General features: G+C 49.2%; 4 protein-coding genes, 2 long non-coding RNA genes and 3 pseudogenes across 12 annotated transcripts; 5 read left to right on the forward strand and 4 right to left on the reverse strand.

Annotated features, from left to right (window-relative positions):
• The first annotated feature begins 6070 nt into the window (after positions 1–6070).
• Positions 6071–9725, forward strand: LOC100630898 (tubulin alpha-3 chain-like; annotated as a pseudogene).
• Positions 9726–14869: 5144 nt separating this feature from the next.
• LOC138925463 (P2X purinoceptor 6-like) lies at positions 14870–25823 on the forward strand. Its single transcript, XM_070275930.1, has 5 exons — positions 14870–14882; positions 24132–24270; positions 24344–24436; positions 24506–24646; positions 25811–25823. The coding sequence occupies exons 1-5, from the start codon at positions 14870–14872 to the stop codon at positions 25821–25823; spliced, it is 399 nt and encodes a 132-aa protein (XP_070132031.1).
• A 2898-nt stretch (positions 25824–28721) lies between these two features.
• Positions 28722–56301, reverse strand: LOC100054251 (cationic amino acid transporter 4). Of its 6 annotated transcripts, none has more exons than XM_014742064.3 (6): positions 55965–56301; positions 40837–40908; positions 30708–31729; positions 29661–30253; positions 29293–29401; positions 28722–29192 (listed from the first exon to the last, which is right to left on the reverse strand). In XM_014742064.3, the coding sequence occupies exons 3-6, from the start codon at positions 31687–31689 to the stop codon at positions 29023–29025; spliced, it is 1854 nt and encodes a 617-aa protein (XP_014597550.3). In that variant the 5' UTR covers positions 31690–31729; positions 40837–40908; positions 55965–56301; the 3' UTR covers positions 28722–29022. The 6 variants fall into 6 exon arrangements, with proteins under 6 accessions (XP_014597550.3, XP_014597548.3, XP_005612423.3 ...); XM_014742062.3 differs by having other exon boundaries at positions 40847–40908; positions 55965–56112; XM_005612366.4 differs by lacking the exon at positions 40837–40908.
• LOC111774592 (uncharacterized) lies at positions 55495–60442 on the forward strand. 2 transcript variants are annotated; one of them, XR_011441684.1, is made up of 4 exons: positions 56469–56605; positions 57043–57186; positions 58136–58540; positions 60049–60442. It is a non-coding gene; the product is annotated as an uncharacterized lncRNA (long non-coding RNA). The 2 variants fall into 2 exon arrangements; XR_011441683.1 differs by lacking the exons at positions 56469–56605; positions 60049–60442 and adding an exon at positions 55495–55651 and having other exon boundaries at positions 58136–58718.
• A 1454-nt stretch (positions 60443–61896) lies between these two features.
• On the reverse strand, positions 61897–64861 carry LOC100065759 (tubulin alpha-8 chain-like; annotated as a pseudogene).
• A 6593-nt stretch (positions 64862–71454) lies between these two features.
• Positions 71455–77951, forward strand: LOC111774588 (uncharacterized). The gene is made up of 3 exons (XR_011441685.1): positions 71455–71572; positions 74380–75362; positions 76734–77951. It is a non-coding gene; the product is annotated as an uncharacterized lncRNA (long non-coding RNA).
• Positions 77952–79730: 1779 nt separating this feature from the next.
• On the reverse strand, positions 79731–86077 carry LOC111774786 (leucine-rich repeat-containing protein 74B-like). The gene is made up of 6 exons (XM_070275931.1): positions 86052–86077; positions 85348–85487; positions 84801–84935; positions 83713–83919; positions 80959–81030; positions 79731–79795 (listed from the first exon to the last, which is right to left on the reverse strand). The coding sequence occupies exons 1-6, from the start codon at positions 86075–86077 to the stop codon at positions 79731–79733; spliced, it is 645 nt and encodes a 214-aa protein (XP_070132032.1).
• A 184-nt stretch (positions 86078–86261) lies between these two features.
• LOC100146461 (P2X purinoceptor 6-like) lies at positions 86262–95208 on the forward strand (annotated as a pseudogene).
• A 2087-nt stretch (positions 95209–97295) lies between these two features.
• LOC100147357 (cationic amino acid transporter 4-like) lies at positions 97296–99965 on the reverse strand. The gene is given in 4 exon segments (XM_023648055.1): positions 97296–97468; positions 97569–97677; positions 97932–98524; positions 98984–99965. Coding segments are annotated over 4 exon segments (1857 nt in total).
• Between the last annotated feature and the right edge of the window lie 42221 nt (positions 99966–142186).

Consider the following 142186-nt stretch of genomic DNA (forward strand, 5'->3'; position numbering starts at 1 on the left):
CCTCCTGACCACTGTGGTAGATTCCAAACTTTATGAAAAGCATGTAATTATACAATAACTCACACCAACCTCTGTGTTCTCCTTTTGTAGAAGTTGGCGTTGAGGCTTCTGTTATTGGTCACTGCACAGCATGAAATCAAGCTGCTCACAAAAATATTTTATAGAGGTGAAGTATTCCAAGCATAAAGGAAAAGTGTCTTCTGTTACCTGACAGGTGAAATGAAGCTTCTGGATTAGAAGAAATTTGTCTATTTCATCATTTTTAGGAGCTGTTATTTTTAGCAAAACCTTTGTCTTAAAAAAGAAAAATACTGGGCCAGCCAGGTGGCATAGCAGTTAAGTGTGGGTGCTCGGCTTCGGTGGCCTGGGGTTCGGCAGTTCAGATCCTGGGTGCAGATCTACACACTGCTTGTCAAGCCATGCTGTGGCAGGTGTCTCACATATAAAATAGAGGAATATGGGCATAGATATTAGGTTATGGTCAATCTTCCTCAGCAAAAAAACAGAGGAGGATTGGCAGCTGATGTTAGCTCAGGGCTAATCTTCCTCAAAAAGAAAGAAAGAAAGAGAGAAAGAGAAAGAAAGAAAGGAAAGAACAAGAAAGAAGAAAAATACTGTAATTAATACTTTCAGGAGAGCTATCCAGCCTTTTTTGGTATAATAGGGTCTTCTCAAGTTGAAATGCCTAAGTATGATTTTGAGAGTTCATAGTACTGACTTGAACCAACTAAATTGAGAAACTTCAGGTGAGGGGGAGGTGGTGATGAGTTGATGTGAATTTAACCTAAAAGAACTTACACTGACCTTCTCTGAGACAGTGTTGCCCATTCCAGGTACTTTCCCTTTGTGTTAGAAGGGTTTTTGTCTCAAGATGAATTGAATGGAAATCCCAGCTGCAGAAATTTTGGTTGAAATCCTGCATTATGCATCCCAGAGCCTCCTCACAAAGTTGAGAACCTTCTGGAGAATTTGTCCCGCCTCTAAGGGCGATTTTTCTTCTGGCTCAGTATTGCAGTTTGATTGGAACCAGAATTAGCCTATTGGCTGTGAATTAGCCCCCTGTCTTTCACTGACTAAGTAGGAGGCCAGAAGCAGAATTTCTAGGCTTTCAGACCATCACTCTCATGAGCTAGGAGATTACAGTGCTGGGTTAGGGAACCAGAAAGAACTTGAAGTGGTTTGAGGTTTCTGAATTGTAATGTTGGTACCAGCCCTAATATCAGTTCCCTGCATTGAACCCATCATATATCGGTTAAAACCACAGCACTCATCCCCTGCTTACTCCCTGGCTTCCTGGCTCCAGAATCCACTATCCAGCGTGGAGACAAATGGCCAAGGACACCCTCCTGCAAATTCCCTTATGATCCTCCTTCCTGTAAGCAGCCTCCCAAGGCCAAATGCAGGCTGGTGGGAAAGCTCCGACCAGTAAGGTTACAGACTGTCCCCACCCCAAGCAGACACATTTCTTGCAACCTTTACAACCCCTCACCTCCCAACTTTCAGGGAGACAAGACAAAATGACATGAATTTGAGGGCTCACTCTCATCTGCCAGCTGATGTCACTCAAAATAAAAACCCTTTCCTTGCCATAAGCCTTGTGTTCCAGTTTTCATTTGGCCCCTCTTGGGTGGCGGGTAAGGAACCTATGTTTGTAGCAGGTAACAATGTGATCATAATTGAATGATGGGGCAATAATACCCATGCTTAAAATGATCTGGGTCCTGATGTGACCATTTTGACTGCCTGTTTCATTTTTATTCTGGTTCTCTCTCCTTGAGCAAGCTCCAGTGGTAGGTGTAAGGAATTTGTCCGTTTCATCTGTGTTGTTGAATTTCTTAGTGCAGAGTCATTCATAATGTTCCTTTACTCTGTCAATATCTTAGTATCAGTAGTGCCATCCTCTTTTTCATCCTGATAGTGGTGATGTGAATCAGTTTGGCTAGTGGTTTATCAATGTGATTCTTCAGCTCCAAGAACCAGGTTTTTATGGAGCTGACCTGCTGGTGTAATGGCTAAGTTCGTATACTCCACATTGGAGGCCCAGGGTTCACAGGTTCTGATCCTGGGTGTGGACCTAGCACCAGTCATCAAGCCATGAGGTGGAGGCATCCCACATGAGATAGGGAAGATTGGCACAGATGTTAGCTCGGCAACAGCCTTCCTCAAAGAAAAAGAGGAAGATTGGCAACAGAAGTTAGTTCAGGGCCAATCTTCCTCACCAAACAAACAAACCAACCAATCAACCGGATTTTGGTTTCATAGATTTTTCTTTTTTTTCCTTCTCTCTGTGTTGTGTTTATTTCTGCTCTTTAGTATTTCCTTTTTTCATGCATGATTTTGATATTTGCTCTTTTTCCAGTTTCTTAAGGTGAAAGCTTAGGTCATCAATTTTGAAACTTTTGCGTGACTTTCTGTGTCTGTGTTCATGAGGGTTACTGGTCTGTGTTTCCTTACACTGTGGTTGGTTTTGGTACCAGGGTGGTGCTGGCCTCATAGGGTGAGTTGGGAAGTGTTCCTTTCTCTTCTGTTTTCTGGAGAGGTTTATAGGTCATTGACTTGAGATCTTTCTAGCTTTTCCTGATATGAATGTTTTGTATATAAATTTCCCGCTAAGCACTGTTTTAACTGCATCCCACAAATGTTGGTATGTCATATTTTCCTTTCATTCCAGTCAAAATACCTTCTGTCCTCTCTTGTTATTAGTTTCCAACCACTTGGGGGATTTTTCAGATGGCTTTGTGTTACTGATTTCTAATTTACTCCCAACATTCAGAAAACATATTTTGTATTATTTGAATTTTTTATTAAGATCTTTATTAACAGGTGCTTGCAGTTTGTTGAGTTTTTTGAAAATATCAAGTTGTAAACTTTCATCACAAATTAAAAATGAGGTTCTTAAAAATTTAACTTGACCAGATATGAAAGAATTTTCAAACCTTTAAGAGTATATTGAGAAAAATTAGTCTTCATACCAAAAAAATACCTTAGTCATTGCCAAAAAGAGACATCTGTAGATAAAATAATGAATGTCCCATGCTGCGTAGATAATGCAGATGGTTCCAGTTATCTGGTCAAGAGGAAAAAGCAAGCCCTTAAGGTCTTCCGCTCCAATCTTCTGTTCATTTATCGGTGCTGGAATGTCGTCTTCATCTTTCGTGTTGGATGACCACAGACGGTGGTGGAGGTGGGAAGCCTGCGTCTACTCACCTGCCCTGCTCAGCCCCGGGAGGGGGGTTCTCAGTTGGGGGGCAGCTGCTTTCGTCTCCTGGCCATCTTGTGGTCTAGGGATTTCTTGGCCTCTGTGTTGGTCGTTGAAGGTGCGGCGGTGCTGACGTTGAGGTGGCTGCTTACAGTAGGTCTCCATTCCCTGATCTTCCTGATCTGCGTGGCCGTCCTCTCTGGCTGTCTTTGGTGAGGACCCCTACAGCACTGTGGTCTATGCCCTGATACAGCTTCTGTCTACTGGTCTGCCTTGTTCTCCTGCACCTGGGTGTCAGTCCCCTCCATCACATCCTCCTGCACAGGAGGGCTGGAACACTGTGGTTGTCACCCAGGGGTCTCCGCAGGTAGTGAGGTGGGGACCGTGGCCTGTGTGCAGTTGGGCCAGCGCTGTGGGGCCTGACCTTCGGGAGCTCTCTCTGATCTGCATTCTTTCCTGCTTGCACTATTCTGGTGGATCTGCTGGGGGTGTGTGGAGGCCCCTGCTACGTGAACAGCGGCTGTGCTGGCCCTGGGCTGCTGTACGTTTACTGTGTGCACTGCAGCTCCGCCAGCCCTGTCACATTTGCTCCTCTGCCCGCTTCTCCCTCAGCAGCATCAGACTGCACAGTCTCCCCATCTCCTGCACCGTGAAGGTCTTCGCTGGGCTTCCTCCTCTGTGGTGGTCTGGGTACCAGTACATCTTCCCTGGTCCTTCCTGTGGATGAAACCATATCCACTTGTTACACTGAACCATTTTACTGTTCCCAAGCCTGTGTCAAAATTACCCTCTTGTGCCTGCACTCCGCCCGTGGTGCTGGGCTTGGTGTCGGCAGCATAGGGGGTAGGGGCAGCTGAGGGTTTTGGCCTTGCTGTTCAGGGTGTGGTGACAGTGGCTGGGCCAGCTCAACCCTCAAGGGTGCAGTGACAGAGACTGGAGCTGGAGGCAGGGCTGCTCAGGGTGTGGTGACAGTGGCTGGGCCAGCTCAACCCTCAAGGGTGCAGTGACAGAGACTGGAGCTGGAGGCTGGGCTGCTCAGGGTTCTCTGGGCTCCGCTCTTCCTCCCGCTACTGAGCAAACTCTTCTTTGGATTATTTGGGTTTATTGAGACTTGTCTCTGGTTGGTGGGGAATGCGGTCTCTTGGCAAATGTCCCCTGTGCACGTGAGAAGAGTGTGTCCTCTGCTGTGTTGGGGGCGTGTTCTGTAACGTCAGTTTATGCAGAGTGGTGACAGTGCCGTCCAGGGCTTCTGCATCCATCCTCGTCTCTGTCTAGCTGCTCCATCAGTGATCGAGCGAGTGTTGAAATTTTGGACTGTGGGCTGTCTGTTTCTCCTTTCAGTTCTGTGGGTTTTCTTTGTATATTTGAAGCTCTGGGTCTAGAAGCTGTGACTCTCCTGATACACAGCCATCGAGGACTGTGATGCCTTCCTGGTGAATGGCCCCTCTACTATTAGGAAATGACCCTCTTTCTCTGGGAAATTCTTTGCTTTGAAAGCAGCACTGTTGGTCCTGGCCTGTGCTCTCCCCGCTGGACCCCACATGAGTGTGCTGCTCCCTGGGAGCTCCCTGCAGGCCAGGTGCTTTCTGGCGGGGCCTGTCCCCCACACCTGACCCGAGGCCATTGGGGGCATCAGAGAACTGAGAGACCCTGAGTTCCTGCTAGTCTGCCCAGCCAGCTGCAGGTTCGAGCCCACTGTGGTGCTGTTGGAGAAGCATGAGATGAGTGGTGGAGTGGGAGGCCACAGCGTCACCACCTGGTCCCCGTGTGCTGGAGCAATGTCCTTGCTGCCCTTCTGTGTGCCCATGCACCCCCCTGCCCCCTGCTGTCCCACCACAACCAGAGCGGAGTGTCCTCTACCCTTGCTTGGAGCATGCCTGGTGGGGCAGTCCGTCCATGCCAGCCTCCCATCTCCCAGACCAAGGCCCATCTGTGCTCAGCATGTGCTGCTGTCAGGAGAAAGCAGACGGCACAGAATGCACACCGAGCTGCCCCTGCAGCCGCCCTCCTTTCCTGTGGTGGAGCCTCAGCCTGCCGGGTCTCTCTCCTCTCTCCTTTTCCCTGTCTCTGGGCTTCCTGCACTTAGTACAAAGTCAGGTCTGCTTTTTTCTCCCTCTGACAACCCGCCTTTATTAGGTAATTACATGGAATTTGTAAGGATGCTGATGTGACTATGGGCGTGGTTGGGTTTAGATCCACCAGGTTGCTGTTTGTTTGCTATTTATCCTGGTTTTTTTGTCCCCACTTCCCTCTTTTTCTACCTTCTTTTTGGTTAATTATTGCTATGATTCCATCTTATCTCCTGTATTAGCTTCCTGGCTCAGCCCCTTCATTTCATGTTTTGTGGTTGCTTTGAGGATTCCTGTCTCCATCTCCTGTTTGTGCCAGTCTGCCTTCAGGTGACACTGTCCACTACACGACAGTCCACTTCCGTGTCCCCTTCTGGGCCGTCTGCTATTGATTGTCATATTTTACTTTTATGTGAGTTATTAACCCCACAATCATTATTTTTGCTTTAACATTCAACTGTGTTTCTAAAATATGGTGAAAGTCTTTGATATTTGCGCCATATGTAGCAGTCGTGGTGTCTGTGTTCCTTGCGTGGTCCCAGCTGTCCATCTAGGATTGTTCCCCTCTGCTGGAGGGGTTCCTTTCACATCACTTGTATCGTGCTCTGCTGATGATTAATTCTCTCAGTGTTTCAAAGTCTGAAAAAGCTTTATCCTGCCTTTTTTTTTTTTCTACAGTTTTTTTGAGGTATAATTGACATAAAAATAGAGTACTCATTTAAAATGCATAATTTGACAAGGGTTAACAGTGATTAACATATTGATAACCCATGAAGCCATCACCTCCATCGAGATAATCAACATGTCCATCACCCCCAAGTACCCTCGTGCCCTTTTGTGAGCCCCCCTGTGCCCCTTGGCCCTCCCACCAATCTGCTTTCTGTATTTCCTATAGTTTTATGTCAATGGGATCACTGAGTTCAATTTTGTTGTGGTTTGGATTCTTTCACTATGACTGAGATTCATCCATGTGATTGCCCGTGTCGACGTGCCTCCTTTTATTGCTGAGAATCACCTTTTTTTGTGACAAAATACATGACACGAAATTTACCATTTAACCATTTTTCAGTGTACAATTCAGTAGCATTAAGTACATTCACATGTGGTATAACCAGCACTACTGTCTATTTCCAGACATTTTCATCATCGTCAAATCTTGTCTTCTGTGGTATATAATCTGCTGTTAATACCTCCAGCGTGTTTTTCATTTCAAGCATTATCTTTTTTTATCATTAGCCATTTCATTTAGGTTTTTTAAATATCAAACATGTTCCCCTTATTATGCTAATCTTTCCTCTACCTTCCTGAGCATGTGGATATATAACAGTTATGTTAATGTCCTTGTCTACTAATTCTATCATCTGTGTCATCTCTGGCTCTGTTTTTATTGATTTCTTTTTCTCTTCATAGGGTCATATTTTTTGGACTTTTTTCATATACCTGGTAAGTTTAGATTGGACACCAGACATTATGAATTTCGCATTCTTGGGTGCTAGATCTTCTTGGTGTTCCTTTAGCTATGTGTAGGCTTTTTGGGGGGATGCTATCAATACACCTGGGAACAGTGTGACCCTTTGAAGCTTGCTTTTCAGCTTGCTTAGGTGGGTTCTGAACAGCCTGGAGTGGAGGCCTCACTGGGTCCTGCTTCTGAGGACCCCGTGCAGTGTCTGTGAGGGAGAGGTCTTTCCAGCGTGGCAGCTGTGAGCTCAGGAGTCCCCCACACATGTATGCTGAGATGGCTGCAGCTGTGGGCTCTGTGGGATCCCACGCTGGTCTGCAGAGAGCTCTTCCCTGCAGCTCTTTCCCCCCAGTCTCGGCACCATGGTTTCCAGCTGCCTTGGCCTTCCCGAACCCCAAATCCTCTCTTCACAACTTGGGGGATCCCTGGGCTTCGGGTCTCCCTCCCTCTGCTGCAGCCGGGAAACTGCCCAGCAGGCTTCTGGGGCACAAACACGCTGACTTTGTTGCTCTGCTCTGAGCCATCACTGCCTCTGCTGCCTGTTGTCCAGTGACCAAAAACTGTTATTTCATATAATTTGTCTGATATTTTAAGCCATTGCTTAAAACAGGGTAGGAAATCCACCCTTAGGTGGAAGCAAAATTGCTTGACTGCTTATTCTATATTAATTTTTATATTACTTACTGATTGCTTGGAAGATGAGTTCATAATGGCAGTATTCCTGTTCATAGTTCAAGTGTGTCTCTATCCATGTTGTATGGCAGGTGTTCAGATATGAAATGATCATGGCAGGTCATGGGATGTGATGTCTGAGGAAACCTCCAGACACCAAAATGTTTTACAAATATTAATTTATGATGTCAGGTCCCATTTGCATGTCATAGAGGGATGACTGCCATGAAGATGAGGGTCTCACCTTTACATTCTGGTTGGAAGCGAGGGCGTCTCTATCCACGTGGGGCAGGTGGGGGTCCAGACGGGCTATGCCTGCTGGGAATGGTGCTGCCTTAAACGTGGAATTCACCTGATGGTCAGGTGCCAAGTGACAAAACCATTGGCGGTGGGGATGACTCGTTCAACACATTCTTCAGCGAGAATGGGGCTGGCAAGCGTGTTCCCAGAGCAGTGTTTGTGGACCTGGAGCCCACCGTGTTGGTAGGTACATGGACACTCAGGGTGGCTGTCCTGGGAGGGTGGGAGACCCTTGCTAAAGCCCCCCACAGGCTCCTTGGATCCCCTTGCAGAAGGGACGGACGTACAAGTATATGCCCGTGGTCACGTTAGGTGACACACTGGAAGGTTAGTGCCTGAAATGTCTATGGGACTCAGGCTCCTAATTGAGAAAAACCTGCTGTGAGGTTGGCCGGCACTGAGATGGGCTGGGGGTGGAGTCACTTGTGGCCTCCTCAGCCTGGTCAGGTTGTTGTGTAGATCCTGTCTGCAGGGCATCCGGGCACTGGTCCCTCCTTAGTGCTGTGTGCTCCTTCAGGCTGGGGCAAGAGTCTTGACCTGCATCTTAGACATAGAAAGCTCACTATAGAATATTCATTTGGTTCCTCCAGATTAGAAGTCTGAGGTAGTTTCTGAGGAGAGCTGCAAAGAGAGCACCTTTCAGTGGCCACCAGGAGATGACAGAATGTCACCCTGAAGCCTGTGAGACCCAGGCCACATAGGGTGGCCTGATGGGACTGCCCAGTGACAGTCATGCTGGGGACTGTCTAGCCTGTAAGGGAGTTTTAAATTCCACCCTTGGCTGTAGCTACGGGGATGGAAGAAACACGCATGTGTAGAGTTGCCTGTGTGCTGCAGGTGTGAGAGCTCTCCTCCCTTCTCGGGAAACTGGTCACACTGGCATTTGTCCCGTGAGTTGACTCCTCTCTCCTAGAGCCATCGGGTGCAGTTGTGGTCTGTGTATTACACAGAGACGTTTCCTGTGAGACACCGATGATGCTGACCTACAAGGAACAGTGTGTTCTTGGTAGAAGGGGATGGTCCTGGTGAGTTAACAACAGGCCTTAGAGACTCGTGGCCCCTGTGTCCTCTTTGTAGATGAAGTGCATAGGGACCCACAGGCAGCCCTTCCACCCGGAGCAGCTGATCACTGGGAAGGAAGACGCAGCCAGTAATTACGCCAGAGGCCATTACACCATCAGCAAGGAGATCGTCGACCTGTCCTGGACCAGAAACTGGTAAGGAGAGAACTGAGAAGGCTTCATGTGGACACTGTCCTGGACAGAAGGGGAGGGCTTGGATTGCGACCCAGGTGATGTTTTGGCAAAACTGAGGCCTTAATCATGAGTCCACAGTGTTACCCTCCAACATGGCTGTGGTGCATCCATACGTCTTTACCATCTGTCTGCTTTGCCTCTCAGTGCCATGCATGTTCACTGTGGAGGGTGTGAATCTCGTGATCTTGCAGAGGAAGAGAAGTGACCGGGGCTGGTTGGAGGTTGCACTGTGCCTTCTGCCCGCGTTGCCTCCTGTCCTCTGCTTTCTCTCAGGCGGGTCTGTGCATGGGGCTGCAGGGCTTCCTCATGTTCCACAGCTCCAGGGGTGGCCCCAGCTCTGGGTTTGCATCTCTGCTCACGAAGCGCCTCTCGGTGGACTATGGCAAGAGGTCCAAGCTCGAACCTGCCATTTCCCCAGTCCCCCAGGTTTCCACGGTCGTGGTGGAGGCCTCCAACTCCATCCTGACCACCCACATGACCCCAGAACATGCTGACTGTGCCTTCATGGTGGACAAAGAAGCTATCTATGACATATGTTGGCACAAGCTGGATATCGAGCTGCCCACGTGCACCAACCTCAGTCATCTCATCAGGCAGATTCTGTCCTCCATCAGAGCCTCCATCCAACTGTAAGGAAGAAAGCCCAGCATTTATTGGGCACCGACTGTGTGCAGCACGTTCTGGATGCTGGAGACACAGCAGCCAACAGAGACGCTGTCCCTCATGGTGGAGCCGAGGATACAGGCAGTCAGAGGCCTGTGCTAACATGAGAGCTGGTGTAGACAGGACTGTGTGCTGATGGAATTAACAGCCATGTTGGGGTGCAGGATCTGGTAGTGGGCCCCATGCTAGATGGGCTGATCTGGGAAGACTCTGTGAAGAGGTGATGCTCAACTGCCCCTTTTATAAGATCCCTGTGGCTGCTGTGAGGACAGTAGGCAGCCAAAGGATCAGTGGGCAGGGGAGGCTGTGGCCTGCAGAGGCGGGCGTGTGACAGAGAGGGAGCGAATGGCCAGGAGACGGAAGACACAGGCCTTAGTTCTGAGACCTGGGGAGGGCAGGGTTTGAGGGGGAGCCCACCTGTTGCTTTGAGACAAGTCGAGTTTGGGGTGCAGTGGGGATATGACCACCTCAGGGAAGCCCTCCTTTGTTCCCCCAGCTCAGCCCTCCATGCTCCTTGTCCTCTGTGACTCTGGTCCCGCCCAGAGAAGGGCTGCCCCAGGCTCTCTCTGTCCCTGGGATATGCTGTGAGCTGGGCATGGGCAGGCCTTGGACCTGAACTCCGGGGCTGGCTCTGCCACCTCAGGGCTGGCAGTGGACCTGGCCCCTCCCCGACCCCTCCTGCTGGACCTCAGTGTCCCTGTCTGTGGGATGGGCCAGCCAGAAGTGTCTACCTGTAGGGTCTCCTCCAGCTCGAAGGCTGCACTCTGTTCTGTGAGGATGTCAGAGCTTCTGGGCAGGGGCCCCATCCTGTGATGGCCGTGGCTGACCCCCCTCCAAGGCCAGTCTCTGTTGAGTGAGTGCATGCCCAGGAGTGAGAATGTGCTCAGGAAGGACTCTCTCCCAGGCCTGTGTTTCCACCCGCTTCCTCCTGACCTGGGTTCTCAGGTGCCTTTGTCAGGAAGATCCATGGAGGCCTGAAGGGCATGGGAGGGAGGCAGTAGGGCCATCCCTGTACTACAGGAGCTTGTCCTCTGGCCAGAGGAGACTGGGACACCCACTCTAAGTTGGGAGGGAAGCTTGACTGCTCAGTGGTCCAGGGACAAAGAGTCATGGGCCCTCTGAGGAGGGGCCACCAAGCAGGAGGACTCTTGACAAAGACAGTGGTGGGATGGAGAGGGGAGGGCACGCTAGGCGGGGAGAATGGCTTGAGCAAAGGGGCGGAGGTGGAAGGGACTCACGTCTCAGGAGGGAGGAAGACGCTGTGGATGGGGGCTCAGAGCCCAGGCTGGAGCTGGTTGCTCCACCAGCACCCCATCCTGGGAGGCCTTGTACAGCTCCACCTGAGCCCTCCCCTCCAGGGACTCCGGCCCTCCCTCGGCTCTTCTGTGCCACCCCTGTGCAGCTGCTACCTGCCATCCTCTGGATTCTGTCTTTTCTGGAATCCCATGTCTGGCCATGGAGCTACCAGGGACAGCCTTAGGCAGGGGCTGGAAGATAGGATCCCTCACCCCACCTCCTTCCCAGGTCACTGTGAACTAGTGGCACCAACAGGGAAATGAGGAAGGCAGCCACCTCCTGTAGGAGATTGAATGGGGACCCCCCAAAAGATATATCCCCGCAGCATGTCCCACAGGTCGTAGGTCTGGGGTCCGGTCTGGATCCACCCAGGCCACGTTCCCCGTGGCGACACTTCTCACAGAAGGTCCTGTACTGGGCTGGGTGTCTGTAGTGCTGGGGGCCATGGAAGGTGACACAGAGGATGACAGGCCCGCACAGCGAGCAGGGGCTGGAGTGCTGAAGTCAGCTGACTCACATACCACCTGCGTTTCGACCCTGGGGAGCCCCAGTCCCCAGGAAGGAATAGCCCTCTGGGCTTGGCCTCCTTCCCCAGAACTGAAAGTCTCCCGTGACCCCACTGCCTCAGTTTCCCTGGGTCCCCTCTTCCTCTGACCAGATTAAGAGAATCTGGAACCTTCTCCCCCACACCCACCCCATCATCTGGAGACTCCAAGAATCCCAACTAAAGACTCTGGGCAGCGTGTCCCGTGTTAACTGCCCAGAGGTCCGGCCGTGTGAGGGAGGGGAGGAGACGCACCACTCATTGCCCCGTCATCCCGAGTCTGCAGGAGTTCCTGAACAGCAGCTTAATTCCAGTGAGTCCGCCCCACCTGGAGGACAGAGCCGTCCTCCTGACGCCAAGTCCATTGGGGACACCGTCTCCTGCCCCACGTGCTTCCTCCTGGGGAAGCTTGGAGGTGGGAGACGGGCCTGTGTAGAGCTCCTGCCATCTCCCACTGCCCTTGACTCCCTTCTCCATTGCCCAAGCCCTGCATCTGGCTGTGGCTTCTGAGAGGGCAGCCCATGCCCTTGTCCTCATGGACCCATGGCCCAGCCAGGAGGCCCAGGGCCTGGGGACGAGTGCTCAGAGCAGGTGGCATGGGGCTGAGGTTGGCTCCGGACAAGGCCTTGTCCCTCTGGGGCAGGGAGGGAAGGTGCCGGTCTGTCCCCATGGTGGCACGAAGCCCCCACTGTGGGACCGCCGGCCCAGCCGAAATGCAGCAGCAGGCTCTGCACCTGCCCGAGGAGGAGAGGTGCTGGAGCTCCTGGTTCTGGCCCTCCGCTCCGCTCTGATGCCTCAGGCAGGGAGGTGGGGAGGTGGGCCCCCGGCAGACAGCTGGGGGTGCTCATCTGGGCCCTGGTGTGGACCTCAGGTGGCGGGCACCCACGGAGATATGCCCTGCTTCTCCCTCCTCGCCCCGCAGGCCCACAGGTTCCTCCCGTGGGACATCGGCAGGAAACACAGTAGACTGGGAGTATGCACACCGACTCTGGGGGCTTTTATTTTCTTATTTCTGCTTCTCTGCTCTTCCCAACATTTCTGTAAGAAGCACACATCACAGACTGAAAAGGACAGCAGCAGCCTCCTTTTATTCACCAGCTCCTCTTTTCTCTAGTGTGTGAGGGATCGTGGCACACACTCAGATAGACCAGAAAGACGTCAGGTGAGAAGGAAAAGCCCTTCTGTGTCCTTGCAGCCCCGCCCAGAGAGAAGTGCGTCCACAGCTGCCTGATGGACCTTTCAGGAAGCGTCTGTGCACAGGCCTCAGTCCCCTCTGCACATAGGCCTCCTACCCGGCCTCGGTCTCTCAGATGGGGACACAGCACCTGCTCACCATAAGGTGATGTCGTGAGAGAACACATCACTGGAAGGGCCCGGGTACATCCAGGTTCACGGCAGCATGAGTCCAGCAGCCAAGAGGTGGACGCATCCCAGTGTCCACCGATGGATGAAAGGATAAACAAATGTGCTGTATGCACACGCTGGAGTACCATTCAGCCCGAGAAAGAATGGAGTACTGTCACGGGCTACAACATGGACGAACTGTGAGGACATTATGCTGACTGAAATCACAGTCACAAAGGGACAAATACTGTATGATTCTGCTTCTGCGAGGGACCTAGAGTAGTGAGACTCACACACAGAAAGTAGAATGGAGGGTCCGGGGTGCTGGGGAGGGGGCACGTGGGTTAGTGTCTAATGGGGACAGAGCTTCACTCTTGGATGATGAGCACGTTCTGGAGATGGATGGTGGTGATGGCTGCACAACAAGGTGAATGTACCTAATGCCACTGAACCATACTCTTAAAAATGCTTAAAATACCCAGAAATAAACCCACACATCTCTGGACAGCTAACCTTCAACAAAGGAACCAAGAACACACAATGGAGAAAGGAAAGCCTCCTCAATAGATTGTGTGGGAAAACTGGACAGATGCATGCAGAAGAATGAAAGTGGACCATTATCTTACACCAGACACAAAAATTAACTCTAAATGGATTAAAGACTTGAATGTAAGACGTGAAATCATGAAACTTCTAGAAGAAAACATAGGCAGTACTCTTTGACATCAGTCTTAGGATATTTTCAAGTACCATGTCCAGCCAGGCAAGGGCAACAATAGAAAAAATAAGCAAATAGGACTTCATCAAACTAAAAAGCTTCTGCACAGCAAAGGAAACCATCAACTAAATGAAAAGATGACCTAACAATTGGGAGAAGATATTTGCAAACCATATATCAGATAAGGGGTTAATATCCAAAATATACAAAGAACTCATACATCTCAATAACAAAAAACCTAACAACCCAATTAAAAAATGGGCAAAAGATCTGAACAGACGTTTCTCCAAAAGAAGATAGACAGATGGCCAATAGGCACATGGAAGGATGCTCAACATCATTAACTATCAGGGAAATGCAAATCAAAACTCTAGTGAGGCATCACCTCCCTCTGGTCAGAATGGCTATAATTAAGAAGACAGGAAACAAGTGTTGGAGAGGATGTGGAGAGAAGGGCACCTTCATACACTGCTGGTGGGAGTGCAAACTGGCGCAGCCACTATGGAAAGCAGTATGGAGTATCCTCAAAAAATTGAGAATATATCTACCATATGATCCAGCTATCCCACTGCTGGGTATTTATCCAAAGAACTTGAAAACACAAATGCATAAAGATACATACATGCCTATGTTCATTGTAGCATTATTCACAATAGCCAAGACTTGGTAGCAACCTAGGTGCCCATCAAGGGATGAATGGATAAAGATGTGGTATATGTACACACTGCAATACTACCCAGCCATAAGAAAGGATGAAATCCGGCCATTTGTGACAACGTGGATGGACCTTGAGGGTACTATACTAAGTGAAATTAGTCAGAGGGAGAAAGTGAAATACTGTATGATCTCACTCATAAGTAGAAAATAAAAACAATAAACACATAGAAACAGAGATTGGATTGCTGGTTCTCGGAGGGGAGGGGGAGGGGGGAGGGTGAAAGGGGTGATTACGCACATGTGTGTGGAGATGGGTGGATGGTAATTAGTCTTTGCGTGGTGAACATGATGTAATCTACACAGAAATCGAAATATAATGATGTACACCTGAAATTTATATAATGTTATAAACCAATGTCACATCAATAAATAAGTAAATAAATAAGTAAATGCTTAAAATGGTACATTTTATGTTATATATCTCTTAGCACAATAAAACCAGAGTAAGTGCCTTCAATGGCAGCTCTTATGGTGACTCGAGCTCCTGGGACATCATAACAGGAGTTAACAGTGGGAGGGCGAGTTCCAGGCACCCTGCTGTGTGCCATATGTAGAGAGCGTTAACTTGGCTAATCCCGTGACAATCCCACGATGAGGTATTACTGTGACCCCATGTGACAGAGGAGGAGACCATGGTGCACAGAGGTAAGTGACCTGCTCTCTGTCACACAGCGGTGGAGCAGGGCTCATGGGTGGATGGGCAGAGCCCCAGCCCACACTTGGACCACTTGGGTGGGGGTGGGGGGAGGTGGGGGCACCCCCGGGGAGACCAGAGAGGGGTCCCCTGCAGCAGAGGCATTGGGGGCTCTCCCTCTCCCATGCCCTCCTCCGGCCTCCTGGACTGGGTGGATGAGCTGCTGGGAATAACCAGGGTCACCGGGGCGTGGTGGACGTGAGGGGCAGTGTGGGATCCGAGGGTGCAGGCATCTCCGTTGGGGACCCCCATTCCACACCCACTGCATCCCCACTTGGGTGCCCACTGCCCTCAGCCTTGTTGGCCCAGCAGGCCATGGACCATTAACTGGTGTGGGGTCCCCACCCTTTGACCCCAGGGTTCAGAGCAAGCAGCTTCGGAGCTGGGGGCTGTTTTCTGCCTGGAGCAGGCTCCAGGGGCCCGGGTGAGGGGTGGTCTGGGGCCGGCTCTACATCCTGGATCCTAGAGGATGCTGTGCACCCTGAATTGATGCAGGAGAATCTGGCCTTCTCCCAGAAACGACTAGAATCCTTGGGGCCTCTTTAGGGTTGCGATGTCACAGGTGGGAGTTGGGTAAGACGTGGCCTCAGCATGGGAGACCCCCCTCCCATGCTGCCGTCCCCCTCAGTGGGTGGACTGGTGCGCACTTGGGAAGTCTCCAGGCCTCAGGGAGACAGTGCCCCACCCACTCACCCAGCCAGGTGAGGGTGCCCCCTGGACCCTGCTTGTCTCTGTGCTGCTCCCCGTTAAATTCCCTGGGGAGGAAAAAAAAGGAAACAAATTCTCTGGAGGAGAAACCCTGAGTCTAATGAACGTTTCAGCTTCTCACTGAGAAAAACTTTACTGCATTCTTCCAGGCCAGCGCTGATGGAGGGAGAGAAGGCACCCAGGGTTTCGGCAGGGGGATTCGGGGAAAGCAGTGAGCAGGGTAGGGGACGGCCCACCTTGGTGGAGGCCCCTCTTCTTGTTGGCTTCCTTCAGACCAGCAAGGGGGCATTTAACCCATCTGGGTCAGACGCCCTGGAGGGGAGACAGATTGTGCCTCTGCTGATGCCCTGGACCCCTGCCCTATTGCTGGGTTCTCTGAAGCTGGGACCCTGACTGCTGCTCTGTGTTGCCTCTTGCCCAGCGTGCCCTCTTCTGTGAAGGTGCTGGCTCAGGCCAGGCCCTCAGGAGCCTGTATAACCCAACCATCCCTCTGCTGCCCCCCTGTGGCCGTGCAGAGGAGGCTGCGCATCCTGGCCTGGCTGTCCCAGGACTCTGTGCTGTGGCTGAAGATGGACTTAATGGCCAGGTTCTAGGTGGGGCTCAAGGTCACTCCCCAGTCACCCACCTGTGCTGAGGGGCCTGACTCCTGCCCCAGATGACATGTCTGCCCTTGCTGCACACTGCATGCCACGCCCACGGCCTGACGCCACTCCAGGTCTCAACGCCCACCCAGAAGCTGAGGAGAAATGCACAGTATCCCCTCCAGACAGTGGGGCACCCAGGGCTCCAACCCCATGGGACCCAAGAATCCTTGGTTTACAATCTAGAGCATGTGACTGCCTTTGGGCAGACACATGTCCCTGTACCTGCTCTTGTCACCCTTGTCACACATAGGCACCGAGCTACTTCTAGATTGTGTGATGGGGCCAGCGGGATGGCTCACCGTGGCCTTAAGAATGCTTTCTCAGACTCACACACTCACACAGAGGCACCCAGGCCTTTGTGCTCCCGCAGGTGGCACCCAGGTGGTACCAGATTGGTACGGGGAGAAAAGAGGTCCCCTGGTCACTGCAGGTCACACTCGTGGGTGATAGAGGGTGAGCGTTTACCCTGCCTGTGTGCGCTGGTGTGCCCAACATACCCAATGGATACACAGACCCCTGACTACACCAGGGACGCTGTGGGCGGGCCACCTGCCTCCTGGGGGCTCATCACTCTCTCTCCCCAACAGTCTGGCCTCTACTCTGCCTTCATGGGTGCTTCCTGTAGGTCTTCCTGGCACTTCCTGGGATGTGACTCTGGGCCCCATGGCCATCATGTCCCTCCTGGTCTGCTTCTATGCCTTCCATGAGCCCGCCAGTGCTGCGCTGCTGGCCTTCCCATGGGGCTCCTGGCCTTGGCTAAGACCCTCGGGCCTTCCTGTCATGGTGGGGGCTGTGGTTCTGCTCTTCCTGGGGCCCCAAGGCCCCTGCCTCCTGGGGCTGCCCTTGCCCTCAGCATGTCCTTCTTTGCATTCTGAGGGCTGTCCCTGTGTGTGTGTGTGTGTGGCGGTGGTGGGGTGGACGAGGGGGTGGAGGTGCCCTCGGCCCTCAGCCCTCCCCCATTCTGGTGAGAGGTCAGGACACTTGGAGATGTGCCCAGAGCCTCAGACCCCAGCCTCCCTCTCCTGCTCTCCAAACCAGCCCAAACAGGGTGTGTCACCACTGGCCCTTAGCCCCAGTCCCACCCATACCCCATCTCCCAGCCCGTGTCTGCCCATGTCCTCTGAGACCAGGCAGACCTGTGACCACTCAGTATTTCCTCCTGGCCGGCTGGGGTTCCTGCTGGAGGTCATCTCCTGCCCCGTCACTCATTAAAGTTTTCACCTCCGCTGCTACCGTCACCATCGGCTTCGGGCAGATCAGGGTGGGCTCGCTGTTGGCACCAGGGCACCTGCTGGGTAGAGGACCAAGGCCGCCTGGTATGTGAGGGCCAATTGATGTCCTGCCGTTCCAGAGCTCGAAGCACACGGTGCTCATGTGGGTCTCCGTGAATAAAATGACACCTTGAGGGAGACTTTGGGGGAGGGTCAGATTCTACCACAGGTCACTTGGGGACCGGTGATGACAGCCCCGCTCTGGGTGGAGTCTCCCCCCAGTGTGCTTGGCTCCCTCGCTGAGTGGTTCTGTTCTGCTGCCTCTGCTGCACACTCAGCCAGCAGCCATCACACGTCCTGAGCATCCTGTCAAACTTCCTCAAGCAATTTCCCCACACTCATTTAGCTAGATGGTTCATTTCATGTTTTTTTTTCCAGTTTCTGTTGACTGTGTGTCAAATGCCTTGCTTCTCTATGTTTCTATGTAAATCTCTACAAGAAGCACTAGGTCAGTGACCACTGGTTACCCGAGGCCGTCATTGGTCCTCACGTGGGTCTGGCGTTCCTGGGGGGCAGGAGCTGTCTTGCTCTCGACCGTGGCCACCCAGCGCTGTGCTTGGTACAAAGCAGGTCAGGACGCAGGTGGGTGTGCAGAGTGGACCTGAGCTGTTTGTACTAATGACGCCATGGGGCCCCTGCATCGTGACCTGGTGTCCCCACCTGGGCCTCTCCAAGGCTTGGTCCCCACAGCCAGGCTTTGCCCCAGGCTGGCCTGTGACAGTCTTCCCTGATGGAGGGCAGTGAGCAGATCAAGGCCAGGAGGAGACGTGTGTGTGAGAATCAAGCAGCTGACACGTCTTCCCTCTTGCTCTGGGCTGGGGCTGGATTCACACTTTCCCTGTGCTCATTTCTCACCACACCCCTGGGGGCAGGTTTCTCATATCTCCATTTAGGGAGGAGGGAACCCCTTAGAAAGGTGGGGTGATTGCGATTTGTATATTATGTGCACACACATGTCAGGGGAAGCTTGGCAACTGCTGTTTCCTGGGATGGTCTGTCCTTTATTCTGGAAATGACATCCTTCCTTTTCAGTGTCAAGAACACTCCTTGATGTGATCATTGTGCACATAAAAGGCAGCTTCTTTACACATTCGTGCTTAGTGACCCCAGGCCTCCAAAGTCATTAAACCTTGACTGTGTCATGACAGTCATTGGAGAGCCCCTGGGCTGGGGTGGGTGGGGGGGTCCTCCTGACCTGCCAGGATACAACGGGGGAGGTGGAGGTTGGAGGTGTCATTGGCTAAGTAGCCGGGACTTCTGTGGCATCAGCACCTCAGGCACCTTGGCCCTGGTGAGTGGTGTGCATCCAGGGGAGTGTATTATGGCTGGTGATGGTCACATGAACTGAGGGGGGACAAAGATCGGCATCATGAACAGGTGCACAGCTTTGTGACACATCCAGAACCACTTTGTATTTGCTCACTCGTGGAAGGTACATTAAACCCTGATAGATTTTAAGAGACACGCACCCTGCACCATCACTGCAAAGTACTGAATTTCCCATGATCCTCGTTTCTCTGCCTGCTGGCAGTGCTGACCCGCATTTGTGTCTGTTGTCTGATAGAGCGTTTAGGGTTGGATTCAGGGTCAACAAAGAGCCCTTTGCAAACACTATGGATTCTTTTCAGTTGTATCCTGAGGCATCTGTCACGTCTGGAATCCACTCCAAGCACGAGGAGGAGAGTCCCTTCAGCGCCTGTGAAATGGACTCTTCACAAGTTTATAGTTTTAAAACTGGGAATCTGGAAGACTCAATTCTTCATGAGTCTAAAATGTTTATTTCTTAATATGTTGTTTTTTCACAAACTGATGCTTTCGAAAGAGATAGTTAATTGTCCTCTTTGACTTCTGAGGTCATCTCTGGGGGCGGAGCAGTGATGGGTGTGGGTCCACCTTCACATTCAGGGTGCAGATCTGTGTGACCCAAATACTGACACTTCTTTCCATTTGACGACTGCCCCGTGCCCCTCCCCCTGAGTGATGATGATTCTTTCCAGAGATTTATGAATATGAGTTTTTAAACCTTTGATGCCTTTTTCTGAAAATTAAAACATGGAAATCTTCGTGAATATTTCAGGATTTCCTGCTACCCAGATTGTTAGCTAATAGAATTCCGCTGGGTTTCGTTGCCCTAGTTCATATCCTTTAAGGTGAGTGAACGAGATTCCGTACTCCCTTCTGGGGGTTAGGTTCTGTGTTGACGATGCACAATTCTGTCTTTTAATCACGGGAACAGCTTTAGTGAGATATGGTTCACATACAAGTCACACTTGAAGGTGTGCAATTCATGTTTTTTTAGTATATTCACAGAACTGTGCAACATCAGCATAGTCGATTCTGGAAGCTTTCCGTCATCCCTCTAAAGAAACACCTTCCTCGTTAGGAGACAGTCCCATTGCCCCCAGCCCCTAGGGCCTAGGCAAACACAAATCCACTTTCTGCTTCTATGGATCGGCCCGTTTTGAACATTCTGTATAAATGGAATCACACAGTGTGTGACCTTCTGTGTCTGGCTTCTTTCCCTCAGCGTAGTGGTTTCAGGGTCCATCCGTGTCGTGGCGTGTGTGACCCCTCATTGCTTTGACTGCTGAATAATATCCATTGTGTGGCTGTAGCACGATGTATTTCTCCTTTCCTCAGGTGATGGACATTTGGGTTGTGCCCACTTTGTGTCTCTTATGACTATGGTTGCAGTGAACATTCCTGCACGAGTTTCTGCATGGACATCTGCTTTCATTTCTTTTGGGCACACACCTGGGAGCGGAACTGCTGGGTCAGATGGTCACTCTCTGTGTCCCTGTTTGGATGCCCTGAGGACCTTCTCCAAAGCGCCTGCACCGTTTCCCGTTCCTGCAGCAGCGTGTGAGGGTCCCAGTTCCTCCACGTCCTCACCCACACTCACCGTCTGTCTTTGATTCTAGCCACGCTGTGGGTGTGAAACGGCTTCTCACTGTGGGCTTGATCGGTATTTCTCTGACGGCTGATGATATTGGGCATCTCTTCATGTGCTCAAGGGCCATTTGTGTGTCTTTGGAGAAATGTCTGTTCAGCTCATTGACCCATTTTAAAATTGGGTTATTTGTCTTTTTATAACTGAGTTGCTACTGTCCTTTATATATTCTAGGTATGTTTGTTATCAGATATACGATTTGCAAAATTTTCTCTATATTGTGGATTGTCTTTCTCATTCTAAATGTCCTTTGAATCCCACAACTTTTGCATTTTGCTGATGTCTAATTTATGCACGATAGAGTCTTACTAGATGGAAATGATTCAGACATTAACTCACATCCTCATCAATATTTTGGTTATCTAAGTTAGAAGCCAGCTGTCAAAGGGTCCGGGAGAGATTTGAATTAGTTCATTTCAAGATTCGCTATAGATCCAAAAGAACTCGTTGGGGAACATATCAAATGTCAAACATTCTTTATTATCCTTTTACTGCTCATGGGATCAGTAATCATAGCCCCTCTCTCATTTCTGAGATTAGGAATTTGTGTTTCTCTGTGTTTTTCTGAGCTAGCCTGGCTTGAGGTTTATCCATTTTTTAAATCTTTTATAAGAGCTAGTTTTTGTTTTATTGATTTCTCTATTGATTTCCCTGTTCCAGTGTCATTAATTTCTTTCTTCTTTTTGAGGAAGATTACCCTGCGCTAACATCGGCTGCCAATCCTCCTCTTTGCCGAGGAAGACTGGCCCTGAGCTAACATCCGTGCCCATCTCCCTCTACTTTATATGTGGGATGCCTACCACAGCATGGCTTGATGAGTGGTGCCATGTCCACACCAGGGATCTGAACTGGTGACCCCCTGCAGAAGCAGAATGTGGAAACTTCACCACTAGGTCACTGGGCTGGCCCCTAAGTGTCATTAATTTCTGTTGTAATTTTTATTATTTCCTCTCTTCTGTTTGCTTTAGGCTTCCTTTGTTCTTCTTTCTCCAGCTTATTGTGTCAGATCTTTTTGTTTTTTTAAAGATTGACACCTTGAGCTAACATCTATTGCCAATCTTCTTCTTTTTCGATTTTTCCTTCTTCTCTCCAAAGCCCTCCAGTTCATAGTTGTAGATCCTAGTTGTGAGTGTTTTCACTTGTGGCATGTGGGTCACCACCTCAGCATGGCCTGATGAGTGGTGCCATGTCCGCGCCCAGGATCCGAATCAGTGAAATTCTGGGCTGCCGAAGTGGAGTTTGTGAACTTACCCACTCGGCCACCAGGCTGGCCCCTTTTTTCCTAATATGTGCATTTACTGCCATAAATTCCCCTGCAGGTTCTGCTTTCACTGCATTCTGCACATTTTGATTAGTTGTATATTCATTTTCATTTAGTGAAAAATATTTGCGTTTTCTCTTGAGACGTCTTTTCTTCATCCATGTGTTGTTTAATCTGCAAATATTTTGGGATTTTCCAGCTACCTTTCTGTTTTTGTTTCCTACTTTAATGTACTTTTTGGTCTGAGAACATACTTTATTTGCTTTCTATTTTCCATAGTGACATCTTTCATTAATTGCGCCCCACACTGAATCGCTTGCTGGGCTGGAGGGTAACTGTGTGGCCTCTGTGCCCTGAGTCCTTGTCGTTGGTCCCACCACAGTGGCTGGGGTGCCACATGTTCCAGTTGGTCTGTCCACAACAAGGTGAGGCACGTGCACAGAGCATGTGCTGACTTTCAGAAACACACATGACGTCCTTCCCTTTCTAAATGCTCAGAGACGTCTAGTTGATGTTTGGTTTGTAGACTGTCCTGAAATTGTGCTGGGGCCACGGGTCTGTGTTTTCTGGAATCCGTGTGATCCTCTTTGTCCATGTCTTGGCTTCTGGCCCTTTCCTCGAAACTGCCAGGGCTGGGTAATCCATCAGATCCCACAAGCCGGCTTCCTGAGAATAGCGGAGTTCCTGCCAGCTCCTCTCAGGGGCCTGGTCATCTGGTCCCTCCCAGCACATGCACTGTGTCCTTGTGGTGTCACAGCCTCCAGCGAACACATGCCGAGCCTCCCCTAGACCGGGCTTGCAAAACTCCACCGTCACCACCTCACGGAGCTCCTGCACAGACAGCACAGCCAAGGTGACTGGTCCCACGATGGGGGCAGAAGCTACAGCTGGGAGACCCAGAGGCACGTCAGCCAACCCGGGGCCTCGAGAGGGGTTCCTGCAGGGTGTGAGGCTGGAGGGGGATCTTGAGGATGTCCAGGCAGAGGGGGCTGTGTGGGCAGAGGCCCTGAGCTGTGTGAATTGGGACCCTTCCAGGGCTCCCTGCACTGAGTGGGGTTGTCCCTAGTTTTGGACTGGGCCAGGAACGGGTCGCCCTGGATCACAGGGCCTGTGAGCCCCTCTCAGGAGCTGAAGTGGATCCAGCAGCAGCAGAGCCAGAGAGAGGCTCAGGGAAGGGGCATGACCATCTGTGCATTGGGATGGACCACGTGGGCTGCTGGAGGGAGGTGGATGAGGGCAGAGGCGGGGCCCATGCTGATGACCTTGGGGTCTGGTCAGAGGAGATGGTGGCCCAGTCCAGGTGGAGAGGAGGGGCAGACTCAGGACATAGGTAGGGACAGTGAGGCAGAGCAGGTGACCCCACTCTGTCCCATTCCACTTCTCACAGTTCCACCCCCACAAAGTCTGACCGTTTCATTTGGCTTCTCCGAGTCCCCAACCCTTCCTGCCACCCTGGTGCTGTGTTCCTCCTGCTGCCCCTGAGCCAGGGGCCAGGGACAGCGGCATCCACCCTCCGCCTGGCAGAGCCATGTCTGACTCAGTGCCCGATGCTTGAGGGTGCTTCCTCTCTGGGGTCTGGGACTCCCAGAGACCTCGCCCCTGCTCCCTCCTGGCTGATGCCCAGAACTCTGTGACCCTGTGCAGGCACTGATGTCCCTGTTTGCAGCAGAACAGGCGAGAAGGCACTGGACTGTGGTCCCTTGGCCAGTGTGTGGAGTCCCACTTCCCTAGAGGCTCCTCTGAGGAGGGTCCCACCCTTTGAGTGCCACACCCAGCACCTCCACCCTGGCATGAACTCACCCTCCCAGAGTCCCTCCACCTTCCCTATTCTGTCATCTGAATTGGACCAGAGAAGCTGGGCCTTGAGGACTCACTTCTGCTCCCCTGGGGACAGAGCTGTCAGGAGGGAAGGTATCGCTCTGTCTTGGGAGACAGCGCTGCACCCCTATCTGGCTGGGGGGCTGTTCACCCTCCCCCTCTGACCACCTCCTTTTATCTGCACCCTCCAGCTTTCCCATGTGCCCCAAACTCAGGGAACCTGGGGGCTAAGCAGCGGAGGGGCATGTCACTGGGGACTGCAGGGCTGGGTCACGCAGGGGAGACACCTCCTGGGCCTGGACAGCTCTGTTCTCTCACCACCTCAGCCCTCTCCATCCACTGGAGACCTGCTGGGCTGACGAGGACTGTCCTGAAGGGGAGACGGGGATGCACAGCCATGGTCACTGTGGGCCCTGTCTTCCAGCGCCTCCACTGGGATGGGGTTCAGGGGGCTGGGCTGGGACCCTGGGTGGCTCCCCCCAGCAGGCCCGGTGGTGGCTCTGTGTCTCTTCTTTCTGCCATCAGCCCCCTGCCCACTCTCTTCCCAGGCCCTGTGGGGATTGGAGGCCTGGAGTTTGTCTTGTGTTTTCAAGGCATCAAAACGGGCCAATGTGTGATATTCAATGGGACCCACAGGACCTGTGAGATCTGGGACTGGTGCCAGGTGGAGAATGACACTGTGCCTGTGTAAGTGTCCCCGACACCCAGGGCAGGGTCCCAGGACCAGCACAGCCTGCCCCTTACCTCCCCACACCTGCAGGAAGCCCGTGCTGGTCCAGGCTGAGAACTTCACCCTGTTCATCAAAATCACTGTCACCTTCAGCAAGTTCAACTCACCAAGTGAACATAGTGGGTCCTGGCTGGCCCCAGATCCTCCTTGTCCCCTGCTATTCATGATCCTCCCCCATCCCCAACCCTTCAGGTCCAGTGCCTTGGAGACCTGGGATGCCACCTATTTCAAGCACTGCCTCTACGACCCATGCTTCAGCCCCTACTGCCCTGTGTTCCACATCGGGGACCTTGTGGCCATGGCTGGTGGGGTCTTTGAGGACCTGGCATTGCAGTGGGTCCATGGGGGCAGGTTTCTTGGGGGACCGGGGGAGAGGCTCCTGGGCCCATGTGCTGGGGGAGCAGTGATGTGCTGTGTGCAGGGCGGTGCTGTGGCATCCACGTCTGCTGAGATGGTGACCTGGATACGGGGGGCCCCGACTGCCAATCTCACGACTCCCTCCAGCTGCAGGAGTGGAGCTCCAACTTCAGGTGTGGCCCCACTGCCCGCCTGCTGCTCCTCAGCCAGGTCCTCCCAGACCTGTCCTCCTGTGGTGCCCTGGACAGACCACAGCCTGGTCCATCCCTCTGGATGCTCTTCTGTGTGTGTGAGGGGGTCCCAGGGCAGGAGGGGGTCTCTGAGCTCCAGGTCCCCCAGCACAGGCTCCGTCCAGCCTCCCTCCTGAGCCCTTTGGCCACCACCCCATCTGTCCCACACCCTGCTGCAGCTGGGGCCCCTCATCCCAGCCCCTCCTCCACTCCACCCTGCCTCGAGCACCTCCCTCCATGGCACAGGGGCTTTCTTTTTACTTTTCCCTTATGGTTTTATCTGAAAATGTACAAGAATCTCTAGAAAACCTCAAAGATTAGTGCCATGAAAACTCATATAGCCTTCATCTGGGTTCATCATGATTATTTTTATTTATTTTTTTCACCATTCTGTCCCATTTGTTTTCTCTCTCCCTCTCTAGAGAGAGCTGGATATATTTAGATGGATTTCAAAGAAAACCGTTGGAAAGTAAGTGGCAGATATCTGGACACACCCCTCTCAACGCTGTCCTGAGAATGAGGACCTTCCCCAGGTGACCGCTGTCCTCTTGTCACACTCAGGAAATTTAACATTGGCAGATAAATCTAATATTTAAATTTCCCCAGCTGTGCCAATAATCCTAAATCTTTTATTTTCCAACCCAAGGTGCACTCAAGGCTCTTGCGTTGCATGAATTGTCGTGTCTTTAAGTCTCCTAAGCAGACCTGTCCCATCCTTCTGCCCCCTCATCATCCTCATGCAGACATGCACACAGCCACCAGGCCTGGAGGTGATGCCCATGACACTGCCCTCTGGGCCCTCCTGGCCTGGCTTCACTGGCCTCCCAGCTCTATGCAACCATGTGGGGCTGGACCTGCCCATGCCCTGTTCCCCTCCCTCTGGGCTCTCCCCACCCTTGTATCTCCTTAGAGCTCCTCCCTGAGCCCTGGGAATCCAGCCTGAGGGGCTCCCGGCAGGAAGTCTTCCCAGGCTCCCAGGGGAGAGCACATGCTCCTCTCTGGACCCCACAGCCCCAGGCTTCCCCACCTTCCCCACCCCCACTGCCTGTGTCTGTTTAGGGAGCCTTCTGTCCCCATCCCCTCAGCAGGCAGGGAGCTTCTGAGAGGCAGGTCCCAGCTTGCTTGTCCCCTGTGTCCTCAGCAATGACACAGGGCTGAGACCCAGGACTTGGGCTGGGGTGGATGGAGTCAGTGGATGAGTAAGATGAGGCCTGTGAGTGCCAGGCCACCCAGGAGTGGGCAGAGCAGCCACTGGACTCTCTCCTGCCCCAGGACAGCCACTCACCAGGGGGAGGCCTCAGGCGTGGAGGCCCGGAGCCTGCTCAGCTCTACGGGATCTGCTCAACATCCTCATCAGTAGACAGGTAAGGGTCAGGCCAGGACAGGTGTGGGCAGGCAGGGGTGAGTGTTGGGAGGGAGTGACAGCCACAGGCAGAGAGGCTCAGCCCAGGTCTCTCTCAGGCAGGGAAGTTCGGGCTCATCCCCACAACCCTCACTCTGGGGTCTGGAGCAGCCCGGCTGGGTGTGGTGAGTCTGGCCATTGTGGGTCCCTCTGGCTGCTGGTAAGCATGTGCCCCCCGAAAGCCCCCCAGAGCCCCCTGTGCTGACATTGAGTCTCGGGATGAGGGCTGTGTAGGTGGTGGGATGGTAGGTTGGGGTCAGGCCGTGGGTCTGCCCTGCCTCTCCCAGATCACCTTCTTCTGTGACCTGTTGCTGTTGTATGTGGATGGAGAAGCCCATTTCTACTGCAGGACCAAGCATGAGGAGGGCACTGCGGGCCTGCCTGACCCTGGGCTACACTTTGGCGGGTGGTGGATGGAGCCCCGTCCTGCTGTCCTCATCTGCAGGCAAAGGCCCCGAAGGGAACTGACAACCCTGAGCAGACAGGTGGCTTCCCCAACATCCGGCTGCCCAGGTGCCTTAGAGGGGGCCCAGCACCTGCCCCCACTACTGCTGCTGGGAGCTGGACACTGTCACCGGGGGCCTGGCACCCACTTGCTGGCCCATTCCTGAGGCCTGTAGCCTTTCTCTGCTCATTGGGTGTTGGGGGCTGGGAAGGGTCAGTGCCCCACCTTGGGGACTCACAGCTGAAGCCCTGGCAGGACCAGGGCAGGGGTGGGGGAGAATTCCACTCTTCAGCTTCCAGGCAGCCTGTCCCTCCCCCAGCTCCAGCCCCGGCAGGGGCCCACAGAAGCCAGTTTCGTGTACAGACTGCAGGGAACAGATGCAGGGCCCTGGTCCAGTGGGGCTCCGGCTGGGGCTGGGGCTGGAGACGCTCTCCCAGGCTCCGTCTCCAGTGTTCCCAGCAGTTCCCCGCTCTCCAGCTGTCCACCACACTGGCTGTGGTCACTTTGGCCCTGCCTGGCTCCCAGCCCTCCTCCCCCTGCCGGCACCCCCCTCACAGGGAGAGGCCCTGCCCTCTCAGCTGCCCCGCAGTGGTGTCTGTGCAGCCAGAGTCCAAGGCCAGGGAGAAGGCAGCCTGGCAGGAGGAGCTGTGGCATCTGCTCTGTGCTGGGTTCCCAGGGCATGGCCTCTCCCAGCTCTGGGCCTCATCCATGGAGTGAGGAGTGTGGTGGCAGATGCTCTGACCCCCTAGTACCCCAGGCAAAGGTACAGGCACCTCTTGGGCCCATACCTTCTCAGCTGATGAGCACCAGCACCTTCCTGGTGGCAGCCCTTTGGCTGTGGATGGCTGGGATGGGGAGCTGGGTAGAGGGGTTGTTGGTGGGCATGGGGTCCTTTGGGACCCTCTGTCTGTCTCCTTGGTGACACCAGCCCAATGCCCTGGAACCTGCTCACCAGGCTTCCTGGGATTCATAGGGTGGGGAGGCTGTATATCTGCACACATGTCACTGCTGCCCAAGGTCACACCTGAGAATACGCCTGAACAGCTGCCACCCCAGCCTGAGGCAACTGCCCGAGGACCACGCTCTGACCAAACCCCAGCTGCAGCCCAGGGGCTGGAGGGAATGTTCGTAACAGAGGACATGGAAACCCCAGTAGGCTGGCCTGGTTCTGGCTCTGGAATCCTCCAGGGACCTGAGTCCTGCCTGCTGGAGAATTTCCCTGTGTCCTGGGCCTATGGTCAGGAGTGGGGAGGGATGGGACTGCAGGAGCCAAGCCCTCTCAGGGGCCTGGGGACCCCCAAAGATGGGGCTCCATCACCACCAGGTGGGCTGAAGGTCCCTGGAGCAGGTCCAGGTGCTTGTGCACCCACCTCCCCGTGTGTGTCCCATCCCGAGCCTTTGTCACAAAGCCCTGAGGGGGCAGCAGGGAGAGAGGCCGCTGGAAGCTGCGGGCAGCCCTGGGCTGGGAAACAGCTGCTGTCTTAGTCTGCACGCCCATGTAGGGGACTGTGTGCACCATGTGGGCCTGTGCCTGAGAGATGCATGTGCCCGGGCAGGGGGTCTCTCCATCCGGGGCAGGGATCAGGACATGCCCTGCTTTCTGGGAGCCCTGGGAAACCGAGGGAGCCCAGAACTGCCCTGCCCTTTCTAAGTGGCCTCCTTGGGGTCCAGGCTCTGCTTTCTATATCTGCCCCCAAGGGACATGTGGGGAGCCTTGGAGGGAGCCTGGCCCCACCCTGTGCCTGGTGTGTGTAGCTCCCCCCTGTGCTGGGCAGAGGGCACTGGCCTGAGGGCGGAATCCTGGGACCCAGGTCTGGCCATGTCCCTGACTCAGGGCCGTCCCAGGGCTGGCACCCTCACCTTACAGAACCTCGGCAAATGTGCTATAGGTTGGAGATAATCATCTACTTCCTGGGGACAGGTAAGGACTCAGGATCACAAAGACCCCCACAGTGGACACAGCAGCAGGCCACATGGCTGGCCGACCTGTTATTATTATGGGTCCCTGGGGCTCAGGCCTCTTCCCTGCCCACCCTACTCCACATGCCCAGGTAGCTGGACTTGGTCATAAACTGGATGGCGCTGGGCAGAGTTCACCACACGAGCAGTGGCCATGGCCCACTCCCACAGACTCGAAGCTCAGCACCTGGGCTGATGTTCTGAGGACCCCCCGGCATGGCAAGGTGTGAAAACCCAAGCTGCCCCAGATAGAGGGACTGCCAGTTCTTTTGGCCTCCTGAGAAGGTGGGGGAGGGCAGAGAAGCCCCAGTGGTCCTCATGGACTGGTTGGCTCCTCCATGTGGCCAGGCTCTTGGGCCGGTGCCTGGCTGGGGGGCTGCAGGGCTGGCACCATCTTCAGGCTGCTGTGTGTGGCCATCAACCTGGGCCGCTCCTGCTGGTTCTCCTTGCTGTGCCTGATGCCGTAGCCAAAATACACCACGAGTCCTGCAAGGGTGGCACAAGTGTGAGGGGCAAGTCGCAGCCCTGCTTACCTGCTTTCCTTCCTCCTGCGGCCCCCCAGGGTCCCAGCCTGGTCCCCACTCACCGATCAACAACCAGATGGAGAAGCCCAGCCAGGTCACATAGCTCAGGTGCAGCATGAGGAAGACGTTGAGGAGGATGCTCAGGGCGGGAGTCAGGGGCACCATGGGAACCTGAGGGGACAAGGGCAGGGCTGGGCTGGGCTGCAGGGAAGGGCTGCTGGCGCAGGGCCTGATTTCTTGGGAGTCCACAGAGCCTTTCTCTGCCTCTGGAGATTCCGGAGACAAGGGCCCACCCGCCATGCAGAGAGAGGGGTGTGGGGCACTGGCCTCCCCTGCCCTGCGGCCCTGGTGCATCCTGCCACGGCAGAGGAGGAAGAGGTGAAGGGAGCTGGCTGGGCTGAGAGTGGTAGGCGCTGGCTGGAGGAAGTACCTGAAAGGTGTCCTGCCGGTGCTGCTGCTGGTGGGCCCCCAGGACGAGGAGACTGAGCAGAAACGTGGCGGAGCTGAGCAGGAGCAGCAGGGTGTAGCCCCACGGTGGGAGGTGCAGGGCCGAGTCCCCAAAGACCAGCACGCAGTCCAGGGTGATGGCCGAGGCCACCAGGACACTGAGGGACCAAGCCACAGCGGCTCCAGGTCTGCACCCACCCAGGAAGCGGAGGTAGGGCCTCAGGGCTGGTCGCAGCTGCCCGGGCTCAGGGGCTGAGGCCTGCTCAGTGCCCACAGGGCTGCCTGGGCCCTGAGAACTGGATGGAGGGGACTTTCGGAAGCGTAGAATGATAATGCTGGTGGTCAGGACAGTGAGTTCCAGCATTATTCCGATGGACAGGAACTGGACCAGTGCCTCGAGGTCCAGCAGCAGTGCCAGGAAAGCCATGAGGACCCCAAATACCAGGATGCCCGCCACAGGCACTTGAGTCCGGGGGTGCACGCAGGCAAACACCTGGAAGAAGAGCCCGTCGGCAGACATGGCACAGACCATGCGTGGCACGAACAAGAGGATGTTGAGCAGGAGAGTGATTATGGCTGTGACAGAGGGTGGGAGACTGGTCAGCATGATGCACAGGCCCACAGGGGCTGCTGCTGGGGGCCAGGCATGGGTGGTCCCTTGGGCACATGGGCATGAGTTTCTCTGGGCTCTGAGAACAAGTGTGAGTGTATGTGGGGTGCAGGATTGCTCCCCCTCACCACCCAGGAATGGGACATCCCAGTTTAGGTGACAGGCCCACTGGAGAATCTGATGAGGGCTGAGTCCTTCCGCCTGGAAGGATCTGGAAGCACATCCCCAGAACTAACGTGCTGTGTACAACTGGGAGGGGTGGTGAGTAGGTCCATCCCAACAAGCCCGGGTGGATAGTCTAATCATTAGCACCTTCTGGGCCCAGGATGCAATTGGGAGCACAGGCCCAGATGGGGAGATGTGTCCCCTGGAGGCCCCTCCACCCTGTTCCCTCCCACCTTGTCCAGATGGGCCCCTTACCACAGATTGCACCAGCCACCACGATGAAGGCTGCCCAGCTATGGCCCTGCTGATGGAAGGCATCAGCGAGTGCTGAGTCAGGGTCCAGGTTGTGCCAGGGCACCATGAGTGTGAGGACTGTGGAGACGAGGATGTAGGCGCCAGCCACTACACCAACTGAGATGGCAAGGGCCATAGGCACTGTTCGCTTTGGGTTCTGGGCCTCAACACTGGAGGCAGCAATGGCACCAAAGCCTGCAAAGGCATAGAAGCAGGTGGCGGCGCCAGTCATGATGCCGGAGAAGCCGAAGGGTGCAAAGCCGCCCTCCTCAGCACTCCAGTTGTGTGGGTGGGCCAGGACAAACCCCAGGATGATGATGAAGAGGATGACAATGAGACTGATGGCGGAGAAGATGTGGTTGACCCAGGAAGAGACACGACCTCCACAGGAGACGAAAGCCAAGAACAAAAGTATGATGCCAGCAGCCAAGAAGTCTGGGTACCGGGCCAGAAAGGGCACCTGCCAGATGCCCACATGGGCCTCGGTGAAGCTGCGGATGCGGTAGCTAAAGATGACGTCCAGGTAGCTGCTCCAGACGCGGGCCATGGCAGCTACACCAATGAGCCACTGGATGAGCACGATCCAGCCAACGAGGAAGGCCCACAGCTCGCCCGTGAACACATAGGTGAACAGGTAGGAAGAGCCCCTGCAGGGCACACGCACTACAAACTCTGCATAGCATAGGGCTGTGAGCAGGGAGGCCACGGCAGCCACGCTGAAGGACACAAGCACTGCAGGGCCAGCCATCCACTTGGCCACAGTGCCTGTGAGGATGTAGAGGCCTAAGCCAACCATTCCACCCACACCTTGAAGGGTAAGGTCCAGTGTAGTCAGGTGGCGCCTCAGCGACGTCTCCGTGGTGGGCTCCTCCAGTGTCTTCAGCCGGTTCAGTTTCTGGCAGAAGCGCGCCAGGCTGGCGGTGCTGGGCAGCCCCCAGGCCATGGTGGGCAGCTGAGATGAGCACCAAGTCAGCTGCTGGCACCTATGAGGGTGAGAGAGGAGTGACAGGTTGCCCAGCCAGGTCCTGACCAGCCTTCAGTCCTTGCTCTGACCCTGCCCTGAGGACCCAAGCCTGGAACCACTGGCAGCTGCAGGGGTGGATGAGGCAGGCTCAGGGACTGGCAGCAGGGTGGGCAGGAGGCCACAGGGAAGCGTGGGGATCCCTTCAGCCTGCCTGTAGGCATAGAGGGTGTGTTTTGGAGGGGCCCTGAGAGTGGGGAGGGGGCAGCCCCAGGGAGCCCGCCTAGAAACCCCTCCCATGGTCTGGGATCCCAGAGCACGCTGGAAATCCAAGGCTTCCCAAGAACAGGGCCAGGCCCCCAGAACCCAGGATTGGAGTGACTCTGTGGCCCTGGGCTTTGCCCAGGTGGCCACCTGACGATGTTCATGCCAGTTTGGTCTACCATTTCACCCCACCGGGAGCAGGGGGCACCCTGGGCCCTGTGCCCAATGCCAAGGCCCTGCTTCCCTCCCCTGCACCTTGACACACTGCTGCCTCATCAGTGCCAGAGTCACTTTTGCCACACCCCTGTCCCTAGGTGCCCTAGGCTTCATGACCTCTCTGGCTGAGTTCAACCACACAGGACTTGCTCTGACTGCCCTGATGTCCCCATTGCTGCCCCTCAGTGCTCAGTCCCCACCCCACCCCTGGGCGCCAGATCCAGCACTGGACCCTGCCTCATGATCCCACATGCACTCAGACCACCCTACGCACAACTCACACGGTCAAGGCCAGAGCTCCCCAGGTTCTGGAGAAGCCCTATGACTATGCCCAGTTCACAGATGAGGAAGCTCAGGCCTCCAGGAAACTGACTAGCCCAGGTCACCGGGGTGGCCTCAGGAGGTGGGTGGAGGCTAAGGTCCAGATCTGGGAGGGATCTGGAGCCCACCCAGTTAACACTGCTGCTGATACCCTACATGATTCCTCATCCCAACACACAAACCCCACCAGCTGGGCACCATCCAGGCGCCTCGACCCTGGGAGGTGTGGGGGCTGCGGGAGTCAGGCAAGACACTGGTAAGATGAGGGTCTGAATGTAGCTGAGAGGCCCTGGGCAGTCCCTGACCTCTGGCACAATGGGATGGCAGTAAGCCACCCTCACCCACTGACGAGGGAGTGCCCGGCTGTGGGGAGTGTTCTGTGAATTGGCAGAGCTCTTGCTGGCTGTTCTGAGCTTCCAGCTACAGACAGTGTCCTGAAAGGTGGCAAGCAGACCCCTGGGGATGACCTCCAGCCCTCCAGCTTGGGGTACCCCTAGGGCCCCTCAGACACCAATGGCAGCTCCTCCTAGCCCAGGAGTAACTGTCAAGCCTGGGGGAACTGAATGATCGCTCCCCACTTGTGGATACCCTTGAGAGGTGTCGTGGACTAAGCATCTGCTCCATGCCAGTCCCTGCAAAATGGGGACACATCACGTATCTCATCACGTGACCAACACAAACCCCTCAGGCTTATGTATTTCTGGGACTGAGGGGTCAGTGTCCTTCTGCTCTTCCCACTCCTGTGAAAGTGGAAAGGTTGGTGTCACAGGGTGTGAACTTGTTCACAGCAAAATGAGGATAATCCATCCAAGCAAAGCAAAACCAAAACAGTCATCCTCTTCCCCAGAACTCTCTCCATGTCATCAGGTTTCTATGCGGTTTGTGGAATAGGACGTTAGGGGCACCTGCAGGCTGTCTGGCTCAGTGGGCTGGTGACAGGGGTGGACTCCCAGACAAGATGATGCCCTTTGGAGCACTCTGCCTTAGCCAGCCCCTTGCTCCATTCTGGTATTTGGCTGACATTGTCTTGAGGAACTTCTCAGATGGGCTCCCACTTCAATTACAAAACTGCCCAGCCCTCTTGGTTGGAAATGCATTTTTCTGGGTTTCTGTGAAGGCGTTTCAGAACAAGGAATGTCTGCTGTTATGTTTAGGTCACACAGGAGCGAGGTGCGGGAGGAGTCAGCCCTGCAAGCAGATGTTCCTTGTTCTGAAACGCCTTCACAGAAACCCAGAAAAGTCCATTTCCAACCAAGAGGCCTGGGCAGTTGTGTAACTGGAGCTCCCCCAAGGCCTGACTGATGGCCACCTGAGAGCTGGTGTGCAAGGTTTCAGAAAACTGACTTTTCATCTCCCCAGAGAGGGGTTCTCACCACACCACCCTTCACAGGGGCCAACATCCAATGGATACTCGTGGTCAAACATGGTAGATGCAGTAAACGGTAAGCTTCCAGGGACACAGCTGGGCCAAGTGCTGGACCCCACTGAGCAAGGCAGTCACACAGAGCAACACATGGAGATGCAGTGAAGAGAAAGCACCAAAAATACCAGAAGAAGAGAGAACACTTCCCACCTCGTCCTACACAGCCAGGAGCACCGTGACACAAAAGCCAACAAAGACGTCACAAGGAAAGAAAACTAGAGACCAGCGTGGATACAGATGCAGAATTGCTCAAGTAAATATTAGCAAATTGAATCCAGCAACATATAAAAAGGACCAAGGGGGGATTTATCGCAGGAATGCAAGATTAATTAACATATGAAAATCAGTCAATGTAGTATGCCAGTCTAATACAATAAACGACAAAAACCACATGAGTGTCTCAAAAGACACACAAAAAAATCAGTGAACAAACCTGGAATAGAAGGGACCGCCCTCAAACTGATGAAAACCATCCACAAAAATCCCTTGGCTGCTGTGCTCAGTGGTGAGAGACTGAAAGCTTTCCCTTTGCTCAGGAACAGCATCAGGAGGTCCTCTCACCACTTGTACCCAACATTTTACTGGGGGCTCTGGTCATGGCAATTAGGTGAGAACATGAAATAAAAGGAATCCAGATTGGAAAAGAAGATGCAAAACTATCTCTAGCCTCAGATGACATGATCTTATGTAGAGAAAAACCTAAGGAATCCACAGAAAAAGTATTAGAACTAATAAACAGTTTTAGCAAAGGTGCAGGATACAAAATCAGTATACAAAAATCATTGCAGGGGCCAGCCTGGAGGCATAGTGGTTAAGTTCGTTTACTCCACTTTGATGGCCCAAGGTTCACAGGTTCGGATCCTAGGTGCGGACACAGCACCACTCATCAAGCCACACTGTGGTGGCGTCCCACAGAAAATAGAGGAAGAGTGACATCAGCAACATGGCGGAGTGAGTAGTCTTCTTTGTCTCTCCCCCTTCGAACCTACAACTAATTGGACATTCATCAGTCAACAAAGGATATCCACACAGCATCTCAGGACGCCTGAGAGACCCGTGCTGCTATACATCGGAAGGTGGATGGACTTCCCCCCGGAAGGAGGTGGAGATAGGTGAAAACTCTCTGACCCCTAACCCCTGGACAGCCTAGTACCTGTAAGTGACTTGCTTCCAGCGGACACGCCCATAGCATTGCCAGGCACCAAGGGCAGGTGTGTGCATGCACTGGCAGAGCGATGGTGGAAACAGGTGACTACAGCCCTACCTAAGCCCTTGAAATTGCCCCTAAGCCCAGTGGGAAAATCCATGGTCTGATAGCAGCTGTAGGGAAAGCCTGTACTTGGCATTAGCAGAGAGGCCCCACCCAGCATTCAGAATGCTGCGAGGCTCTGGGACAGGAGGATCCCAGGCAGGGCAGCAGCACGCCTGCCGCCTCTGACTCACAGACTCTGGCAGTGTCCCAGGGGGGTCAAGGGACAACCAGTTAGCCTGTGTGAGTGGGTGGGGGCAGGCTGGAGCCCCAGTGGCCCTCCTCCACAGTCCAGGGGGAACATCCATGGTCCCACAGCAGCTACAGTGAAAGCCTCTGCACAGCGTTAGTGGAGAGGCCCCACCCGGCAATCATAAGGCTGGAAGGCCCTGAGGCAAAAGAAGCACAGCTGGGCGAGCTAACCACAGACTGCAGTAGATACCCATAGCTCTGCTGTGGCCCATAGTGGACAAGTGAGATCTTGCAGGCCCTGACAGTGACAGAGCTGTGAATCTAGGTGAACCTGCTCCTGGCCATTATGAAAGTCCATAACACTACTGCAGACCCTAAGGAGGGAGCACGTATAGGTGGTCTGTGACAGTAGGCATGAGCAACCTGAGGCCCCTTTGGGATTGTCCCCACAACTGATGAGAGACCCCACAGGACCACTGTGACTATGAGGAGGGGCCAAGGTCTGGTCAGCAACAGGTGACAGGGATCCTGGTTGGTACAGATTAAACAGCTTCTCCCCCCCCACACACTCCAGTAGAAGCAAGTGGAAGCAGTAACTAAACTCTATCTCTATGCAGAGGCACAAATCCATGCCATCAAGCAGTATTAAAAAATATATTAAATCTCCAGAACAGAAGGAAAATGACAAGTACCCAGAAAACAATCCCAAAGACAATGAAACCTACAACCTGAATGACAATGAATTCAAAACAGCCATCATTGAAAAACTCAATGAGTTAAAAAAGAATACAGATAGACAACTCAACAAGTTTAGGAGCTAGTTACAAAAAAGCTTGATACTATAAAGTAGAACAATCAGAAATATTGGAGATGAAGAACACAATGGAGGAGATTAAGAAAAATCTGGACTCTCTGAACAGTGGGGTTGATAATATGGAGGACAGAATTAGCAATTTGGAGGATAGAAATATAGAAATGCTGCAGATAGTGGAGGAGAGAGAACTAAGAATAAAAAGAAATGAAGAAACTCTCCGAGAATTATCTGACTCAATTAGGAAATGCAACATAAGGATTATCGGTATCCCAGAGGGAGAAGAGAAGGAGAAGAGGGCAGAAAGCCTGTTCAAAGAAATAATGGCTGAGAACTTTCCAAACCTGGGGAGAGAGATGGGACTCCATGTGACAGAAGCCAATAGATCTCCAAACTTTATCAATGTAAAAAGACCAACCCCAAGGCATATAGTAGTGAAGCTTGTAAAAGTCAATGATGAAGAGAAAATACTAATGGCAGCAAGGCAGAAGAAAATAACCTACGAAGGAACCCCCATAAGGCTGTCAGCAGATTTCTCAGCAGATACCTTACAGGCTAGAAGAGAATGGAATGATATATTCAAAACTCTGAAGGACAAAACCTTGCAGCCAAGAATACTCCATCCAGCAAAAATATCCTTCAAATATGATGAAGAAATAAAAAACTTTCCCAGATAAACAAAAGTTAAGGGAGTTTATTGCCACAAGACCTCCCCTACAAGAAATGCTCAGGAAGACCCTCATACCTGAAAAATCAAAAAAAGGAATGGGGTTACAAAACCCAGAGCAAAGGAGATAAGTAGAAAGGCAAAGTGATAAAATTGCAGCTCTCCATCAGAATAGGTTAGCAAAGCCTAAGTACAACATTAAAGATAAAAGGAAGGGAAACACCAAGAATAAATATAATCTTGTCATTTTAACCACAAACTCACAACAGAAGAAAGAAGAGGAAAATAAAGTGACAATAACAACCTAGAAGGGGAAGAGAAAAGGGATGGAACGTCTTAATCTAAGGAAATAAGAAGCTATCAGAAAATGGACTAACTCATCTATGAGATGTTTTATACAAACCACTTGGTAACCACTAAACAAATAACAAGAATAAAGACACAAATTACAAACAAGAAAGCCAATATAGAAATCTGCCTACCTGAATTAGCAGTCCAAAAATCATGGGACGAGAAACAAAGGAAATGCAAGAGAACTGGAAAACAAGTGATAAAATGGCAGTGTTAGGCTGCCACATTTCAATAATCACTCTAAATGTAAATGCATTGAACTCTTCAATCAAAAGACACAGAGTGGCAGGATGGATTAAAGAACAAGACCCAGCAATATACTGCCTCCAAAAACACACCTCAGCCCCAAAGACAAACACAGACTCAGAGTGAAGGGATGGAAGACAATACTCCAAGCTAATAATGAACATAAGAAAGCAGGTGTTGCCATACTTATATCAGAAAAAATAGATTTCAAAGCAAAACAGATAAAGAAAGACAAAGAGGGACAGTATATAATGATAAAAGGGACACTCCACCAAGATGACATAACACTTATAAATATATACGCACCCAACACAGGAGCACCAAAATTTGTAAAGCAACTATTAACCAAACTAAAAGGAGACATCAACAACAATACAATAATAGTAGGGGACCTCAACACCGCATTAATACCAATGGATAGATCATCCAGACAGAAAGTCAACAAGGAAATTATAGAATAAAATGAAAAATTAGACCAGATGGACTTAATAGATATATATAGAACTCTCCATCCAAAAACAGCAGGTTACACATTCTTCTCAAGTGTGCATGGAACATTCTCAAGGATAGACCATATCTTGAGAAAGAAAGAAAGCATCAATAAATTCAAGAGGGGTGAAATAATATCAAGCATCTTTTCTGATCATAATGTGATGAAACTAGAAATCAACTACAAGAATAAAGCTGGGAAAGGGGCAAAAATGTGGAGACTAAACAACACGCTACTGAACAATGGATTATTGAAGAAATTAAAGAAGAAATCAAATATTATCTGGAGACAAATGAAAATGAAAACACACCATGCCAACTCACTTGGGATGCAGCAAAAGCAGTCCTAAGAGGGAAATACATTGCAATACAGGCTCACCTCAATAAACAAGAAAAATCTCAGATAAGCAATCTCAAACGACACCTAACAGAATTAGGAAAAGAAGAACAAACAAAGCCAAAAGTCAGTAGAAGGAGGGAAATAATAAAAATTAGAGCAGAAATAATGATATTGAAACAAAAAAGACAGTAGAAAGGATCAATGAAACAAAGAGTTGGTTCTTCGAAAAAATTAACACAATTGACAAACCCTTAGCCAGACTCACTAAGAAAAAAGAGAGAAGACTCAAATAAATAAAATTAGACATGAGAGAGGAGAAATCACAACAAATACCGCAGAAATACAAAGGATCATAAGAGAATACTATGAAAAACTATATGCCAACAAATTGGACAACCTAGAAGGAATGGATAAATTCTTAGACTCTTACAACCTCCCTAAACTGAAGCAGGAAGAAATAGAGAATCTGAATAGACCAATTGCAAGTAAAGAAATTGAAACAGGAATCAAACCCCCCCCCAAGGGGCCGGCCCGGTGGCGCAGCGGTTAAGTTCGCACGTTCCGCTTCTCGGCGGCCCGGGGTGCGCTGGTTCGGATCCCGGGTGTGGACATGGCACTGCTTGGCAGCCATGCTGTGGTAGGCATTCCACGTATAAACTAGAGGAAGATGGGCACTGATGTTAGCTCAGAGCCAGGCTTCCTCAGCAAAATGAGGAGGACTGGCAGTAGTTAGCTGAGGGCTAATCTTCCTCCAAAAAAAAAAAAACAAAAAAAAAACCTCCCCCAAAATAAAAGTCCAGGACCAGACGGCTTCTCCGGAGAATTCTACCAAACATTCCAAGAAGATTTAATACCTATCCTTCTCAAACTATTCCAGAAAATTGAGGAAGATGGAGCACTCCCTAACACATTCTATGAAGCCAACATCACCCTGATCCCAAAACCTGACAAGGACAACACAAAGAAGGAGAACTACAGGCCGATACCACTGATGAACATAGATGCAAAAATCCTCAACAAAATTTTGGCAAACCGAATACAACAATACATTAAAAAGATTATACACCATGATCAAGTGGGATTTATACCAGGGACACAGGGATGGTTCAATATCTGCAAGTCAATCAACGTGATACACCACATTAACAAAATGAGAAAGAAAAACCACATGATCATCTCAATAGATGCAGAGAAAGCATTTGACAAGATCCAACATCCATTTATGATAAAAACTCTCAATAAAATGGGTATAAAAGGAAAGTACCTCAACATAATAAAGGCCATATATGAAAAACCCACAGCCAACATCATACTCAATGGGCAAAAATTGAAAGCCATCCCTCTGAGAACAGGAACAAGACAAGGGTGCCCACCTTCACCACTCTTATTCAACATAGTACTGGAGGTGTTGGCCAGAGCAATGCGGCAGGAAAGAGAAATAAAAGGAATCCAAATAGGCAATGAAGAAGTGAAACTCTCGCTGTTTGCAGATGACATGATCTTATATATAGAAAATCCCTAAGAATCCATAGGAAAACTATTAGAATTAATCAACAGCTACAGCAAATTTGCAGGGTATAAAATCAACATACATAAATCAGTAGCATTTCTATACTCTAACAACGAGCTAACAGAAAAAGAACTCAAGAACTCAATCCCATTCACAATCTCAACAAAAAGAATAGAATACTTTGGGGTAAATTTAACCAAGGAAGTGAAAGACCTATACAACAAAAACTACAAGACTTGCCTGAAAGAAATGGATGATGACAGAAAGAGGTGGAAAGACATTCCATGCACATGGATTGAAAGAATAAACATAGTTAAAATGTCCATTCTACCTAAAGCAATCTACAGATTCAATGCTATCCCAATCAGAATCCCAATGACATTCTTTACAGACATTGAACAAAGAATCCTAAAATTCATCGGGGGCAACAAAACCCCCAATCGCCAAATCAATCCTGAGAAAGAAGAACAAAGCTGCAGGTATCACAATCCCTGACTTCAAAGCATACTACAAAGCTACAGTAATCAAAACAGCATGGTCCTGGTACAAAAACAGGTGCACAGATCAATGGAACAGAATTGAAAGCCCAGAAATAAAACCACACATCTATGGACAGCTTGTCTTCAACAAAGGAGCTGAGGGCATACAATGGAGGAAAGAAAGTCTCTTCAACAAATGGTGCTGGGAAAACTGGAAAGCTACATGTAAAAGAATGAAAATTAACCATTCTTTTTCACCACTCACCAAAATAAACTCAAAATGGATCAAAGATGCCGGACGCCATCCTGCAACCACTGCAGCCCAGTGACACAGTCTGGGCACACAAAGCACGGGAGTTACAAAGCAACCCCAGCAGGAACGGCCGAGGGCCCTCCTTGCTCAAACTGCTGTCACTACCACTGTAATAGACAAGAAAGACCCTCTTCTGACTAACACTCCTTCAACATCCCCAGGGCCCTGCTGAGGAAAGAGGGTTAAAGGGTCAGATGTCTCAGTGTGGAAGTTATATAGGAGGATGTGGGGACCTGTATGTGCCTGGTCTAGACGTACCTTGGCTCACCTTTGCCCCAGGGCTTGTTCCGTCCTCCAGCATAACCCGAGTCTCGTCCCCTGCAAAGAATACTGTAGAGATCTATAAATATTAACTGTACTTACCCAGAAAATGAAAAGAACAGTTCTTTCCCAAGACTGAATAAGGGAAGTAACCTTTAGAAATTGCTGATGACCCAAATAAATTAGGGAAGTAAAATGATATCATGGGGAAAAACCAAGCTACTTCAGGAGAGAAAATAGATGTACCCCACACGCTTATTTAATCCTCAAAATATATATAAACGTACACTTGACAATAAAGACTTCAGACTTGCTTTCACCAACTTGGTGTGCAGTCTCATTCCCTTTGCCAACGCCATTCATCCCTCAGGAACCTGGACTCTGCTGGAGCTGGACTCCGGCACAAAGATCTAAAGATTAGACCTGAAACAATAAGTCTTCTAGAAGAGAATATAGGTGCTACACTCTTTGACATCAGTATCAAAAGGATCTTTTCGGACACCATAACTCCTCAGACGAGGGAAACAATAGAAAGAATAAACAAATGGGACTTCATCAGACTAAAGAGCTTCTTCAAGGCAAGGGAAAACAGGATTGAAACAGAAAAATAACACACTAGTTGGGAAAAAATATTTACAAATTACTTATCCGACAAAGGGTTAATCTCCATAATATATAAAGAATTCACACACCTCAACAACAAAAAATCAAATCCGATCAAAAAATGGGCTGGGGACATGAACAGACATTTCTCCAAAGAAGATATACGGATGGCCAGTAGACATGTGAAAAGATGCTCATTGTCACTAATCATCAGGGAAATGCAAATCAAAACTACACTAAGATATCACCTTACACCCATTAGAATGACAAAAATATCCAAAACAAAAAGTGACAAATGTTGGAGAGGTTGTGGAGAAAAAGGAACCCTCATACACTGTTGGTGGGAATGCAAACTGGTGCAGCCACTATGGAAAACAGTACGGAGATTTCTCAAAAAATTAAAACTAGAAATACCTTATGACCCAGCCATCCCACTACTGGGTATCTATCCAAAGGACTTGAAGTCAGCAATTCCAAAAGTCCCATGCACCCCTATGCTCATTGCAGCATTATTTACAATAGCCAAGACATGGAAGCAACCTAAGTGCCCATTAACAGATGATTGGATAAATATATGGAATATAGAATGGAATACTACTCAGCCATAAAAAAGGATAAAATCATCCCATTCACAACAACATGGATGGACCTTGAGGGAATTATGTTAAGTGATATAAGCCAGATAGAGAAAGACGAACTCTGTATGACTCCACTCATATGAGGAATTTAAACATGTGGACAAAGAGAACAGATTAGTGGCTACCAGGGGAAAGGGGGGTGGGGGAGTGAGCACAAAGGGTGAAGGGTTGCACTTACAACACGACTGACAGACACTAATGTACAACTGAAATTTCACAAGATTGTAACCGATCATTAACTCAATAAAAAATTTTAAAAAAAGGCTCATTGCATCGAGTTGCTATTGGAATAAATATACAAATGGAGATCATCCTCATCAATGGTCCGATGATGGATGCTTTGAATTGGAAAAAAGTCTATATTTGAAAACTATTTGAGAGCACTCTCCTCACAAGCAGCTGACATTGATATTTATGGGAAGATCAAATTGAAAAGAAAACCCCCCAAAATATAACGGCTAGCCTTAGGGAATCCCTTAATAAAATGAAAGACCAGAAGTCACACTTAGAACAAAGATTAAAAAGCAAATTTAAGGGAAATTCCCCTTCTCCTCCCTCCTATGCTCCCCTGTACCCCCAGCTCCCTGTCCCTGAGCCCCTGGAAGATCTGGGGGGGTCTCTGGGTCCCTGGTTTCAACTCCCCTTCTCAAGACTTAGCTCCTCAGTCAGTTCCCATAGATCCTAAAACCCCAACTCCTCCAGACAGCATCCAGCTGCCCATCTTCACTCCCCTCTCTTTAGGAGACTCACAGGGGGCCCTCAGGCCTGACCCCCAAGCTAGGGGCACACAGGTCACTGGTGTAAATGCTGAAGCCAGGAAGTGAATTCAGTGGAAGCAGCCAGGAAAGGCAGGAAGGCTGATTTGCTGCCCCTTCTAAGTTCTCCTGCTTTCCAGGGCTCTGTCATCAGGCTCTGCCGGCGTCAGGCAGTCCATGCAGGGTCCCCTGTGGATGTGCCCTGGACCTCCACTGCAGACAGTTCATGTCCCCTGGACACAGCCCATCTATGAAATTATAAACCTCTCCTGCCTCCATGGTCAGAAGATCCCACTAAATTTAGAGAGGACATAGAAAGGTCAGTGGCTGTTCATAATCCCACCCACGGAGATCGTGGCTGGCTGCTAAGGGGGTTCTTCCAGCCCAGGATTACACTGTAGTTATCACACAGGCCAGGGGGCCCCCTGGAGGAAACCCCCTCACAGGGGAAATAGAGGGCCAGACCCTCTCCCAGGCCCTCCTGCAAGTGACCAGGAAGTGGCTCTGCTCGAGGATGACACTCAAGGGTGAATAGGAGCCATTTTAGAGCTGTTTCCTCCTAAAGTTAATTGGGCAAAAATGGAATCATGCACTCAGAATGAGGAACATCCAAAGGCCTTTGTGGAACATTTCATACAAACTTTTCAAAGCCGCAGTGCATTGAACCCGGAAGCCCCAAACACAGGAATTGCCCAATTTCTGCTTTAGTAGGAAATTTTCTTCCTGATATAAAAAAAGAAACTCAATAGTGTGGTTGGTGGGTCAGGGCAGCCATTATGCATAATAATGGAGGCTGCTACACAGTTCTTTGAAAATAGTCAGCAGGAAAGCAGAAGAAAAAAAAGAATTAACAGCAACTCTTCTAGCTTTACAACTTGAATCTTTAGAGAAGGAGAAATGTAACTGTGAGAGGAAACTGAAGCCCACTCAGAGGGCTCCCTATTCACCTCCAGACACTTGCAGGTCTTGCAGGAAACCAGGGCATTGGAGAGAGATTGTCCTGCTCCTTTTTTTTTTTTTTTGAGGAAGATTAGCCCTGAGCTAATTGCTGCTAATCCTCCTCTTTTTGCTTAGGAAGACTGGCCCTGAGCTAACATCTGTGCCCATCTTCCTCTACCTTATATATGGGACGCCTACCACAGCATGGCTTGACAAGCGGTGCCATGTCTGCACCTGGGATCTGAACCAGCGAACCCTGGGTCGCTGAGAAGCAGAATGTGCAAACTTAACTGCTGCACCACCCTGCCAGCCCCAGAGAATGAGTCTTTAAATGATGTCCCCATTAGTCTCTGTGCCACAGATGCAAATGAAGTAGGATTGTTACCATGCACATTACTAAGACAAACAATGAACTGTGTATATCAGAAGTCCAATACGTGCTCTGCAGAGACACAGAGTGAGGAACTGAACCTATAACAGACCCCCTTGTGCAACAGGGTGGACTAGTTCTTACTTCCTTCCCCTGTAACACTCCAATCTTGTGACAAACAAATGACAAACAATAAGATATATGGAGTACATGAGGAAGCCATTTTGGTTAAAACTAACTCAGCCTGGCCTTTTTTTCCTAATAGGGTCTGATGTGGCCTGTTGAGCATGGACTATAAATCTGCTTTAAGTATTTACTACGTCCCAAAGAAAAGAACAATGCCCTTAAAGATAAGGATGTAACTTGCCCATCAGCATTTCCTTAAGTATAAGCATCTCTCCCTACACCTAGGATTGATCGCTGACCTGCTGCGCTCACCGTGTGACCACCCACTTTGCAACCACAGACCTGCTGTGTTCACCTAATTGCTGTGCCAGCAAAGCAATCTCATGGCTATTGGAAAAGGCACGTTCCATTCACGTGTGCTGCACACTCTTGGACAGTATATAACCACTCTGTACACCCCCACTTCTTCGGAGTGTTCCCTTCCTTTGTGAAAGGGCTCTTCTGAGCTATATGGTCCTCAGGGCTGGCTCATAATAAACCCACTCCAATTTTCATATCTAGATTGGTTATGGATTATTTGCGTCGAGAATTGCCAGTGAAAAAAGAAGGCAAGTTTCACTCAGATGGGAACCAAGTCTATAGATTTGTTCTAGGCTTCAGACATAAAGTCTTGTAATTCCTGTCATCCTGACCTCAATTCCTGCTGGTACAGCCTGGGTGACAGGAGTTGACCTCTGCTCAGCATTCTTTTCAATTCCTTTGCACCCCGACTCACAAGTTCTTTTTGCATTTATGCTTAAACGGAGGGAATTAACATGGACTTGCCTTCCTCAGGGATATTGTGAGTCCCCCTCATATTTTCCCCAATCCTACAGCCCACGTGGATTCTGTAGCCTTCACTCAAGGCTCCACTCCTGTTCAGTATGTGGACGACCTTCTACTCTGTAATCAGAGTAAACAGGGAGCCCTTACAGACCCCTCACTCTCCTGAAGGCATGAGCTGCTCGAGGCCATAAAGCCTCCAGATCTGAACCTCAGCGGGTGCAGACGACTGGGACCTACTCGGGACAGGAGCCATGTCAAGGCATTCAACAGCTCATCCCAAATGCCTTGAGTCCATTTTTTCCACCCTTCTCCCCAAAATGAAGAAACAGCTACGTAACCATCTAGGGGCAGCTGGTCACTGCCCCAGTGGATTCCTGATTCTGCAGCCTTTGCTAACCCTCCATGTGCTCTTCTCCCAGACATCACCCCACAGCCTATTTCCTGGCCTTCAGAGCCATGAAACTCCTGTGAAGCCTTAAAATCAGCTTTGTCCACAGCCCCGGCTCTTGGCTTACCAAATTTTGACAAACCTTTTCATCTATACTGCCATGAAAATAATGGAACTTCTGCCCGCATTCTAGGACAGTCTTTTGCCTCTCAGACACGTCCTATAGCATATTTTTATGCCAGCTAGACCCTGTGGCATCATGTATGCCTCATGCTTATGTGTGGTGGCCACAGCTGCTACGCAGATTGACAAAGCCAGTACTCTAACATTAGGCTCTCCCAGTCATCTCTATGTTCCCCAGGCTGTGTCTGCTCTTTTCCAAGTTCACAGGAAACAACACCTCTCTACAGATCCATACACCACCTGTAAGTGTGCTCTTCACTAACCCTTCCATCATCTTACATTGTCGTGACACTTTGAGTCCAGCTTCATTATTACCCCTCTCTGATGATGGAGAGCCCCACTCCATCCCACATGATTGCCCTGCAACATAGAAATGGTCTCAAAGCCATGAGAGGATCTCTCAGACACCCTTTTAGACAACCCAGACTTACGTCTGTTTTGTGATGGCTCCTGTAACTGGAATTTCCAGGGAAACATAACTGGTTATGCCTTAGTTTCCCCACATGAAATGCTTGAAGCTTGTTGCTTGCCCACTGTAAAATCACCCAAGCTGCTGGATCATGGCTGTCACTAGAGCCTGCACATGAGAAAAAGGGAAAACTGCCACTCTGTACATGGACTCCACATATGCTTTTGGAGTCTGCCATGCTGTGTTGGAAATCCCCCAGATTCTCAACTTCCGCAGGAACTGCCATTGCTCACGGTCACTTAATTCCTGCCTATTTCAAACAGTGATCACATGGGTTAGACACTGGGCCCAAGGGACTTCCTGTAGCTCCTTTTCCTTTGAGTTTTTAGGTTGCACTTACCTCCCTCCAAATGGGACATATGTGCAGATAGGGGATAGTTAAGGAACCAAAAGACAATTGGTATTCCCTGGCATCCACAAAATTTCTGACCCAATTATTTCTCAGTGCACCACTTGCCAACCTTATCAAGATTCTAGGAGATGACATGGTGCCCCAGGAAGTCCTCCCAGGCCCGCACTGCCCTGTGCAGCACTCCAAATGGACTTTACAGACTTGCCCCAGCTGTAGGCCATTCTCACCTTTTGGTTATGTGGGGGACTGGAATTGGCCACCCCAAATACATCTCTTTGGCAGGAGGATTATTTTGAGCTGGTTACTTTTAAAAACTGCAGACATGAAAGAAACTCTGTAAAGCAGGAGTTACCCTTTGTTAAGAGACATTTACATTTGTAAAGGAAATCTCCATCTGTAAAGGTGTCTCCTTCTCTGTACCAGGAAGAAGGGAGGGTGACCTTATCTCTAGAAACTCTTATCAATGTAGAAAGAGAGGGCTTAAATCTGCATAATAACCTTACTCTTGTTTACTGTGCTTTTCTGGTAATCTCCCCTAACTGACTCCCCCACCCCCAACATCCGCCTTTGCCTTTAGCTGAGGAGGGTATTTAAGATGAGAACCTCTGCCATTTTGGCGAGTTGCTCAGTTTGCCTGAATCTCTCCCACATATACACGTTACAAGGCTTTGTTCAATTTTCTCCTGTTATTCTGTCTCACGTGAATTTAATTCATTGCCTGGCCAGAAGGACCCAGAGTGGGTAGAGGAAGTGTCTTCCTCCCCTACAGTTATCATCTGCATGGTTAGTGGATGTACCGAATGCTATCTGACTAGACGTGCAGAGGCCACAACAGTGGGACAGAAATTAACAACTGCAGTTGTTCCCTGTTCTGGCTTCCTCTACAGATTGAATCAGACCACGGAGCTCATTTACAGCAGAAGTAAACCACTTGCTTGAAGAAACTCTGGGGTGCTCATTGAAATTTCATTTCCTGTATCATTCTCAGTCATCAGGGCAAGCAGAATGCAAAATTATAGACATCAAAAGGACTTTAAGAAAAGTCTGGCAAGAAACCGGGCTTAAATGCAGAGAAGCTCTGCCCTTGGTTCTTATAAAGACCCAGAAAACTCCAAATAGGAGACATGGATTGATTCCTTTTGAAATAATTTTTGTATGCCCAATGACTACTGGCATCTCTAAACCTTCCATTCCTGGGTTAAATGATTATAAGAATTTCAGTAAACAATTTGATGCTATGACTAGCTATAGACAAAAATTCAGTAGTCTACTTGAAGCATATGATCAACAGGTAAAAGAGGTGTGGCCTCCACCTGCTGATAAGCCTTGCCATCCCTTTAGACCAGGAGATCGTGTGTCTATCCAGGACTTTAGAAGAAAAAAAATGTGCTGTCACCTTACTGGGAAAAACATTTTGAAGTCCTACTGACCACCTACACTGCCTTCAAAATAAAGGAAAAATCTTCCTGGACCCTTGCAAGCCACGCCAAAATAGACCCAGAACATCACTCTCAAGACAACTGGGAGACAGTCCCCACAGGTGAACTTAAACTAAGGATTTCCAGGGCCAATTCCAGGATCCCAGAAGCAGCTGGCCTCATGGAGTAGACAGCTTTTCCCAAGATCATGGATCAAGAAACCTAGCTTTCACCTACATGTCCTCGTTGCTTTTATTTTTATTTATTTATTTGTGAGGAAGATTGGCCCTGAGCTAACACCTGCTGCCAATCCTCTTTTTGCTTGAGGAAGATTGTTGTTGAGCTAACATATGTGCTAATATTCCTCTATTGTATGTGGGATGCCACCACAGCGTGGCTTGACGAGCAGTGCTAGGTCTGTGCCTGGAATCCAAATCTGTGAACCCTGGGTAGCCAAAGCGGAGTGCATGAATTTAACCACTACACCACTAGGCCAGCCCCCGTTTTGCTTTTTAAACTCCCAATGCACACACACCTTTTCCTATTAACGAGTATATATATTCCTTTTAGTCATTTATTTAGAAAGCCGACTGGAGAGCGCTGGTCTCTATCTGTCCACTCCCCGTCTCTAAGTTTCCACTCTGGGCTCTTTCCCAATCTGTGTCTTGCTCTTACTAACTCTCTTTTTCTCACCAGGTTGAGCACAGACCAAACACACACCTATGCCAGTTTACCAAACCCTGGTCATGCTAACTAATCTGACTGTTGGCTATGTCAACAGCTAGAGAGCACAGAAGAACCTGAACTGGTCTCTGTTCCTGCTGATGTGAACACCTGGTGGACTAAGCACAGAAGATGGATGAACGACAGGGCATGGTGTCCACGACAAGGAAGACGTCACTCTGCCTCTTCTCCTGGTGAGTCATCTGGGCCCCAGAAAGCCTATACAGGACTGTCCCTTGCCAAGATAAAGATAATTGGTGAAAAGTTCTCTCTTTGCATTTAAAGTAAACATGACAATGGACTCTTCCTTGGTGACATATCAGGACAGTATTACAATTGAATTCTGTGGTTTGAGTCCACAGGTGGCGTCTTCAAACTTCTCAAGGAAACTGTAAGTGACTCTAACACTATTCCCTTTGGACAAATATTTGCCAAATCACCAAAGGGTCTGGATGGCTTATGAGCCTCCTTTGTATAACTTGGGGTATTGCAGTGGCCCACATGGTTAAGGTGCCCAATACCACAAACAATATATGGGTGGATCCAAACTCTGGACTCATTTGGTCAGGTGACAGGACCAAGCTTTACAGCTGCCCAAATCAGGCTGCAGGCCTCCTGTACCAGCTATTCTGCATCTGTTCTTCTCTCCCAGATTGACAGGAGGGCATGGAAAATGGAGACGTTTATGTACCAACAGTACCAGTGGCAAAGGTCATGGAACACTCTGGACCCTGGAAACTACAGGCTCAGCTCTAACCTTGTCTGTAAAACACACTGGTCTTTTTATTTTATGTGACAACAAAGTATAGAAAGGGTTCCCAGCTAATTGGTCAGGACGATGTGGACTTGGATACCTGCCCCCTTCTGTCACCAGATACTCCACCCTAAATGCCAGCCACATTGGAAACTTGGGCTCCTTTGTTCATAAAATTGTGCCACATGAACGTGCCAGTTGAGAAATCATAGGGAACCTACTTGTCTATCACAACTCTTGAGTTATTTTCAGTAATAAAAATCTTATTCCCCAGCTTTGGAAATTATGAGTTAGAAAAGGCGATCTTCAATCTCTCCATGGTGATGGAGAAAATACTCCAGTCAGAGATTAACAGCCTAGCCTCTGTGGTCCCCCACAATTGACCTGCTCTGGACACACTGATGGCTCAGCAGTGAGGAGCTTGTGCAATCATTGGTGAAAAATGTTGCTTTTATTTGAACCAAATAGGGCAAGTAGTATCTAACTTCCATCTATAAAGAGAAGATTCGCATTTTCCATCAGACAAATGAAGCTCACCCATTTCATTGGACTGACTCATTCCCAGGATCGGGAACTGGTTTAATGGCGTGGAGCAGATGGGCTCCCATCCCTTCCTATCTGCTTGTTCATCCTCATTCTAATCTATGTTCTTTTCTCCCTTTGCAGATTCCTGACCACTCAGCTACTAACTCATTTTCTCTCTTCACAGTCACCAGCTCAGCATTCAATATGTGAAACCAATACCAGCTCAACACAAGGTTGACATAAGGGAAGCCATATTGTACAAAAGAAACCATATTGTAACTTGGAATGACCTTTGATTAGCCCAGAAATGCTCTGTAGATTTTATGGCCCCTTCCAGCTGCTGTAAGTTGATAACTTTGTTTTTCTGAGTTCCTTAGGAATGTGACAACCCTGGAGCAGAGAGCCTATGCTGATAGCCATCATCAATGGCAACTGAAAGATCAGGGTATGGGACATTGCTCCATTTTCTGACGCATATCCAGTAAAATAAAAGACTATGAGAAACCGAGACCAGATGCCTGCCCCACCCACAGATCAGATGAAGGCCCCACCAGAGACCCACCCCCTGTATAACTGGCCTGCAGTCTTTGTTCTGTAAGACCGTTCTTTGGGACATGAGTTGGCCATCTTCCCTCTTGCTAGCAAACTGTAATAAAAAGTCCTCTCTCTCCTACCTCTTTGCCTCCTGACTATTGGCATGCCTTGCGGGGGGCAGAGGAACCCACCACCCCACCTTGGGTGGTAAGAAAACTTCCAGGGAAGTTTCAGAGAAGGGAACAGATGGGGCTCAGGGCAGGCTGATGAGGATTATTTTAGGCTGGTTACTTTTAAAAACTGCAGATGAGAAGGAGGCTCTGAGGAGTGGAATTTGCTTGCCCTTTGATGAGAGATATTTGCATTTGTGAAGGAAGTCTCCATCTGTGGGGGGTGTCTCCCTCTCTGCACCAGGAGGAAGGGGGGATGGCCTTATCTCTGGAAACTCTTAATGGAGAAGGCAAGGACTTAAGTTGTTTACTGTCTGGTAACCTCATGTGACTGACCGCCCCCCCCCCCCGCAACATCTTCCTTTGTCTTTAGCTGAAGATAATATTTAAGGTGGTGGTTTTTGCCATTTACTTAATCCAGTTTGATTCTTATCTAAAAGTTACAGGACCACCCAATAACCAGACCCCACCTGCACGGATACCATTTTAACAACTTTTTTTTACCTATTCTTTCCTTTGTCTTGTAAAGAGATAACTCACATGCCTATGCCTTAAATTTAGCCCTACCCTCAACCCATGTTTGCAGCAGTTCCTTCTGCCCATGGGTCCTGTCCCCATGCTATTCCACACTATTCTCTAAATAAAAGAGCACTACTGCCAGACCTTGAGAGTCCAAGAAATCTTTCTTTGGACTCCTCAGCTCACTGAGCCCACATCAAGGACACCCCAAAATGTGCCACTGTGGCATGTGATGAGGATCAACGTTGCCCCAGGGAGAAAAGCACAAGGCGTTCTGGCCCTACATGCAGATCTATATCCTCCTCTTGGAAATACAGGACGTCCTGACCTGATTCTATCCAAAGTTATAGGACCACCTGCTAACCAGACCCCACCTGCACTGATAACATTTTTTTGCATGATCTTTCCTTTGTCTTGTAAAGAAATAACTCACATACCTATGCTTTATAAATTTCAATCCATTGCAGCTCTTCACTGCCCATGGGTCCTGTCCCCATGCTATTCTCTGAATAAAGGAGCACTACTACCAGACCCTGAGAGTTCAAGAAATTTCTTTCAACTCCTTGGCTCAGTGAGCCTGCATCGGTATGCAGAGTATTTTGAGCTGAAGACAATCAAGGCTCAGAAGACTCTGGAGGAACATCTGACCTTCCTCCAAACTGCCTAAAAGAATTTAAGCTGGAAGGGCCTGTCCCAGGAGGAGCTCTTACCATGGATAATTCTAGGTGTGAGGGGCAGGAAGGCATCTAGCGAGGGCCATTTTATCAAAAGATCTCTTTCGGGTCCCATTGTCTATAGATGGAACAACACAAACATTTGTTTACCAGATATGAACTCTTTTCATCTTCCTGTAAATTGTCTTCTCCCCCTTTGAAGTCTCCGTTCTCTGTCTCCCTCTCCTTAGTCCAGAAGGATATACATACCTCATTTTGCCTGACTGTCTTGGTAAAAAACACAATATCTGCAAAGCACAATAAAATGAGGTATGCCCATGACACGTGTTGTGACTTTGTCAAATTAACATTTGTTGAGTAGAGCCCTGGCAGCATTGGATGGTGAGCCTGGGTTCAACAACAGACTGCAAAAGAATTGAAATAGAGAAGTTTGTGACTCACAGGTCCTGGAGAAGGTCCATAGCACAGCTAGAGGGGACACACCTGGAGGTGCAGGCAGAGGGCAGGGCGGAACCTGGGGCATATGCCTTTATTGGGGTCCACAGGCAGAGTGCTTTGGGGTTCCCAGGCTAGGTATGGATTGGTCAATTCAAACCAAAGGAGGTTTTGGTAAGGTTCGCAGGGGTCTTATCCAAGGAGTGCACAGGGGGAAGGCCCTGGGAGACAGGGAGAATGCCTCTCACAGGGGAAGTTGCAGGAGTCATATTAAGAACTGATATTTACTGGTGACTCAGTTACCTGGCCCCCCAACTCCACAGGACATTAACCACAACCCTGCTCAGAACAAGCCTAACATATTATGTTGAGCATACAGGAAACCACAGAGAGAGGAAGAAGAAGATGGCTGAGACACATGGTCAAAAACAGTTAAAACCGGTTAAAGGCAACATGACAGTCTGACTTGACCTAACACAGACCCTGCAGTTCATTATATGCTCATTGGAAAACATCATCACGTTACATAACACACCTACCTGCAGCCATGGCAGGAAATTCAGGCCAAATAAGGGAAGAAAAGGGGTGGCAGGCCATTCCCCAGAAAACCCTGCCCGTCGCCTGTATTGCTATGAATATTCCTCCCCTTCATTATCTTGACCCCTTGTAACAGCTGCTTAATCCTCCCAGAGCTGAGAAGCTGATTTGTGAAATTTGCTCAGGCTTTTCTATTCTTTGGCCATTAAATAAAGCATGTGCTAGTGAATGCTCAGCTTCAGTCTCGTTTTAACTCTACAAGACTGAACAGGAAAGAACCCTCCAAGGAAGAGCTGGGCACTGTGGGCTCGAGTCCCACCCGTGGATTCTTCCTCGGGTCCCCTCTGATCGTGGGTTCGAGGACCAGCAGAGGGAGGCTAAATTGGTAACAGAATTGGCATCCAGTTGGGGATTCAAGTCCCACGGAAGTGAAACTGGTAACAACTTTGCCAGTGGTTATCTAGGGCATGTACTCCCGGGAGGGGCTACTGTCACTTCAAGGCCCCTGCAGGCTGCTTGTCCACACAAAATGGATGCTGAGGCAGCAATGCTATGAAGTAGGTTAGCTAAACTCCCAACAAATTCTTAGAAGAAAACATAGGAGTAAATCTTCATGACTGTGGGTCACCCAACGACTTCTTTCTTTCTTTTAGTTTTTATTTTTATTGAGGTAACATTGGTTTATAACATTGTATAGGTTTCAGGTGTACAACATTAGAATTGGACATCTGTATACACTACAACGTGCTCACCACCAGAGGTGTAGGTTCCACCCATCACCATATAATTGACCCCCTTTACCCATTTTTCCTTCTCCCAATGGTTTCTTTAACCATGACAGCAAAAGTTCAAGCAACCTAAGAAAAAAAAAATAAATTGGGCTTCATCAAAATTAAAAACCCGTGTGCTTCAAAGGATACTTCAAGAAAGTGATGCCACAGAATGGCAGAAAATATTTGAAATCATCTATCTGATAAGGGGATTATATCCAGCACAGAGAAAGAACTCTTACAACTCAACAATAAAAAGATAAGTAGCCCAATTTAAAAATGGACAAAGGATCTGAATAGACATTTCTCCAAAGGTACACAAATGTCCAATAAGCACATGGAAAGACTCTTGACATCATTAGTCATTAGGGAAATGCAAATCAAAACCACAGTGTGATGCTCCCCCAGGATGGCTACAGTCAAAAGTCACAGAAGAACAAATGCTGAAGATGATGTGCAGCGAGTGGAACCCTCACACACTGCTGGTGGGAATGCAAGATGGCGCAGCTGATTTGGAAAACCATTTGGCAGTTCCTTAAAAGGCCAAACATGAGGTTACTGTATGATCCAGAAATTCCAGCCCTAGCTACGTACCCAAGACATGAAAACATGTGTTGACACAAAAACTTGTACATGGACTTTCATAGCAGCATTACTCATAGTGGCCGAAAGGCAGAAGGAATCCAATTGTCCATCAACTCATGACAGAAAAATAAAATGTGAAATATCTATACAATGGAATAATATTTGTCTATAAGAATGAAAAAAGTAGTGATACAACATGGATGAATCTTGAGAACATCATGCTAAGTGAAAGAAGTCAGCTACAAAGACCATATATAGTATGATTTCATTGCTATGAAATGTCCAGAATAGCCAAATTCATAAAGACAGGGAGTAGATTAGTGGTGGCCACGAGATGGGGGAGAGGGGAATGGGAAGTGACTGCTATTGGGACAGAGTTTCCTTTTGGGGTGCTGGAAATGTTCTGAAATTAGATAGTGGTGATGGTTGCACAATTCTGTGGATTTACTGAAAACCACCGAAGTGCACATTTTCAGTTGGTATTATGGTATGTGAATAAAATTATCAAAATCAAAGCTAAAACACCAAACTGTTTCCAAGAACTCCAGGGGCAGGAAGGGCTGGGTGCCAGACAGAGATGGAGCCTGGTAAACAGAGGAGCAGAGTAAGAAGTGGGGAGACAGGTGCTTCTCCTAAGCTGGCCCCTTGTGTGTTATCTGATTGAGGTTGTGGAATGTGAAACAGTCACTCATGTCTAAGGGCTTTAAAATGGAGCTGAGAAGCCATGAAGGAAATGTGGTTCCTATACACATCCTCAGGGAGCAGAACATGACCTTCTGAACTGAGTAACCTGCAAGAAACCTGCAGCCCCTCACAGTGATGGGCTTTTGCCTCCCTCTGGCTAGCCTTAGTAACCAATTATTTGTAGCCAAGATTACCTTTCTGCCCCCAAACCAATTAACATTCTTAGTATGCATACTTCCTTTCTGGTACCTTTAAAAGCCTCTGACTTTTACTCCCTAGGGTACACTATTCGGGTTTGTAACTGAATCTGTGTTCCCTGAATAGCAATTCTCTGATCGCACAATAAATGCCTCTCTGCCTCTCATTTTCCTTCTTCACTTGTAGGTTAATCAGGCCAGTGGTGCGTGTCTGACTCCTGCCCAGCACTTGGGTTTCTGTTTTGACTCGAGCCACAATATCAGCAAAAGCTGCAAAGCGAATATGCTCCTGATCTTTTCGATTTGTTCTGTCTTCTAGGCTTAGCTTGAAAGCTGACTCTGTAAACGCGCCCTTTGCTCAGCGCTGCCAAGACTTGGTTAAAGTCACTGAGGAGTTTCCCGCAAAGGTACAGCTCTGCTAGCGTCTCTGGGGCGTGTCTCATACACTCCTTGCGAAATGTTTTACTGATCCCCACCTCTGAGCACTGACCTGCACGTAACTATCACGTGCAGGCCTGACCTGCACCGTAACTATCACATTCATAGACACAGAGAAACACGTGGATATGCAGGCCAGGATCGCTCCAAGCGTCCCCGCGGCCGCTCTGCTCCCGCTCCGGCTCACCGGCGTCCTGTGAGGTGAGCATGGGGGCCCCTCCTACAGATGGGGAAACTGAGGCTCGGAGAACTCGAGCCACGCGGGGAGGAGGGCTCGGGGGCCACACCGCTGGCTGACCCGAGGCTCCACTTTAAACGGAGCTCCCTTCCTCCGGCCCGTTCACCGCGCGGTAACCGAGCACCGCCTGGGCGGGCGCGGGAGGCGACAGGAAGGTGGCACGAGGGCGCCGCCGGGCCGGCCCGGGACTCGCGGAGGAGCGGAGACGGCTCCGGCGGAGGTTCGGGGAGGCCGCTAGGACGCGGGACCGTCCCGCGCGCGGCTCCCGCCACTCACCTGTGGGGTCCACAGCGTCGCACGCCTCAAGCACTGAGGCCGCCACTGGGCTTCCGGGCGCCGAGATGTTGCTATCAACATGCGCCAGGAGCCACGCCCCCTGGCCGAGCTAGAAAGGCTCCCCAAGCTTTGCGCGCTAACTCAAAAAGACCTTGCGCAGAACGATGTTGGCCGGGTGTGTGGATTCCACCTGTGAATACGCGTGCGTAGTGGGGGTAGCTGCGCCTCTTGGGCCTGAGCTCACGCGCTGTATCCACGGCAAGGACTGCGTGTGTGCGATGCGAGGCCATTTATTGCGGCCATGGAGGCTTGTGCCCTAGTGGGGAGCCCGCGGAGAGCAATTACATTGATGGTCCTTTCTCCGGCAACTATTTATTGAGCGTCCACTGTATGCCAGACACTGCACTGGGTGCTGCTACCTAAGCGAGAATGACCGAAGCAGCCCAGCAGGGAAGGCCAGATCGCCAAGGAGCGGGTCTCTGAGGTCTCCACCTTTCCCCCCGCACCTAACACACCGGCCGGCACGGAGATGTCTGCGGACCGAACGGCCGAGGGGAGACGCGCCGTCCCTGCCCTCCGGGATCGGACTGCGGGGAGACCAGGCGGCAGCGCTGCCGGGAAGGGAACCGACGGCGGGGCCGGTAGACCGCGCTCTGGACGCCCCCGGTGGGGCGGGGTCGGCGGCGCCAGGGCTGTGGCCATGGGCTGGGGGCCAGGGGCCGGGCGGGGCGCGCACCTTCCCACGGCCGCTCAGATGGTGGCGCCTGGGGGTGGAGGGGACCCTGCAGAAGCTCGCGCTGCGCCGGAAGAAGGCGCTGAACGCCCAGGAGATGGCGCCGGACTGGCTGCGCAGACGGCGGGCGGCGCCATCGACCCCGCCGTGTTCAAAGATCCGGCGTGGGCGGGGCTGCGAGCTCGATGACCCCAAACACTTTGCTTTCCTCCCCCTGCCCTTGTTGGAGTCCCGGAGGCCCAGGGCAGAGTTGGGTCTTGAGGGAGGCGACCACGCCCGCCCGCTGTCGCTGAGCCGCCTGGCCTGGGCGAGGAGGGCTCCCTGCGCACGGGTCTGTCTCTGCAGGATCCCAGTGGCCCTGCTGATGCTGCACGTGGCGCCCCTCGCCGTCCTCCAGATGCTCCGTCCGTGTGCCGAGCAGAGGCTGCCGAGCGTGCCCCAGGCCCCTGCGGCTGTGTCTGCCCCCATCGAGCCTGCCTGAGTCAAGAGGTCAGAGTTGGGCCCGGTGCTCCCCGCCCGCCCCTGTGGCCCGGGCAGCTAGGTGGCAGGGGTAGGGAGGGGGCAGCGCCGGGCACGGGGTGGCCTTGGCCCTCAGTGGACAGGCCTTTCCGTCCGTCTTGTCCCAGGGCCCGCTGGGCCATCCAAGGGCTGGCCCCTTGGGCTCCAGTTGCCAGCTTCGGCCTGGCTGCGCCCTGCAGAGAGAACCTGCGGATCGGGTGGACGCAGAGCGGGTGCCCCCGGGAGGCCGAGTAGGCTGGGCCTCATCTGGGACATTTGCTGCCCCAGCCTCTCCTCCCCTCTGCACTCCTGCCTTCGTTCCACAAACCCGGGAATAAGACTGCTTTGGTGCCTGTGCTCATAGTTTATCTGGCCTCAGGGAGCTGGGCAGGCAGAGGCCTTCCTGCCACCCCCTCACCTGTACTCCACTGGCCCCAAGTCCTGCTCTGGAGTCTGGCCAGATGAGCTTCCCTCCTCGGGTGGTGGGGTGTGGGATGGGAGTGAGCGTGGCAGCCCCTGGCTGCCTTGGACACTCAGGGTGCAGAGGCCGGAGTGGCAGAGCACTGGGCTCAGGTGTGAGGGGCCTCCTCACTCTCGAGGGCCATGACTGGGGCATGAACAGGTGCTGGTGACAAGGTGTCATGGTGCAGCTCCAACTGCCTCCTCCCCATGTGTCCCTTCTGCTCCCAGGTGCTATCAGAAACCCTCTGACTTGCAGCCGAACCCCCTGGCTGGCTGCTTGGCCAGAAGCATGGGGCTCTCTCAGACACCCGGAGAAGGGCTGACCTGTGGGTGGAGGACAGGCTGGGCCACTGTGGGTGGGAGAGCCAGGGCCCTGGGTCCCCACGTCCCCTGTCCTGTGCGGCCCTGGGTACTCGAGTGCAGGCCTCCTCACTGACCCATGCTCTGTCTGCTCTCTCTGTGTCTCTCTGACCTCCAGGGCCTCTTTCTGCCAAGAACTGGAGCCTCTGCAGGCCCCTCCTTTTCCTGGGCCCCGGGCCTGCAGCCTCTGCGGTTCTGCTCCACTGCCCCACTGCCCTGCACTTGCCTCTCTCCTGGGCCCCTGGGTCCCTCCAGTTCTCTTGCTGCCCATTCTCTCCTTTTACAGGTTGTGTTTATTGGTTTATCTCTGGGGGTTGGTGCCCTCTCTTGTTTCCATGGAAACTGCCGTGGTCCCCAGAAAACCAGAGCAGCTTCGAGCAGCAAGGGCAGGACCCTGTGGGTCATCCCTGCCATCAGCTTAGAGACCAAGGACAGGATTTCAGGGCTCGCTTTATTAGAGACAACCTGCAGTCCTTCTGGAACAGGATCAACACCCGCACCCCCTGGAGGCTAACTCAGCTGGGTGAGACTCGGCTCTGTAGAGGTGTCCCCAGCCCAGAGGAGGACAGCTGACCGAGGGGCAGGGAAGGGGCAGCATGGTGTGCTGTGCAGAGCAAAGCCCTGGGTGTGAGAAACACCTCGACCTCTGAGATGTTGTTGGCCATTTGGGTGGGCAGCCTGAGCACAAACCGTGACTCTTCTTTTCTGCCTGGTTCCTGAGCTGAGAGTACGTTCCAGGTGTTTCCAGGGATGTGTGAGGGAGGGCTGAGATCCCACCTGTGCTCTGGCTTCACCCTCCTTCCCGCCCCTCCCCATGTCACCCACCTGGAACTTCCAGGTGCCATCTGGAGCTCGGGCCAGGGAGGAGTGGGGCAGGGCCAGGGGGCAGGTCAGGGGAGGGGTGGGTGGACTAGCGGCTGAGCTGAGGAATTGATGGGTGAGTTTCCAGAAGGAAGGAGAAACTGGGAACAGAGCCCTCCTCCCCGGAGGGGTGCTGGCACTCACTCACTGAGGACTCTGGGTGCCAGGCCAGCTCTAGCACTGGGGGCACAGTGGGACTGTGAGGTGGACATGCTCTTGGTCCAGGGAGGGAGATGGCTAGACAAACCGACAGTAACAGATGGGAGGAGGCCAGTGCAGCTGGCCTTGCTGGAGCAGTAAGGGTTGAGCAGGCTGGGGGGCCCTGGGTGCCAGCTGCAGTGTCCTTGCCCTGCAGCCCTGCAGGTGGGAGGTGGGGAGGTGGCTGTGAGAGGAAGGGCAGGCGGGGAGGCAGTGCAGAGCATGGATCCAGTGGATCCAGGCCATTGGTGGCAGTGGGGCCTGAGCTGGGGGTGCGGGAAGAGGGAGAGAGTGGAGAGTCAGGAGGGGTGCCATGGGAATGGCGCTGGGAGCACTGGCATAGAGGGGTTGGGAGGTCAGAGGGGGCTCTGAGAGAGGTAGGGAGGAAACCCCGATCAGGGGCACAAGAGTGGAGCGCTGGGCTCCACAGGGTCATTTTCTCCTCAAGTGCTCAGGCCTTGGGTCCTGCTGGACTGGGTGGCCAGTGGCCAGGATACCAGGACACAGGGGCCCTGGGGAGATGCCTGGTCGGGTAGAGGGCAGCCTGGGGAGGGGTTTGATGGGGAGGAGGGGGAAGGGAGTATCAGATGAGGGGCCATGCCAGGAATGCACTGTGGCCAACAGGCCGAGGCCAGCAGACAAGACAGATCTCTGAGGCCCCTGTCGCAGCGTCTATGCACAGAGACCTTCCAGCTGTCTCATTGATGGCAGGATCTGAGGTGGAGAAAATAAAGAGTTGTCAGAGTGGCCCAACTGTGGGGACTGTGGTGGCCTAGGAGGACAAGGGGTTTGGGGCTGTAGGCACTCACTGGCCTTAGGTTTCCCACAGAATCAGGGTGTGCACCTGCTCCAGGCCGTGGGCTGGAGCCCACTGAGGAGCTTGACTCTGTCTGGGTTCCTGATCCCTGGCCATCGAGGTGGCCCGTGGGGAATGTCACCGACTAGCTCACTCATTTCTGCATTTTCCCGCAGAAGAGGGGGAAGCAGAAGACCCCGGAAGCACCGAGGGGGAATGCTTGTCATGGGGGGACGTGGGTCACTGAGGAAAGAAATTCAGTGGAGTGCTCCCTGTTGAAGTTCAGGAAACTACGTCTTAAAAGATGTCCCTCCAGGACGTGGGGGATGAACGTGGTGCGCGGAAGCCATGGGCTTCTCATGCAGCTTCGCTGTGCGATGCGGGAGCCACAGGCCCCAGGCTGGTATGGTGAGAGGCACTGGGCATGTGGGCACCCGCCATGTGCCTGGGTGCAGAGGGCTGGGCGCAGAGGGAACATCACACCTCACGCGTGATTCTTATACTGATCCCATGTTGAAGTGATAATATGTTGGATATTTGGGGTTAATTAAAACAGATTATTTAAATTAATTTCCTGTTTCTTGTTACTTTTTGATGTGGCTACTAAAAAATTTAAAATTACGCATGAGCCCTCCTGTGCTGCTGGCGGCCAGGGCCGGACTGCGTGCGCTCCCCAGGGCAGGAGTCAACAGGCCGAGCTTCCCTTCCCCAAAATTGACCTCCAGAACTTTCCCCATGGCTCCTGGCATGGCCTCTGTCCTAGGAGGGCCTCCTGCACTCAGCCAAGGACTCCTCTTGGAGGTGCCGTCTGTCCAAGAGACAGGCCAGGCTCAGCCTCAGGACTCAGGGCTGCCATAGGGTCCCCACTGAAAGGACCGTGACAGAAATGTACTTGACGTAAATGTTGCTCATGAGAACACAAACACAGCAGGTGCGCGGTGACTGTGCAGCTTGCCCTGGTTCCTGATGACAGTGTCCCTTGTCTGCTCAGAGAGAAACAAAGGCAGCAGTGCTCTCGGTGGAGGCCAGGCAGTGGCAGAATGCGGCAGCCGGGAAGGATCCGGCCAGAGGATGTCCTGCCAGCCCATTGCTGCCAGGCTGCTGGTGGCGGGGATGGGGAAGAGCCCCCCTGGGAGGGGCCCCTGAGAGGGGCAGAGATGCCTCCCACCGCCCTGCTGTGGGCTCCCCAGCCCCTCGCAGGGGCTCTGTGTGCCTTCCTCCAGTTGGTAACAAAGCTTTGTGAAAACCTGAGGGTCCGTTCATGATGTTCTCTATCGCCTTCTGAAGATGTTAAGGCACAAAGATTTAGAATTCGTTCCGTGTGCTGGTCCTGGTTATGATACAGCTGAACTAACCAAGTGACTGAGACCAGTGACCTCACCCTCCGCGACCTCAGGTTCGGGTCTGAGACAAAATACCCATGTTACTGGGTCTTTTATAAACACGTCAGCACGTTTTGCTTAAAGTGAAACTTATAATGCTTTTACTGAGACTGCAGACAGTGAGGACAAGGATGAATTGCGTTGTCACCTACAGCTTCTAACCTGTGGGTCGTAGATGCTGTGGAGAATCCAATAAAACTCTTTTCCCCCCCAAAAGGTCCTGACCTTACATATTTGACTGACAGTTTCAGGGATTTTTGTGGATACCCCTCCTTCCACAGACCTCAGGTTTTAAAGTTCTAGTTCTAAGCTTTTATGCTTTAGTCCACATGTCCCATCAATGGAGGAGCCTGAGAAATGCAAATTCAATTGAAAAGTGTAACTCAGTTTTCCTAGAATTTAGTAAATCTTTGTTCTTTGAAACCTTGCATTGGAAACACTATTTTGCCCCGGGTCGTGTCATGTGGCAGTGGCTCCTCACAGAAGTGGGTGGCGGTGTGCCCACTCCAGCTGCGCAGCCCTGTGCAGCCCGGACCAGCCTTCCATGTGGCCCATCCAGCTCTGGGGTCCCACCCGCTCCTTTGCACAGACAAGTGTGTCCCAGCCGAGCACCACGACAGACAGAGGTTGAACACAGCCACTTTAATAGGGAAGCATGTCCTGTAATGCTACAGTGGGGGGAGGACACAGGGAGGGCTGCCAGCCGCGCTCCCACTCAGTGCTCTTCCCCTGCTTTGGCCTCAGCTTCCATGGAGTCCATACCCACCTCTTTGTAGTCTTTCTCCAGAGCTGCCAGGTCCTCCCGGGCCTCAGAGAGCTCTCCTTCCTCCATGCCTTCCCCACGTCCCAGTGCACAAAGGCTCACTGTGCATACATGAGACTGAACTTAGGGTCCAGGCGGGCCCAGGCCTTGGTGATGGTGGCAGAGTTGCTCCACATGCACATGGCCTGCTGCACCGTGGCCAGGTCTCCCCTGGGACGACGGTGAGGGGCTGGTAGTTGATGCCCACCTGCCAGAGAAGGGGAAGAAAGTGCTCTGTGAAGCTTCTGTCAAACCCAGAAATGGTGGCGGCATCATGGGAACAGAAGACATAGGTCCCCTCTGGCGACCCGGGAGAAGACTCGGTTCACCCTGCAGTCCCTGAGCCTTCTTGGTACCAGGCAAGGAGCCAGGAGAGCAGGGTGATGGTCCCCAGACAAGGAAAACAGGGACAGAGGAGCCCTGGAGTCAGCCACCCTGACTGGGTCCCAAGCTGCCTGAAGGGCTGTGTCCCAGCAACTGAGACATGTGACAGGAGCCCAGGTGACAGGACTGTCTTCTTTCTGAAAAGTACACTGCCCCGGATTCTTCATACGCTATTATCTCCACAGGCGTCAACAGGATGGCGATTATTTTCCGTGGCTGAAACCTCTTCCACCCCGACAGACTTAGAGCACACAACTGTGGCTATATCACGAGGGAAGATTGTTTCCCACCAACTGCTTTCCCACCAACGAGCCAGCCTGTGCAGAGCAGGGGCACAGGACACTGTCAGAGGTCCTAGGACTGCTGCTCCCACTGCACCAGGAGGTGGCCTATGTGTGTGCCAAGTAGGAGGAAGGAGGTGACATTCCAGAGCTGGGACAAAGGGGAGGCATTCCAAGTTTCAGACCAAGGGATAATGTGACCAGAGGTTTTGGCAGCAGCACACGGGGTCAGCTGGGGCCCGGGTCAGCAAACACTGTCTGGAGAGGGCGAGACACTACATGGTCTAGGCTGGGTGGGCCCCGCGGTCTCTGTTGCAGCCCCTCAGTTCTGTCTTTGCAGCAAAAGCAGCCACAGCAATCCTCCCATGAGCAGCTCTGCTGTGTCCACAGAAAACGCGTTTACAGAACCAGGTGTCTGGGCCACCCACCACGCTGACCCTGAACCAGAGGAGGCCCAGAGGAGGAAGGCCCAGTGCAGAACCCCTGCAGCGGGCCCAGCAGAAGCAGGGAGGGTCTGAGCAGGCATGAAAAGGCTCAGGGAGGCACAGTCCTGAGGGAGAGGATCCCCAGGGTTTGGTGACTGAGGGTGGACAAAGCTGGAAAGCGACGGCAGGGTTTCCATCCCATGTCCAACGGAAGGGGGAAACTGTGGTCTGAGGCAAACTCGGGCCAGAATTTCTAGGCTTACCAAGACGGAAATAAAGATGTTGCCATTTTCCTCACAGAAAGATCCATGATAATTTTTCTTTAAATCCAAGACTGCAGAGAACATTTAAGTTGGATGTAGTTTCTACACAGTTATGGAATGAAGTAAGATTTAGGGACAGTAGTCGGTTCATAGTAATTCCCCCATTTCAGATATCTGCACGAATTACCAAAATGGCAGGAAAATGCCTCCATTTCTCAGTCCAACCTACATTTCCCACACTAATTCTACCACCCAAAAAAGGAACAAAAGTCCTCTAAAATTTTTCTATTCTGTTAACTAAGAATACTCTCCCCACAGATCTCTAGTGTGACGACTCAGGAGGGAAGTTAAAGATGCCCCTGAATAGACGATCACGCTGGGTCCCTAAGTAACGGCCAAGAGCCGAGCTGCAAGGAACAGGGGATTCTCTGAAAGGGGACGCATTCCATGGCAGGGTCTGCTGCTTGCTAACGGGTCGGCCCACTCCCCATCACCCACTCCTACCTTAGCTCCAATTGGGCCTCAATCTACAAACTGGATGGTGCGCTTGGTCTTAATGGTGGTGATGGCCATGTTGACGCCTTTTGGGACCACGTCCCCCCCTGTAAAACATGCGGCAGGTCATATGTACTTGCCATGGTGAGTGTCACACTTGACCCTCTGGTTGGCTGGCTTGAAGCAGGCATTGGTGATCTTGGCCACGGACAGCTGCTCATAGTAGACCCTCTCAGCTGAGATGACCGGGGTGCAGGTGGCCAGGGGAAGTGATGAGGGGGTACAGGAGCAGCTTGGTCTGGAATTCTGTCAAGTGCCTGTTCAGGGCCCTGTCAAATTACAAGGAAGCTGTGATGGAGGACCCGATCTGCCTGATCAGATGACTGAGGCTGGTGTACAGCAGCAGCTTGATATCCAGGTTGTGATGACATACGTTGTAGATGACCTCGTTGTCCACCATGAAGGCACAATCAACATCTTCCAGGGTCGTGCAGGTGGCCAGCATGGAGTTGGAGGGCTCCACCACGGCCATGGAAACCCAGGGGGCTGGGTAAATGGCAAGTCTGAGCTTGGACCTCTTGCCATAGTCCACCGAGAGGTGCTGTGTGAGCAGAGATGCAAACCCAGAGCCGGGACTGCCCACGGAGCTGTGGAAGATGAGGAAGCCCTGCAGCCCCGCACAGACCCACCTAGAGAAAGCAGAGAACAGGGCCAACGTGGGCAGAAGACACAGCGCAACCTCCAACCAGCCCCGGTCACTTCTCTTCCTCTGCAAGATCACGAGATTCACACCCTCCACAGTGAACATGCATGGCACTTAGAGGCAAAGCAGACAGACGGTAAAGATGTATGCATGCACCACAGCCACACTGGAGGGTAAGACTGTAGACTCGTGATTAAGACCTCCATTTTGCCAAAATATCCTCCTCGTCACCATCTAAGGCCTACACTCCTGTCCAGGACAGCGTCCAGAGGAGGCCTTCTTGGCACTCTCACCAGTTTGTAGACCCAGTCCAGGACCAGGTCGATGATCTCCTTGCTGATGGGGCAATGGCCTCAGGGGTAATTATTGGCTGTGTCTTCCTTCCCAGTGATCAGCTGCTCCGGGTGGAAGAGCTGCCTGTGGGTCCCTGTGCACACTTCATGTACAAAGAGGACACAGGTGTCGTGAGTCTTTAAGGCCTGTTGTTAACTCACCAGGGTGAACAGATCGGGACCGTCCCCTTCTACCAAGCACATGTTGTTCCTTGTAGGTCAGCAGCATCGGTGTCTCACAGGAAACGTCTCTGTGTAATACACAGACCACAACTGCACCCGATGGCTCTGGGAGAGAGGAGTCAACTTGCAGGACAAATGCCAGTGTGACTGGTTCCCCAAGAAGGGAGGAGAGCTCTCACACCCGCACACAGGCAACTCTACATGTGTGTGTTTCTTCCATCCCCGTAGCTACAGCCAAGGGAGGAATTTAAAGATCCCTTACAGGCTAGACAGTCCCCAGCATGACTGTTGCTGGGCAGTCCCATCAGCCACCCTATGTGGCCTGGGTCTCACAGGCTTCAGGGTGACATTTTGTCATCCCCTGGTGGCCACCGAAAGGTGCTTTCTTTACAGCTCTCCTTGGAAACTACCTCAGACTTCTAATCTGGAGGAACCCAACGAATATTCTACACTGAGCTTTCTATGTCTAAGATTCAGGTCAAGACTCGTGCTCCAGCCTGAGGGAGCGCACAGCACTAAGGAGGGACCGGTGCCCGGGTGCCCTAGAGACAGGGTCTACACAACCACCTGACCGGGCCAAGGAGGCCACAAGTGACTCCACCCCCAGCCCATCTCAGTGGTGGCCAACCTCACAGCAGGTTTTTCTCAATTAGGTGCCTGAGTCCCACGGACATTTCAGGCACTAACCTTCCAGTGTGTCACCTAACATGACCATGGGCATACACTTGTACATCCGTCCCTTCTGCAGGGGGATCCAATGGAAAACATGGGAGGCTTTAGCAAGGCTCTCCCACACTCCCATGACAGCCACCTCGAGTGTCCATGTACCTACTGACACGGTGGGGTCCAGGTCCACAAAAACTGCTCTGGGCACACGCTTGCCAGTTCCAGTCTCGCTGGAGAACGTGTTGAACGAGTCATCCCCACTGCTGATGGTTTTGTCACTTGGCATCTGACCATCAGATGAATTCCAAGATCAAGGCAGTACCATTCCCAGCAGGCATCTCCGATCTGGACCCCTGCCTGCCCCACGTGGATAGAGATGCACTCACACTTCGAACCAGAACATAAATGTGAGACCCTCGTCTTCAAGGCAGTCGTCCCTCTATGGCATGCAGAACATACATATGTGCTTCAGAATGTCTACGGTTTTCTCAAACCTTATTTCCCACAAGGCTTATGTGACCATTTTATGTTAAACTGACATGCTCTAACCCACCCGGCTACTAAGCACCAGAGTCAGCCCAGAACCTAAGTGTTTGCCACTATAGGAAAGTTAGGTTATTTTGTAACTTGGAAGCCATGTCATGTCAACTAAACTTCACATTATGGCTAGTCACATAATTCTCTGAAGACTACAGCAGTTTTGATTGTGTCCTGACCAGGGAACAAGGTAAACGGTGATGGAGTCGGGGAAGGAAAGTGGACTAGGACACAGTTCACTGTGGCCCAGGTGCCGGCGGCTCCTGTGTGTGTGTCTCCCAGCTCCCTCTAGGTTTCCCCTCGGTGCTTCTCCATCCAGTCTGGGCCCCGGGGGCTGCCCCAAGTGGACTGCCTCAAAGGGCTTCCTTGCCCTCCGACGTCCGGGTGCTTTAGCCAGGGCCAGAGAAAGTGCGGGCAGGGTGCCCCCTCCTGGGCTGCCTCCCTGCCCGCCTGCCATGGGTTGCTGGGGACCGCTTATCAAGGAGCAACTTTCAGCAGGCAGCGCTCCTCCTAAAGCAACCCTGTCCACTTCCAGTGACCACTCTCTCCCCTCACCCCTTCACGCCTAGGAGGCGATGTCTCCCAGACGTCTCAAATGCTGGGATACTGCGCTGCCCTTTGGTGGTTTCCTGAAATTCTGCCCATTCCTTTGTAAATGGTACCTTTTAAAGGTTCTCCTCAATGTACCTATTCTGAATGTACCATCTCGTTCCCGCCGGGAACCTAAGTGTACAGACACGAACCACTTGTTCACTTGTAGACACAGCATCCTTACAAATACAGAGAGGAAATCAAATGAAACTGGAGGTGTGCTGCCCACCCTAAATTCTAATGCACAGTCCCCAGAACTTGAAGTCCTGTGGTCTGTTATACAAGCAGCAAATCTCAGAGTCATCAGGGCATCAAAGATGGACACAATGCAGCAATCCCCCCACAGCATCCCAGAAGGAAGCATTCAGTTCCAGAAAGAACTTCTCCAATGACAAGGAGCTCACTCCTCCAGAGGAAAGGTTCATCAACACCCTGGGAAGAGCTTTGGGATCCAGCCAACCACACATTTTCAAATGCATATTATTCGTTTTGCCTTACTTAAATCCAGACACCCTGTAGTTCACAGAATGTGTTTCCCAGGAGGCCTGATGTGGCCTTCGACTCTGTCACCCCCGTAGGATCAGCATCAGCTCTGTGACCTGGGAAATCCCCCAATTTCTGCATTTACAAAATGGGGGCCTGGGAGCCAGGTGGTCTGCAAGGCCACTGCCATCTCATGATCTAACCAGGATGCTAACCAGAGATATCGGGAAAATCATTCCTAGCTTTCAACAGAAAGCCTTAATTATAAATTCACCGCCAGCCTCACCTGGATCATTCACATTTACATTTCTTTAGTCAGCTGTATCTGCTCTCTGAAAAAATTACTTGAAACTTCTCTGTTCAACTCCAGACCAACTCCTCTCTTCACATTCTTGGAAGATGACCTTGCTCCCTTCCTACCCGGAAGATTCACCTTCCTGCCCCCAAACCTGCAAGCAGACCCTCGCTCTCCTCCTTCCTTCCTTTACAGTGAAGCTGAGCTCCCTCCTGGGAACGACCCCCTGTTTCTCCTGAGCCCCTACCCAGCCCCGGTCCTCAGAGTGACCACAGTGGAGTCCCCAGGCACTGGGGGTCCACAGACCTCTCCAGGGCGCGTGGAGGGACAAGCGTTTCATAGCAGGACTGGGCGGTTCCTAGTCCCTTCACCGCGCTGACGTTCGCACTGACGGTGCACAATCAAAGGTGGACACGACTGCTGGCGCCTGAGCCCAGATCACAGTAGTGGCACCAGACTGTACCTGTGGTCACCCGACTCCTCATCCTCAGCGCTCAGAGTGAACAAAAGAAAGAAAAGGCCAGTTTCACTTACGCATGTCCTTGATGAGGCAGGAAAGATGGTCAGCGTGTTCCGTCCCTCCCTGGAGACAGAGCCGGACAGACGGAGGCGCAGACGGAGCCCCGTGCACAGCTGGAAGCCGCTGTCGGGAAGCGCGGGGCGGGTGTGGAGTCGCCGCTGGACCCGCTGCTTTTCCGTGGGACGCGCGTTCACTTGAAGGAACCGCCGGCGGAGGATTCAGACTCCACGCGCTATTTATGTTCACGTGTCGCTCGAAAGTGCGCGTCTGTGAAGCGTCTCAGTCTGAATTTCTACGTGACCAATCCCCTTAGACGTGACCCCACACAGCTCCCGGAGCTTCGAGAACGTTCCGTCGCGGACCGGGCCTCCCGCGCTCTCCGGCCCCGCTCCCCGCCTACGCCCTGCGGCCCCGGCCCGACACTCCCAGGCCTGTCCCCTCCGCCCCACGAAGCGGCTCCGTCCCCTCCCGCCTGGGCGTCCCCAGGGAACAGGGCCCTGGGTCGCCATCGCACCAGCCCCACAAGGCGAGCTCCCCGCCGCCGCTGCTCCTCGACCTCAACCGCCGGGCGCGCTCGGAGATATGCGCCTGCTGCCCCGCGGCCATTGGTCCAGAGCGCGGAATCCCGCTTTCCATTGGCTGTTGCTCGACCCGCGGAGTGTGGCGCTTTCTGATTGGATGCGGGTTTGGCGGGATGGCTGGGGGTCGCGCAAGGTGAGGGGGGCCTTGGGCGTTCCGTGCGTTCTGGAAGCTTTGGTTGGAGCGGCCGCAGCGCCCCCTGGGTGGCGCACAGGACGTTACCGAGCACCTAAGCCCCGACCTTGTGCTGCTCTTTCCTGGTGCAGGAGAGCCTTTCCCACCCAGCGCCCGGAACCGGCGCGATCTGATTGCTTTTTGAAGGAGGGCTGGGATTCCAGGGACGGGGAGAGGGTGCCCCGCAACCGTGCCACCCCCAAGAGCTGGGTGTCCCTGTTGGAGGACTTTGGAACAATCCCCAATGCCTCCGTTCCGTCGAGATGGACTGAAGTTGCCTCAGGATCCAGTGTGTGGATCCTTCCGGAAAAAGCGGGGGAGGGGATCCAGGCGGAGCCCGCTCAGCGCCTGAGCGCAGCGCGCGGTGCTGCGACTCCGCAGTGGGTGTTCGCGCGGACCCTTAACTTCTCCTCCGCCCTAAGGACAGTGGGGACCGACCCCTGCACGGGGACACAGCAGGCGGGCCTTGGGGAGCCTCTGGACGGTGCCGCCAGGTCTGCCGTAGATAGACGGCTTTGGCGGCGGGAAGCAGGGGACGGAGGAGGTCAGCAGAGAGCCGGGGACAGGGGAGAAACCCTCCCTGCCCATGTGCAGGGAGAGTGGGTCCTTCCTCTCAGTCAGCTTGGCTGCCATGATGAAATGACACGGACCCGGTGGCCTAAACACCAGAAGTTTATTTTCTCTGTGGACAAAATGGAGTTACATCTGTCAAGGCTGCTAATGTGGAGTTGGGAGGCCATTAAGGAAACGGGGCTCATGCAGGCACGCCACTCTCTACCAGAGGGAATGTCACTTTTTTATTTTTTTTTGGTGAGATAGATTGGCCCTGAGCTAACATCTGTTGCCGATCTTCCTCTATTTTGTTTGTGGGCACCGCCACAGTGTGCCTTGATGAGCCGTGTGTGGGTTCATGTCCAAGATCCGGTGTGGTGAACCTGGGCAGCAAAGCAGAGTGCATGAACTTAACCACTATACCACCTGACCAGCCCCAGGAATATAACTTTTGCACTGTGTTTCACTGTTGTCATCTTGACCTTGTTCCTAGAAATGTGCTGACTCCTATAGATAAGAACTTTCTGCCTTAGAAATGGCCTTGGCAACTGATCACGTATGGCCAGGAAGTAACAGTTGTTGCCAGCTCCAATCACAGATTTTCAAAACGACCTGTGTAATTTTTCTCTTTTTGCCTTTACAAACCCTTGCCTCCTTTGTCTTCCTTGGAACACATTTTGGGTTTCTGCCTGAATCTGTGTCTCCCAAATTGTAATTCTAATTGCCCAAATAAATATCTGCTATTTGAATGTAGTGAATTTTTCCTCAGTTGATATTTCTTGGTGTAGTCGGCAGATCCAGAGCAACTGAGCGCGGACCCTGGTGCTGGCATGGACACTTGGAAGGCACCTCCAAGACAGGCTTGTTCTCTCGTGTTTCCGTTGGTGAGCCTCAGAGCTCCAGCAGTAAGTTCTCCGGGATCCGAAGCTCCTATTTTCGGTTGATGTTCAGAGCAGATTTTATTTGGGAGGACTAACTGGTTCTGTCCTTTGGAGGGAGGATTCCGTCCTCACCTTAACTAGGCGGAGAATTCAGGTGTAAGGACATTTCTTGGTGAGTGTTATTGGAGGTCTAGTAGGTTTTCATTTATTCAAGCGGCCACATTCTCTTACAATTCAAAATTCAGCTGTTCTTCATAACCAACGCAGACCTCGTAGTTTCTCCTCTTGTCCAAATGGGGGTCCTTCTACTCCGAAGGTAAGACACATTGCTCCTTCTGACCCTTTTTGGGTTGTTTCTCAGTAACTGGAAATCCAGCAGAAGTGTTGGGACTCTGTCCATGATGTGCAGTGATCTCACAGGGCCTTGCAATGAAGAACACACCCTGTTTCGGGTCAGAGGAACTTGATAAGCTTATCCTGAAGGCACAGATGAAGGATTGGTCATCCTAGGACCTTGAGCAACCTGCCACCACTTGCTGCTCAGGAATCTCTGAGACACGTAAAAGAGAGACCAACAGCCCATTGGTGACACCCTGGGAAGTGGTCCTCACAGGCAGCACACACCTGACCCATGACATAGACCCTCCTGCCTTGGTCATCTGAGAATAGCCCTCTCTAAATTATGGGGAACAATTGTTCTAGAACAGCCATAAATAGTCAACTTCCTTTGGGAACCCCAGCTGGATTTATGTTTAAAGAATATGGTCCCTCTTCTTGTAAATTTTTACCTCAATGGACCCATTTTGCCCAAGGATGATTTAAAACTTTCTTTGCCCTAATGAGGCTCATTTGAAATACTTGAATTAGTTCATTTGCATGCACGGTTAGAAAATAAGAGATCTAAAACTAAGCAAGTGGAAATGGGTGAACTTCTGGGATAATTTGGAATGGTAATGGCTGCTCTGGGGAAGCTTTGTTTCAGATCCGTCCACCTTAAGGGTCCCCCTTAAAAGAGAGGATTCCAACCCCTCAGAGAGAATGGAATGTGCACTTCAGTTGCTATGCAGGAGCTTCCAAAAGACAAAAGGACTTCAACACAGCTCTCAAAAGTATCCTCACAACATGCAAAAAAAGGAGAAATCTTTAGTAAAAACCTTTGGCTACGTGGGCAGGTAACCTTAATTTAGTCCCTCTGCCAGAAACACAATTTGGATCCAAGTCTTCTTTTCAGTTTTGTATCTGAGACGTGGCTAACATCTTTAAAGATCTCTGTGTGTCTATGTGTGTGTCTATGTATGTCTGTCTGTCTCTCTCTATATATGAGAGTTTTCTACCTCTGGATGGTATTGCCAAAATTAAACATTTATATAAATTAAGCATTCCTAAAACTCTCAGAAATATAGAAACTAACCCAAATGTTTTTCAAGTTCAAGTGGTCTGAGATAATCCATGATGAAAAATTGTTCAAGTTTGTTGGTTTCGTAGAAACAGACATGTCCTCAGAGTCATCAGTATTGAATGTAAAGCAAATGTACAACTTTTCTCCCTGGGTCCACTGGCTGAGTGGACTCTTGTTGTTTCTGCTGCAGAATTTGTCTCCAGGAGGAATGACTTGGGGTGATGGTTAACTATTTACTGCCTAATCCAAACATATATTAAAAACAAGCATTAAAAGAAATGTAAATAAGAGAAAAGTTTATAGTAAGTTAAATGAAATAGATATTCATTGAGTGTCTAAACCATTTCGGGTAGGACGGTATGCTGAGACTGATTGCCAAACATAAGTTTGTCTAGTTTTGGCTTTCTAACTTTTCTTTAGAGACACAATTGCCTCTCTGTCTATTTGGGTTATCAATAGACATGTTTTGTGCCACATTGAAAAGTTTGCTGTAATGAGACATATGCTCCTGGAAATTATGAAACGTGTCTGTGGGTTTGCTAATCTACTACTGATGCTACTATGTGATAGACAGGTCACAGTTGCCTGCCTCCTAGTTTTTGATGGAAAGCAAAAATTATAAATAGTTTTAAAACAATTTGGAGGAAGAGCTGGGAATACAAATGAACCAGAGAAAAGGCCAGAAAACTTAGAGTAATGAGTGTAAATTAACTCTCTGTACACTGTGCGCGTTGATGCTGAGAGAATGCGGGCAGAGCAGCGGGTGCCCCTTAGTCGGATGAGAAGCAGTGGAACTTTCTCCTACTGTGCAAGGATTCACTGTCACTTCTCATCTTTCAAACTGTGGTCACAGACCATTGGTAAATTAACATTTACTTAAAAAATTTGCATGATGTCTACATTTACCAAAATAGATAAATGGATAACGTTTATCTTCAATTTTTATGTATTATACATATTTTATGTGTTATATATATTTCAATATCAATAATACATAGACCAATGTATTTATTCTATATAAATAAAAGAAAATAGTTTCATAAAATGAAAAATAGAATACATGTATGGCATATACCGAAAATAGGAAATACATGTCAGTTATTAAATTATTTCAGTTACATATATGGCTTTATTTATGTAAGTGTGTGCTGGACCATGATATACACTGTCCTTCTTGCTATGGGATGCTCTGAAAGCCACTGCTCTTAAACCACAGTAAACTGAGCAACAGAAGGGTCCATGTGCCAGATGGAGAGGCCCACACGAGATCACCCACCCTTTCTGTCCTGCACACGCACAGCGATGACTCCTCAATGACAGGCTGGAATCTCTCTCTGACAGCCTCCCACCTTGTTGCCTTGTCTTTTTAGATTGACAGCCAGGCAGCATCTGTATTTAAAAGAACTTCCCCCATTTCTTAGAACTGCATGTGAGACTGAGAATTCGGGTGGTGGCTTCCGAGATATTTATAGCTCTGCCATCAGCTTAGAAGTTGTTCCATCTTTCAAATCTTTCTTCTGCCTGCTCAACCTAGAGCAACCCTTTTCAGCAGGAATGTCGGGATCTTGTGGCCTCTGCCTTTTCTGTCATTCCCAGTCTAGCAGAGCAATGTCAGCATGAACCTGTGGCCACGAGTGAGTCTCACCCTGTAATTTCCAGGAAGGGTATGGTTTATATCATGTGGAAGGAGTTTATACTCACTTAATGTGGTGCGTAGGCAATTATGCTATCCTCTAAGAGTAAGATCTGTAATTTTTCTCTAACAACTGCCTTGCATCATTTTTTTTAAGATAAACTTTGTAAGTTTTTGAAATTAAGAAAATTACTATATATGAAGAGTAGACAAGGAAAGTAGGGTATGTGTTTTCAGTAAGAGAAGGTATGAAGAATGAAGATGCATTTTTGTTAAAGGAAAATTAGAAAGTGATTTTTTCCTAAAATAAATGATTGTTCAAAAATAAGAAAGAAAAAGAACAAAACCTGCATAGACATAGAAAGCTGCAGAAGGTTTATGAAAAAGGAATCTTTAAGAAGAAATTGTGTTGTGTGGTCAAGCTGGGTAAGATTAAAAAGAATTTATTTAAAAATGAATTTTTATATCAAAAGTACACTGGTACAAAATTAAAATTTGGTTTTTCTCTTTATTAAGGGACAAAGTCTTCTCAGATTATTGGTCTGCTCTTAATAAGAAATTGTAAACAACGTTTCTTTATCTTTAATGTAATCTGCCTAGGTAACAGAAATTCTGTGTTTTATCTTTATCAAGTCTTTCATTACATAGAAAAGCTGGGATTGGCTCAGAACTATGTAACTTTCTCTGTTGCCCTTTAAAATCTCTTTGTCACTTTGGTTAAATAGATAATGAAGTATTGTTTCATAAAAATCTGTGATTTTTTTGATCAAATGTTTTAAAATGTTTTTGATATTTTTCGACAAAGTTCCCCCAAATCAAATTCTAAATAAAGTCTTTTTTTGACCTGAGAGATAGTAAACTAATTAGACTTATTTGACATGTTAAATTACATGGGAAGCATTGTCAAAAAAGGAATAACAGCCTTTTTTATGTTATGTCTTTATAAGTACAAGTTATAAGTGTTCCAGAAATTATGTGAAATTCCTGGAAGTCTACTGTGTCCTGGAATAAAATGCTGTCTGTCATGAAAATTGAGGCTCACAGTAAATATCAGGAAAGCACCGTAGCTGACTTTCCTGCAAAGGCAGCAACAACAGAGTCTATAAAGGTTGTGACACATGTGGATGAAGTCCATTCTCCTTCTTTTGCAAAAAAAAAATTGGCCTCTCACTGCCAGACTTTTGCCATCCTGATGTCCTTGTAACACAGCAACAGTCTGCTCCTGACTCAGGGAAATTAAGGAGGGTGAACAATGGCTGTAAATTCAACAAACAGTCAGGACAATGGAAAACCCAAGACGGCTGCTGGCTCTTGCCAGCTCTCTGGAAAAACCCACTTTTCAGTGTTTACGTTCCTTAACCAACATTAGGAAAAACTATTCTGTCCCAGAGGCCTCAGAACTTCTTCCTCGGGGTCCTTTGAGCACCTGCAGCTGGACTTCACTGAGCTGCCACTTCCTGTGGCTCATCAATATGTTCTTGTTGCTGTCTGTGGTTTCAGGATGGGTTAAAGCCTTTCCCTTGCCACAAAGCTGATGCCCTCACAATGGCAGACAAACTGCTAGAACACATGCTTCCCACTTGGGAGGTACCTTCCACAATCCCCAGTGATCGCGGCACCTGCTTCACTGGGCAAATCATACGAACCTTAATGCAAACCTTTCAAACTTGGAATTTCACTGTTCTGATCATCCTCAGTCATCAGGCAAAGTCGAGAAAACTAATGGAAAAACTGGATTTAAGCAGAAGAAATAGTAAATTACCTGGGACTACATGAGCTGAGAAAGATGGTCTAATGTTTTATTTTTCCAGATTTAAAGAAATCTTTTCTCTTAAGCCATCGACAGTTTGGTAGGACATGCCTTTGTGAACAAAGATGAAACATTTATCTTTTCTCCCTGTCTGATCCCTCCAGAATTCAGAAACCCTCAGTGAGTATTCTTATTTTCACTAGTATAAATAATCAGGCCAAGTTTTAATATAAACAAGTTAGTTTTACTGTGATTATCTTTGACCAAAAAAAATTTGAGGATATTTGTAGAGAGGAAAATTCTGTTTGCATCCTTGTAAACATTAGATTCTGGTCTTGTTAATTATCTTGAGGTTCAGTATATACTGTGGACTGGACTCCCCTGGCCTAAGGTATTGCCTTCGGCCTTGCTGACTGTTGGCAGTCCCCTCTTTGGAAAACATGGAATAACTCCACATGCGACAGTCACCAGCAGATCAGTGTCTGTTGCTGTACAACCTTCTGCTGCTCCCCTGTTGTCTTATGTGAGTGTGACCAGCTGCTGTGAGTCTCCACTGTCTTATTCTCAGCCCATCATCAACAGGTTAAAGATGCTTTCCTGGATCCCAATTTAAAGGATCCTGTTGGTCACAGTCTCGAGCCTGGTGACTGGGTATTCTGGAAGCATCATCAGAGGACAGCCCTCAGCCCCATTGGAAAGGACCTTACCAAGTGCCCCTGACCACTGACATTGCCACAGAACTAGAAGACATTGTATTCTAGGTGTCCCCTTTTGGGCACACCTTCCACCTACAGGGAACCATGGGCTTTTGAATGTCTAGACAGCTGGCATACGGCAGGATAATTCCTTTAGGATATCATAATATTCCTTTTCAAGTTCTTGTTAAAGGAGAAACCCAACCATAATCTTGTATGTCTAGGTGAGACTTAGAGACCACATTTTACACCCCATCTACTCTCCATTGATTACCATTGCCAAAGGCTTTGTCCCTTGCGTTGATGTTGTCCATGGTGACAAGTTGATAAAAAGTTTATCCCTAAAACCATAGCTACACTGGCATATTCTACCACTTGAGCCTTAGTTCAACAACAACAATTCCCGATCCCCTAGTCAGGGTCATATTAGGTAATTGAATGGCATTCAGTTATCTCCTTGCAGAACAGAGTGGCATCTGTGTTGTAGCCAACACCCCCTTTTGTACCTGCATCAACTCTTCTGGTGACATTGAGTTAGAACTTGGAAAAATAATAAAAATAGCACAGGGTGTCTCCAGTTCAATGTCTTTTAATGACACCCACTTGTTCCCTGTCGATGTTTTCATCTGGCCTCTTGGTGTAGGTGCTTGGATGAGATAGGGACTTCAGATATTGTTTATGATGATTATTGGAATTGTGCTATGTGTGCTTGTATTTAAGCTTCTTATGCTACTACTGCCTCAGATCTGCTCCAAGTTATACTAATGATTATCATCCTGATTTGTATGATCTTTGTCACCTTCATGCTATGAATGACTTGCATTTCTCAATGCTGTCTGTCTGTCTCTACCTCCAGAATAATGATTGCTCAGCAATTTGAAATGATCAACCAATCTTCCAACTCCGAAGGACTTGATGCTTTTCCAGATAGAGACCGTGCCTAAGACTCATTCCTCACCACCTCCTTGTTGCTCAGATGTGGCCAGAGCCTCTGACTGTGTTACTCCTATGATGATTGAGCACGTGGCTTCCCCCAACAAGTGACATGACTTCCCAGAAAAGAACATTTCTAGCAATGAGGGCAATATCATTATATCAAACAGTTGGTCCGAGATGCTTTCTGCTGCAAGATCTTGATCAGAAGGGGAAATGTGGACAGTGAGAACAAAATGGAGTAACATATGCCAAGGATTCTAAAATGGAGCTGGGAGGCCATTAAGGAAATGGGGCTCATGCAGGCACGCCACATCTCTACCAGAGGGAAGGTAACTTTTGAGCTGTGCTTCTCTGTTGTCATCTTGACCTTCTTTCAAGAAATACCCTCACTCTCAAAGATAAGATCTTCCTGCCTTAGAGACGGCCTTAGCAAGTGATCACATATAGCCAAGAAGTAATAGTTGTTGCCAGCGCCAATCACAAATTTTGCAAAATGACCTGTGTAATTTTTCTCTTTTTGCCTTTATAAACCCTTATGTCCTTGTTTTCCTCAGAACACATTTTGGGTTTCTGCCTGGATCTGTGTCTCCTGAGTTGCAATTCTAACTGCCCAAGTAAATATCTGCTATTTGAAATGTGGATTTTTCCTCAGTTGATATCTCATACTTCTGGAGGCCAGGAGTCCCAGATCCAGGTCCAGGAAGACTGATTTCTGGTAAGGCCTCTCCTCCTGGCCCACAGAGGGCTGCCTTATTGCTGTGCTCACATGGGCGAGGGGGAGAGAGCAAGCTTTCTGGTGTTTCTTCTGATAAGGATACTCATCTTCTTGGGTCAGGGCCCACCCTCATGACTTCATTTAACCTTAATTACTTCCTGTCTCCAAATAGAGTCACATTGGGGTAGGGCTTCAAGATATGAATTTTCTGGGGATAAAATTCAGTCTGTAGCACCCTCCTTCCTCAGGGCTCCAACCACGCCATACACGTGACTGAATTGTAGCCTGTATCATGTTGTGTTGTTAAGTACTATTTATTTTTCTGATTCTAAAATAATACATACTTAATGTAGAAAGTGTGGAAAATGCAGAAAAATAGGAAGAAAATAAAATATATAAACACAATCTAGAGATAAATATTAATACACTGGGGGATTTTTGGTCTTTTTTCTGTGTATATACATTCATATACTTTTTTGACTGAATTTGGATTAAAAAATATGGGTTCTTTTTGGTAACAGCTTTAGATATAATTCACATACCATACAATTCACCCATGAGTGGATTCACCAAATGAGAGAGAGCAGAGGATGGCCCAGGTTAGTGCAGGGACCGTGGGGGCTGAGGAGGGTACAGGTGTCTGTGTCATCATGAAGGCCAGCTCCCTAGGACTACACCCCAGTTGACACGGGGACTCAGTGCACACTCAGGTGGTAACAAGGCACAGTGAGGTCCAGAACCTTCCATGTGGAAGTTGAAGTGGCCGATGGAAGATGAGGAAGCCACACTCCACAGTCATTTAGGGACAGACGCTGGTGGGGACGGGCTGAAGGCTGGCAGCAACTCTGTTCTGTCCTCTACTCTGTGGGCAGCAGTCTTTCTGCAAAGCCCTGGAAGAGTGACCTTCACTGAGCTGGCGAGGTCATCAAACTCTCTGCTCACCTGGACATCCTCAGGAGAGACTCAGGACCAGGCGGCACATTGTCAATTTCTGAGAACTTGACTTCTTTTACTAACACAGGGTGTCGAAGAAGCTCCTTAGGACAGCTTCTCTCCTCTGGATGACAATGTCATTACTCCGCAAACTATTAAAAGAGAGAAGGGCAGGGGCTCAGGGGGCTTCTGGAGACTGGTTACATATGTCTGTGCACTTTGTGAAAATTCACCAGGCTCTGCCCTTAATCCATGTGCACTTTGCAGCATAAATGTTGTTCCTCAACAGGAAATGAAAACCAGAGAGGGTGGGGAAAGAGAACCAGCACTGAGTCTATCTCTGCACAGGCCCTTTCCGTGGGTCTGTCATCTCATCCTGTCTCACAGTGACCCTGGCTGGAAGGTACTAGCCCCGTTTCACACAGATACAAGGCTGAGTCCTGGGAAGGGTTTTACATGAACCGTACATCGTGTTGAACAAGCATGTACTGTTGCAGGACAATTTCACGTATTCCATTTGTGTTAGAATGATGGAGTCCAGTGCTGAGCGGCCCTCTCAGAGCAGAGGGACGTGGTCAAGGCAAGCTCATCTCTGGCTGTGGAGCCGCAGAGACGAGGCAGGGAGAAGGGAGAAGGAAATGAGGACGTTCGATACCAGGTGTCCCGAGCCTGAGGGTTGGAGCTGTGAAGACAGGTCTCTGGAGAGGCTTTGACTCAGGTCTGGATTGAAGTGAATCAGGGTTGGAATAAGCAGTGATTTGGGACTAGACTTTCTTTTAATAATTCGTATTTGGAGATTCTCTCCTCAGTGTTTAACTGCCTTGGAAAAGAATGACATTTTTTCTACATTAAAAAGGCAAAGTTGAGTGACAGGGGTCCTGATCTCCCTCATAGCCACACAGTGACTCTTCAAGGACCAGGATCCCCCTGCAGGCAGTACTGGCAGAGGAGGGGCCGCCTTGCGAGTGCTGGACCTGCAAATCCAAACATCAGTGAACAGAGAGCATCGTGCCCCTGAGCCAGCTATTCTCTCTCAGCCAGCGAAGAACCCAGGCAGGGGTCTGAGGAGAGGCCAGAGCGGCACCCCAGTCAGAGCAGGAGTGGGGCCGGAGGGGCGTCAGGACCCACATTCAGGCCTGGGCTGGAACGCGGACTCGGCCACACCACGCATCTGGGCAGCACACTCTAGGTGTCCAATCCCCACTCTCTCCCTTAAATGACGCCTCACAGGGCTGCTGGGAGGACCGAGGTGGGGTTTAGGAAAAGCTCTCACAGCAGTTCCTGGGCAGACACTGGGTCCCCCTGCACAGACTGGAGGACACCAAAGCGGACACCTGAGAAACACATGCATGATGCTGAGAGCAGCTGAGCCCAGGGAGGCCGAGAGAGCAGCGTGAGAGGGAAGCAGGGATTCCTCATCTCTGCTGACATGGCCGAGGACGGCCCCACCGCCTCCACTCAGAAGTGTCTCCATGGGACAGAATGCCCTGGGTGAGGCTGGAGGGCCAGGAGAGAGGAAGGGGGTGGATGCTGGCTGAGGCCCACCCAATGCCTGGTTCTGTACAGGGAACAGAGACCGAGACACACAAGACACACTCCTGCCCATAAAGGGATCACCCATTGTGGGGAGGAGAGGAAAAGTAACATCACAAAAATGCAGTGTGATGCGTGCAAGGAGAGAGTGTGCATCAGATCTCCTGGGGGTAAAGGTCACATGGGGATAGAGCCCCTGAGCTGAGCCTCTCAGGTGAGGTGAGCAGAGCTGGGCATTTCAGCAAGAAGAGCAGCAGGAGCAATGCAGAGGGAGAAACTGCCCCGTGTGCACGGAGACTTCCAGGCAGCTTGGAGGGAGAGGATGGATTTCAGAGCGGGAGGGAAGAGGGGGGCTGGCAGAGCCCAGATCCTGAGGGCATGCTGTGAATGACACACTGCTAAGCCTGGATTCATCCAGAGGGGCGCTGCTGACGGGTTTAAAGTAGGAGGGACATGGGCACGTTTCTGGGGTAGAAAGATCACCTGGGAGCAGGTGGGCAGGAAGCGCCAGAGAGGAGGAGGTAGCAGGAGCACAGGCCTAGAGGAGGGGAGTGAGAAGGAGGAGCAGGCAGCCTGAGCTCTCTGCAGGAGTTGCGATGGAGGAGGGAGATGTGGGAAAGAGGGGGACAAGCGCTGGGCCCAGCTTCTGATGGGAAAGAGGCCCCCCTGCCATGAGGCAGCCCTTAGAGGGAGATGATGCCTCCAGGTCAGACTCTCAGAATCCCATGTCCCTGTGGGCCATGTCGGGGGCCGTCTAGCAGGTTGCTAGAAATGGGGATCCAGAGCTTAAGAGAGAGGCCTGGGTTCCAGCGAACGGCAGCAGAGGGGTGAGCCTCAGGCTGGGGACGGGGTGCTGCAGGGGGCGCCTCTGCCTGTTGAGGGAGCTGAGAACCAGACAGGGCTGGATGCCCTGGAGCTGGTTGTAGTGTCCTCTGAGCACATGCTGTTGGCACAGTGGTCCTACCTGAGCCCTTGCGTGCAGAGCAGGGGTTCCTTCCTCCAGGGTTTCCACTGGGGGAGGAGCGGCTGAGCAGGACTGAGCAGGAGACAGAGAAGGGAGGGTGCAATGGAGGGTGGAGCAGGTCCACAAGGACCACTGGTAAGGTCCTTTCCATGGAACTCGAGGGCTGTCCTCTGATGATGCTTCCAGAACACCCAGTCACCAGGCTCTAGACTGTGACCAACAGGATCCTTTAAATTGGGATCCAGGAAAGTGTCTTTAACCTGTTGGTGGTGGGCTGGGGATAAGACAGTGGAGACTCACAGCAGCTGGTCACACTCACATAAGACAACAGGGGAGCAGCAGAAGGTTGTGGACCAACAGACACTGATCTGCTGGTGACTGTCCCAGGTGGAGTTAGGCACTTGAAAGATGCTGATAACATTGAATGCTAGGATAAGGGCCTTGGGCAGCACCCTATCAGTGGTGAGGAGACAGAGAGGGCTTTAAGAAATGACAAGACTGGACTCCTTAGCGGTGGGAGTAGAGGATGGAGTAGGATGGGCAGGAACAGAAACAAGAGGCCAGGGGACTGTTGGGAGGCTTTTGCTCTAGCCTATAGTCAAGAAGTGACAAGGCCAGTGCAGCTGTGGTGGAGAGGAGGCAGGGGTGGTAGAGAAAGGAAAGTGGGGGCCATGTGGGGTTAAGAAACCCTGGGAGATATCCAGCATGTAAAATGGGCAGAAGCCCCACCCACCCACCCACACTGCTCCCCACTCTGTCAGCACTCAACCAGTCTGCCCTGCATCCAGTTCTCAAAAGTGCCGGAAACAACATGCCCCCAGGTTGTTTCCGTGTGTGGAACTGTTGACCCCTTTCTTCACCTGGCTAACAGCTCATCATGCTTCTCACCTGGGGTCACAGTGTCAGGAAGCCTTGCCCGCCTGGCTGGTCTGGGCAGCGTCGGGTCCCATGCCCACTGTGCTTCCCTCTTCCCAGTCTCTGGCCATCAGACCTCTCTGCCTGGCCAGTCTCTCCCATCAGCCCAGGGGCCCTCAGGGACCTGAATTTCACCCCCTCCATTCCATGGTTCCCGCACCCAGCACAGGTCTGGGAAGGCTGGTCTGAAGAAACGCACAGAGGAAAAGAGATGCGCTGACTGGGCAGAGCGCTCAGCCAGCCCGCGGGGCCTGACGCGCCTGGGCGGGCACTTTCAGCACCGCGGAGAGCTCCCTGCAGGAGGCGCGGCCCCTGCGTGGCCTCCCTGAGAACAGCGCGCAGACTCCAGGCACACCGCCGGGTCTGAGCCCCAGGCTCCCAGATGCGCTGACTTCCCCTTCCTCAGACCCTTCCAGGCTGGGAGGAGAGGACAGTGGTCTCCCACTGTGTAGGGAAGCCCCTTCCTTGCTGAGCAGCTGGAGGGTGAGAAGATTCTTCTACAGGCAGTAGTCGGCCTTCTGTGGTTCCCAGGCTTGGTCTTGGTGACCCCTGCAGCCACCTTATGTGGCAGGTGCCACAATCGCGATGGAGTCAGGTGGGGAGACTGGACACAAGCTCTTTTACCTCCAGGAGTCGGGCCCACCCACAGAGCCCCACCTGGGGAAACAAAATGGCCCTGCGGAGTCTGTCCTTCTCCAGCCTGAAGACTGCCCCTCCCGTATTTGTGCAGGCTTCACAGGCCTCAGCCTCCAGCCCCTCCCTCCTGGCCGCCTCTCTGGTGCCTGCCCTCTGACCACGCAGCACAGAGGGACACCTGGACTTGGTTTGTGGAAAGTCTGAAATGAGCTTCTCTCGTAATTTCACTGACTTCCCACGGCAACTTTCTTAGAAGGTAAACTGGCTCTCTGGCAGTCAAATCCTAGGGCTGATTCCCACAGGCCAAAGCTGGTGCCACCCTACACGCTCTAAGCATTTTGAGACAGAGCAGAGACTCCCAGACTTTCTCAATCAGACAAATCTCCTGGGATACCTGCTAAAATGCGGGTGCATGGGCATCCCCCCAAGTCTATACTCCTAACCCATGGTCCCAGGTGATTTTTATATTTGACTGGAGTTGTTGAGGACAGGCAGGTAGACAGTATGTACCTTGCAAAGCAGACAGCCCATGCAAAGGCCCTGGGGCATGAAACTGGTGAAATCAAGGAATCCTACTGATGTCTTCCACAGACTCAGAATAAAATCTTCATTCCTTTTGCCATGATTTGTGGCCCTTCAGCCCCCTGTGGCCTCTCCACCCCACAGCCTGGCCACTCTCCCCTGGCCCGATAGCCCAGTCACACTGGTGTCCGTCAGTCTAAGAAACAGGCCTGTGTGTTCACTGTTCCTCTGCTTGAAATGCACTCCCTCTGGCCCTCCTATGGCTGATTCCTCCCCAACCTGCACATTTCAGCTTCAATGTCACCTCCTCACAGAGGCCACCCTGGCCACCCCTCTAAGCAGGGATCCCCATTCTTCTCTGGAATCACATCCTGTTTGTCCCTTGTAGCACCAATAATTATGGAGAATGACCTTGTTAGTGTGTGTTCCCTGAGGCCAGGGCCTCTGTTTTGTTCATGCTGGGTGCCTAGTGGCTAAGTCAGCCCCCAGCACAGGCAGCGGTGGGCAATGACACATCCAGGGAGGAGTAAGAGTTCTGTGTGGAAGGAGTGGGCAAGGGGCAGGCTGAGGTGGGACGTGGGGAGAGGGGCCAGAGCACGGATGCTCAGAGTGGTCCTGCCAACCTCCACCCACTCCTGCCCCAGGAAGACGGGCCCCACTGTGGCCCAGGCCAGATGGAACCTGATTGGTCACTCAGCTGGCTGTAGCTCAGGTCCAGGGGTTTCAGGCCCATGTGGGCCAGCAGGAGTTCAGCAAGGTACTGGGCCGCCTGCTCCTCCAGGCTGTTCCCTGCCAGCTGTACCCTCTGCATGGCCGGGGTCACTGTGAGGGCAGCACACACAGCCTGGGCACCCACCACTCCCGGCTGGTTCTCTGACAGGTCCACATCTGGGGGCTGGCACCACTCCCCAGTCAGTGGGACCCAAGTCAGACACTGCCCTCCTCCACCTTCCTCCAGCCCCCAAACTGCAGGCCTGAGGCAGTGGGAGGGGCTTTGCAGGGGGACTGTCCTGGGGTTGCATGGCCATTCTGCTACCCATCGGCTGGATACCTCACCCCACCCCGTGTGTCCACGAGCTTCTTTGTCAAGGGGTTAAGGCCACCTCCTTTGTGGTGCCGTGGAGGATGCTGGGATGGAGGTGCAGCCACCCTGTTGATGGCTCGTGCCTGGCAGCAATATAACCCCCACCAGAGCCCTCACTGCCACATCTCTGGGGACTGGCAATGATAGCGCAAGGGGCCATGCATGGAGCACGTACACGGGCAGACACTCTGCTGAGCATTTAATGCTCATCACAACCCCAAGGGCTAAGTGGCATTGTTGGGTCCGTTTCACAGATTGGAGACTGAGGCTCGGCAAGGTTGAGCTGCTTGCCCAGGGTCACACTGCTCTTCTGTGGCAGAGATGGCATTTGGATCCAGTCCCACCAACTCCCACCCAGCCCTCCCTCCTCTCACACTGCCAGCCCCATCTCTCTGTGTGGAAGGACCTTCCCACCCTGCATTCAGGCACTGGGAGGCCACCACATGCAGGAGGCACTGGCCAGCAGAGGAGGGGGCTGGAGGAGTGGGGCGGGTGAAGGAGGGAGTGTCATCCAGCATTGGTTGCAGCACAGAGGGTCTAACTCCACCCCCCCAATCCTGTGCTGAGGCCCCTCCCTCAGCAACCCCAGCAGGTCCAGGGGGAGAAGGCCTGGCTGTGGGGGTCCCACACCCCGCAGGAAAGGGAGGACTCAAGTCTGCCTACCTGTCCCAGGCTGGGCACCTACTACAGATGCTGCTGCTTCTGCTCAGGACACCTGCCAGGACCTGTGCACCAGCCCCGCACAGCCCAGTGTCCGAAAGCTCCAGCCACTTGACACAGCGATTGGAGGTCAGCATGGAAGCCAGAGCCCGGGCCCCCTTGGACAGAGAGGGGCCTGAGGGCGTGATCCTCCCCAGGGCTGAGGGCCCCGCACATAGCTGCTGACTACCCTGGCTCCTGTTCCCAGGGCTCCGCCCACTTGATGCCCTCCACCTGGAAGGCCCTCCCCTTCCTACAGGCCCAGGGGATGACTGCTTCTCCATCTAGGCTCCACCAGACCTCCTGGAGCCTTCCCTGACACCCCAGTGCAATAGGGGGGCTCCCCAACCCCTAGAGTGATCTCCGTCACAGCCTGGATCCCATCTGCCACCCAGATGTGAGGGATGGGACATACCCGGCACAGAGCAAGGCTGGGGAATGTGTGGGATGGGCTCAGGGAGGGCCACTCCCATGGCTGCTGCCTCCCAGGTCCTATGCTCCAAGCCTGGCCCAGTGTCCCTCCAGGGGTAGCTGGGGCCCCAGGCCATGGTGCCACAGGTTCAGCTCTGGGGCACTTCCCTGGCACAGAAACCAGGAGGCAGGCATGACACTGTGGGCCTGGGGAGACCTCAGGGAGAGGGTGTCCTTGAGGAGCACTCCAAGCCCTGGGTGCCTGATAGGAGACAGGGGCTAAGTGTGGCTGCCTCCCCAGGCACCGCCGCCTGCCTCCTCCCCTGCATCTGTCACTCCCCAGCCTGTTTCCCATCTAGAGGCATTTCTTCCTGTGCCAGTAGCCACTCCTGCCCCATACACAGATGGGGACACCGAGGCTCAGAGAAAGCAATTCCTTTCCTCAAAGTCACACGGCTAGAAGTAGCTGATCCCAGCAGAGCCAGACTTAGGACCTGCCTGTCTGACAGCAAAGTGCACATTATGTCTTTTCTATTGCATTGCAGACCACGTATGTTTCATGAACATTTTATAGGGCACAACACTGAAATAATTCTAAGTTCTATGCAATCATTAGTTTACTTTCTCCCATGGGTTCTGAAAACCCAGCCGCAATCCTATTTCAGGGAGGGGTGGTGCACCCTTCCTTAGACTGTTTGGCTGGGTTTTTGCATTTTAACCTCATTCTGGAAGTGTGTTCTGATGGTGGAACAACTGATGCTGCCAAGAGCATTTCCGGGAGGGCACGGGGCCGGAGTGGCCGCCGGCTGCCCTGCAGGGGTCCCACGGAGGGATGTAGTCTCTGCTGGACATGCATCCCCTGCCCCCTCCACAAGTGCCTAGAAGCCCCCAAGGTGAGAGACAGACCTGAACCCCTTGACCGGGCACCTGCTGTCTGAAGGTTGGAGTCCAAACCCGGGTCCAAAGTCTCCTTGGCCACCAGGATCCCTTCTTCCTGAAGCTTTCCTTGGCCCCTCCTCTGGGCTCTGCCATCACCATGGCACCCTCTCAAAGTACCTATAACCCTGTCACCCTTGAGGAAGTGAGGCGAAAGGGCAGGGGAGAGGGGCTGCTCCTGTCTGTGCCCCAGGGCCGAGCAGAGGGAGGTTGGGAAGGAAGGGAGGCCCAGGGCAACTGGGGGTTGAGGCTGAGCCCAGGGCTGGGGTGGGGCTGGATCCTGCCCCCAGTGGAAGTGTCCTTTTAATGGCTGCTGGCCTGGCCTGGCCTGGGACCCTGCTTTGCCTCCTATTCAGCTGAGGCTGCAGCTGCTGTGCTGACTCCTGCTCCCAGGAGCCAGCAGGAGCTGAGAGCAGGGGCTCCCCACGGATCAGGACAGGCTGGGGTCTTCTGGATTACAAAATTGAGAAGTAAGGGATGACCAGGAAGTGGCGGGTGGACGCCCTGCAGAAGCTGCTGCAGCTCGGGGTCCTGGTCTGCGTGGTGGGTGAGAGAATGGCTCCTGGGTGGGTTGGCTGTAGGGACCCTGACTGGTCCTGCTGGGCTGAGGGTTGGGGGTCTGACTCTTCAGGGACCGGGCTGGTGGTGGTGGAGGGGGCATGTTGGAACAGGGGAGGGGCAGAAGGAAGGCTCTCTGTCTCTCTAGAGGCCAGCAGGGACAAGAGCGAGCCATATGCTTGTGTCCCCCTGTGTGGCCACTTACCTCCTTTCTTGGGCCTTGTCCCCAGCCATGTGTTGGGCTCTGGGTGCAGAGCAGGATGGTCTTGCCCTGCCCAGGAGGCCCAGGAAGGGCAGGAGGTAGTCCCTGACCCCTGTGAGAGCTGCAGCTCTGAGGTCCCTGAGAAAGGCCACCAGCTGTGCTGGGTCAGGGGAGCCTTTGAGGAGGAGATGGTGTGGCTGGGGCAGGGGAGGGGGATGGCTGGTGAGGGAGGAGGTGGGCAGCTCAGTCTGAGCACATGGCTCTCCGATGTGTGGCTGCAATGTCTGGTCTGTGCAGGGTGTTTGGGTGGAAATGAGGCTGGAGAAGAGGCAGGGCCTGAAGGCTGTGCTGGGAGCCTATAGGATGTGTAGGGGCTGAGTGGGTGGGGCCAGCTCTACTGCTGGTCACCCTGTGCAGTGGATGTGCCACACTGCCCATCGCCTCCTCCCAAGGTGGGCCCTCCTTGCCAAAAAAGGGTACCAGGAGCACTCCCTGGATCCTCAGGTTTCTGTCATCATGAAACTCAAAGGGGTTTCTGTGACCCAGAAAAGGAGATGGGACATGATGACTTCGTGAAGCCACCACAAGTGGGTGTGTGGGTGCTGCTGCCAGGCGCTCACACCTCTGACCCCACCCCTGCAGCGAGTGTGTGCAAGAGGGGATGTGATGCCAGAGGGGGTGCTGGCGCTGTCACAGGGCCAGGCTCAGGAAGGGCCTGAACGAGGAGTGGCCCTGGACAGGTTCTCAGGGATGTGTAAGAGGTTTCCAGGTGGACAGGGGGAGGAGTCAGGGAGCCGGGCCAGAGGGACTGCATTTACAAAGGGGAATCTGGAAGAATGGAGGGTCTGAGGGCTCCAGCCTTGAACTAGAGGGAGGGGTGGGGGCAGGGGGCAGGGCCTGGAGCTCCTGAATGCTCCCTCCCTGCCCTTTGTCTTGTGGGCTGGCTCCCCCTCTGCTCACCCCACGCTGCCTTCCGGGCCTCCTCCCTCCACCCAGATCTTCCACAGCCCCCATTTCCTCTGTTCTGCTGATGCCCACACTGTACCCCAGGGACACCTGCCCCAGCATAGCCACCTCCTGGTGCACACCCGCCTTGTCCAAAGGAACCCTCTCCCTCTCCCCAGGGGGTGCTCTTTTCATCCAATGAGGCCATGATGTCCCCAGGGCCAACGCTGGACCTGGCTTGACACCTCCCCCTCCCTCCCTCCCATCCATTCCATCTGTGACAGTTTCCCTGCTGCCTCCGTTGTCCCTGTGGTCTTCCTGTGGGTCCCAGGTGAGCTCATGCAGCAGCCAGGCTGAACTTTCACAGGTGACACCATCAGACCTGCCAGCCATTGCTTGCCACCCTTGGAGGCTCCCTTCCGTGATGGTGGCCACCTAGTCCCTGCAGATCCTGACCGCTGCCCCCAGCTGCCCTCTGCCCAGCCCTCCCCTCCCTTCCTGCATGTGCGTCCCCCTACATGTGCAGAGCTGTCATGGGCAGCACATGGTGCCAACCACCCTTCCCCACAGCCCCTGCCTTTTCCCAGGCAGAGCTCACCACCTGCTCCCCTGGCCCCCAGTCATGCATGCAATGAGGGGTCCACCTCCCCACTAGCCTGGGTGGGCACCCGGCCCCATTTAGCTCTGGATCCTCAGTGCCTAGAGCAGTAGGTTCATGGAGAATTCTGGTTGAGCAAATGAGAGTGAATAAAGAAAAATACTTGCCCCAAAGAGGCAGACAGGGGCTCAGAAATGGCTGGAAACCCAGCCAGCCTCCTGTCTCAGCCTCAACTTGCCTCACTGGAGGCACAGGGTTGTCCTGGGGCACAGGATCAATGACTCGATGGGACAGGACCCCTTCCCTCCCAAACCCAGATGCCAGCCTCTGGCCTCTCCCATCGAGGAACCAAGCAGGGCCAACCCTGACCCCTGCCTTCCAGGGAGAGAATGTGCTCTTCTTGGTGACCAATTTCCTTGTGACACCAGAACAAGCTCAGAGCAGATGCCCAGAGGTCAGGCTGCCTGGGAGCCTCTCAGTGGGTCCCTGGTTCCTCCACCAGCCCTGGGTCACAGCCGTGTCCCCCCTTCTCCTTCCCAGGTGCTTGAGGCTCAGCATGTGCTGCTGTAGCCCAGGCTCTGAGCTGAGACCTTTCCTGAATCATTTCATTTCGTCTCCCAAGCACCCTGCCTGGCAGGAATTACTGCAGGCCCCATTGAAGAGGAGAAGACTGAGGCTCAGCCAGGCTGAGTCACTGACCCAAGGCCTCCAGTGTGTGGGGGTCGGGAGTCTGCACCTCAGAGCAGTCTGCTTCCAGATCCTTCCACTGCTGTTTTCTGTGTGTTTCCAGGCCCCTCCCCACCCTGGCCCCTCCTCTGGGCACTCTCCAGGTTGTCAGTGTAACCCCCAGAACCGGGCACAATGCTTAGGTGGGCTCCGTTAGCAAGAGCCAAGCTGGAAGATCACCTCCCCTTCTCTATGCCTAGCCTCTGTTAATGTGTCCCAGGGCAGCTTCCATTTTTTTTGGCAAACATAGCACATTCCTTATGCGGAGCACAGGGTCACTTATGATCTCTGGATATTTTTCTCGACAAGTGTGGTCAAGCTAGAGTGGGCCACCCTCTTCTTGCTTGTTCATGTGGAAACGCAGACTCTTCCTCCAAATCCCACCTTTTCCTCTCACCTGGGGACGTCCCAGGTGCCTAGTGACTCTCACAGATCACACTCGCTGTCCTCCCCAGCTGTGGATATTTTTCCCAATATTTTTATTTCCATAAAATATGTGTAATGTAAAATTTACCATCTTAACCACTTTTACATGCCCAGTTGCCCAGTTGTGGATTTTGTGTGAACAGTTGGGACCCAGACCCAGCCCTGGAAGCCTACTTCCACAGCGATATCTTTCTGACCAACACTGAATCACTTGCTGGGCTGGAGGGTAACTGTGTGGCCCCTGTCCCCTGAGTCCTGGTCATTGGTCCCACCACAGTGGCTAGGGTGCCACATGTGCCTGGTTGGCCCCGTCCACAATGAGGTGAGGCACGTGCACAGAGGATGTGCTGACGTTCAGAAACACACACGACGTCCTTCCCTTTCTAAATGTTCAGAGACGTCTGGTTAATGTTCGGTTTGTAGACTGTCCTGAAATTGTGCTGGGGCCATGGCTGTGTGTTTTCTGGAATCCGTGTGATCCTCTTTGCTCCTCTCCGGGCTTCTGGCCCTTCCCTCAAAACTGCTGGGGCTGGGTAATCCACCAGATCTGACAAGCCGGCTTCCTGAGAATAGCAGAGTTCCTGCCAGCTCCTCTCAGGGGCCTGGTTGTCTGGTCCCTCCCAGCACATGCACTGTGTCCTTGTAGTGTCACAGCCTCCAGCGAACACCTGTCAAACCTTTCCCAGACCAGGCTTGCAAAACTCCACTGTCCCCACCTCACAGAGCTCCTGCATTGACAGCGCAGCTAAGGCGGCCGGTCCTACGATGGGGACAGAAGCTACAGCTGGGAGACCCAGGGAGGCACGTCAGGTGACCCGGGGCATTGGGAAGGGTTTCCTGCAGGGTGTGAGGCTGGAGGGGGATCTTGAGGATGTCCAGGCAGAGGGGGCTACGTGGACAAAGGCCCTGAGCTGTGTGAGATGAGGCCCCTTGGAGGCTCCCTGCACTGAGTGGGGTTGTCCCTAGGTTTGGACTGGACCAGGAAGGGTGTCCTCCTGGATCACAGGGCCTGTGAGCTCATCTCAGGAGCTGAAGTGGATCCAGCAGCAGCGGAGCCACAGACGGGCCCAGGGGAGGGGCGGGCGACCGTCTGTGCATTGGGATGGACCACGTGGCCTGCTGGAGGGAGGTGGATGGGGGCAGAGGTGGGGCCCGTGCTGGTCACCATGGGGTCTGATTGGAGGAGATGGTGGCCCAGCCCGGGTGGAGAGGAGGGGCAGACTCAGGACATAGGTAGGGACAGCAAGGCAGAGCAGGTGGCCCCATGCTGTCCCTGCCCACTTCTCACAGTCCCACCCCCACAAAGTCGCAGCATCTCCTTTGGCTTCTCCCCAGCCCTTCCTGCCACCCTGGTGCTGTGTTCCTCCTGCTGCCCCTGAGCCAGGGGCCCTGGACAGCGGCATCCACCCACCGCCTGGCAGAGCCATATCTGTGCCAGTGCCCAATGCTTGAGGGCACTTCCTCTCCGGGGTCTGGGACTCCCAGAGAGCTCAGCCCCGCCCCCTTCTGGCTGATGCCCAGAACTCTGTGACCCTGTGCAGGCACTGACGTCCCTATTTACAGTGGAACAAGCCAGGAAGGGACTGGCCTGTGGTCCCTTGGCCAGTGTGTGGGGTCCACTTCCCTAGAGGCTCTGAGGAGGGTCCCGCCCTTTGTGTGCCACACCCAGCACATCCACCCTGGCCTGGCTCACCCTCCCAGAATCCCACCACCTTCCCTATTCTGTCGTCTGAATTGGACCAGAGGAGCTGGGCCTGGAGGAGTCACTTCTGCTCCCCCAGGGACAGAGCTGTCAGGAGGGAAAGAGTCTCACTCTCCCTTGGGAGACAGCGCTGCATCCCTATCTGGCTGGGGGGCTGTTCGCCCTCCCCCTCTGACCACCTCCTTTTATCTGCACCCTCCAGGTTTCCCATGTGCCCCAAACTCAGGGAACCTGGGGGCTAAGCAGGGGAGGGTTGTGTCCCCGTGGACTGCAGGGCTGGGTCACTCAGGGGAGACACCTCCTGGGCCTGGACAGCTCTGCTCTCTCACCACCTCAGCCCCTCCATCTCACTGGGGACCTGCTGGGTGACAAGGAATGTCCTGAAGGGGAGACGGGGATGCACAGCCATGGTCACTGTGGGCCTGTCTTCCAGCGCCTCCACTGGGATGGGGGTTCAGGGGGCTGGGCTGGGACCCTGGGTGGCTCCCTCATCCAGGCCTGGTGGTGCCTCTGCATCTCTTCTTTCTGCCAGCAGCCCCCTGTCCACTCCCGTCCCAGGCCCTGTGGGGATTGCAGGCCTGGACTTTGTCTTGCGTTTTCAAGGCACAAAAATGTGCCAGTGTGTGATCTTCAATGGGACCCACAGGACGTGAGATCTGGAGCTGGTGCCCCATGGAGAGTGAAACTGAGTCTGTGTAAGTGTCGGACACCCAGGGCAGGGTCGCAGGACCCCTTACCTCCCCCACCTGCAGGAAGCCCCTGCTGGTCCAGGCTGAGTCCTTCACGCTGTTCATCAAAAACACTGTCACCTTCAGCAAGTTCAACTTCTCCAAGTGAGCACAGTGGGTCCTGGCTGGCCCCAGATCCTCCTTGTCCCCTCCTGGCCTGACTCCTCAGCCCCACCCCCTCTCAGGTCCACTGCCTTGGAGACCTGGGACACCACCTATTTCAACTGCTACCACTACAACCCACGCTTCAGCCTCTGCTGTCCTGTATTCTGCATCAGGGACCTCGTGGCCACAGGTGGAGGGGTCTTTGAGGACCTGGCATTGCTGGTGGGCTCATGGGGGGCAGGGTTCTCAGAGGGCTCAAGGGCTCGCGTGCTGGCAGAGCAGTGATGCGCTGTGTGCAGGGCGGTGCTGTGGCATCCACGTCCGCTGGGATTGTGACCTGGATGTCGGGGGCTCAGACTCCCAGCCCCATGACTCCTTCCAGCTGCAGGAGAGGAGCTCCAACTTCAGGTGTGGCCCCACTGCCCGCCCGCTGCTCCTCAGCCAGGTCCTCCCCAACCTGTCCTCCTGTGGCAGCCGGGACAGACCACAGCCTGACCCATCCCTCTGGACACTCTGCTGTGTGTGTGAGGGGGTCCCAGGGCAGGAGGGGTCTCAGCTCCAGGTCCCCCAGCACAGGCTCCATCCAGCCTCCCTCCTGAGCCCTTTGGCCTCCACCCCATCTGTCCCCACACCCTGCTGCAGCTGAGACCCCTCACCCCAGCCCCTCCTCCACTCCGCCCTGCCTCCAGCACCTCCCTCCATGGCACCAGGGCTTTCTTTTTACTTTTCCCTTAAGGTTTTATCTAAAAATTACAAGAATCTCCAGAAAACTTCAAGGATCAGTACTGTGAAAACCCATTATAGCCTTCATCTGGATTCTCCAGGTGTTTTGTTTTGTTTTTTTGTTTTTTAACATTCTGCCCTGTTTCCTTTCTCTCTCCCTCTGTAAAGAACCGGGTATGTTTAGATGGATTTCACAGCAAACTGTTGGAAAGTAAGTGGCAGATATCTGGACACTCACCCCTCTCAACGCTGTCTTGAGAATGAGGACCTTCCCTGGGTGATCGCTGTCCTCTTGTTACACTCAGGGAATGTAACATTGGCAGATAAATTGAATGTTTAGATTTCCCCAGCTGTGCCAATAATAGTTCTCAGTCTTTTTATTTTCCAATCCAGGATTCACTCAAGGCACTTACATTGTAAGTACTGTCATGTCTTTGTCTCCTAAGCAGACCTGTCTCATCCTTCTGCCACTTTGTGTCACCTTGTCACCCTCATGCATACATGCACACAGCCACCAGGCATGGAGGTGACGTCCTGTGACACTGGCCGCTGGACCCTCCTGGCCTTGCTTCACTGGCCTCCCCAGTCCTTTGCAACCATCTGGGGCTGGACCCGCCCACGCCCTGCTCCCCTCACCTCTGCGCTCTCCCCGCCCTCTGTCTCTGCCTAGAGCTCCTTCCTGAGCCCTGGGAATCCAGCCTGAGGGGTTCCCAGCAAGAAGTCTTCCCTGGTTCCTGGGGGAGAGTGAGTGCCCCTCTCTGGACACCACAGGCCCGGGCCTGCCCCACCTCCCCCCCCACTGCCAGTGTCTGTTTAGGGACCCTTCTGTCCCCATCCCCAGCAGGCAGGGAGCTTGTGAGAGGCAGGTCCCAGCTTGCTTGTCCCCTGTGTCCTCAGCACTGATAAAGGGCTGAGACCCAGGACTCAGGCTGGGGTGGATGGAGTCAGTGGATGAGTAAGATGAGGCCTGTGAGGGCCAGGCCACCCAGGTGTGGGCAGAGCAGCCACTGGACTCTCTCCTGCCCCAGGACAGCCGGTCACTGGTGGGAGATTTCAGGGATGGAGGCCCAGAGCCTGCTCAGCTCTACGGGATCTGCTTCAACATCCTCGTCACTGGGCAGGTAGGGGTCAGGCTGGGGTAGGTGGGGGCAGGCAGTGGTGAGGGGCAGGAGAGGGGGACAGCCACAGGCAGACAGGCTCAGCCTAGGTCTCTCTCAGGCAGGGAAGTTCGGGCTCATCCCCACAACCCTCACTCTGGGGTCTGGAGAGGCTCGGTTGGGTGTGGTGAGTCTGGCCAACATGGCTCCCTCTGGCTGCAGGCAAACACGTGCCCCTCGGGTGACCACCAGAGCCCTTTGTGCTGACAGTGAGTCTCTGGGTGAGGGTTGGGGAGGCAGTGGGATGGCAGGTTGGGACCAGGCCATGGGTCTGCCCTGCCTCTCCCGGATCACCCCCTTCTGTGACCTGCTGCTGTTGTACGTGGATGGAGAAGCCCATTTCTACTGGAGGACCAAGCATGAGGAGGGGGCTGCGGGCCTGCCTGACCCTGGGCTACACTTTGGAGAATGGTGGCTGGAGCCCCATCCTGCTGTCCTCATCTGCAGGTAAAATCCTGAAAGGGGACTGCCAGCCCTGAGCAGACAGGTGGCTTCCCCACCCCCACGTGCAGCTGCCCAAGTGCCTTAGAGGGGGCCCAGCACCTGTCCCCACTGCTGCTGCTGGGAGATGGACACCATCACCAGACGGGCCTGGCACCACTCGCTGGCCCATTCCTGAGGCCTGTAGCCTTTCTCTGCTGGTTGGGGGTTGAGGGATGGGGATTGGGGGCTAGCAAGAGTGGGGACCCAAACTTGGGGCTTCATGGATGAAGCCATGGTAGGACCAGGGCAGGGGTGGGGGGAGAATTCCACCCTTCAGCTCCCAGGCAGACTGTCCCTCCCCCACTCCAGCCTCGGCAGGTGCTACCTGGGGACCACAGAAGCCAGTTTCGTGTACAGACTGCAGGGAACAGATGCAGGGCCCTGGTCCAGTGGGGCTCCGGCTGGGGTTGGGGCTGGAGACGCTCTCCCAGACTCCGTCTCCAGCATTCCCAGCAGCTCCCTGCTTTCCAGTTGTCCACCACACTGGCTGTGGTCGCCTCCAGCCCTGCCTGGCTCCCAGCCCTCCTCCCCCTGCCGGCACCCCCCTCACAGGGAGAGCCCCTGCCCTCTCAGCTGCCCTGCACTGGGGTCTGTGCAGCCAGATTCCAAGGCCAGAGAGAAGGCAGCCTGGCAGGAGGAGCTGTGGCAGCTGCTCTGTGCTGGGTTCCCAGGGCAGGGCCCTTCCCAGCTCTAAGCCTCATCCATGGAGTGAGGAGTGTGGGGGGCAGATGATCTGACCCCCTAGGAACCCAGGCAAGGGCATGGGCATGTCTTGGGCCCCTACCTGCTCAGCTGATGAGCATCAGCCCCTTCCTGGTTGCAGCCCTGGGGCTGTGGAGGGGTGGGATGGGGGGAAGGGGAGAGGCTGAGCAGGTGGGTATGGGGTCCTTTGGGACCTTCCATCTGTCTCCTTGGTAACACCAGCCCAATGCCCTGGAATGTGCCTACCAGGCTTCCTGGGAGCCATGGGGTTGGGTCTGTATATTTGGACACATGTCACTACTGCCCAAAGTCACAGCTAAGAACATGTCTGGGCAGCTGCCCACTCAGCCTGAGGCAACTGTATGAGGACCATGCTCTGACCTAGACCCCAGGTGGAGTTCAGGGGCTGGAGAGAAAGTCCCTAACAGAGGACATGGAGCCCCCAGCAGGCTGGCCTGGTTCAGGCTCTGGAATCCTCCTGGGAGCCTGAGGCCTTCCTGCTGGAGAATTTCCCCATGTCCCGGTCCCACGGTCAGGAGGGGAGGGATGGGGCTGCAGGAGCCAAGCCCTCTCTGGGTCCCAGGGAGGGGCAGGGTTTGGTGTACCTACCCCAGGGAGACAAGGGGCTGCCTCCTCATGGGTCCCTGGTGAGCTTGGCCATGCTGGCAGCTTGCTGTTGGAGTGACTTGGGCCAGGCTGGGTGGGGGAGGCCTGGGGCTCAGGCTGGGCAGCATCTGGAATCATCTGGCACCTGGAGCCTCAGCAAAGCCTTGGGGTCCCTGCTGCCTCTCACCCCCAGGGCAGTGTCCATGGAGGTGGGTTCAGAAGGGCTAGGGTGAGAGATCATGGCCCTGAGGCCTTGTTCTTGGAGTGGGGTCACGTGTCCCTGGTTGTCCTTGGGGCCCAGACAAAGTGATGTTGAGGCTGCAGAGAGTCGAGGAGTAAAGCTGCCAAAGCCAGCAGCTTCCTGTGTGGTCCTCACAGACAGGAACCAGGAGGGGGAGGCGTCTATGGTAAACAGAGCACGGCGGGTGCAGGGTGGGCCTGGGGACCCCCAAGCCTGGGGCTCCACAGCCACCAGGTGGGCTGGAGGTCCCTGGAGCAGGTCCAGCTGCCTGTGCACCAACTTGCCTGCGTGTGTCCCATCCTAAGCCTTTGTCACAAAGACCTGAGGGGGCGGCAGGGAGAGAGGCTGCTGGAAGCTGTGGGCAGCCCTGGGCTGGGAAACAGCTGCTACCTCAGTCTGCACATGGGTGCACACCCAGGGAACCATGTGGGCCATGTGGGCATGTGCCTGAGAGATGCGTGTGCCCGGGCAGGGGGGCCTCTCCATCCCGGGCAGGCGGACATGCCCTGGTCTCTGGGAGCCCTGGGAAACTGAGGGAAACCCGGAACTGCACTGCCCTTTCTAGGCGGCCTCCTTGGAGTCCAGGCTCTGCTCTCTGGACGTGACCCTGAGGGGACATGAGGGGAGCCTGGGAGGGAGCCTGGCCCTGCCCTGTCAGGGACCCCTCTAAGCCTGGTGTGTATAGCTCCCTTCTGAGCTGAGCAGAGGGCACTGGCCTGAGTGCAGGACCCCAGGACCTAGGCCTGGATGTGTCCCTGACTCAGGACTGTCCCAGTGCTGGTGCCTCCCCCTTACACAACCTCAGCCACTTTGCTCTGGATTGGGAACAATCATCTGGTTCCTGGGGGGCAGGTGAGGACTCTGTGCCAAAAGGAACACCACAGTGGACATGGCAGCAGGCCACTTGGCTGCCTGAGCAGTTATTACTGTGGGTCCCTGGGACTCAAGTCTCCTCCCTGCCCGCCCTACTTCACCTGCCCAGGTAGCTGGAGTTGGTCATAAACTGGAAGGTGCTAAGCAGAGTCTACCACACCAGCGCTGGCCATGGCCCACTCCCGAAGACTCAAAGCTCGGCACCTGGGCTGAGGTCCTGAGGTCCTGAGGTCCTCAGGACCTGAGGACCCCCCGGCATGGGCAGGTATGCAAACCCAAGCTGCTCTGGACAAATGGGGCTGCCAGACCCTCTGGCTTCCCGAGGAGGTGTGGGAGGGTGGGCAGGTCCCCAGTCATCCTCATAGACTGGTGGGCTGCTCCGTGTGGCTTGGCTTCTGGGCCGATGCCCGGCTGGGGGGATGCAGGGCTGGCACCGTCTCCTCCAGGCTGCCATGTGGGACAGTCAACCCCGGCTGTTCCCGCTGGTTCTCCTTGCTGTGCCAGATGCCGTAGCCAAAATACACCATGAGTCCTGCAAGGGTGGCACAAGCCTGAGGGACAGTTCCCAGCCCCGCTTCCCTGCTTGCCCTCCTCCTGCAGCCCCCCAGGGTCGCAGCCTGGCCCCCACTCACCGATCAGCAGCCAGATGGAAAAGACCAACCAGATCACATAGCTCAGGTGCAGCATGAGGAAGATGTTGAGGAGGATGCTCAGGGCGGGAGTCAGGGGCACCATGGGAACCTGAGGGGACAAGTGCAGGGCTGGGCTGCAGGGAAGGGCTGCTGGCCCAGGGCCTGATTTCTCGGGAGTCCACAGAGCCTTTCTCTGCCTCTGGAGATTCTGGAGATAAGGGCCCACCTGCCACGCAGAGAGAGGGATGTGGGGCACTGGCCTCCCCCACCCTGCAGCCCTGGTGCATCCTGCCACTGCAGAGGAGGAAGGGGCGAAGGGAGCCGGCTGGGCAGAGCACGGTGAGTGCTGGCTGGAGGAAGTACCTGAAAGGTGTCCTGCCGGCGCTGCTGCTGGTGGGCCCCCAGGACGAGGAGACTGAGCAGAAAGGTGGCGGAGCTGAGCAGGAGCAGCAGGGTGTAGCCCCAGGGAGGGAGGTGCAGGGCCGAGTCCCCAAAGACCAGCACGCAGTCCAGGGTGATGGCCGAGGCCACCAGGACACCGAGCACCCAAGCCACAGCAGCTCCAGGCCTGCACCCACCCAGGAAGCGGAGGTAGGGCCTCAGGGCTGCTCGCAGTTGCCTGGGCTCAGGGGCTGAGTCCTGCTCTGTGCCCACAGGGCTGCCAGGGTGCTGAGAAGTGGATGGAGGGGACTTTCGGAAGCGTAGAATGATGATGCTGGTGGGCACGAAGGTGTAGTCCAGCAGTGCACCAATGGAATGGAACTGGACCAGTGCCTGGAGGTCCAGCAGCAGTGCCAGGAAAGCCATGAGGACCCCAAACACCAGGAGGCTCACCACAGGCACCTGTGTCTGGGGGTGCACGCGGGCAAACCCCTGGAAGAAGAGCCTGTCGGTGGCTATGGCAGAGACCATGCGTGGCAGGAAGAAGATGTACCTGAGCAGGACAGTGGTCATGGCTGTGACAGAGGGTGGGAGACTGGTCAGTGTGGTGGACAGGCCCTGGGGCAACTGCTGGGAGCAAGGGCATGGGTGGCCCCTTGAGAACAGAGGCATGAGTTTAGGCTCTGAGAGTGAGCCTGAGTGTATGTGGGTGCTGGATTGTTCCCCCTCACCACCCAGGAATTGGGCACCCCAGTTTAGGTGACAGGCCCACCGGAGAATCTGATGAGGGCTGAGTCTCTCTGCCTGGAAGGATCTGGAAGCACATCCCAAGAACTGACATTCTGTGTAGAACTGGGAGGAGTGGTGAGTAGGTCGCTTCCCACAAGCCTGGGTGGAGAGTCTAATCATTAGCACCTTCCTGGGCCCAGGATGTGACTGGGAGCACAGGCCCAGATGGAGATGTGTGCCCTGGAGGCTTAGGGCAGGGCCCCACCACTCTGTTCCCTCCCACCTTGCCCAGATGGGCCCCTTACCACAGATTGCACCAGCTGCCATGATGAAGCCCACCCAGCTATAGCCTCTCTGGTGGAAGGCGTCAGCGAGTGCCCAGTCAGGGTCCAGGCTGTGTCATGGCACCATGAGGGTGAGGACTGTGGAGACAAGGATGTAGGCACCAGCCGCCAGGCCAAGCGAGATGGTGATGGCCATAGGCACTGCTCGCTTCGGGTTCCGGGCCTCCTCACTGTAGTTAGCGACGACATGAAAGCCCATGAAGGCATAGAAGCAGGTGGCGGCACCGGCCATGATGCCAGAGAAGCCAAAGGGTGCAAAGCCGCCCTCCTCAGTGCTCCAGTTGTGCGGATGGGCCAGGACAAACCCCAGGATGATGATGAAGAGGATGACAACCATGGTGATAACAGAGAAGGTGTGGGTGAGCCAGGAAGAGACACGGGCTCCACAGAAGATGAATGTAGAAGCCAAAAGAGGGATGACAGCAGCCCAGAAGTCTGGGTACTGGCTGAGGAAGGGCACCTGCCAGATGCCCACATGGGCCTCGGTGAAGCTCTGGATGCGGTGGCTAAAGATGGAGTCCAGGTAGCTGCTCCAGGCACGGGCCACAGCGGCGCCAGTAATGAGGCACCTGAGGAGCACGTTCCAGCCAACGAGGAAGGCCCACAGCTCACCCATGGACACGTAGGTGAACAGGTAGGCAGAACCTCTGCCGGGCACATGCACCCCTAACTCCGTGTAGCATAGGGCTACCAGCAGGGAGGCGATGGCAGCCACGCCAAGGGACACGACCACTGCAGGGCCTGCCATCCCCTTGGCCACGGTGCCCATGAGCATGTACAGCCCCAAGCCCACCATGCCACCCACACCCAGCAGGATCAGGTCCAGTGTGGTCAGGCGGCGCTGCAGCAATGTCTCCTTGGTGGGCTCCTCCAGTGTCTTCACCCGGTTCAGCTTCTGGCAGACGCACACCAGGCTGGCGGTGCTGGGCAGCCCCCAGGCCATGGTGGATGGCTGAGATGAGCACCAAGCCAGATGTCCACACCTACAAGAGCCAGAGGGAAGTGACAGACTGCCCTAGGTCCTGACGAGCCTTCAGTCCTTGTTCTGACCCTGCCCTGGGGACCCAAGCCTGGAACCACTGGCAGCTGCAGGGCTGGATGAGGCAGGCTCAGGGCCTGGCAGCAGGTGGGCAGGAGGCCACAGGGAAGCATGGGGATCCCTTTGAACTGCCCCCTGGGCAAGGGAGCTCAGGTGAATCAGGACCTAAGCATGTATGGGAGGGGCTCTGAGGTGGGGAGGAAGCAGCCCCAGGACCCCTGCACACAGATGTGCTACCACCCAGCCATTACAAGAGCTCATTTCACCACACTCCTCTCCTCAGGTACCCAAGCCTTCACCTCCTCTCCAACCTGAGTCCATCCCCACAGGACTTGCTGCAACTCACCTGCTTTGCCTCAGTGGCCCTCATAGTTCTGCACCTACACCTACCCATGTGTGTCAGATCCAGCACTGGGCCCTGCCTCGTGGTCACACACACACCCTGCCCACACCTCACATGGTCAAGACCAGAGCTCCCCAGGTTCTGGGGAAGCCCTATGACTGCCCGCTTCACAGATGAGGAAGCCCAGGCCACCAGGCAAGTGACTAGCCCAGGTCACCAGGGTGGCCTTGGGAGGCAGGTGGAGGCTAAGGTCCAGGTCTGGGTGGGGTATGGAGCTCACCTGCTTTCCACTGCTGCAGATGCTCTCCTTGATCCCTCATCCCAACACACGAACTCCACCAGCTGGGCACCATCCAGGCCCCTCGACCCTGGGAGGTGTGGGGGCTGCGGGTCTCAGGCAAGATGCTGGTAAGATGAGGGTCTGAATGCGGCTGAGAGGCCCTGGGCAGTCCCTGACCTCTGGCACAATGGGATGGCAGTAAGCCACTTCATCCACTGAAGAGGGAGCGCCCAGCTGTGGGGAGTGTTCTGTGAATTGGCAGAGCTCATTGTGGCTGTTCTGAGCTTCTAGCTACAGACAGTGTCCTGAAAGGAGGCAAGCAGACCCCTGGGGACGACCTCCAGCCCTCCAGCTTGGGGCACCCATAGGGAGCCTCAGATACCGATGGCAGCTCCTCCCAGCTCAGGAGCACCTGTCAAGCCTGGAGGACCCTCAGGGACCCTAACAGCAGCTTCCACTTATTGATATCCATGAGAGATGTCATGGGCTGAGCATCTGCTCCATACCAGTCCCTGCATCACGGGGACACATCACGTGTCTCATCACACGACCATCACACACCCCCTCAGCCTTCTTTATTCCTCGGGCTGAGGGGTCTTTGTCCTTCTGCTCTTCCCACTCCTTTGAAAGTGGAAAGGCTGGTGTGACAGGGTGTGAACTTGTTTACAGCAAAATGAGGACAACCCATCCAAGCAAAGCAAAACCAAATGAGATGTCCTTTTCCCTCAGAACTTTCTCCAGGTTTTTGGGTTTATATTTCATTTGCAGAATAGAGCTTTAGCAGGCTGTCTGGCTCAGCAGGCTGGTGACAGGGTGGTGGACTCCCAGAACAGATGGTGCCACCTGGAGCACTCTACTTTAGCCAGCCCCTTGCTCCCTTCTGGTATTTGGCTGATGTTGTCTTGAGGAGCTTCTCAGATGAGCTCCGACTTCCTGCAGGGGTGACCCCTCCCGCACCTCGCTCCTTGTGGCCTAAACATAACTGAGCAGAGTTCCTTGTTCTGAAACGCTTTCACGGAAACCCAGAAAAATGCATTTCCAACCAAGAGGCCTGGGCAGTTGTGTAACAGGAGCTCCCCCAGGGCCTGACCGACGGCCACCTGAGAGCTGGTGTGCAGGGTTTCAGAGCACTGACTTTTCATCTACCCAGAGAAGGGCTCTCATCACATCCCTTTCACAGGGGCGAACATCCAGTGGATACTCGTGGCCAAGCATGGTCGACACAGTAAACTGTAAACTTCCAGTGACATGGCTGGGCCAAGTGCTGGGCCCCACTGAGCAAGGCAGTTACACTGAGCAACACATGGAGATGCAGTGAAGAGAAAGCACCAAAAATATAAGGAGAAGAAGAGAGAACACTTCCCACCTCATCCTACACAGCCAGGAGCACACTGACACCAAACCCAACAAAGACATCACAAGGAAAGAAACCACAGGCCAACATCTTTTATGAATATAGATGCAGGATTGCTCAACTGAGTACCAGCAAATCGAATCCAGCAACATATAAAAAGGGCCAAGCGGGATTTATCCCAGGAATGCAAGATTGATTTAACATCTGAAAGTCAATCAATGGAATATGTCATACTAACAGAATAAAGGGCAAAAACCACATGATTGTCTCAACAGACACAGAAAAAAACAGTCAACAAACCTGGCCTGGAAGGGACCGCCCTCAAACTGACGAAGACCATCCACGAAAACCCCTCGGCTGCTGTGCTCAGTGGAGAGACACTGAAAGCTTTCCCTTTGCTCAGGAACAACATCGGGAGGTCCTCTCTCCACTTGTATCCAACACTTTACTGGGGGCTCTGGCCATGGCAATTAGGTGAGAACATGAGATAAAAGGAATCCAGATTGGAAAGGGAGGAGTAAAACTATCTCTAGCCTCAGATGACATGATCTTATGTTAGAGAAAACCCTAAGGAATCCACACAAAAAAATATTAGAACTGATAAACCAGTTCAGCAAAGGTGCAGGACACAAGATTAATATACAAAAATCAATTGTATTTCTATACATTAGAAATGAAATACCCAGAAATGAAATTATGAAAACAATTCACCCCACATAGCAACAAAAAGAATAAATTTACTTATAAACATACTTAGAATAAATTTAACAAAAAAATGCAAAACTTGTACTCTTAAAACTACTAAACATCACTGAAAAAATTTAAAGAAGACCTAAATAAGTGGAAAGACATCCCACGTACATGAACTGGAAAATTTAATATTGTCAAGATGGCAATACTCCCAAATTGGTCTGCAGATCCAGTGCAACTCCTATCAAAACCCCAACTGCCTAGTTTTCAGAAATTATCAAGTTGATCCTAAAATTCATGTGGAGATGCAAGGGACCCAGAAGAGCCAAAACCATTTTGAAAAAGAACAAAGTTGGAGGACTTACATGCTCTGATTTCTAAACTGACTACAAAGCTACAGGAATCAACACTGTGTGTTACTGACATAAGGAGAGACATAGATCAATGGAATAGAGTTGAGACCCCAAAAATATGGGCAATTGATTTTTGAAAATTTATTGCCAATTTAAATTCATGACCAATGATTGTTTTAAAAATAGACTTTACTTTTTACAGCAGTTTTGGGTTCACAACAAAACTGAGCAGAAGGTGGAGTTCTCACATACCCCCAGCCCCTACACAGGCATAGCCTCCCCCACCTTCAGCATCCCCCAGCAGATTGGTAAAGTTGTTACAACTGAGGAACCTGCATTGACACATCATTATCACCTACAGTCCATGGTTTACATTAGGGCTCACTCTTAGTGTTGTACACTCTTGCTGTTTTGACAAATGTATAATGACGTGTACACACTATTACAGTAAGCCCTAAAAATCCTCTGTGCTTCACCCATCCATCCCTCCCTCCCCACTAACCCCTGGCAACCACTGATCTTCTCACTGCCTCCACAGTTCGGCCTTTCCAGAAGGTCATATAGTGGGAATCGAATCACACACCATGTAGCCTTTTCAGGTTGGCCTTTTTCGCTTAGTAATATGCATTCAAGGTTGTCTCATGTCTTTTCTTGGCTTGATAGCTCCTTTCTTTTTAGTGGCGAGTAATATTTGTTGTCTGGATGTACCATGCTTTATTTATCCATTCACCTACTGAAGGACATCCTGGTTGCTTCCAAGTTTTGGCGATTATGAATGAAGCTGCTGTAAACACCCATGTGCAGGTTTTTGTGTGGATATAAGTTTTCAACTCAACTGAGTAAATATCACGCAGTGTGGTTGCTGATTCATATGGTAAAAGTATGATTAGTTTTGTAAGAAACTGCCAAACTGTCTTCCAAACTTGCTGGGCCATATTGCATTCCCACTAGCAATGAATGAGGGTCCCTGTTGCTCTGCATCCTCGGCAACATTTGCTGTTGTCAGTGTATTGGATTTCTACCATTCTAACAGATGTGTACTGGCATCTCGTTGTTTCAATGTGCAGTTCCCTAATGACACAGGATGTGGAGCATCTTGTCATAGGCTTATTTTCCAACTGTCTATCTTCTTTGGTGAGTTGTCCAGATCTTTTGCCCATTTTCAGTTGGGTTGTTGGTTTTCTTACTGTCGATTTTTAAGAGTTCTTTGTATATTTTGGATAATAATCCTCTATCAGACATGTCTTTTACAAATGTTTTCTTCTAGTTTATGCCTTGTTTCCTCATTCTGTTGATGGTCAATTGATTTTTGACAAGAGAGCCAAAACAAATCAATAGGGGAAAGAAGAATCTTTTCAATGCACTGTGCTGCAGCAACTGGATATCCACAAGCAAATGAGTGAAGTCAGACTCTTAACTCACACTGCATACAAAAACTAACTCAAAAATCAATCAAAACCTAAATCTAAGAGCTGAAAGGATACAGGCATACCTTGGAGGTATTGTGGGTTCAATTCCAGACCACCACAATAAAATGATTATCACAATACAGTGAGTCACACAAATTTTTGGTTTCCCAGTGCATATGCAACGCATGTTTACACTATACTGTAGCCTATCAAGTGTGCAAAGTATTATGTATAAAAAAGAATGTACTTTAAATGTAACTTAAAAATACTTTATTGCTAAAAAATGCTAACCATCATCTGATCCTTCAGTGAGTCATAATCTTTTGCTGGTGGAGGGTCTTGCCTCGATGTTGATGGCTGCTGACCGATCAGGGTGGTGATTGCTGAAGGTTGGGGTGGCTTTGGTAATCTCTTAAAATATGCCAACAAGGAAGTTTTCACTTTGATTGACTCCTCCTTCCATGAAAAATTTCTCTGTAGCATGTGATGCTGTTTGATAGCATTTTACCCATGCTAGAACTTCTTTCAAAATTGGAGTCAATCCTCTCAAAATCTGCCACTGCTTTACCAACTAAGCTTATGTAATATGCTAAATCTGTTGTCATTTCAACAACCTTTATAGCTTCTTCACCAGGAGTAGATTCCATTTCAAGAAACCACTTTCTTTGCTCATCCATAAAAGCAACTCCTCATCCATTAAAGTCTTATCATGAAATTGCAGCAATTCAGTCACATCTTCAGGCTCGATTTCTAATTCTAGTTCTCATGCTATTTCTACCATATGTGCAGTTACTTCCTCCACTGAAGTCTCGAACCCCTCAACGTCATCTATGAGACTTGGATCAGCTTCTTCCAAACTTCTGTTAATGTTGATACTTTGACCTCATCCCATGAATCATGAATGTTCTTAATGGCGTGTAGAATGGTGAATCTTTTCCAGAAAGTTTTCAAATTACCTTGCCCAGGTCTATCAGAAGAATCACTTTATATGGCAGCTATAGCCTTATGAAACATATTTCTTAAATAATAAGACTTCAAAGTCAAAATTACTCCTTGATTCATGATCAAAATGGCTGCCTAGATCCTGCAGAATGGATATGGTGTTAGCAGGCATGAAAACAACATCAATCCCATTGTTTATCTCCATCAAAGCTCTTGGGTGACCAAGTTCATTGTCAACGAGCAATAACATTTTGAAAGGAATATTTCTTTCTGAGTGGTAGGTCTCAACAGTGGGCTTAAAATATTAAGTAAATCAGTGCCAGCCTGGTTGCTGAGTGGTTGAGTTTGCATGCTCTGCTTCATTGGCCAGGGGTTTTGCTGGTTCAGATCCTGGGCACGGACCTAGCACCACTTGTCCAGCCATGCTGAGGTGGCGTCCCACATAGCTCAACTAGAAGGACATACAACTAGAATATACAACTACGTACTGGGGGGCTTCAGGGAGAAGAAAGAAAAAAAGAAGAAGAATGGCAGCAGATATTAGTCCAGGTCCCAGTCTTTAAAAAAAAATAATCAGTAAATGGTGTTGTAAACAGATATTCTGTCATCCAGGCTTTGTTGTTCCATTTGTGGAGCACGGGCAGAGTAGATTCAGCACAATTCTTAAGGGCCCTAGCATTTTCAGAATGGTAAATGAGCATTGGCTTCAACTTAAAGTCACCAGCTGCATTAGCCCCTAACAAGAGAGTCAGCCTGTCCTTTGAAGCTTTGAAGCCAGGCATTGACTTCTCCTCTCTAGCGACGAAAGTCCTAGATAGCATCTTCTTCCAATATAACGCTGTTTCATCTACATTCAAAATCTGTTTTTTAGTGTAGTCACCTTCATTAATGATATTAGCTGGATCTTCTGGAGAACTTGTTGCATCTTCTGCATCAGCACTTGCTGCTTCCCCTTGCACTTTTATGTTATGAAGACAGCTTCTTTCCTTAAACTCATGAACCAGCCTTCGCTAGATTCAACCTTTCCTTCTGCACCTTCCTCACCTCCCTCAGCCTTCCTAGAATTGAAGAGAGTTAGGGCCTTGCTCTGGATTAGGCTTTGGCTTATGGTAATGTTGCAGCTGGTTTGATCTTCTATCCAGACCACTAAGACTTTCTCCATATCAGTGATAAGGCTGTTTCACTTTCTTATCATTCATGTATTCACTGGAGCAGCACTTTTAATTTCCTTCCAGAACTTTTCCTTTGCATTCACAGCTTGGCTAACTGTTTAGTGCAAGAGGCCCAGCTTTTGGTCTATCTAGGATTTTGACATGTCTTCCTCACTAAGCTTAATCATTTCTAGCTTTTGATTTAAAGTAAGAGATGGGTGGCTCTTTCTCTCTCTTGAACACTGAGAGGCCACTGTAGGGTTATCAATCGGCCTAACGTCAATATTGCCCTGTCTCTGGCAATAGGGGACCTGAGGACAGGGAGAGGGATGGGGGAACAGCTGGTTAGTGGAGCAATCAGAATACACACAACATTTATCAACTGAGGTTACTGTCTTATATGGGTGTAGCTTGTGGCAACCCAAAACAATTACAACAGTAACATCAAAGATCATTGATCACAGATCACCATAACAAATTAGTGATAATGAAAAAGTTTGAAACATTACTAGATTTACTAAAATGTGACATAATGACATGAGTGAGCAAATGCTGTTGGGAAAATGGCACCAATAGACTTCCTTGATGCGAGGTTGCCACAAACTTTTGATGTAGTGCAGGACAGGCTGCCCCAAGGGGTGGGGTATGCCACTCTGGTATGCAGATTATTTCAAGCTGAAGACAATCAACTCTCAAGAGACTCTGGAAGAACACTTGATCTTCCCTCAAATTTTTTAAAACAATTCAAGATAGAAGGGCCTGTCCCAGGAGGAGCTCTTACCATGGATAATTCTAGGTGTGGCAGGTAGGAGGGCATCTAGCAAGGGCCATTTTACCAAAAGATCTCTTTTAGGTCCCATTGTCTATAGACGGGACAATGCAAACATTTGTTTACCAAATATGAACTCTTCTCATCTTCCCATAAATTGCCTTCTCCCCCTTTGATGTCTCAGACCTTTAGCTCCCTCTCCTTAGTCCAAAAGGACATATATACCTCATTTTTCCTGACTGTCTTTGGAATTCTTCATGCTTTTGTGAATTCCCTGTATACAAGTATTAAAATTTGTCTGATTTTTTTCCTGCTAACCTGCCTCATGCCATTTTTAAATCTTTGACCAGTCATGAGAATCATAAGAAAAAAGGTGGGGAATTCTCCCTCTTTCTGTATAGTTTTGGCATAGCAAGCAGAATTCCCACTGGCTGGCAAGCTGCTCTCTCTGGCTGGAAGGACTGCTTTCTCCCTAGGACAACTGCAGATGAGGAGATCTGGGTCACCTGATGAATGCCTAGAAGAGGGAAGATTTGTTACCACGTTAGTTTCCTGGAATCTCTATCTGCGGGGTCCAGTGGAAGTAAGCGGCAAGAATCTTTTTCTCTCTTTCTAATTTGGATTGGCAGGAGAAAATCTTTGGGAAATTAAGTTTTGTGCTTTTTAATGACTCTGGTAAATTAGGTAGAGTACTCTTGACTTTTATTCTTTTCCTCCCAGAGGTGGCCACTGTTTTTTCACTTTTTTGTTTCTGTCTTTTGTGTCATATGTCATAAGCAGGAAATACCATAGGGTGGGACACAGGCATAGGCCCTATAAGCCTGTTGTCTGGTCCAACCCCACAGGCTGGTGAGTTTGTGGTCTCACCAGACTGGCTTCTATTTAGGCAAACTTTGCTGTGGGTTCACATGCACATAAGGTGAAAGCTGTTGCCAAGGGACACCTTCAAAGCCAAGAGGCCACAATATTAGCGGTAAAGGGTCAATCAGTTAAGAGCCATCAGGGTGCTCACTACCTTTAGAAGACTCCTGTGATAGGATAGGTTGGTCACAGAATGGGGTAGATGACAGCAGGTCCCCCATCAACCTCAAGAAAATTTCGGTGCAGTGAGGTACTCTGTAAAACACACACAATCCCCGACACCACAGCACATCCCTCAGAGGTGTTAGTTTGCCTCCATGAGACCCAAGGCATAGCTAAAGCTGCTATTGTGCATATAAGAAACAAAAGAAAACAACTCGATGAGGTTTTTCCTTCCTTTCCTTCCATCTTGTTCTATGTCCTGAGAACTTGGCTTTTTGATCAGTGAGAAGATTCTCCTTGGTCTCCACCATCTGGAAGAGGTGCATTTACTGGGGTGAACTTGGTGGCCAGTCAAATAGACTGGGGTTCCAGGCTCCCTCTGTCTGGCTGCACCAAGCATTCAGGGGAGTTTGTCATAAAGGGTCCAGTCCATAAAGGCCTTTGTGGTCTCAACCTTTGTTACTGGTTAGTGCTGGAAAAAATCCCATACCTGTGGCTCCTTCCTGGTGTCACAGATTAGCAGGTCTGTGACTGGAGGCATCCCATGCTCTTGTGGGAGACTGGAGACACCATTTTCACTACACCATCCTTACTGCCTGACCAATGAAGCTCTTTACTGTCTCTGACTATTTTGACGAGTGAACTTTTGGCATCATAGGGGCTACATGATCTGCGCCCTCCTAAGGACATCTCTTGCATCGGTGGTAAAGGTTTTTTCTAATTCTGGAAAGTTACCTCCAGGTATTTCCTTAAAAAGCCTCATTTGATTGCGTCAGTATTGGAATAAGTATACAAATACATATTTTTATATTTGATGAGATTCTACTCTTCAATGGCTGGATGGTGTATCTTTTGAATTGAAAAAACTTCTATATTTTAAAACTATTTTAGAGAGTTCTTATCACAAGGAGCTGCCTTATTAGTATTTATGGGAAGATCAAATTGAAAAGAAGCCCCTCTCCCCCCAAATATAATGGCTAGGCTTAGGGAATCTCTTAATGAAATGAAAGAACAGAAGTCAGACTTAGAACAAAAATTTTAAAACAAATTTAAGGAAAATTCCCCTTTACCTTCCTATACTCCCCTATATCTCCAGCTCTCTGTCCCTGACTCTCCAGAAGATCTTTGCATCTCTGGTACTCTGGCTTAAACCACCCTTCTCAAGACTAACTCCTCTGCTAGTTCCTCAGCCAGATCTTTCTGTACCCAATTTTTAAACCTGCGTTTATCCCTGACTGATGTTATTAACTATCAGGCAATGGCCCCACCATCTGAAAAAGACAATTGGATACAAAATGGTGTCAAACAATGATCAGATGGATTATACACTGGGCCAAATGACTTCCTGTAGCTCCTTTTCCTTTGAGTTTTTGGCTTGCACTTATCTCCCACCAAATGGGACATATGTGCAGATGGGGGACAGTTAAGGAACTGAAAGGCAATTGGTTTTGCCCTGGTAGCCACAAAATTTTTGACCAAGTTATTTCCCAGTGCACTACTTGCCAACATCACCAAGTTTCTGGGAGACATCAGTGTACCCCAGGAAGTCCCCCCGGGCCCACACTGCCCTGTGTGGTGCTGCAAATGGACTTTACAGCTTTACCCCAGCTTTAGGCTATTCTCACTGTTTGGTTACTGTCTGCATGGTTAGTGGATGCACTGATTTCTACCTGACTAGATGTGCAGATGCCACAACAGTGGGAAAGAAATTAATGACTGAAGTTATTCTTTGTTCTGGCATTCCTTAATGGATTGAATCAGAGTGAGGAGCTCATTTTACAGTAGAGATAAATGACTTGATTACAGAAAATCTGGGGTACTCATTAAAATTTGATACCCCATATCATCCTCAATCATCAGGGCAAGTGGAACACAAAAAATCTAGACATCAAAAGGACTTTAGGAAGGTGTCAAGAAACTTGACTTAAATAGCCAGAAGCTCTGCACTTGGTCCTAATAAAGATCTGAAATTCTCCAAATAGGAGACATCTATTGACTCTTTTAGAAATAGTTTTGGACACCCAATGCCTATTGGCCTCTCTAAACCTTCCATTCCTGGATTAAGAGAATATTATGGGAACTTAAGTGAACAATTGATGCTATGACTAGCTATAGAAAAAAATTAACTAGTCTACTTGAAGCTTATCATCAACAGGTAAAAGAGGCATGGCCTCCACCTTCTGACAAGCTTTGCCATCCCTTTGGACTAGGAGTTCAGGTGTCCATCCAGGACTTTAGAAGAAAAAATGCACTGTCACTTCGCTGGGAAGGACCTTATGAAGTCCTACTAAGCACCCACACTGCCATCAAAGGATCCATGGAAGCCACACCAAAATAGACCCAAAACATTGCTCTCAAGACAACTGGGAGACAGTCCCCACAGGTGACCTTAAGCTAAGGATTTCCAGGGCCGATTCCCAGGCCCCAGATGTAGCTGACCTCGTGGAGTAGACAGCTTTTCATAAGATCACTGTTCACCTCACTTTCACCTAATTCCCTCCATGCTTTTAAAACTCCACACACACACACACACACACACACACACGACCCTTTTCCTATTAATGAATATATATATATTCCTTTTAATCATTTGCTAGCCGACTGGAGAATGCTGGTCTCTGTCTATCCACTTCCCCTCTGTAAGTTTCCACTCTGGGCTCTTTTCCAACCTGTGTCTTGCTCTTACTAACTCTCTCCCTCATCAGGTCGAGCACAGACCAAACACCCACCTATGCAAGTTTACCAAACCCTGGCCACGCTAACTAATCAACCTGACTGTTGGCTATGTCAACAGCTAGAGAACACAGAAGAACCTGAACTGGTCTCTGTTCCTGCTGATGTTAACACCTGGTGGACTAAGAATGGAAGATGGATGAACGACAGGGAATGGTGTCCACGACAAAGAACACGTCACTCTGCCTCTTCTCCTGGTGAGTCACATGGGCCCCAGAAAACCTCTATAAAAGCTCCATGACTTCCTTGCTCAGATAAAGACAAAAGGTGAAAATTTTTCCCACTGTATTGAAAGTAAACATGACCCTGGACCCTTCCTAGGTGATTTGGATGGATTTTTGGGACACTCCCTGGTTTAACAAGTGAATCTAGGAAGCAAATTTCATAGGCTTTAAGTCAGTACAATAGCATCCATGCTGGGCTGTGAAGCAGTCATGCAGGCCATCTTCAGCCTGTGTCGAAATGACCTTGCAGCCCCACACCTCATGACTGAAGACACCAGCTGGACGGATCCACAGCAGGAAGAGGTACAGGTTTCACTCTCATGTTTCCCAGCTGCATTTCTTAGAGATTGAGGGAATAATTAATGGCTGTGGCACTTGCCTCCCTCCACACATAGATAATTGTTTGGTGTATAACCAAGGAATTCTTGTTTATGTTACCTTCAATGTAGAATCTAGAGAAAAGACCAGGTATAATATATGCCCCCTTTTTTGACATACGTGAACTCTAATTGTAAGGTTTTTCTTTTCCACTTCCTTGCACGTACACTGTTTGTGAAAGAGCTGCAAGCTGTGCTTAAACTCACATACCTCAGAGCACTCTGTTGAACTGTTTTCCCAGTGTTTGAACTCCTCATGCTGATTAATAAATAAACGCCTTCACTAATATCACCAAGACTCTTTATTTCAGGCAACAGTGACATACCAGGACAGTATTGCAATTAAACTCTGTGGTTTGAGTTCACAGGTGGCATTTTCAAACCTCTCAAGGAAATTGTAAGTGACTCCAACACTATTCCCTATTCCCTTTGGCACAAACATTTGCTGAATCACCAAATGTTCTGGATGGTTTATGAGTCACCCTTGTACAACTTGGGGTATTGCAGCTGCCCACATAGTTAAGCTGTCCAATACCACAAACTATATATGGGCGGATGTGAACTCACTTGGTCAGGTGACAGGACCAGGCTTTATAGCTGTCCAAATCAGACTGCAGGCCTCCTGTACCAGCTATCCTGCGATCTGTTCTGCTCTCCTAGTTGACAGAAGTGCATGGAAAGTAGAGATGTTTAGGCACTAACAGTACCAGTGGCAAAGGTCATGGGATATTCTAGACCCTGGGAACCTTAGGTTCAGTTCTAACCTTGTCTGTAAACCACACTGGTCTTTTTATTTTATGTGGCAACAAAGTATAGAAAGGATAGTAGGCACTGGCACCATGGCTGAGTGGTTCAGTTCACATGCTCCACTACGGCAGCCCAGTGTTCTCTAGTTTGGATCCTGGGCATGGACCTACACACTGCTCGTCAAGCCATGCTGTGGCAGCATCTCACATAGAAGAACTAGAATGACTTACAACTAGGATATACAACTATATACTGGGGCTTTGGGGAGGAAAATAAAGGAGGAAGATTGGCAACAGATGTTAGCTCAGGGCCAATCTTCCTCACCAAAATGCATACTGTTAGAAAAAATGGGAGAGTGTTCCAACCTAATTGGTCAGGAAGATGTGGATTTGAATACCTGGCCCCTTCTCTCACCAGGTACTCCACCCTAAATGGCAGCCAAATTGCAAATGTAGGTTCCTTTATTCAAAAGGGTGTGCCACATAAATGTGCAACTTGATAAATCATAGAGTATATGCTTGTGTATCACAACTCCAAGATCTTCTCAGCATCAAGTCTTATTCCCTAGATTAGGAAATTATGAGTTGGAAAAGGTGATGTTTAAATCTCTCCATGGTAGTAGAACAGGAGTTCAACACCGCTCTGGTGGAGCAGAATTGGCCACCCCCAAATGTCTCTCTTTGGCTTGATTATTTTTAATGACAAAAGACTCTGAAAGAATCTTTGACCTCCCCCACAACTGCCTAAAAGAATTTAAAATGGAAGGCCTGTCTCCAAGACAGGCCATCACCATAGATGACCCTGGGTATAAAAGACTGGGGGATCCTTGCTAAGCCCAATGTTATCAAATTTCTCCCTCTCTTTTTCTGGTCACATTGTCTATAGCTGGCCCAGGAAACACTTGTTTATCGAACATTTGCTTGTCCATCTCCATATAAATTGCCTTCCCCCGCTTTGAAGCCCCAAACCATTACCCCCAACATCTTCTTTTGTCTTTAGCTGAATATGGTATTTAAGGTCATGGCTTCCACCGTCTTGGTGAGTTTCTCAGTTTTGCTGGGTTTATCCCATGTATACATGTTATTAAACTTTGTTTGACTTTCTCCAGTTATTCTGTCTCATGTCAATTTAATTTTTAGACCAGCCAGAAGGACCTAGAGGGTAGAGGAATAGTTCTTCTTCTCCTACAGCATGGTGACCACAAAGGGACAAAACTTCACTGGCTGGACACTGCTCACTCCTGGACTACTGCAGCTGATATATCCTGGACCCCTGACAAGAGCCAGCAGGAGGTAAGAGCTCTTATCACCTCAATCTCCTGCATCTCTGCTTGCAAGGTTCAGTGGAAGCAAGAGTGTTAAGGTTTCTTTTTTCTTTTCTAAATTTAGATTAGCAGGAGAAAATATTGATGAAGCCAGCTTCTTGGACTCAGTGACTATGGGAAATATGGTTTGAATACTCTTCATTTATCGATTCTTCTCCTCCCAGAGGAGATGGCTATTTTTTCTTTGTCTCTGTATTTTGTGTCACTTGTTATAAAAAGGAAAAGCTATAGGGCAAGGCACAGGCATCTCCATAATCCTGTTTTCTAGGAATATGAGCATGAAGTGAAAGCTGTTGCTAAGGGCATCTTGGAAGCCAAAGAGGCCAAAAATTTGGTGGGCATGGGTCAAACAGTTAAGAGCCATTAGGGTGCTTGCCACCTCAGGAAGACTCCTGTGATAGAATAAGTTGGTCACAGAACAGGGTAGATGACAACAGATCACCCGCCAACCTCAAGAAATTTTTGATGTGGTGAGGCACTCTGTAAAACACATGCAATGCTAAACCCCACAACTTCTCCCTCCTACATATTAGTTTGTCTCCAAGAGACCTAAGGCTTAGCTAAAGGTGTTAATGTGCATGTACAATGAGATTTTTTCTTTTATCCTGAGAATTTGCCTTTGTGAACTTTCTGGTCTGCCATTGGGAGGATGCACGTACTGGCATGCATCTTGGTGGCCAGTCAAGTAGACTGGTATTCTGAGATGCACTCTGTTTGTCCAGCTGTATCAGGGGAGTTTGTCATAATTGGTCTCAGTTGCTTTCATAAGGAGTCTTTGTCCTTTCAACCTTCATTGTTCATTAATGCTGGCACCTTACTGCTTGTGCAATGAAGGCCTTTGCTTTCTTAGACTATTTTTTTGGGGTGAACTTTCTGGATCTTGTGAGGACTGATTCTTTTACACTCACTTTTGGGGATGCCTCTTGTGTCCATGGTTAAGACATAAAAGGCTTATTGGTTGGAGTTTCTATTAAGATCCTCCTTGTCAATGACCAGATAATGGATCATTTAAATTGGGAAAACTTCTAAATTGGAAAAAATTTTAGAGAGCTTTCATCATAATTGTTTTATTGGTACCAAAGACCAAATTAAAAAGGAAATACAGGGGCTGGCCGCATGGTCAACTTGTTAAGTCCGTGCGCTCCACTTTATTGGCCCAGGGATTCACTGGTTCCGATCCTGGGTGTGAACATGGCACCGCTCATCAGGCCATGCTGAGGTGGTGTCCCGCATAGCACAATCAGAGGCACTAACAACTAGAATATACAACTGTGTACTGGGGGGCTTTGGGGAGAAGAAGAAGAAAAAAAGAAGATTGGCAACAATGTTAGCTCAGGTGTCAATCTTTAAAAAAAAAAAGGAAATACAAAGAAATAATGACTAGCCTTAAGAACTTAATCAAATTTGGAATCTACTTAAACTCTATTGGTAGGACCCTGACTCAGGATACAATTAAAATGAGAAAATGTAAAACTATAACTGTTGATGAAATTATAAAATTTGGAATGTTTGAGCTAACTTTCTATAAAGAGGTTATATCAACTTTACCTGAGCGTGTTTTGAAAGTGGATGTGCTGTCTGCCTGTGAATGCTTCCCCTACCCAATATTGTAAGACTGACACCTGTTGATGAAGTCCAAATGGAAGCTATGATTGGAGGTATAGGGGTGGATGGAATTCAGGTGAAATTTTATAGGAAAATTGATATATTTATAGGCTTTCTGTAAAGTGATTGCATCTTTTTTACCTGATTGTATTATAGATTATGTTGTGGGGATAGACATTGTGTCTCACTGGGGAACATTTGCCCTGCCTGATCGTAAGACAGCATATAAATTTGCCCTTCAGACAACATTAATTAAACATGATAAAGGGAAGTCAATAGTGTTGCCTGAGCCCACACTGTGTGAGACAAAAACTAGAGCCTAATATCAGGTGTGAATAAAAAAGATAATAAAAGCTCACCTCCAAAGGTAAATTCATCTAGAGTTAAATTGTACATGTAGAAAGAGGACCTTTGTTAAACACTTTGTGCAGACTTTTAAAGGTTTGGTACATTGTCCTAAAGATTTAACAATTGCTATGGAGTCTCTGTTTTGTGTGTCTATATATAGATTATATATGTGTGATATTTTTCAACTTCTGGATGGTATGGCCAAAAATTAAGAGCTCTGTTTAATCAGCTTAAAGTGAATTCTTACATAAATTATTTCTAAGTGCAATAGAAACTAACCCAAATATCTTTCAAATTAATGTGATATGAAACGATCTTTGGTAAATAAAAGCTTATTGAAGTTTATTTATTTCATTGAAATAGGCATGTCAGCATTGGATCTGATGCAGACATACAGTCTGGGTTTACTAGTCAGATTAGCTCCTGTCATTCCTGTTACAAATTTGTCAACAAAATAATAGCTTAGAGTGATAGCTGATTTTGTCTAATTTCTCATGCAGTTTTTGTAGGGAAGCTAAGCATGAGTATTGGAAACAAGTAAACTAAATAGGTGAAAGGAAGATAAAAGTTTTTGGGTAAACATTTTAACAATAATTGTGTGTTATGGTATATGTGCTTGACTTCAAAACCTTTTGGTGACTTGAAACCTTAGAGTTTTGTTAAATTAAGTTAAATGATAAAATTTTATTGAATATGTAGATAATTTCTAAATAAGAAAGTATTAGACATTATTAAATATAAGTTTATCTACTTTTGGCTTCTTATTACAGAGAAATTAAAATGTGTTTTGGTCTATTAGTAAACATGTATTTTATTAAAAGACTGTACAATAAAGTAACATGTTTCTAGAAATTATAAAAAGCCTTTATAAACTTGCCAAACCATAAAATGTTAATGTAAAAGACAGTGCATGGGGGCCGGCCCAATGGCGCAGCGGTTAAGTGCGCACATTCCACTTCTCGGCGGTCCAGGGTTCGCCGGTTTGGATCCCGGGTGCGGACATGGCACCGCTTGGCACGCCATGCTGTGGTAGGCATCCCACATATAAAGTAGAGGAAGATGGGCACGGATGTTAGCTCAGGGCCAGGCTTCCTCAGCAAAAATAGAGGAGGATTGGCAGTAGTTAGCTCACGCTAATCTTCCTTGAAAAAATAAAAAAGACAATGCATAATTGCTTACTTCTTAGTTTTCACTAAATATTAAGGTCTATAAGGATAAGAATTCTAATTAATAAATATGATTAAAGCCATTAAAATTCAATAAGGAGCACATCTCTGTATCCAAGGAAAATAAAATGCATGTTTTCAGTACAGAAGGTATAAGAAAAAGATATTTTTGTTTGTTAAAAAGGTTATAGAAGTTTTATCAAAAAATAAACTCTGAGCAAGGAGTTGTCTACATCATCAAATTGCTAAGATTGAAATGAATTTAATTAAGTGAATGAGTTTTAATATCAAAGTAAGCTGGTGCAAAATTAGAATTTGATTTTTCCCCTCTCTCCAAAGGATAATTTTCTTAAATTTTTAGACTACTATTGATAAAGAGATTATGAAAGGTATTTTCTTTGAGTATGCCACCAGAAGGTTAGAGATTTTATGTTTTATCAGAATAGATCTCCTGTATTGTCTTTGTCACGTCTTTTATCATAGGTGCTAAGGTTTTACTTACAGCTATTTAGTTCCACATTCACCTGAAGATCTTTCATTGTCACCACAGCTGAATGGATGACTCAGAATGTTTTCATAGGGACCTATGATATTGTGTGGGTAAATGTTATTAATATAAGAGTTTTAAAAAAATGATATAAAATGCCTAAAATCCTTATCTGTCCTGGTTATCAGTCATAATCCTAGTCAGTATTTTTAAGTGTTGCATGTCATAAAAAGCCAAATTTCTCTGTCAATTGCCATTTTTAAGTCTTTTGTCATTTATAGACAGTTTTGCTTTACTCTGCTTTTGCAAATCTGTTTCACCTTCAGAGAGATTTATGGAAAGGACTCCGACACTTACTCTAGAATACAGGTTTCTGACAATTTTTCAGATTATAAAACTGGGTTGGGAAAGAAATTACAGAACTCTAACAGAGAAACTGATAATGTCATGAAACTGCTAAGAAAAGATCAAGATCAAGAGTTGATTACATGGGACTGAGTGGACAGATGAGGATGATTATACTTCTTATGACTTTGTTTGAAATATTGCTGATGTTTTTAAACATCTTATTTTTCCAGATTTAAGGAAACCTTCTTCTCTTTTCTCTTAAGCTAACTGTAACTTATAACAATTTGATAAAATTATACTTTTGTAAGCAGAATTGAAACATTTATCTTTTTCTCCCCACCTGATCCCTTCAGAATTTGGAAATTCTTAGTGAGTGAGTATTCTTGTTTTCATGGCAATATAGTTGTTTACATAAGTTCAATAAGAGTCTGTTCTCCTTATGATCCGACACAATTGGAAATATTGGTTATATTACCAAAGCTTTGACTGGAATGTCATATTTGAGAGAAACATGCATAGACTCAGATGTGACCATACAGCTTTTGAGGAATGAAGATTGACTTTATGAAATAAAGCCACTTGGAAATATTGGCCTGGTACCTTGCTTGCAGGGATCCTGGCAACCCTACCAGGTGTGCAAAAGTCACTTCCACGGAAGGTGCAAAGAACCTCAGGGTATTTTGGGAACCTCAAGAAGAAAGGAATTCACCCGAGCCTATATGTATTTCATGCAGAGTTTTGCTTTCATGCCTTGGTTTTGCTTTCCTGTGAGAGGCCTTTCAAGCTCAATGTGACATTCCCTACAAAAACTTCCAGCAAAGCAGATTGAAAAGAGCCTATATAATCAATTGTTATTCTTGCCATCCTTATGTAAAAAATTGGGCCAAGTTTATTGAAACTAGGCATTTTACAGAGCAATGAGTCTTAATTTAGCTATCTTTAGTAAAAATGATGGTGACTTCAAAGAGAAAAAATTGTGTTTCAGTAGGAACTATAATACACAATTGTGGATATTAGATTCTAGTTCTGCTAATTGTCGTTGAGGTTTTTGTTTCCTATCTGTAAACTGACTTGGATCCTGAATTCTTCTGGTTTCCTCAAATATCTGGCTACAAATATCCAAACAAACATTATCAATTTTTCCCTTCATCTTCATTTGGAGTCATTGAGAACTGAAATCACCCTTTTCTTGTGAAGCTTTGCAAATTGAAGCTGGACAACTTGATATAAACTTAAAATAGATCACCACAGTAGCATGCCTGTTACTGGGGAAGCCACTCAAATGATGTCATCACTCACCTGGTGACATTATCAGAGACATTTCAAACTGCAAATGTGCTTGGACCCTGACACCTAGAAGTCTTCTTGACTGGCTGTCCCTTGGGCTCAGGAACTGGTTTAAAATTTGCTCTAACCATTAAGCTTATTTTTCTTTTTGTTTCCATAGAAATTCTTCCTATTAAATACTGATATCTTATTTATACAATAGAGACCTAGCTTTGGGTGCCCACCTGCGTTGCTGCCTTCTGATATGATGAATTTAACTGGACTGATCTATTATCAAGGCTAAGAGACAGATTCAGTGAGATGGGACAATTTACCAACTCCTCCTCTGGATAATGAAAGTTCTTAAAGTTTCAAAGACTGGACTGTAGGGGGTCAGAATTTGCCACCCCAAAATGTGTCTATTTAGCTTGATTATCTTTAAGGACAAAAGAATCGGAAAGAAACTTTGACCTTCCCCCCATCTGCATAAAATAATTTAAGATAGAAGGCCTGTCCACAGGACAAGCCATCACCATAGGTAACTCTGTGTATAATAGACTAGGAGGATCCTTGCTAAGCCCATTTTTATCAAAGTTCTCTCTCTCTCTCTTTCTCCCTTATCACACTTTCTAAAGATGGCCAGCAAATATTTGCTTATGAAACATTTGCTTTCCATCTCCATGTAGATTGCTTTACTCCCCTTTGACGCCCCAAGACACTACCCTAAACACCCTCCTTAGTCTCTAGGTGAAGATGATATTTAAGATAGTGGCTTCCACCATTTTGGTGACTTACTCAGTTCTGCTGGGTTTCTCCCATGTATAAATGTTATTGAACTATGATTTTTCTCCTGTTATTCTGTCTCATGTCAATTTAATTTTTAGACCAGCCAGAAGGACCTAGAGCTTAGAGCAATAGTTCTTCCTCCCTTACACCAACACACAAACTTTGAAAACACTCCAGTCAGAGATTAAAAGCCTAGTCTTCGTGGTCCTCCAAAATCAACATGCTCTGGGCACACTGACTGCCTAGCAAGGAGGACCTTGTGCAATCATTGGTGGAAAATGTTGCTTGTAGGTGAACCAAACAGGACAACTAATATCTAACTTATATCTTTTAAAAGAGAATGCTGCCAACACCACCCTGACCAAAGCCAGACAAGGACACAAAGAAGCAAAATTACAGGCCAATATTGCTGATGAACATAGATGCAAAAATCCTCAACAAAATATTGGCAAATCAAATACAGCTATACTTTAAAAGGATCATACAACACAAACAAGTGGGATTTATACCAGGGACACAGGGATGGTTCAACATGCACAAATCAATCAATGTTACACACCACATTAACAAAATGAGGAACAAAAATCACATGATCATTCAATAGACACAAAAGAAGATAAGATACAACATCTATTTATGATAAAAACACTAAATAAAATAGATATAGAAGGACAGTACCTCAACATAATAAAGGTCATATATGACAAACCCACAGCCAACATCATACTCAATGGGAAAAAATTGAAAGCCATCCCTCTGAGAACAGGAACAAGAGAAGAGTGCCCACTCTCACCACTCTTATTCAACATAGTAATGGAGGTTTGGGCCAGAGCAATGAGGCAAGAAAAAGAAATAAAAGGAATCCAAATAGGCAAGGAAGAAGGGAAACCCTTGCTGTTTGCAGAGGACATGATTTTATATATAGAAAACCCTAAAAAAATCCATCAGAAAGCTATTAGAAATAATCAACAATTACAGCAAAGCTGCCGGGTACAAAAGCAACTTACCAAAATCAATTGCATTTCTATCCCCTAATAATGAGCAAGCAGAAAGAGAACTTAAGAACACAACCCCATTCACAATCACACACCCACAAAACATCTTGGAATAAATTTAACTAAGGAAGTGAAAGACCTACACAATGGAAGATACAAGGCTTTACTGAAAGAAATTGATGATGACAAAGAAATGGAAAGACATTCCATGCACACAGATTGGACAAATAAACATAGTTAATGCGTCCTTACTACCTAAAGCAATCTACAGTTTCAATGCAATCCCAATCAGAATCCCAATGACATTCTTCACCAAAATAGAACAGAGAATCCTAAAATTCATATGGGGCAACAAAAGATCCCAAATTGATAAAGCAATCCTTAGAAAAAAGAACAAAGCTGGAGGGATCACAAATCCCTGACTTCAAAATATACCACAAAGCCACAGTAATCAAAGCAGCATGATACTGGTACAAAAACAGGCATGTCGATCAATGGAACAGAATTGAAAACCCAGAAATAGGGGCCAGCCCTGTGGCGGAGTGGTTAGGTTTGTGCGCTGTGCTTTGGTGGCCCAGGGTTTTGCCGGTTCAGATCCTGGATGCGGACATGGCACTGCTCATCAAGCCATGCTGAGGCAACATCCCACATGCCACAATTAGAAGGACCCACAACTAAAAATATACAACTATGTACTGGGTGGCTTTGGGGAGAAAAAGGAAAAAGTAAAATCTTTAAAAAAAAAAAAAAGCACGAAAGCCCAGAAACAAAATCACACATCTACAGACAGCTGATCTTCGACACAGGAGCTAAGAACATACAATGGAGAAAGGAAAGTCTGTTAAATAAGTAGTGCTGGGAAAACTGGACAGCCACATGAAGAAGAATGAAAGTAGACCATTCTCTTATGCCATTCACAAAAATAAACTCAAAATGGATCAAAAACTTAAGGTAAGACCTGAAACCATAAAACTTCTAGAGGAAAACACAGGCAGTAACCTCTTTGACATTGGTATTTTTTTGGATACCATGTCTTCTCAGACAAGGGAAACAAAATGAAAAATAAACAAGTAAGATTTCATCAGACTAAAGAGCTTCTACAAGGTAAAGGAGACCAGGATTGAAATGAAAAGACAACCCACCAACTGCAAGAAAATATTTGCAAATCATATATCTGACAAAGGGTTAATCTCCATAATATATGAAGAACTCACACAACTCAACAACAAAAAATCAAACAACCCAAACAAAAAATGAGCAGAGGATATGAACAGACATTTCTCCAGAGAAGATATACAGATGGCCAACAGGCACAGAAAAGATGCTCAACATCACTAATCATCAGGGAAATGCAAATCAAAACTATACTAAGATATCACTTCACACCTGTCAGAATGGCTATAATTACCAAGACAAAAATAAGGAATGTTGGAGAGGTTGTGGAGGAAAGGGAACCCTCCTATGCTGCTGGTGGGAATGCAAACTGGTGCAGCCACTATGGAAAACAGTATGGAGATTTCTCAAAAAAAATAAAAATAGAAATAACATATGACCCAGCTATCCCACTACAGTGTATCTATCCAAACAACTTGAAATCAGCAATTCAAAGAGCCTTCTGCACCCCTGTGTTTGTTGCAGCATTATTCACAATAGCCAACGCATGAAAAGAACCCAAGTTCCCATCAACTGATGATTGCATAAAGAAGATGTTGTGTATATATATACAATGGAGTTCTACTCAGCCATAAAAAATGACAAGATCATCCCATTCGTAACAACATGGCTGGACCTTAGGCATTATGTTAAGTGAAATAAGCCAGATAGAGAAAGAGAAACACTGTACAATTTCAGTCATGTGGAAGATAAACACATGGACAAAGAGAACTATTTAGTGGTTAGCAGATGGTGGGAGGTGGGCACAAAGGGTGAGTGTGTGCACTTATATGGTGACTGACAAATAATGTACAACTGAAATTTCACAATGTTGTAAACTTTCATAACCTCAATTTAAAATTTCTTCTTTTAAAAAAGGGATGTTAACACTTTCCATCAGATGAATGAAGCTCACCTGTTTCATTGGACTGACTCATTCCCAAGATCGGGAACTTGTTTAATGGCATGTGAGGAGATGGGCTCCCATCGCTTCCTATCTGCTTGTTCATCCTCATTCTAATCCATGTTCTTTTCTCCCTTTGCAGATTCCTGACCACTCAGCTACTAACTCATTTTCTCTCTCCACAGTCACCAGCTCAGCATTTAATATGTGAACCTTCCAAGGAAGTTTCAGAGGAGGGAACTGATGGGGTTCAGGGCAGGCCACCCCAAGATGTCCCACTCTGGTGTGCAGATTATTTCAAGCTGAAGATAGTCAAGGCTGAGAAGACTCCAGAAGAACATTTGACCTTCCCCCTTAATTGACTAAAAGAATTTAAGCTGGAAGGTCCTGTCCCAGGAGGAGCTCTTACCGTGGATAATTCTAGATGTGGGGGGCAGGAAGGCATCTAGCAAGGGACCTTTTATCAAAAGATCTCTTTCCATCCCATTGTTTATAGATGGGACAATGGAAACATTTGTTTACCACATATGAAGTCTTTTCACCTTCTTGTAAATTGCCTTCTCTGCTTTTCAAGTTTCAGACCTCTTTCTCCCTGTCCTTAGTCCAGAAGGACACGTATACCTCATTTTTCCTAGCTCTCTTTGGAATTCTTCATGCTATGTGAATTCCCCACATACACATATTGAACTTTGATTTTCTCCTGCTAACCTGCCTTAGATCATTTTAAATTATTTGACCAGCCATAAGAACCAGAAGAGGAAAAGGGAGAGAATTCTCCTTATTCCCCTACACCTTAAATTGGTAAAAAAGAATAACAATAATAAAGTAATATCTGTAAATCTCAATAAAAGGAGGTATGCCTTTATTAGGTGTTGTGACTTTGCTAAATTAAAATTTGTTAAGAAGAAACTCAGGAGCATTAGATGGTGAGCCTAACAGAACTAGAAAAAGAACAAACAAAGCCCAAAGTCAGTAGAAGGAGGGAAATAATAAAAATTAGAGCAGAAATAAAGGAAATTGAAACAAACAAACAAAAAACAGTAGAAAGGATCAATGAAACAAAAAGCTGGTTCTTTGAGAAGATAAACAAAACTGACAAATCCTTAGCCAGACTCACTAAGAAAAAAAGGGAGAAGGCTCAAATAAAAAATTTAAAAGTCAAAGAGAAATTACAACAGATACCACAGAAATACAAAGGACTATAAGAGAATAGCATGAAAAATTATATGCCAACATATATGTCTAACAAATTGGACAATCTAGAAGAAATGGACGAATTCTTAGACTCTTACAACCTCCCAAAACTGTATAAAGAAGAAATAGAGAATCTGAATAGATCAATCACAAGTAAAAAGATTGAAACAGTAATCAAAAACCTCCCCAAAAGTAAAAGTCCAGGACCAGATGTCTTCTCTTGAGAATTCTACCAAACATTCAAAGAAGATTTAATACCTATCTCTCTTCAAACTATTCAAAAAAATTGAGGAAAATGGAACACTTCTTAACACATTCTATGAGGTCAACATCACCCTAATACCAAAGCTAGAGAAGGACAACACAAAGAAGGAAAATCACAGGTCAATATTGCTGATGAACATGGATGCAAAATCCTCAAGAAAATATTGGCCAGCTGAATGCAGCAATATATTGAAAATATCATACATCACGGTCAAGTGGAATTTGTACCAGGAACACAGGAATGGTTTAACATCCACAAACCAATCAACGTTGTACACCACATTAACAAAATGAGGAACAAAAATCACATGATCATCTCAATAGATGCAGAGAATGAATTTGACAGGATCCAACATCAATTTATGATAAAAAAAAACCTCTTAACAAAATGGGTATAGAAGGAAAGTACCTCAACATAATAAAGGCCAGATATAAGAAACCCACACCCAACATTATATTCAACTGGAAAAAACTGAATGCTAGCCCTCTGAGAACAGAAACAAGACAAGGGTGCCCACTCTCACCACTCATTCGACATAGTACTGGAGGTTTTGGCCAGAGCAATGAGGCAAGAAAAAGAAATAAAAGGAATCCAAATAGGCAATGAAGAAGTGAAACTCTCACTGTCAGCAGATGACATGATTTTATATATAGGAAACCCTAAAGAATCTATCAGAAAACAATTCGAAATAATCAACAACTACAGCAAAGTTTCAGGGTACAAAATCAACTTACAAAAATCAGTTTCATTTCTATAAGCTAATAATGAACTACCAGAAAGAGAATTCAAGAATACAATCCCATATACAATCACAACGAAATGAATAAAATATCTAGGAATAAATTTAACCTTGGAGCTGAAAGACCTTTACAATGTAAATGATAAGACATTATTGAATAAATCGACGAAGATGTAAAGAAATGGAAAGATATTCCATGCACATGGATTGGAAAAATAAATATAGTTAAAATGTCCATACTACCGAAAGCAATCTACAGATTCAATGGAATCCCAATCAGAATCCCAATGACATTCTTCACCAAAATAGAACATAGAATCCTAAAATTCATACAGGACAAGAGATGACCCCAAATTGCTAAAGCAATCCTGAGAAAAAAGAACAAAACTGGAGGCATCACAATCCCTGACTTCAAAACATACTACAAAGCCACAGTAATCAAAACAGCATGGTACTGGTACAAAAACAGGCCACAGATCGATGGAAAAGAATTGAAAGTCCAGAAATAAAATCACACATCTACGGACGGTAATGTTCAACAAAGGAGCTAAGAACATACAATGGAGAAAGGAAAGTCTCTTCAATAAACGGTGTTGGGAAAACTGGACAGTCACATGCAAAAGAAGGAAAGTAGACCATTATCTTTCACCCTACACAAAAATAAACTGAAAATGGATCAAAGACTTTAAGGTAATACCTGAAACCATAAAATTTCTAGAATAAATATAGGCGGTACTTTCCTGAACACTGGTTTTAGAAGGATCTTTTCGAATACCATGTCTACTCGGACAAGAGAAACAAAAGAAAAAATAAACAATTGGGATTTCATCAAACTAAATAGCTTCTGCAAGGCAAAGGAAACTAGGCACAAAACGCAAAGGCAACCCACCAACTGGGAGAAAATATTTGCAAATCATATATCCTACAAGGGGTTAATCTCCAAAATATATAAAGAACTCACACAACTCAACAACAAGAAAAACCCAATAAAAAATGAGCAGAGGATATGAACATTTTTCTAAAGAAGATATAAAGATGGACAATAGACACATGAAATGATGCTCAACATCACTAATCATCAGGGAAATGCAAATCAAAACTACAATGACATATTACCTCACACCTGTCAGAATGGTTATAACTACCAAGACAAAAATAATGAATGTTAGAGAGGTTGTGGAGAAAAGGGAACCCTCCTACACTGCTGGAGGGAATGCAAAGTGGTGCAGCCACTATGGAAAACAGTATGGAGATTCCTCAAAAAACTAGAAATGGAAATACCATATGACCCAGCTATCACACTACTGGGTATTTATCCAAAGAACTTGAAATCAACAATTCAAAGTCTTAATACACTCCTATGTTCATTGCAGCATTATTCACAATAGCCATGATTTGAGAGCAACCCAAGTGCCCATCAACTGATGATTGGATAAGAAGATGTACATATTCACAACAACATGGATGGACCTTAGGTATTATGCTAAGTGAAATAAGCCAGATAGAGAAAGACTAACACTGTATGATTTCAGTCACGTGGGAGATAAACAAACACATGGACAAAGAGAACAGATTAGTGGTTACAGGCGGAAGGGGCTTGGGGGTGGCACAAGGGGTGAATGGGTGCACTTATATGGTGACTGACAAATAATAATGTACAACTGAAATTTCACAATGTTATAAACTATTATGACCTCAATTTAACAAAAGAGTTCTCTTTAATGAACTTAAGTAAGAGTTAATATAAATTATTTCTAAATATAATAGAAACCAACCCAAATATTTTTCTAGTTAACATGATATAAAATAATATTTGGTCAATAAAAGCTTATTTCAGTTTGTTGGTTTAATTAAATAGGCATGTTTTCAGAGTTATCAGCACTGGTATAGGAGAAGACAGAGAATTCCACCACCTTTTTCTCTAAGGTTCTTATGGCTGGTCAAATAATTTCAAAAAGCAGGGTAGCAGGAGAAAATCAAATAATATTTAATAACAAGTATATAGAGGAGAAACCCAGGAAAAATGAGTAATTCACTCAAGAGGTGGAAGCTGCCACCTTAAATATCATATTCAGCTAAAGACAAAGGAGGATGTTGGGGGTAGTGATTTGGCATTTCAGAGGGGAGGAAGACAACTTACATGGAGATGGAAATGCAAATGTTTATCAAACAAGGTTTGCTGGGTCAAAAATGGGCATGTTGGTGCCTTTCTTTCACACCTATTTTACATTATACTATAGCTAGCTTGTGGTATTAGCTCCTTCCTGGAACAGGCCTTCCACGTTAAATTGTTTTAGGCGGGTTGGCGGAAGGTAAACTGTTTTTCCTGAGTCTTCTGACCCTTGATTGTCTTCAGCTCGAAATAATCCACATACCAGAGTGGGGTGGTGCATCTTGGGGTGGCCTGCCCTGAACCACATCAGTTCCCTCCTCTGAATCTACCCTGGAAGTTTCACATATTAAAGGCTGAGCTGGTGACTGCGGAGAGAGAAATCGAGTTAGTAGCTGACTGGTAAGAAATCTGAAAACAGAGAAAAGAACATGGATTAGAATGAGGATGAACACTCAGAAAAGAACAATCATAGCACATTTCCCCACATTCCATTAAGTCAGTTCCCCCATCCCGGGAATAAGTCAGTCCAATAAAATGGGTGAGTTTCATTCATCTGATGGAAAATGCTAATCTTCTCTTTTAACGGATGTAAGTTACTTACTACTTGCCCTGTTTGATTCACATAAAGCAACATTTTTCACTGATGATGGCACAAAATCCTCCTTGCTGAGCGGTCAGTGTCCACAGCACTTTGATTGTGGGGGACCACAGAGGCTAGGCTGTTAATCTCCAACTGGAGTATTTCAAAGTTTGCCTGGTGGTGGTGAACTCTTGTTCCATCACCATGGAGAGATTTAAGATCTTCTTTTCCAACTTGTAATCTCCAAAGCTAGGGAATAAGACTCTTGATGCTGAAAAGAACTTGGAGTTGTGACACACAAGCAGATTCTCCATTTTCTTGACTGGCTCACTTATGTGTCACAATCTTATGAACAAAGGAACCCAAGTTTGCAATGTGGCTGGCATCTAGAGTGAAGCATCTGATGACAGAAGGAGCCAGGTGTCCAAGTCCACATCGTCCTGACCAATTAGCTGGGAACCTTTTCTATACTTTGTTGCCACATAAAATAAAAAGACCAATGTGGTTTACAGACAAGGTTAGAACCGAACCTGTAGTCCCCAGGGTTTAGAGTATTCTATGGCCTTTACCACTGGTACTATTAGTGCCTAAACATCTCCATTTTCTATGTGTTCCTGTCAACCTGGGGGAGCAGAACAGATGCAGAATAGCTGGTACAGGAGGGCTGCAGCCTCATTTTGGCAGCTATAAAGCCTAGTTCTGTCACCTGACCAAGTGAGTCCAGAGTTGGGATCCACCCATATATAGTTAATGGTATTGGGCAGCTTAATCATGAGGGCAGCTGCACTACCCCAAGTTGGACAAGGGAGTCTCACAAGCCATCCAGAAACTTTGGTGATTTCGCAAGTGTTTGTGCCAAAGGGATTAGTATTAGAGTCACTTACAATTTCCTTGAGAGGTTTGAACATGCCACCTGTGGAATCAAACCACAGAGTTTGATCGCAATATTGTCCTGCTGTGTCACCCAGGAAAGGTCCAGTGTCATGTTTACTTTCAGTGCAAAGGGAATAATCTTCACCTATTGTCTTTATCTGGGCAAAGGACAGTGCTGGAGCTTCTATAGAGGTCTTTTGGGGACCAAATGACTTGCCAGGAGAAGAGGCAAAGTGACGTCTTCCTTGTCGTGGGCACCATACCCTGTTGTTCATCCATCTTCCGTACTTAGTCCACCAGGTGTTCACATCAGCAGGAACAGAGACTTGTTCAAGTTCTTCTGTGCTCTATAGCTGTTGACATAACCACAGTCATATCGATTGGTTAGCGTGGTCAGGGTTTGGTAAACTGGCATAAGGCAGAGTTGGGTCTGTGCTTAGCCTGTTGAGAAAGAGAGGGTTAGTGAGAGCAAGACACAGCTTGGAAAGAGCCCATAGTGGAGACTTAGAGAGGGAGAGTGGACAGATAGAGACCAGAGCTCTCCAGCCAGCCTTCTAATAAATGAGTAAAAGAAATATATATATTTGCTAATAGTTTGTGTGTGTGTGTGTATGTGTGTGTGTAGGGAGTTTTAAAAGCAAAGAGGAGAACAAAGTTGAAAGCGAGATTTCTTGATCCATGATCTTGGGAAAAGCTGTCTACTCTGTGAGGCCTGCCACTTCCAGGGCCTGGGTAGTGGCCTTGAAAATCTTGTTTAAAGTCACCTGTGGGACTGTCTCTCAGTTGTCTAGAGAGCAATGATCTGGGTCTATTTTGAGGTGGCTTGCAAGGATCCAGGAAGATTTTTCCTTTATATTGATGGCAGTGTAGGTGGTCAATAGGACTTCATAACACCCTCCCCAGTGAAGCGACAGTGCATGCTTTCTTCTAAAGCTCTGGATGTACATCCAATCTCCTGGTCCAAAGGGAGGGCAAGGCTTGTCAGCAGGTGGGAGCCATGCCTCTTTTACCTGTTGACCATATGCTTGAAGTAGACTATTAATTTTTGTCTATAGCTAGTCATAGCATCAAATTATTCACTTAAGTTTCCATAATATTCACTTAATCCAGGAAGGGAAGCATTAGAGATGTTAGTAGGTATCAGGCATCCAAAAACTATTTCAAAAGGAGTCAATTCCCATCTCCTATTCGGAGTATTCCAGATCTTTATACGGGCCAATGGCAGAGCTTCTGGCCATTTAAGTGCAGTTTCTTGACAGACCTTCCTAAAGTCCTTTTGACGGCTAGATTTTTAAGTTTCAGTTGCCCTGATGACTGACGGTGATATGTTGCATGAAATTTCAACAAGTACCCCAGAGTTTCTTCAAGCAAGTGGTTACCTCTGCTGCACAGTGAGCTCCTCGCTCTGCTTCAATCCGTAAAGGAAGCCAGAACAAGGAACAATCGCAGTTGTTAACTTCTGTCCCACTGTTGTGGCCTCTGCACGTCTAGTTGGATAGCACTCAGCGCATCCACTAACCATGCAGACAATCACCAAACAGTGAGGACAGCCTAAAGCTGGGGCAAGGCTGTAAAGTCCATATGGAGCACGGCACAGGGCAGTGAGGGCCTGGGAGGACTTCCTGGGGCACACGGATTTCTCCAGAAACTTGGTGAGATTTTCAAGTATTGCACTGGGAAATAATTGAATCAGAAATGTTACGGATACCAAGGCAAAACCAATTATCTTTTAGTTCCTTAACTGTCCCCCATCTGCACATATGTCCCATTTGCAGGGAGATAAGTGCAAGCCAAAAAGTCAGAAGAAATGGAGCTACAGGAAGTCCATTTGGCCCAAGGTATGATCCATCTGAGAATTGTTTGGCACCCTTTTGTAATCAATTGTCTTTTTCAGATTGTAAGGCATTTGCCTGATAACATGAGTCAGAGACAAAGGTAGGTTTAAAAATTGGGTGGAAAAAGGCTAAGAGGGTCTGTTGTGAGCTGTGTGTTTAGCAGCTCTGTCAGCCCTGTCATTTCCTAAAGATAGAGTATCAGTCTCCTTAGTATGGGCTGAACAATGAACAATGGTAATATTAGAAGGGAGGTAAATAGCTTGTAATAAGACTGCTATTAAGTGACCACTAGCAATAGGAGTTCCTGTGGAAGTTAAGACTCCAGAGGATTTCCAAATTGTGCCCACAGCATGGCAGACTCCAAAAGCATATGTGGAGTCCATGTACAGAGTGGCAGTTTTCCCTTTTGCTCATGTGCAGGCTCTAGCGAGAGCTATGATCCAGCAGCTTGGGTGATTTTACAGTGGGCAAGGAACAAGCTTCGAGCACGCATGTGGGGAAACTGTGGCATAACCAGTTATATTATGTGTCCCCAGAAATTCCATTTACAGGAAACATCACAAAACAGAGATAAGTCTGGATTGTCTACAGAGATGTCCAAGATAACCTCTTATGGCTTTGAGACCATTTCTGCAGTTGCAGGGTAATCATGTGGGATGGAGTGGGGCTCTCCATAATCAGGGAGGGGTAATAAGGTGGCTGAATTTAAAGTGTTATAAGGATGTAAGATGATGGAAGGGTTAGTTAAAAGAGCCTGCTCATAGGTGGTCTGTGGCCATGTAGAGAGGTGTTGTGTTCCATGAACTTGCAAAAAGGCAGACACAGCCTGGAAACACAGAGGAGAATGGGAGAGCCTAATGTTAGAGTACTGGCTTTGTCAATCTGGGTAGCAGCTGTGGCCACCACACGTAAGCATGGGGCATACGTGACACCACAGGGTCTAGCTGGCATGAGAAATATGCTATAGGACAAGCCTGAGGGGCAAAAGACTGTCCTAGAATTCGGGCAGCAATTCCATTATTTTCATGGCAGTATAGATAAAAAGGTTTGTCAAAATTAGGCAAGCTGGGAGCCGAGGGTGTGGACAAAGCTAATTTTAAGGTTTCACAGGAATTTAATGGCTCTGAAGACCAGGAAATAGGCTGTGGGGTGATGTCTGGGAGAAGAGCACACAGAGGGTTAGCAACGGCTGCAACATCAGGAATCCACTGGGGCAGTAACCAGTTGCCCCTAGATGCTTACGTAGCTGTTTCTTCATTTTTGGGAGAGGGGTGGACAAAACAGACTCAAGGCATTTGGGGTGAGCTGTTGAATGCCTTGCCATGGCTCCTGCCCCAAGTAGGTCCCAGTCGTCTGCACCCACTGAGGTTCAGATCTGGAGGCTTTATGGCCTCAAGCAGCTCATGCCTTCAGGAGAGTGAGGGGTCTGTAAGGGCTCCCTGTTTACTCTGATTACAGAGTAGAAGGTCATCCACATACTGAACAGGAGCAGAGCCTTGTGTGAAGGCTACAGAATCCAGGTGGGCTGTAGGATTGGGGACAATATGAGGGGGACTCACAATATCCCTGAGGAAGGGGAGTCCATGTGAATGGCCTCCCTTTAGACATAAACGCAGAACAAACTTGTGGGTCAGGTTGCAGTGGGATTGACAAGAGAGCCGAGCAAGGTCAACTCCTGCCACCCAGGTTGCACCAGCAGGAACCGAGCTCAGGATGACAGCTGGATCAGGGGCCAAGGATGCAGAGGAATACAAGACTTCATGGCTCTGAGGGCTTGTACAGATCCATGGATTTGGTTCCCGTCTTAGTCAAACGTCAAACTCAGCTTCTTTTTTCACTGGGAAGATTGGGTGTTACAGGGTGAGGAAGTAAGAATTAGTCCACCCTCTTGCAGAAGGGGGTCTGTTAGAGGTTCAATTCCTCACTCTGCATCTCTGGAGAGTGGGTAATGGGCTACTGATGAAAACAGTTTATTCTATTTCCAAGTAATGTGCACGGGTTCTGCACTCAGTAAGAATTCTACTTCATTTGCGTGTGTAGCCCAGAGACTAATGGGGACATCTTTCAAAGACTCATCCTCTTCAGAAGAATTTAAATCAGGATGAGTTTCTAGAAAGGAAAGTGGAAGAGTTAGGGTTTAGTCAGAGGGCAAGTAGATAAAGACACCTTTCTCATTACAATTTCTAGTGGCATTGAATTTACATAACAAATCTCTGCTAAAGAGGTTTGCTGGTGAGCAGTGGGAGACTAGAGAGGCAGGGTGAGTGTTAAGGGGCTAAAGATGTGGGAGTGGGCTGGATCTGGGGCATGAAAGAGGCTGCCCAGAGACTCTGACAGCTTGAACAGAATCAGAGGGGACGGGTAGAGATCAACCCTCTGAAGGGAGAGTAGAGAAAGTCACACCAGTGTCTCTTAAATCTGCTTCTTGATCCAGTTTAATGGTGGCTCAGGGTAGTGACTGAGGATCAGCTGACTCCATCATTTAAGGGGGAAATGCCCTCAGGAGGAGAAAAGTGAGCCTTCTGGGGCTGCTGGGCCAAGGGGGTTATTTTTCCAACTTCCCCTTCTCTTAAGAGCAGGAGGATCTCTCTCCAATGCCCTGGTTTCCTGCGAGACCTGCAAGTGTCTGGAGGCAAATAGGGAGCCCTCTGAATGGGCTTCAGTTTCCTCTCACAGTTACATTTTTGCTTCTCTTAAGATTCAAGCTGTAAAATGAGCAAAGATGCTCTTAATTCTTTTTGTCTTTTGCTTTCCTGCCGACTATTTTCAAAGAACTGTGTAGAAGCCTCCACTATTACACTTAATGGCTGCCCTGACCAACCAACCACGTTATTTTGAAGTTGTTATTTTCTATCAGGAAAAAAATTTCCAGCAAAGACATAATCAGGAAATTCCTATGTTTTGGGGCTTCCAGGTTTAACGCACTTCACCTTTGCAAAGTTTGTATTAAATGTTCACAAAGGCTTTGAATGTTCCCCCTCATTCTGAGTGCATAATTCAACTTTTGACCATTTACCTTTAGGAGGAAATACCTCTAAAATGGCTCCTACTCATCCTTGAGGGTCAGCCTCGAGCAGAGCCACTTCCTGGTCATTTGCAGGAGGGCCTGGGAGACGGTCTGGCCCTCTATTTCCCCTGTGAGGGGGTTTCCTCCAGTGGGCCCCCTGGCCTGTCTGATAACTACAGTGTAATCCTGGGCTGGAAGAACCCCCTTAGCAGCCAGCCACAATCTCCGTGGGTGGGGTTATGAATAGCCACTGACCTTTCTGAGTCCTCTCTAAATTAAGTGGGATCTTCTGACCATGGAGAAAGGAGAGGTTTATAATTTAATAGACCGGCTGTGTCCAGGGGACATGAACTGTGTGCAGTGGAGGTCCAGGGCACATCCACAGTGGACCCTGCATGGACTGCCTGATGCCAGCAGAACCTGATGACAGAGCCCTAGAAAGCAAGAGAAATAGTAAGGGACAGTAAAATGAACCTTCCTGCCTTTCCTGGCTCCTTCCACTGAATTCACTTCCTGGCTTTCAGCATTTACATCAGTGACCTGTGTGCCCCCATCTTGGAGGTCAGGCCTGAGGGCCCCCTGTGAGTCTTCTAAAGAGAGGGCAGTGAAGATGGCAGATGGATGCTGTCTGGAGAAGTTGTGGTTTTAGCATCTAAGGGAACTGACTGAGGAGCTAACTCCTGAGAAGGGGAGTTGAAACCAGGGGCCCAGAGACACTCCAGACCTCCTGGGGAGTCAGGGACAGGGAGCTGGGGGTACAGGGGAGCAGAGGAGGGAGGAGAAGGGGAATTTCCATTCAATTTGCTTTTTAATCTTTGTTCCAAGTTGGACTTCTGTTCTTTCATTTTATTAAGGGATTCTCTAAGACTAGTGTAGGGTAGGAAGACATTTCCTCTACCTGCTCTGAGTCCTTCTGGCCAGACAATGAATTAAATTGACATGAGACAGAATAACAGGAGAAAATTAAACAAAGCCTTATAATGTGTACATGTGGGAGAGACTCAGGCAAACGAAGTAACTCACCAAAATGGCAGAAGCTCTCACCTTAAATACCATCCTCAGCTAAAGACAAAGGAGGATATTGGGCGTGGTTGGAGTCAGTTATGGGAGATTACCAGAAAAGTACAGTAAACAAGAGTAAGGTTATTATGCAGATTTAACTCCTTGCCTTCCACATCAATGAGAGTTTCTAGAGAAAACTGTCTACAGAGAGGGAGACACCTTTACAGATGGAGATTTCTCTTTACAAATGTAAATGTCTCTTAACAAATGGTAACTCTTACTTTTCAGAGTTTCTCTCACGTCTGCAGTTTTTAAAGTAACTAACCCAAAATAATCCTCATGCCAAAGAGACATATCTTGAGGTGGCCAATTCCAATCCCCCACGCTAACCATTGTAACTGGGGGGTTTTCTTTTCAATTTGATCTTCCCATAAATACCAATAAAGCAGCTGCTTGTTATGAGAGCTTTATAAAATAGTTTTCACATATAGAAGTTGTTCTAATTCAAAAGATTCATCATCTGGCCATTGGGGTGTGGGATCTCCATTTGCATTTATTCCAATAGTGACTCAATGCAATGAGCCTTTTTAAGGAAAGATCCAGAGACAACTGTCCAGGCTTATAATACATCTTTCCCATGGATACAAGAGGCATCCTTGGAGAAAGCGTAGATGATGTAACCCCCATGATCCAAAAAGTTCACTCCTCAAAACAGAGAAAGTAAAGACCTTCGTTGCACAGGCAGCAAGGATGGTACAGTGAAAACGGTGTCTGAAGTCTCCCATGAGAGCATGGGATGCCTCCAGTCACAGACCTGCTAACCTGTGAAGGGGATTTTCTTCTAGCACTATCAAGAAACAAAGGTTAAGATGACAAAGCCCTTATAGACTGGACCCTTTGTGACAAATTGCCCTGAGAGCTTGGAACAGCGAGACAGAGACAGCTTGGAATTCCAGTCTATTTGACTGGCTACAAGTGCACCCCAGTAAATGCACCTTCCTCAGGTTGGAGGCCGAGGAGAATTTTCTCACTGGTCAAGAAGCCAAGTTTTCAGGACATAGAACAAGATGGAAGGAAAAACCTCATTCATTTTTATTCTTATATGCATAATTACTGCTTTAGCTAAGCTTTGGGTCTCTTGGAGCCAAATTAATACCTAGGAGAGAGGTGCCATGGGGTTGGGGAATGTGTGTGGTTTTACAGAGTACCTCATCACCACACAGACATTTTCTTGAAGTTGGTGGGGGACCTGTGTCATCCACCCCATCCTGTGCCCAATTTATCTTTCATGGGAGACTTCTTGAGGTGGTGAACATCCTAATAGCTCTTAACTGCTCAACCTGTGCTCACCAAATTTGCAGGCTTTTTGGCTTCCAAGATGTCTTCAGCAATAGCTTTCACTGCATGAGCATATTAACCCACAGCTAAATTTGTCTAACTAGATGCCAGTCTGGTGAGACCGCAAACTCTCCAGCCTATGGGGCTGGGCTGGACAACAGGCTTATAGGGCCTATGCCTGCATCCTACCCTATGGTATTTCCTTATGACATACAACACGAAGGATAGTGATGAAAGAAAAAAAAACAGTGACTATCTCTGGGGGGAAAACGATCGATAAAGAAAAGAGTACTCCACCAAATTTACTAGTGACTAAAAGCACAAGAAATCAGTTTCCCAAATATTTTCTCCTGCCAATCTAAATTTGGCTGAGAAAAAATTCTCACCGCTTGCTTCCACTGGACCCTGCAGATAGAGATTCTGGGAGGCTGACATAGTCAGAAATCTTACCTTTTGCTGGCTTTCAACAGATGACCCAGGATCTCCTCACGTGCAGTGGTCCCAGGGAGAAAGCGGTTCTTCCAGCCAGAGAAGGCAACTGGTCAGCCAGTGGGGATCCTGCCAACTGTGCCAAAACTGTAGGGGAAGAGGGAGAATCCCCCCCTTTTCCCTGAGGTTCTTATGGCTGGCCAGATAATTGAAAAGGCAGATTAGCAGGAGAAAATCAGAGTAAGTTTGATAACAGGTATACATGGGAGAAACCCAGGAAAACTGAGCAATTCTCCCAAGTTGCCAAAGCTGCCACCTCAAATATCATCTTCAGCTAAAGACAGAGGAGGATGTTGGGGGTAGTGATCTGGCACGTCAGAGGAGAAGAAGAAAACTTACATGGAGATGGAAATGCAAATGTTTGTTAAATAAGCTTTGCTGGGGCAAAAATGGGCTTGTTGGTGCCTTTCTGTCACAGCTATTTTACATTATCCTATAGCTATCTTGTGGTATTAGCTCCTTCCTGGAACAGGTCTTCCATGTTAAGCTCTTTTAGGCAGTTGGGGGAGGGTCAAATGTTCTTCCTGAGTCTTCTGAGCCTTTATTTTCTTCAGCTCAAAATAATCTGCATACCAGAGTGACACATCTTGGGATGGCCTGCCCTGAACCCCATCACCGGTGTAATGGAAACATATAACTTTTATTCTATCTAGGTTATTAATCTAATAAGCTGATGCTATCACTGTTATAAGATTTGCAGCCAGAAAATATTAACTTAAAATGATAGCTAGCTGCTTTAATCTCATGAAATTTTTCTGAATAATATAAGTATGATTGTTAAGAATAAGTGAACTACTTAGATGTTAGTGAAATAAGAGTTTTTAAGTAAGATAACTGTGTTTTACGGTGTACTTTAAAGTAGCTTCCCCAAATCTTTTGGTAACTTGAAACCTTAGAGTTTTGCTAAATGAAAGTGAATGATGGAAAATTAACTGAATATCTTCAAAAGATAAAACAGATCTCCAGATAAGCTAAAATAGGAAAATGTTAATTACTGCACAGGGGCTTATCTACTTTTGCCTTCTTAATCCAGAAAAACTGAAAGATGTTTGGGTCTATTAGTAAAAACATCTTGTGCCACATTAAAAAATTGTGCTGTGAGAAAATGCATATTTTCAGTGAAAGAGGGTTATACCTTTTTGTCAAGAAAGTAAACTTGTCCTAAATTAAAAGTGGTTATGGGAAAGAAGAAAGTAAAAATTCTGAATGTATAAAAGATAGTTTGTGGAAGAGGAATGCTGAGAAAAGAGTTTTTGTGCATAGTTGAGCTGGCTGAGATTGGAATCAATTTAATTAAGCAAATGAGCTTTAATATAAAAAATAAGCTGTTGCAAAATGAGAATTTGTTTTTTCTCTGTTTTTGTTATAAGGAGAAGGTTTCTTGGGCCTTTAATCTACTCTTGATAAAGAGATTATGAAAAGTTTTTCTTTATTTTCAGCAATCTGCCTAAAAGGCGGGGATGTTATGTTTTATCAAAATTATTTCCTGTGCTCTATGTTAAGAGCTGAGTTTTTCCTATTACAGAGAGCTAAGTTTTTGCAGCTATGTAACCTTCCATATTTGTCTTCAAAATCTTTTTGTCCCCTTGGTTAAACAGATAATTAAATATTAAGTTTCATAAAGATCTGTGATCCCATTTAGGCAAGTATTTTAAGACTTTATTTGATATTTTTTACAAATATAACCAAATCATATTCTAAATGAAGTCTTTTTTTGACCCTTAGTTAACATTGGTATTTTTCAGAGGATTCCTGAAACATCTCAAAAGATTCATTTTCTCTCCTTATAAAAAGAGAGATTAAACTAATTAGACTTATCTAATATGTTAAATTACATGGGAAGCATTGGCAAATAAGAAATAACATTAAGCCTTCTTTATGTTATGTCTTTACAAGTATATGTTATAAGAGTTCCAGAAATTATGTGAAAATCCTGGGAGTCTAACATGTCCTGGGGTAAAATGTTGTCTGTCATCCAAATTGAGGTTCAGACTAAATGTCAGGAGAGCTCCCTACCTGATTTTAAGGTAAAGGCAGCAACAACAGAATGTATAATGATTGGCCAAGTGGATGAAGTCGATTTTGCTTCTGCAAACAATAGTCCCTCTGTTACCGAACCAGGTTCATTTCTGCCCACTGCCCAGAAAGTCAAACGCCGAGACAATGAGATTGCAGCAGAGAGAGGGTCTAATCACAAGGCAGCCATGCAAGGAAGTGAGAGCAGGAGCCTCAAATTCACTTCCCTGAAAACAGGGACTCAGGGACATTTATGGGATGGGGGGCAGGTTGTCTGAAATGTGGAGACAGGTGACTGGAGGGGAGGAGAGGCAAGGTAATTGATGATCTGTGCAAGCGTAGTCAGACTCTATGCCTCTTCATAGGACACGTGCTCACAAAATGGCAGCATGAGCAGGATCTGAGGGTGGAGTTTTTAGCCTCTTGACATCAAAAGGTCACCTATCAGACATCTGCGTGGGCCCAGGTGATGAGTTGGTGGACTTAATAGGCCTGAAGTGGACAAGGAGTTCTAGTTCCTGAAAAACAGCTCACACACCCATTTCCATGGTGACCCAGGCTCCAGGGAGATGTTATCTACAGGAACCTAGTGGGAGTCAGAGAGCATATTGTCTGAACAGCAGTGAACAATGGGTGGGTTCAACAGCTAAAAGCTATCACCACTAATTGCAAAAAGGAAAAAAACTTTAGCTCCTAGCTACTTAATCATCAGTGGCTAACTCTGCCAGTTTCACCTCATTGCCAGACTTTTGCCATCTTCATGTCCTTATAACATGACAACAGTCTGCTCCTGAAGCAGAGAAATGAAGGTGGGTAAACAGTGGCTGTAAATTCAACAGTCAGGACTATGGAAAATCCAAGACTGGCTGCTGGGCTTTTCCCAGCTCTCTGGCAAATTGCATTTTTCAGTCGTTACATTCCTTCACCCACTACGGGAAAAACTATTCTGTCCCAGAGGCCTCAGAACTCCTTCCTGGCGTCCTTTGAGCACCTGCAGCTGGACTTCATTCAGCTGCCACTTCCTATGGCTCATCAATATGTTCTTGTTGCTGTCTGTGTTTCCTGGATGGGTTAAAGCCTTTCCCTTGTCACAAAGCTGATGCTCTCACAATGGCAGAGAAACTGCTAGAACACATGCTTCCCACTTGGGATGTACTTTCCACAATCTCCAGTTATTGAGGCACCCACTTCACTGGGAAAACAATACAAACCTTAAGGAAAATGTGCAAACTTCTTAGGATTCTCACTGTCCCTATCACTCTCAATCATCAGGCAAAGTCAGGAAAATTAATGGAAAAACTGAATACCAGCAGAACAAGTATTAATTACTAGGGACTACACGAACTGAGGAGGATGTTCTAATATTTGTTTTTCCAGATTTAAAGAAATCTTTTCTGTTAAGCTATCAACAATTTGGTAAAACATACCTTTGTGAGCAAAGATGAAACACTTTTTTCCCTACTTGATCTCTCCAGAATTCAGCACCACTCACTGTATATTCTTATTTTCACTTGTATAAATAATCAGGCCAAGTTTTTAATATAAAAAAATTAGTTTTACTGTGATTATCTTTGGCAAAAGTTTAATTTTGAGAGTAATCATAGAAAAAACCTGTTTGCACCTTTGTAGACATTAGATTCTAGTCCTGTTAATTATCTTGAGGTTTGTTGCATACTGTGGACTGGACTCCCCTGGCCTAAGGTATTCCCTTCAGCCTTGCTGACTGTTGCCAGTGCCCTCTTTGGAAAACATGGACTAACTCCACATGGGACAGTCACCAGCAGATCAGTGTCTGTTGGTCCACAACCTTCTGCTGCTCCCTTGTTGTCTTATGTGAGTGTGACCAGCTCCTGTGAGTCTCTACTGTCTTATCCCCAGCCCATCACGAACAGGTTAAAGATGCTGTCCCAGGTTCCAGTGTAAAGGATCCTGTTGGTTACAGTGTAGAACCTGGTACTGGGTACTCTGGAAGCATCATCAGAGGAAGACAGCCCTCGAGCCCCATTGGAAAGGACCTTAACATGTGCCCCGACCACTGACACTGCTGCAGAACTAGAAGGCACTGCATTCTAAGTGCCCCTTTTGTACACCTTTGTGTGTGTTTACTACAGAGAATCATGGGCTTATGAATGTCTGGACAACTGGCATACGGCAGGACAATGCCTTTAGGATACCATAATATTTCATCTCAAGTTCTTGTTAAAGAAGAAATCCAACCACCATCTCATAGGTCTCAGCAAGACTTAGCGACCCCATTTTACACCCCATCTACTCTCTGTTGATTACCATTGCCAAAGGCTTTGTCCCTTGGATTGATGTTGTCCATAATGACCTGATGATAAAGAATGTCTCCCTAACCATAGCTAATCAAGCAAATTCTACTGCTTGAGGCTTAGCTCGACACCAGTGATCCCTGGATTCCCTAGAGAGGTTGTATTAGATAATCAAATGGCACTTGATTATCTCCTTGCCAAACAGGGTGACATCTGTGTCATTGACAACACCTTCTGCTGTACCTGAGCAACTCTTCTTGTGAAATTGAGCTAGAACTTGGAAAAAGTATAAAAATAGCACAGGGCCTCTGGTCCAATGTCTCTCAGTGACACCCTCTGGTTCCCTGTCAGTGTTTTCAGCTGCTTCCTTCAGGTACAGGTGCTTGGATGAGACCAGGACTTCAACTGTTGTTTATGATGATTATTAGGATTGTACTGTGTGTACTTGTATTTAAGCCTTGTTAGTGATACTCAGATCTGCTCCAGAAATTCTACAAACACCAAGATTATGGTCACTCAATGTATAGAAGTGATACCTTCAGGTGACCAGATGAATTCCTAGGCAAAGAAACTGCCTAAGGGTCATTTCCTGACCACCTCCTTGTTTCTCAAATGCGGCCTAACCCTTATGAAACTGACTCCTCAGAATAACCATTGGGGAAAAAATATCGCCCCTCCCTTGATATGGGACATGACTTTCTGGGACAGGTCCATTCCAGGGCTGTGTGACTAAAGAAATCTATGGTTGACCAGTGATGCTTTCAGACAAGATCTTGAACAAAAGAGATAAAACATGAAATGTGAAATAAAATGGATTCACCCATGTCTAAGGGCTTTAAAATGGAGCTGGGACACTACGAAGGAGATGGTTCCTATGCACGTCTGCATGGAGCAGAACATGAAATTCTGAACTGAGTAACCTGCAAGAAACCGGCAGCTCCTCACAGTGATGGGCTTTTGCCTCCCTCTAGCGAGCCTTAACAATCAATTATTTGTAGCCAAGATTAGCTTTCTGCTGCCAACCCCAATTAACATTCTATGTAATGCAAATCTCCCTCCTATGCCTTTAAAAGTTCCTGAGTTTCACTCCCTAGCAGGACACCAGTTGGCTTCTACCTCAATCTGTGCTCCTCACATTGTAATTCTTTGATCCCCAAATAAACGCTTCTCTGCCTCTCATGTCAGCTCTTTATTTTTAGGTTAACAAGGTCAAGGTGTTACTCCCCCAACTCTTCTTAATCACTGAGTCTACACATCACATATGACCTAGATGTCCCTATGTCCTTCTGCCTTCTGGAGTTCCCCTTTCTGCTAGTATCCAAATGAGATTGCTCAAATCAGTTCATTCATTTCAGGTAGCCCAGGCCTCCCCCATTTCTGAGAGCTGTTTTGGGGAGGGGGCATGGGACAAAAAAGTCTTACATTTCTCCCAAGTCAGTCCTCATTGCTATCTTTTCCTCCACTTTTGTCTGTCTCTGCAGCTTTAGTCCCCTCTGTCCTCATGCTGTCCCCTTCCCTAGTCTGCTATTCTCCCCAGGGTCAAATTCAGCCCAAAGCCCAGCATTCAAAGCCCACCAGCATGCAGCCCCATATTACCTCTCAACAATCATCCTCACTACACCTCA

This window comes from Equus caballus, chromosome 8, assembly GCF_041296265.1.
Source record: "Equus caballus isolate H_3958 breed thoroughbred chromosome 8, TB-T2T, whole genome shotgun sequence".
NCBI classification, from domain to species: Eukaryota; Metazoa; Chordata; class Mammalia; order Perissodactyla; family Equidae; genus Equus; species Equus caballus.

Coding starts and splice junctions, on each gene's coding strand:
- LOC111774786 (XM_070275931.1), bottom strand. CDS start 86,077: ATGTCCAGCAGAGACTACATCCCTCC. Junction 83,920..84,800: donor CAGAAGCAGCAGCATCTGTA/GTAGGTGCCCAG, acceptor GCCAGCCCCCAG/ATGTGGACCTGTCAGAGAAC. Junction 81,031..83,712: donor CCAGCTGAGTGACCAATCAG/GTTCCATCTGGC, acceptor TCTCCTGCTCAG/TCCTGCTCAGCCGCTCCTCC.
- LOC100054251 (XM_014742062.3), bottom strand. CDS start 56,045: ATGTTGATAGCAACATCTCGGCGCCCGGAAGCCCAGTGGCGGCCTCAG. Junction 40,909..55,964: donor CGACGCTGTGGACCCCACAG/GTGAGTGGCGGG, acceptor AGATCTCTACAG/TATTCTTTGCAGGGGACGAG. Junction 29,193..29,292: donor CTCCATCTGGTTGTTGATCG/GTGAGTGGGGAC, acceptor CCACCCTTGCAG/GACTCGTGGTGTATTTTGGC.
- LOC138925463 (XM_070275930.1), top strand. Junction 24,271..24,343: donor GAGAATGACACTGTGCCTGT/GTAAGTGTCCCC, acceptor CCACACCTGCAG/GAAGCCCGTGCTGGTCCAGG. Junction 24,437..24,505: donor TCACCAAGTGAACATAGTGG/GTCCTGGCTGGC, acceptor CCAACCCTTCAG/GTCCAGTGCCTTGGAGACCT.